The sequence below is a fragment of the Mytilus trossulus genome, chromosome 6 (genome assembly GCF_036588685.1).
Source record: "Mytilus trossulus isolate FHL-02 chromosome 6, PNRI_Mtr1.1.1.hap1, whole genome shotgun sequence".
Classification (NCBI taxonomy): Eukaryota; Metazoa; Mollusca; class Bivalvia; order Mytilida; family Mytilidae; genus Mytilus; species Mytilus trossulus.
In genome coordinates this window covers 79,518,061-79,662,239 of record NC_086378.1, presented here as the reverse complement: position 1 = coordinate 79,662,239, position 144,179 = coordinate 79,518,061, and the positions used below count along the sequence as shown (strand labels likewise).

Genomic DNA, 144,179 nt, shown 5'->3' with positions numbered 1-144,179 from the left:
CTTAAGATCAGCACTTTCTACCGTTATATGATTTAAGTTAGATGGAGACTTAAACAAAGGTATACAATGTATGTTAAATAATAGTTATAATACTGTATCATATAAATTAAGCAGTTAACGTTACTTAACAAAACGGAAGCTCAAGTAGAATTTATACTGGCAATGAAAAGGATACACATGTGGACTTCCCTTTGAACCCTTCTGTGGACGGAATAAGCATAGACATGCAGACTGCTAGTTTTCTAGTTAAAATTAATTTACATTTCATTCCTTGATCTTTTACAGTTTACTTCGAGGTATTGTTTTTTGTTGATTTAAGGCCATACGATGACTTTAAATTGTTAACTACTACGTCATTTGTTCTCTTTTGTAGAGTTTCTCACATGGCAATCATACCACATCTTATATATTAGAGGGTCTTTTAGAAGTCTTGCTGCATGACCTTGAGTCAAGTCGTTTTATTTCTTTCCAATAGAACATAAATATTATATCAGTACATGAAATGCAATAAACGCGATGTTGTGTTATATCGCGTTAACGAATACTCGACGTTACTGAAAAAAACCCTCAAAGGTATTAACTGCTGATATGCAATCTGTTGAAAATATTTACAAACACATCTTTAAAAAATTTTCTTGTCACATTTGATAATGCGGTTACAAATATTATTCTTCTATTTTTACTTGAAAACAGATATTACATATTACAAACTATTAATGAACTACAATTCTTTGTCAGACACGTGCAATCGAAGCAAAAGCCATGCAACTTTCACTCAATTATGAAATGTCACTTTCAGGAGTTTTGGACTAACTCTATGAGGACAAGATATATTATTTTAGTAAATAATTTGTTATGTGTCGTTCCTCTCGTGTTCCTGGGGAATTATATCGCAATGACAAGCGGTAGGAGTAGAAACTTCATTTGGGATCGACATATCAAAAACATTTTACTATTCAAAACAAAACAATATAAACTATCTTAGCTTTATGACTATTGTTGTAAATAACATCATCATTAAAAGAAGCCGACGTCATCAGACTCCCTTGGCTTCAAATCCTACTGCTGTTATCCGCCAATTTTCTATGTGATTAAAGTGAGAACGTATAATACCAAGGTGCCAGTCAAAATGAATGTGTTTCAGTGTATTTGTTAATTCACCCTTCTTTCAATTTTTCTAAATATTAAACAGTATAGCAGACCTTCTTTGATCGTTTAAGCTCTTCTGTCCCTTCTTGTGTTTTCTTTTTACGTGAAGATCAACGACAGAGAATTTGACTTTCTATTAGTGATTGTTTGGTTTTGGAATCGTTTCACTTGCAGTTTTCATTTTCATATTTCTTTATATTTAAAAAAATAAAAATCTATCAGCATATTATATGACTGTAGAAATGTTTTTTGTAACCGCTGCTTCCCAGATATAAGTCATTATTACATGTACATGTACATCTGTCAAAAAAACAGATGCTGCATTAGAGATAAACTTGCGATGATTCAATGTATGACTGACAACGTGGATGATGTAATCTCTATTCCCGTTTCATTTTGAAATTTGTAGACCTAGTCCAAGTTTGAAAACAAAGATGTTTTTAATATTTTTGACGTGGAATTTTAATTTCATATGATCACTCCAGTGATTGTAAAAGAATTATATCCGAGTCATCGGAAATAAAATTATATGTAAATATACTAAATAAATAAATGATTTGGAAAATACGTTGAAGGTATAAAAAGTCATGAGAATTCCGAATGCAATAAGGTTCTATCCGGGCACTCTGGTTCTAAACCCTGGTTCCATCTGGGTTGTTTGGTTCTGAACCTTGGTTCTTTGGTTCGAAACCATGGTAACTGGTTCAACATCCGGGTTGTTTGGTTATAGCAACCCGAATTCCTGGTTCCATCTGGGTTCTTTTCTAGATTATTCTAATGTTCCCGTTGAACTTGAAGAAGATAACCACAAGTATCCGAATAAAAAGGTAAAGTAGGTCAAAGACGCTAAAATTGTTTTATAACATTAAACATTTCAGGATCGACGGTGAAAGAAGCTGTAAGGTATTTATTTTCTCATTCTAATGATTAGGAAACTAGATAAAAATAAAGCATCGTTTAGATTTTAAAAATAAATCGAAATGGTTCATTATATTGAACATTATTTTATTTAATTCAGTCGTTCTGTTTTTATTTATTTCCCTTAATATTTCTAGACGTTTTAAAACAACAAAATTTGGAGACCTGTCGTTCAATTGGCCAACGATATATGCATCTAGCCACTTCACCAGTTGACGACTTGCATATATATTTAAATGCACATTTAAAGTTCGAATGCATTTTATATAATAGCTGCTTTGTAATAATATCAGATTTGATAGAAATACGTGTGAAGTATATAATATGTAACAAATCGTTTTAATCGGAATCTAAAAAGACATATAAAAAGAAAGTGATGATCAATTTAAGTTTAATTGAAAAATAAGTTATAAAATATAACAAAAATGTATATGTACAATAAATTTGTCAAATTTGATACTACTTGTGAAATTAAGGCATGCACATATTCATTATAGGCCAAAAAGAATCAAATCAAAATGAAGATTGAATATTTTTATAATAAAATTGTGTGTATGTGTGTTAATGATAGTGCTGGTGGAATGCGTAGCACCAGCACACTAGTCAGAACTTCTGTGTTGGTACCATAGAAAAGGAACATAAACTGCGAAGTTACTCTAGTCCGTTCGTCCAGAACGTCCCAAAAAAAGGGTTCCGTTGTTTTAACTTTAGTGGCCTCAACCAAATACTACAAAACTTATACTCAAAATAAAAAGAAGATGTGTCATGAGTGCCAATAAGAACACTCCACAAAAGACTAAATAATACAGAAATTAACAGCTATAAGTCACCCTACGGCTTTCGACAATGAGCAAAGTCCGTACCGCATAGTCAGTTATAAAAAGCACCGAGAAAAGAAACGGACAAATTATGTACAAAAAAAAATGAACAAAAACAAATATGTAACACATAAACAAACGACAACTCATGAATTAGAGTCTCCTGACTTGGGACAGGTACATACAAACAGAATGCGGCGCATTAAACATGCTAGCAGGATCCCCACCCTTTACCTCATGTGGCATGAGCGCCAAAGAAGAACTCTCCACAAGAGACCAGGTAACACAGAAATTAACAACTATATGTCACCATACGGCTTTCAACAATGAGCAAAAAGGCATAGAAGATGTTGTATGAGTGCCAATGAGACAAATCTCTATATCCAAATAACAATTTATAAAAGTAAACCATTATAGGTCAATGTACGGCCTTCATACGGAGCCTTGGCTCTAACCGAATCACAAGCTATAAAGGGCCCAAAAACTACTAGTGTAAAACAATTCAATGGAGAAAACCAACGGTCTAATCTAAATAATAAAACGAGAAACGAGAAAAACGTATAAATTACACAAACAAACGATAACTACTGTACATCAGATTCCTGACTTAGGACAGGTGCAAACATTTGCAGCCGGATGAAACATTATTATAACATCACAACATAGAAAAAAAACACGATAAAACGAAATTCAAACGAGGAAAGCAATGGACAAATGTATAGGCCACTGACTTGCGACTGGCACATGCATACTAAATAGGGCGGGGTTGAACATGTTAGCGGGGTCTTCACCACCTCCCTAACCTGGGACAATGGTTATTTCCACATACAAAAAAATGAATTTGAATTTTGGTAGCGTCACTTTTACCGTTCAAGAGTTATCACGTTCCTTTAAAAACATAGAAAATGCTGAATTTGCGTTTTCGTTCTTTTAAATAAGTTTGACTCAATCAAATTTTATAAAACCTTATACGTAATGCGTATTACCCCATAAGACAGCTCTGTCAAGTTCGATATTGAGTGGTGTTATTGTTCAAGAGTTATTAGATATAAGAAGTTGGTTCTAGTACTAATGATACAGATATCAACACGTAGACTAAAGATAGGAAAGAGTTGTTTCTGTTCTTTAACTTTAGTTTGCCTCAACTAAATGTTTTGAAACCTATACACAATGCTTATGATCACTTAACAGTCAAAATTACGTGAATCCTGTCTCTATATGTGGAGTTTACTTGTGTTTTCTTTTCACAAGCAGGGGCATCTGTGGCCCATAGACATATTGTACATTTATTTCAGTAAACGGTTTATTTACTTCCTTTGGCTTCTACTTCTATTAGAATTAACTTGCATATTTTTTTTATGATTGCGGTGCAGTTTGATAACAGACAGTGACCAGCATAAAAAAGTGTTTCACTAGATTGAGCTCTTTGTCTAAGTGTACTTTAAAGGTTCTTCGCACTGAGTTCAGTTTATTGATATGCGTATACCTTCATGTGATTTTTAAGATGCTTAAACAGACTATCCATATCCATGTCCATCAAATGAAATCCAAGGTAAAATGATTGAACTATTTTGAATTATCAATCTATCACAACTTGCAGTACATGGTGCTTCTAGAGCAGTAAATATTCTTTCTAATTTTCACAGCAATAAAAAGATTTAGTTTTCATTTGATCAAAACATTCTTCATATCAAAAATTGAGAATGGAAATGTGAAATGTGTTTAAGAGACAGTAACATGACAAAAAAGCAAAAAGCAGTCAAAGGTCACCAATGGGTTTTTAACAAAGTGAGAAAATCCCTCGCCCGGCGGCGGACTTCAGATGGCCCCTTAACAAAATGTGTACTAGTTCAAACTCCAATACATAAAACCGATCTTACAATTTAAAATATACAAATATATCTAAATATTTAATATAGATATAAAAATATTATATATGAGTGCAATCAGACGATTCTCCATATACTTCAAACAGAATATACAAGTTGTACAATGAGGGCAAAGGTCAAGATCATATAAAGTTGCTCGTGCCACAAGACTCACCATCTTATGGCAATACATCTTCATGCTACATATTCAGAAGCAAGGTCAATTTAGAATTATACTTATAGGTCAGGGTAATATACAAAGGAACACACTGTATCATGATGATACACCCACACTGCATAGGTCAAGAGTCAAAAAGTCATAGTCTGGTCAGGAGTTCCATGCCAAAAAAAACAAACCATAAAGCAGTCCTGCACGAAATTTCATAACGTATCAATGTCTCATGGCATGATGCACTACACATGCCGAATACAGCAAACACAGGTCAGGGACAGAAACAGAAGACATGTATCTAAACTCAATAGAACAGTACTTGTATTTCAGGTCACTATATGCAAGTGCCTTCAACATAGAATATAAACTCTCGCAACAATTCAAAGTTAAAACGTCTTTCACAAAAGTTTGAGCAGGATTTTTTGCAACGATTACCTTACCACTGTTAATCGAAAATCGGATCTTAAAACTAGGGTTTACCATTAATTTCTAACCTTACCATGTGATATCACTATGGTAAACTGATAGAAACACTTGATTCAGTCATGAAATTGAATATTTGCAATAGTACGACGAGAACTATACAAGACAGAGTAAGAAACAAATGAAAGTAATTATACATACGAACTTTTTATCACAATGCACAAACTAGGAACCGTAGTTTTCATTCATTTTATTCATTTAAAATGTACGCTCTCGTTATACAATGGAAATTAACGCTGTATATTTATATAAACGATCAATCTTGTAAATAAATAAATAAATAAAAGTAATAATAAGAATAAAATGCAAACGACGAGAGTTAAGTGAGATACAACGCAATGCATACAAACATGCATAACAAAGAGAACACTTTATTGAACCTCTTGATGCCGACTCTCATTAACGTGGTGGTTATATGAAGTAACAAGCACAGAAAGTGTATCCCAAGCTCATCCTTATTGACATTGTGTATATTATATTGCCATTTGTATATCTTTTCGTTATTTTTGTCAATGGTATTTCTTGATGTTCACACCATATTACCTTCTATTAATTGTTTTAATGTTGCCTATTAAAATTATAATTAATTTCTAAAGGAATTCAAAACATTCAGAAATTTGTCAACTCGGGTGAAAAGGGTCATATTTTGGACAATTTATAAAATTGAAAAAGGAAATGGGGAATGTGTTAAAGCAACAACAAACCGACCATAGAAGAGACAACAACCGAAGGCCACCAATGTGTCTTCAATGTATCGAGAAACTCAAGCATCCGTAGGCGTCCTTCAGCTGGCTCCTTAAAAACCCTATAAGTGAATCAATATTAAAGCCAAAATGTGCAATCTTTAATGTCCTGACAACAGTATCGTAACTATATCCCTTCTTTATAAGTCTGTTTGAAGGTTTTGTAAGCTTTTGGGGTGAATATTGACATTTTTGTGCTTTGTAAAGAATATTACCATAAAAGATTGGATGTGAAATACCTGAACGTATAAGATGTCTGCATGTTGAGCTATATTTGCGAATTATTTCCTTATTCCGATGATAAAATCTGGTAACTGTTTTCCGTCAATGACTTTTTTTAAATAAGCTTGAATTATTTTCAATTATGTTTGACAGCTTTAAATCAAGACATGCTGTTTTCTTCTTCATATCGTCAGTTTCCGCTTTTCATGTTCCAGAAGTCTCGTGAATGACGAGATTTTAATTATTTTCGTCGAGGTTTTCTCTCAAAGCTTTTTATGTATATGGAACTAGAAAATACCCGCGAAATAAACTTTCAAATTGGTTCATAATTTTATGCATTTATATTTGGGGGGGGTAGGTCACACTCCAGCCACACTTTGGTATCAATATTTAACCGAAAACTGAAGTAATCCTCCACCCCTTTCAAGTTAAATTGATACGGTTTCCAGGAAGGAAAAATCTTGACGAGTAAAAATCTGTTTTTAAATTGCTGAGAGCGTCAAGGGATTGTGTATCACAAAGTTTTTCAGTGTAAGGTGAATAATCAGTACCGTATCTGCTACGAAATCAAATTAAATTTTGCCGGGCAGACGTGCAATGACGGAAATTAATGACGGCACGTAAATTTCAGAGCCGAAAGCCGTGAGAATGGTAGGAAGGAAACTTGCTTTTCCGATTTTAACCCCAAAATACCCCTAAAAGATCTTAGAATGAACACAGGAAAAACTACGCTGGTCATTAACCCTTTTTTGGTAAAAAAAACCCCAATATTTGTGGATTTTGTGTTTAAAGAACAAAACAACAAATTTCACAATTTCAACTGTATTCATTTTGTAAATAAATATAGATGACAGAACAAAAGCTTGTTTACTTGATGAGTGAAAGCTTAATAAATCATTTAACCTTTATAATCTTCTTATCAATAATAAATATTCGAAGCTTAAAATTTAAGACGATAATTAGGAAGAAGATTGCAACAGAATCACGATATGTTTTTTTTACATTTTATTTTAATATAAGATTGCTTATAATAAAACAGGCTTTAATATTCATAATGCCTCTCTGATTTGAAATCCTAGAATTGTTATAGCAATTTTTCATCTTCAATACAGAAGGGAGACATGACAGAAAGTTATAGTTTGATATAGTGTTAATAAGTTCGACATTAATATGTATAGCTTTTATTATGTGCACTTTTAGTTTTCTCTGGCGACCTGCATGCTTTCAAAATTGCGATTTAGTCTATACGATGTACTTGTTCTGTTCATTTTTTAATTATCTGTTAAGACATTTATGTGTCACGTGTATATTTGAATGTTTATGCTCTTTCTGTAGTTATATCTTAAAACGAGTTTGTAGGGAAATTATGAGAGTTTTTTTATTTTTTTTATTTTATGCCTTTTTTGCTTCGTTATAGTCAAAAAGATTTTCCCTCAAACCGATGCTAGAAATTATAGTGTAATCGGTTTTTATCCGTGTTGAGTTCCCCATGTTTTAAATTTTGTTTTACCTTTGTATTTATTTATAGTTGCTTATAGTTGAAATCCAGTACATGATCCCTCAAGGTTCCTCTTCAACAGGTTTGTAATTTAAGCTTTTTCTAGTTATGTTTTGTTTTCTTTTTTGATCGTTTTTATGGAATAAGAAGATTTGACCATCGATGTACTACTGTTGTCTCTAATTAAAGAACTTACTGTCTCTTTGGAGTGAAGAACAGCAATGAAGGTCGTTCCCTCGTTTGCTTTGAGTTTTATCACGTTCGTGTAAGGATCGTAGTAAAAGTAAGATTATATCGTTAATATTGACATTATCAGATTACAAAACAAACGCAATGTGACGATTTTATAGCAGAAACCATGGTGCGATAACGAGCAAAAAAGCAATCAAACTTTCTAAGATTCATTGGTCAGATTATGGTATTCTAATTGTATTTAATTTTAAAATGTTGCTAAATAAATTGAAAAACAACCTCATCTACATACTGGCGCATGTAACAAGATGTTATGACACTGATTTGGCGATGACAGTTTCTCTATTTTCAGTAAAATAGTTACGCAATAACAAAAAAAGCACATCCATGATGGCTGACACATTGACTATACAGTATAGTATACTAGAAGGCGGTTAATGAAAAGAAAAGAAAAACAGCACTTAAGATGTTTGCGTATCTCACAAAAAAAAAACAGTTGGTTTTAGAACGAAAGTAAAACACCAGTTTCAGCCCATTTCTAGTCAGATGTCTTCTCTATTGTTTTTGTATCTTCTTTTCTTAATCTTCATGTATCATTTTATATCCATTTGATCGTATTGCAACTGACACAATTATTATAGTCATAATTGACAGTGGTTATATTCTTATGGAATCAATTCTCTGGAAGGAACTTTATGCCATTTGAATTATATTGACCTTGTCGACGAATTGTATTGACCTTGTTGAGGAGTTAAAAATCTGGTAATGTGATTTATCATAAGTTTATGAGATATATGATCATATATATACATTTCTTTTCTACATTGGCTAGAGTTATAGGGGGAGAGTTGAGATCTCATAAACATGTTTAACCCCGCCGCAATTTTGCGCCTGTCCCAAGTCAGGAGCCTCTGGCCTTTGTTAGTCTTGTATGATTTTTAATTTTAGTTTCTTGTGTATAACTCGGAGTTAAGTATGACGTCCATTATCACTGTACTAGTATACATATTTTTAGGGGCCAGCTGAAGGACACCTACGGGTGCGGGTATTCTCGCTACATTGAAGTCCTCTTGGTGGCCCTCGTCTGTTGTCTGCTCTATGGTCGGGTTGTTGTCGCTTTGACATATTCACCATTTCCTTTCTCAATTTTATCATAATGTTAAAACCTTAAGTTTATTCTTGAATGTTTATTTACATTTATTATGATCATTGTGTTTTATCCCGCATTTTCTTCAAGAATGACTATTGAACTCTTTCGGACATGTCACATCTAGCAGTAAAAAGTAAAATCACATAAAACTGAACTCCGATGAAAATGCAAGACGAAAAGTCCCATATCAAATGGCAAAATCAAAAGCTCAAAATCAAACGAAGGACAACAACTGTTATATTCCAGGCTGGGTACATGCATATTTTATGTAGCAAATGGTGGATGGAACCTGGTTTTATAGCTATATAACCCCTCATTAGTATGACATTCGTATTCAATCCATGATATTGACAACGATGTGTGAACAAAACAAACAGACATAATACATTATAGGTAAAATGTCAAAAATAGAGGTACAGCAGTCAACGTTGTGTTATTATCTTAATAAATATAAAAAACAAACAGATATATAAACAAACATCTACCATGACAAAATAACACAATGACGGGATGTATAAGTACATAGCCACGTAAAATGCAAAAAAGAAACACAAAAAGGCATACAGACAAAGCGCATAAAAACAGTAAAGTGAGACGTCAATATGCTTATCCAGAATATGTATCTAAACAATGATGATTCTGTTGGTACAGGGATGTTTAAATCGAACTGCTTGTGAAAGTAGTGCACTCAAAGGACTTTAACAACCCTTGCAACCACGAGTTAAAGGGTTCGTAGGTAGTCTTTTGCAAGACACCGTTTCTATTCTATCTAACATTTCATTTTTCAACTTAAATTTTTCACATTATCACGGTTAACATATATTGAAGAACATTATTATTGTAATATTGTTATTTGTTCTCTTCACTGTCACGAATATGCCCGACATATTAGCCACTAGACGCCAAACAAGCAACGAACAACTAAACCAAGTTTGTTTCTCAACGTACGGAAGGTGAAGAGATGACTTTTATTACGTGAAAACGATAAATCAAACAAAATGAAAAATTAAAACACAAATACATTAATTTACAAAAAGCGCATCTAGAAATCTTAATTTGTTGTTGATTGAGAGACACACGTCCTCAAAAAACATATGAAAAGTTGTAAATTACCTAGCTGTAGAATAGAGGTAGATGAATTTCATTATATAACACTGACTAATGGAGATATGAAAAGAAATCAATGCATAATTCTGTAAATGGACATAACATAAATAGACGACAACATTCTTTGAAAGTATTACTGATAAGAACAGGCACCGGCGTGGTCCCGATTTTCCAATTGATAACTTACTTTATCTTATTATTATGAATAATTCAATAAAGAGTCTATACTAAATGCAAAGAAAATAACCGAAAGTGTATAAATATTTTTTTTATTTTATAATGAAAAATTACTGATTTAATCACATTAAGATTTTAAGAAAGAAGCAAAGCATACCAACGGGATATTCAAAATCATAAATCGAAATCAATTTACAATGCCATCGTAATAAAGGACGAAATGACAAACCTTAGTATACAAATCACAACATACACAAATAAGTTACTAATAAAACAAATAAGTAAAGTAGATAAGTTTAAATGTGCAACGCACTTTTATAATTCCAACAATTGTGTGTAGGAAGCTTCAACTTACAGAAGATAATCTAAGATTGTAAACCTTCACACCTCATCGGATTTTATCCTGTTGTAATTAACACTACTTCCTGTATAATTCTATAATCCTGATCCGGAATTTTTAGTGTCTTTTGACTTTTAAATATCATAGTATTACTTTAAAAGCACACTAAAATGTGCTGAAATTTTTATTCTAACATCAATCAACTTTTTTTGCCTGATATATTTTTTGTTTGTTAAATCTAGATTTTTATGAACTTATTCCACTTTACGAACATGTGAATCTTTAAATCGTTTAATGTTTGAACTATGCATTATACCAGTGAGTGTAGACATTTTGCAGATAAATGATAATCATGGAAAAACAACGTCAGTGACAAAGGAACAAACACCAAAAGATAAACATCTCCCGCCAAATACAACATCGAAAAATATTATTTTTTTATATTTTAAAAAGAATCTAGAAAGGATTTTACCAAATGGCCCGAGAACACAGTTACATGTAAGCAACACGATGGGTACCACATGTGGAGCAGGATCTGATTACCCTTCCGGAGCACCTGAGATCACCCCTAGTTTTTGGTGGGGTTCGTGTTGTTTATTCTTTAGTTTTCTATGTTGTGTCATGTGTACTATTGTTTGTCTGTTTGTCTTTTTCATTTTTAGCCATGATGTTGTCAGTTTATTTTATATTTATGAGTTTGACTGTCCCCTTGGTATCTTTTGTCCCTCTTTTACATTTGCATTTCTTTATGATAAGTGAATAGTATTTTCACAGTGTGGTGTATTACTTTCGTGACAATTATAGAAACATTCATCAGCTCTAACTCAAAATGTGGACAATTTTATGTTAAGAAGATTAAATTCTTTTTACAGTTTCAGACATACTATTTTTTTACCTTTTTCTGCAGGAAAGATAATAAGTGACAAATAAGATCTCAACGCCCGTCATAACACACACAGCTATTCTGTATACGTATTATAGTGCACGTACTAGGTGTTTACTTATAAAACATACAAATATTTATAAAAAAAAAATGATCATTGAATCTTTTGGCAGTTTTTGTTATCGCTTACAAAATGATTATTCTTTACTTTTTTAACAGATATCAAATATTTTCATTCAAAATAATTTACGATGTCAGTATTTACACACCATGTTCAAACAAACAAACCCAGTGTTAAGAAAATCTTCTAATCGCAACATATGTCACTAGATATTCAGATATAGCTTTAAGCAAACATTCAAAGAAACATATGCAAAGACAAAGTTATGACTTTCTTACTCTAATCAAAATCATCTCTCTATACACAGTTGACATTTCGATTCACTGATGAAAAGTTAGGGCAAAATGTGTCAAAATGATGCACGATTACGATGTTATTATGTTTGGGTGGGGAGTTATGGGAGAACAAATTTATATATAACTCAGTTATTTGATATTGTTTGATAAATCAACTGGAATAAACCCTGTCATTCATATTATGTGCTAACAAAAGAAACTTTATGTAGAAAATGATAACTTAATATATAAGTTTGTTTAATGAACGTCCTATTTGAGTTCTTATGGTACAAACTCTAATCTAAGATATACGAAGATGTGGTATGAGGGCTAATGAGACAACTCTATATCCAAGTCACACTTTGTAAAGGAACACACAATATAGGTCGAAGTACGGTTTTCAACACGGAGCCTTAATTAACTCACACCGAACTGAAGTTTATAAATGGCCACAGAAATGACTAATGTTTAACCGTTCTAATGTGAACACCATGGAAGAAAGAAAATGTTTGTAAGTCATTTTTTATTTGTCGTCTGCTCTTTGATTTTTTTTTCAACAGATTTGAAGAGCTCGATTTCTGCCAATAATCAGAGAAACAGTATCGAAGGTATAACGGTGAACCTAAAAGGAAATAGACGTTCATCGATCAAAAACATGGAAAGCATGGACATGCAGTTTCTGTTTTCCTTTCTTACAAAAGCGTTTTTTTTTCAGGTTTTGTGGTCTCAATTTCACCCCGTATAACCCCGATACAAATGAATCCGGACGTTGACGCGTTCGAAGCGATAATTAGGACAACATTTGGGATGACAATGACTTTGAATGCCTCTCTAGAACTTAATTTGAGTATATATAAATATGTCAATGAGCATGTTAGTATCTTTATTCAATTATACAGTTGTTGTAAGTTTTAGATATTGTATAAAACGTTTGATTAAACTGCTAGATGCAAAACGCACAGACATGGTGCAATTTCATACGGTTTACGATGTAAACAATGCTGAATATCTTTTCGTGCATACACCTTTGAGTATTAATACCTTAAGCAATACTAAATAACTATACATTGAATTACTACGTGCCTTCAAATGTGCCCTAGAACTTAGAATAAACGCAATATCATACACAATAAATTTTCTCTGACTGTATTGTTCGTTCCACCAAATGTGTCGCGTTCGTTGTGCGTTTTGAAATAATCACTGTACAGTTCGTTGACAAAACCGTGACAAACACTTTCTTGTCAAGGTTTTCGAGATGGTGTCGGCGACCCTTTTTCTGTATTTTATTGTAAATGTTTATCTGTTAACTTAGTCAAAGTAGTTGAACTTAAAATATCTGTCATACAAAGCCAAAATTGAAATATGTAACTCGCGTACATCTGCTTGGAATGTTTCTATTGAAAATTGAGACTTTCAATGTTTTTCCAGATGAAATGAACAGTTAATAAATATATTCCAGAGGAAAGAAAGTTTCAAAAAGTATAGTACAGTCATTAAAACTTTAATGAATTCCTTTTTACAATTTGAGGCTCTTCCAAATGCCGATGTTGGTCCAAATTCGCCGAGACGAAAGCAGACATACATGAAGGAGCTCGTTGAACTTAATTTGCCGAATGCCATAGATGGCATTCCAACTGCTTTAATTTTTTTATTACTTTTTTTTTACATGCGGAGCTTTGTAGATGTGGTGTGATGGCCAGTGAGACATCTGTCCATCAAAGCTTAAATGAAGTTGGCGTATAAACTATTATAGTCCAATATACAACATTTAACAATGAGGAAAACATATACCATACAGTCGCATAAAAAAAGGCCCCGATATGGAAAAAAAATATGAAAAAAACCGATTAAACTAACGGTTAATAATTTATAATTTATGAAATGAGAGATCTATATAACCAATGTACTGCAGGATTCTGACGTTGGACCGACACAACAAAGTGCGGCAGGCTTAAACATGTGAGCCCCAACCCTTTCCTTAACATAGAACACTGGTGTAACAGCACAACATGATAAAAAAGTTCAGTTGCAATTGGCTAAACTCAAAATGTCGGTACAAGGCACAAAAACCATATACATAAAATATCGACAAAGGAGTAATTGTAGTAACTGATAGTTATTTCAAAGCGAATTACAACTAAGAAGTAAATTGTGTATCCAAAGTGTTTTAATCAGTATATCCTACGCTTTAAGGTAAAGACGTAATAAAACGCACGAACTTGTGCAATTTTATGCCAAATATGAACAGTATCGAGAGGATTTACGGTATTATGAGTTCTCATAAGTGTGCATAAATTTTAATAATGTTAAGTGATGTTTTGATTTAACAGGTAGAGCAAAACTTTCTATATTGTGGCCAATTGTTTTCACAGTTTATTCATGAAAGAATTTGGTGAAGGGTGACTGGGAGATATACTATAAGTTATGATCACTTTGGTCTTTTTCCGATCGGCAGTAAAAACTGACTGAAGTTGGCCACCCATTTAGTTGTGTGGGATGTAACAGTACACAGTCACGTCCTGTCCGAATGGGAATATAAAATCCAATGTCTCGTGTAAAGAGAGTACCACGCTAACTACACAGTACGAACCCCTGCAAAAACGTCAAGAGAGGTCGATAAATAGCCTGTTGAAAGGCACCATTTGTGTCCTTATAAAATATACATCATTTTATCCAGTGGCAATCCAAACGTCCCTGACGTAATTCCGGAGGGTCTCCCCACAGGACTTACATGTATGTGTTGCTACTTTGTGCTTATCCTGAACATGCATGGCATATTTGCAAGTGATCGTTAAGCAACCAACAATCAGCCATTACGAACGCGTATCATAAACAAATAAAAGGGTCCATATATTGTTAAGTACCAACAGTAAAGAAGAAACACAGCAAATGTCTAAGGTTAGGTTGGTGATTGATGCTTTGCTAACCCATAATTTACCAATGACGCCAAGGGTAACTGGGGAATATTAATATGGTCCCTGTGGTCTTCTGTGAAATAAATCAAAATTTGAATGAAATGCATATGGGTGAGTATAGACTTTAAAGGTGTTTATAATAACCAGAATGACCTGACCAATCATTTAGATTTTTGCACCACAGTAGAAAGACTGTAATGTTCGAGGAATTTAAGCATAATCTTTATACCATAAAAATTAAACAAACACAAAAACATAATTAAAGAAAGCAAACCAGTTAATATTGAGTGTTGTCTCTTCATCTTTATATCTTCACATTAAAGTAACTGTATTACTATTGATGGCTATCAGTTACATGTTCATTGCATACACCTATTCTTGAGCCTTAATGTAACTCTATGGTAATCTATGACCCCCTTGGACCCGCCTCTGAGATTCAGGCCAAAAGGCTTAACCTATAGCTATAATCCATTGATTATATTTGATTACTTTCTATATCAAATAGAAGATGCGGTATTGAAACAGCTCTTCAAAAGAGACCAAACGAAACAAAAATAAACAACTATAGGTCACCGTACGGCCTTTAACAATGAAAAGGCCCACACCGCTATTAAGCACACCGAAATAACAAATGTAGTCAGTGCATTCGAGAAAACTAACGGCTCAATTTTTGCACAAAAGTGTGAACAAAAAAAATATATACAACCACTGAATTACAGGCTCCTGGCTTTGGACAGGCACATACAGAATATGGCGGGATTAAACATGTTAGCGGGCACCCAACCCACCACCTAACCGTACATTGACTGTTGTATGGTAAACACTTTCAAATATGCTATGAAATTAGAAATCGGACGTGTGTATCTGTATGCTTTGTCATAGTTGCATCTTTTGAGTAACTGTATTTTCCTATCATTTCACACTTTTGTATACATGAGGATTTTTTTAAATGTAAAAATTTCCTCCAAGTGTTTTTCGACAATACAACTGACATTATGGGTTGCTGTCTGCATGTTATGATGGTAAATTATTATTTTCAAACATGCATATAGGTTATAATCATATCAAAAAATAATCTAAAACATGCAAAATTCATTGACAAACGCAATATTTTGTCAACGAAGCGTACAGTATAAAAAGGTGTAATGACAACGAAGCGTACACAACATGAAAATAGAGACATTTTAAAACGTGTATTTTTTTGTTTCTAGATACAACATAAACAAACGATCTTTATAAGTTTGTTAATTTATACTATGAAGTTTTCAAAAATGTATGTTTTAAAAACTATGAGGTACGAGAAACATTAAGTTTTGAATGTTTAAAAATACCAAGCACGTTTTATCATTGATATCGTCGTGCGTTTTTTGATGTTTGTATAAAAAAATGTCACATTTTTGAAAAACCTTTTAGTTACTCATGAGTATTATGGCAAAGAATATATTGGCGCAAAATATACGAAGAATAGATATTGGATTGTCTTTAAAAGTATGAATTCCTTACTGTCTGAACTCAGTGATATACGGTGTGCTCGACTCGAACGCGTCAACGTCCGGTTTCATCTGTATCGGGGTTATACAGGGTGAATTTGATTATTATTTAGTTATAGAAATTTTCATGCATAGTTGCGACAAAATATTTATATTATTTATTTAGCATTTAAACTTGTTTGACTCTATTATCACTGATATTTGTACATGAACACGAAACGCCCTTCAGCTGGCGTACCACATTATAAGCCTGGTATCTTTGATGAGTAAAGACATCACTCTTTGTTTTTCTTGCAAAAGCGTTATATTTAGAAACTGTGTTTGTTAACATAAACATCCTAGTTGTAATTTAATTTTGGATGTAACGTGTCTTCTGGTTGGCTGACGTTATTTTGTTATCAGCCTATAGACATAATTTAAAAATGTGACCGTGACGTCATCAACTTATTTTCATGGTTTTCTACGGTTTAAAATGGAATTTAGAATTAAATTATAAGAAATGACTGTAATATTTTTTCCGTCTATTCGAAATAACATAAAAAATGTGGTGCAAACTGTTAAATAACCCTCTACGCGCGTTATTCAGTGTGCACCAATTTTTTTATGTTATTTCTTCATAGACAGAAAAAATATTACAGTCATTCCTTAAACAGAAATTTTCATGCATAGTTGCGACAAAATATTTTTTTTCTAGCATTTGAACTTGTTTGACTCGATTTTCACTGATATTTTGTACATGAACACGAAACGCCCGTCAGCTGGCGTATACAATTATAAGACTGGTATTGATGAGTTCAGTTAAGACACCACTCTTTGAATCCATGTTTTAAATAAAAAGATCATCTTATAATCTTTTTACCACAAATCACTGCAACCCCATCAATTTTGCGCAATTACTTCCGCACTATTGAAGAATCAAACTATTCTATAATAGTTTCCTGGTACTTTAGACTTACTTGATGCAATCCAGATTATGTTGTGACTTGATTGTCAACTTTAATTTTCAAATTTACTAAGACGTAACAGAGTCAGGCAATTCATCAGCTATAAACAATTTCCTGGGTTTAAAAACAGAATCTAGACTTCAGAATGCTGCAGAATACTTTATGATCTAAATAAAACGGTATATTTGTAGTTATATGAAGCATGTCGACAACATGCATTATGTCTGACATATTGACACGAATTGCAATAGTATGAAGAATTTATTGAAACGTTTCTTAAGTTTTGCAGCCTCATGGACTATTTAGAAATGTGTCTAACATGGTAAAGATATTCTTGCATATGTCTGTCTAGTAAGAAAAAATAACAGATTTTAACTATAAACAAAATATCTAACAGGCATGTTTTATTATAACAGATGTGAAGAAATTCCGGTCATTTCGACACTCTGCTGTGGAACTCATCTGTGTTTCATTTTTATCTTGTAGGATGAAGATTGCAATAATGATACAGAAAAGGAACTGACCACTCATTACACGGGAAATATAAAGTGGGGTGGTGAAAATAACACATATTTCGTTTAGAGACCTGTTTTTGTTTTTAGTTCAATACTTCAATCACACGTTTTTGCTTTTGACGATTTTTCTTTTGGTTTTCTTTTCTTTTGATTTTTAAGATTGTACATGTAAGTAATAATTGAACGAGGGGAAAACTTCGCTTACCTACATGTAAGGGCATACGATACAGTTTTGATGTCGTATTTACATTTTGATAATAATTTCCATATAGACTATTTTTTACCTGATTAAATCAAATATGTAATAACAAATATACTTCAATGTGCTACTTTTTGAGTAAAATGAGTTTGAAAATTTTGTATATTTGCTCAAAATTCAGATTTGTTGCCGTTTCTTCTTTGAAAGAGAAACATAAATTTTTTGTTTTAAAAAATAGACACAAATGTTTTTTGTTAGATAATTTATTCTTTCTGTATCTTACAAGTATCCTTAAAACTTAGAATTTTTTATTCAGAAATAACTCAAATATATCAAATGTTCATGAATGTAGAAAAAATGTAATGGTTTGCTGTATATTTATCAAAATAAAAAAAATTGGCACACATAATCTTCTTACGTATTCAAACCAAATGTCGTTTTAAAAAAGAGGGGTCCATGAACTCGTTTTCAAGTTTAATAAGTTCGAATGATAAAAATCAGTCGAAAACTGAATCTTTTCCCGATGAGTCATAGTTTGACGTCGCGAAAATAACAATTAAGTAAAGTACTCTTATCCCTATTACACGTAAGACGTCAATGCTTAGAAAATTTATTTTGACAGTTTAACAAATTGAATATGAAAATACACAACAGGTCGACCTCAAAATACTTGCGTAGACTGAAAAGATTGCTATTCAAAACGAGACAAAGTATAGATATAAAAGAACAATTATAAACACAAAAGAAAAAGAAAAGGGAAGAACTATGGAGATAAGGAAACAAATGGAAAACTGATGAATAGTATAAAATGTCGTCTGTAGATCTAGATGTACTACATAATACAAATCAATCTCCAACAAAGGAACACTAATATATATTGTATAGAATGATCTGTCAGTCAATCACGGTAATAATTCGTCGGGAGTTCTTTGAATTGGATAGCATAAATGGGCATTGTATTTTCATTATAGTGCAAGGTTATTTTTAATTAAATAAAGAACACTTTGAAGTATGAACTTCTACCATGGCTGCGCTTCAAAATCTATACAAAAATATTTAATTAATATGATCTTCTCCAGTTTTATTTTACACTATAAATAAAATTAACCTGTATCCAGTTTCCAGTGGGTCATTAGCCGCATTTGTATTTTTAACTGTCATTTCTTTCCATAAAAAGCAAAAGATTTTTTGAGGATTTAAATAGATAATTCAGGTTTGGTTATTATATGAGAGTTAGTAAATATTTGAAACAAATTTCATTTAGATTTAAACACAAATACTTTTCATTTGAAGACATGAATGCAGGGATTGGTCGAGGGTAAACATAGAAATGTTCCCAATCGATTTTGATACTTCGACATATAGATATTGTAGTCGAAACAAATAAATCAACTTTGGGACATGCTTTATTCACACGCTATTTAAAGATTTTAACAAAATCGAATAAAACTGTTTCACGGTTTAAATCACTCTTTTAAGACAAATTGACATTTAGACATTTTTTTCAAGCTTCTTACAAATTATTCATGGTATTGTTATTTTTCAAAACGATGACTTTAATACACTGCAAGTTTTACATAAGAAGGACTATAATAGTATTCAAATTCGTGCAACATTATCGTTCATTATTAATGATTTTAATGAATTTCGTATTGATTGATACTAATTTGCATTCAGACTGTGTTACTATTACATTCACTATGCATAGCCCTCTCCTAGTTATCATGATAGCTGTCGGTTTTAATTTGTCATTTGTTCTTCTGTCTATTTACACCACTTCCAACGGGGACTAGACTACTTAACTTTCAGTCTGAGAGTAATCGGGTGTACTGTTAAGCAGTTTAAGCCTATCAGCTTATAAAAGTTCCATTACCTAAACTTATTTTGTAATTCGAATACGAAAGTCTTGAAAAATGCATTTTTTTTACAGCATTAAAGATTCTCTTGCATGAATGTTTTCAGAGAGACAAAGCGTACCCGCTCGACTTCACAATAGTAAAATAAAGAGTCAAATCAGTTAGCATCTATCAAACAACCTTGCCCCAATAACCTTAAGGAAATTTTGTTCCTCAATGCTCTTTAACTTCTTACTTTATATGGCATTTTGAAAGAAAAAAATCTAGCTTCACTAGTGAGTATTTTTTAAACGAAACTAACGTCTGGTGTAAACACATTTTGTTTGTAAATCCTGGTATCTATAATAAGTTTATTTACGACTACCGTGTCGAAAGTTTCCTATTATACATTAACTGTTTACAAAACTTTTATTATTTTTCGAAATACATAGAATTTTTCATCTCCAGAAATATATTTTAACTGTATCTGTCATAACCTTCGAAATGACTGCAATGCTCCTCAACTTCGTACTTTATTTGGTCTCTTTGAATTTTTAAATTTGAGTGTTACAAATGAGATGAAACACACGTATGGTGTACACTTTATTTTAAATTAGATGGGTTATCTTAAAATTGTATTAGAAACCAAAATCTGATTTTTTAAATGACAAAACTTAAAGTAACAACTTTATCACGCACGTTGATAATTTATTTGGTCTTTTGAAAAAGTAGTTTGGTTATATAGTTATTGGCATCTGTCGCAATACCAAACACCAAAGATACCCATCTCTGCTTATTCCCACCAGCGTATTATATTTAAAGCATTGTTTGTACTTGAAAATGCCAATTAAGGGGCGACCGTTAGGTAGTAAAATTATAGCTAAAGCAAAAGAGATCCGATTGTTATAAGAACAGTGGAACAATTGCATATTATTGTTTGAAGAACTTTTTTTTTCTCAATGATTTTTTAATTTATGTTTTTTTAATCACACCACTGAAACATGGCTACTTACTTTATTGCAATATGTACACCATGGCTTATAATAGCTTTCCAGACATCGTGTACGAAATTAGACTGAAACAGAACTTTGTACTTACAATTTTATAGTTTCTACATTAAAGATACAAAATATTTATTTTTAATATTTTCAACAATTATTAGTAAATTTGATGATCGAATTATCACAAAGTATATGTATTCCAGAGTAAAACTGCACATTTTGAAATTAAAACTCATCATTAAGTCAATCAAATACCCAAACGATTTTCAGACCTTAATTAACCAATTGATTAACTAAATGATGAATGGTTTTTAAGAACATGTACACAAACTGCATACAAATATTTGATATAGGCGAAGTTATTTTTACTTCATTAGCTTTGTTCATACCTAACATTTAAAATTGAAAAATATTACATGCAACTTTGTAATCACATTTAAGATAATTATAAATTTCATGTAGTTTTCTCTTTCATGTTTTGTAACATATGAAATTTCTTCTTTGTAAGCCATGTTACTGGCATCAAGAATTATTAGTAATAAAACAACAAGAAACGATGGCTTCGGCTATTAAAATCTCTTTAATTGAAATCCTACAAATACAGCTGCTACAATTCTTTACGCAGAGTAAACAATCAGCTTTAAATAATGCGGCCAGTGGTCAGAGGGGATAATATGATTTTTCCTATGTTATGATTTATTATCTACAGAATGATACAGACCTTATCAGATAACCGAATTAAGACATTGATACTATTAAAACTACCCTAGGTAAATGTCATTGACCAACAAGCGATGGAAATGTGAAAATTAATCCTTTTCGTCATATTACACTACGTTTGTATTACCAAATTATGCAAATATAGCATGCATGGTACATGAACTTAAACTTGTTATATTAACATTGATCTTATACTTATTTTATTTTTTATTTTTCAAAATTCCATGGCAAAGAATGACATTGCAATTGATCAATATACTTTGAGATGGCGTTGACAAATGTAAAAAAAAATAATCTTTTTTAAACACCTGGAAGCAATCAATAAGCATAAATAACAACAGTGAAGGTGATATTTCCTTGCACTGATATTGAAGTTTATATCTGGCTGTCGAGTAATGTACTGTTAGGACATTTTGGTCTTCAGTGCTCTTCAACTGATCACTTCATTTGCCTTTTTTATTTTATTTTTTATTCTAACGTCACTGATGATAGTTATCAAAGGTACCAAGAATATAATTTCGTACGCCAGACGCGCGTTTCGTCTACATAAGACTCATCAGTGACGCTTATATCAAAATATTTATAAAACCAAACAAGTACAAAGTTGAAGAGTAACAAGCGAAATTCAAAAAAGTTTTGCCAAATACGACTTAGTTAATCTATGCCTGGGATAAGAAAATCCTTAGTTTTTCGGTAAATTCAAAGTTTTGTAAACAGGAAATTTATAAAAAATGCCACATTATTGGTATTCATGTCACCGTACTAGTGTTGACTATTGTGCTGGTGATATCCTCTAGGACGAAACGTCAAACAGCAGTGGCATCGACCCAGTAGTGTAAATAGTTATCAAAGGTACCAGGATTATGATTGAGTACGCCAGACGCGAAAATATGAAATAGTAGTATGTGTAACCTTGAAAATAAGGATGTTAACAATCGTTTTAAATGACGCACTTTTTAAAATGAATCAGCTACGTCTAACTTTCGGTGTTTGAACACGTCTGAACGTAATTCGCTGCATGTTCAATTTTAGAAACTATTCAATTTACATTATAACGCCTAATTATTTATATCAGGAAAAATGAAAAAAGGTGATTAAACCATTTTTGCACTATTACAGTAAAAGAGAATTTGTCACTCTTGATGTTGTTTTCAATTTCATTTATTGTTATATTCACTAAGCTACAAAGACAAAACAACAGACATTCTATGGAGAGATAGCATCGTATATCGAGGAACTTAATTTTCTTTTATGGGTCTATCGGTTGTAACATCGGATTGATCCGTTTAATTTCTTATCAATCTGATAGAAAATTGAAGGTGATATCACCATAGTAAACTTATTATTCTGTATGTTATAACTGATCAGCAAACTACAAAATATGAAATGTCAACGACAGAGCCAAACATATAATAGAAAATATCCGGACTACGGGTAATAAATGAGGTTTTGAATAACAAAATCGTTCTCATGAAAGAACAATTAATTAAATCCTTGATTTTTTGTATACGTCAGAATCGATTTATTTCAATAGATATCAAAATAATGTTCCTTCGTTTAATCCATGTATTCATGTCATGTCGTTTCTGATAACGAGATAGAACACACAAATAGAAACAAAGATCAAATTAAATGAGGCATACATCGTAAGTGGAAGATTAAAATCCCAGTGGAGGTAGATTGAGACGGGTAAATGCGAAAGTGATTTAAACGTGTTGAAACTCATGCATTTTGAATTACACGTTTAAATTGGTTGTCATGATTGCAGGCTCAGTCGAAACAGAATCTTAAATATTTAAAATTCTAAAGACATTTACTGTTTAACTTACAGACTATTGCTGTTGTTTATTTTAAGGTGAGCAAGTGCTATAAATATAGAAAGCACATGTTTATGTACACAACAATACTACCAATCTGACTGAAACTATCAATACTGTATAAACAAACCGAAAATAGAATAGTAAATTAGCATAATCTGAATTCATTAACTTTTGGTGGTTTAATTTCAAATGTGTAACGGCATACATGTATAGGTCTTTTGGTCAAAATATGAAAGTTTTAGTAATTAGTATAAAGTACTTCATTTCTATGGTATTTGTCATTACAAATGGAAAGTAATAATTTAACGTTTTTGAAAAACGACAATCCAAATTTTTATCTGTATATACAGATAAAATTGAATATTTTAGGTGCATGCAAATCTACAAAAAAAATTGGACAACCTGTGACACATTCGTTTTGGGATATTTTGGAAAAAAGCATAAATGCTCCGATTGCATCATCACATTCCCATGTTGAATGTATCAGGACAATTTTAGAATTTTCAGTAAGATCAACATTAAACAACTTTATAATCACTATTTTTATGATCAGTGGATCATGGAAATCTTGGTAGAAATACGACTTTTGCATATCTATTAATAAGTTAATTTTATAAACGACTGTACATAGTTTCAAGTTGATGTGACACAAACTAAGAAACAATTTTAATCAGATCTCAAACAAAATTGCAACTGGATATGGGACAAACGGTCGAACTTACGGACACAATTATCAAAATCATAATAACCCTCTACTATCGTAGTGGGGCATACACACATGCTTCAGTGCGTAACGCTGACGTTTGTGATTCGTCTTAATTCGAAATTCAGTATTGCGATCAGCTTTCGGTTAACCTGTTCCCACTCATTTGCAGCTTCCCAATTCACGCGCCCGTTGGAATAGGAATCAACTAACATATGGTATTGATATCTTTTTTGCGAAAATGCGATAAATTGCTTGCTAGTGCTTATAGCGAATCTTCGTTTTAGTACGTTAATAATTTAGAATGTTTATGATATTTATTAATGCTTAAAAAAATATATAACGATTTAACCATGTCAGTGTTAGAGTAGACAAAAGAATAACAAAACGCGTTCTACGTGAATATGCAACATTTGCTTTTCGATGATGAATAATGAAAAGTACATTCTAACAGAGATAATAACAATGAAACATTCTATGATTAAATTGACATATCCTATAAATATTGTAACGTTAGAAAAATTAAAGTTGCATTCATTAATCATATTTACATCATTATAGACCATCTACTGTACATTTTAAATTAAATCTAACATTAATACCTGGAGATTTGGGATTTAAAACCCATTTTATTGCTGAATTAGTCTTCAACAGGGTAAAATAGTTCATCATGGCATTTGCCTAGGGACTTTCTGTTTTAATAAAAGTTTGTAGCATTTTGCTGTAAAATTCTCACTTTATTATTAACTTCAAAGACACTGTCATGTAAAACACCAATAAACAATGGCATAATTCAATGGCTTACTATGCTAAAAATGTCATGTGGTCCCAAAGGTATAGGTCATCTCGTAGTAGTTTTCAATTTACGACTTAATACGAATTTTGTAGATCGCATAATATCAATTGTAATCATATTTGTTCCAACTTTGGCGAGATAATACGGGTTATTGAGAGAACAAAGAAAACCTCTGGAGGTTGCTTTCTTCAATGTTTTGCAGAAGACCACTAGTCTACCCTATCAAGATCCGTATTCCCTTTTGATCTTATGATAACTACTTCCTTTCTTTTGGAGGTGACGCGGAGAGATTCGTCTACAAAGATAATTTCATTCTACAGTCCTTGGATGGTGTAAACTTCCCACTAACACCATACACCATAACACCATACACCATACACCATTACACCATACACCTTGTAACATTACACCATACACGTTACACCTTTGCACCATACACCTTACACATTACACCATACACCATTACCCATTCTATCTACACGATCCGAAATAACCCATAATGCAATTAAATTTCCAATATTAAGATTATTATTATTGTTTATGTTTACAATTTGAAAAAAACAAAATAAAAAGAACTTCGTTTTCAACTAATGAAATGTCGTACACCATCATTCACACCATTCCCGATCACACGTTACACAATCACACCATTCCCCATACACCATTACACCATTCCCCTTACACCATACACCATAGCACCATACACCTTACACCATTGCACCATACACCATACACCATTACACCATGCACGTTTTTTTGGGAAGTTTACACCATCCAAGGGCTGTACAATTCCAAACGTCTTTTCAAATCTCTAACTAACATTTCTATCGACCTAACAAAAGCGACTGATAAATAAAAAAGCCATCGTATTAATATTAACGTTTGTCTTCTCTTTCCATGTCATTTATATAAGACAAATGAGAGAATCAAGCATTTCAAAATACAAGGCATGAATTTTATTCGACATTCATACAAATGAGAGGTTTAGCTATCTATGAAACCAGGTGTAATCTACAATTTTCTACATAAGATAAAATTGTCTGTACTTAGTCAGAAATAAGACCGTTGTTTTCCATGCGTGTGATGTGTTTTGGGTCTTGATAATACCATTTGATAGAGACTTTCCGATTTGATTTTTCCTCGAAATTCGGTATTTCTGTTATTTAACTTTTTTGTAATAGTAATTCTTATACTTGTTTCCTAGAATAATAATTACAAAACTTTAATAAACTTTCCTCCATTTTTTGTTTTGATTATATTGGAATAAAAAGAAATATTTCAAAAGTATCAATTAAAATACTGAATTCCTAGGTACATTTTGTAATTTCAAACAGTCTAGGAAAACTGACAAAATTAGACGTCGGACTTACTAAAAAAACGGAACGATTTGAAAACAACTGTCATTTTCTTCACTTGGTCACTTGACAGGCATTTTCAGAAGGAAATGGTGGATCAACCTGGTTTTAAACAAGGTTTCCGAGGTCACGGAAAAGACTGAGTATATATATAGATAATATATCTAGTTTATTAAGTTCACACGAAAGCAATTAAAAAAGAATCGTTAAATATTCAAATATAGGAAAATAATGCAAACTTACAAATAAAAGCAAACAAAATGTTACTTTTTAAATACATCTTCATTAAAATTTTTAGAACCAACACCTTCAATGCTTTTGATTTTGCCATTTACTAAGATACGTTCCGTATTGAATTTTCCTTGAATTTTCCTTCATATTTTTATTTATTTTACTTTTCATTACTTGTTAAAAAAAACCGTTTGCCATATGTAAGAATTCCTGCTATCTAAAATATTACTTCACATTTATCTCAAGTCTTTCTAATTTGGCCTACGAAAATATTGGGATATGTATATTCAACAAGCATGGTCAATCGGATGTGGATTCTTAAGAATGCTAAAGATCTACGACCTTACATTTGATAACAATCTTTACAATTTTGAATTTTTGATCTGTTCCTATACTTTTATACTTAATACATAATCTCCTAGTGTGATCAAATGAAAGACACTAAGCATGTTCTCGTTCAACTGTCTTTTCTATCTAACTTTGTGAAGAACTGCACTGATTAAGAAAAGAATAATAAATCACCGAGGTTGATACCAAAAAAGTGCTGGACTTGTTGATCGACAACATATTTTGTTAGATTAGTAGTTTGGTATTCCAATAAGACTAGCTGTGCATCCCTACTGGTCGACTTGGTTTTGTACTCATATTAACAACCCTTAACAAAGTCTTCTCAATGAGTTAAGAATTCTCAAGAGAGCCGTGGTGAAGTGATTAGTGCATCGGACTACTAAAACAAAGGTTCCTGGTTCGATTCCCGTTTGGGATGAAAATTTCAGGAACTCAATTTTCGGCTCTCCCTCGACACCTTTTGCGAGTATGGGATGAAATTTTTTGGGACGGAATATTTTGCTCTCTCTTGACACTATTTGCAAGTACATGTATGGTCTTGAGGAAACGATGATAGTCCGTCGGAAGGGGACGATAAATGGCTGACCTGTCGTAAGAGAGAGTCATATCTCTTGCACGTTAAAGACACCCTTGTTGATTTCGAAAAAGAGCAGGCTAATGCCGCTACAAGGCAGCACTCGCACCTGCAATGTGGAAAGGGATTAATCCTAGTTGCAAAACTTGTTTCCCAATCCACTATAACTATATATGTTTAAAACTAAGAATTCATAGTTATTTGTTCTTTAAAATTTAAATTTTTGAAATATTAAGTCTTTTCTACCTCAGGAATAGATTTCTTTTATTTTATTTGACAAAACTTTTAGGAAGTTTTGGTACTCAATGTTCTTCAACTTCGTACCTAATTTAGCCTTTTTAACATTTTTTTTATTCTAGCGTAACTGACGAGTCTTTTATAGATGAAACGCGCGTCTTGCGTAGATATAAAATTTAAATCATGGTATCTATGATGAGTCTACCTACTTGATATCCTGTCACTCAATGAACCACATATCAGTGAGTGCTTGTATCCCATATATCCTAGGTAACTTGCCATTGAGGATATTAAGGAAAGTAGAATGTCTGGTTTATATCTTGATATTTTAATAAATATTGACACAGATTGTCACAAACGGAAGGATTTCAATTTTCCAACTGTTGATTAAAATTTTCAGTACTAAAACAATCTCATTCCCATTGTAATGAGTTTACATATTTCAACTGATACATAATAAAGCAACTGGATTTTAACACTAAATCACATTTTTAAGGGGATGTGAAATATTTACCCTAAAATATTCTAGAGATATGAGAAATTACTACTACATTCAAAGTTTTATGGTCACCATTTCGAATTAGTTGACTAAGTATATAAACCTACTAGGGACATTTTTTATCAAATCTTAGAACTTTAGATACCAGCATAGTTCTCTAAACTGTTATTTTATCGGTTGAAACATTTTTACCGAATGTGGATTTAATGTTCTTCAACTTCGCACTTTTTTTTTTTGGCCTTTTCAACATTTGTTTTTATTCGATTGTCACTGATGAGTCTCTTGTAGAGGAAACATACGTCTGGTGCAAGTAGAAAATTTCAATCCTGGTATCTATGATGAGTTCATTTCGAATGTCTGACGATGTAGTCTAGCAGATGACTCTTACCCTGCCAACACACCTGGGGTTGAAGTCATCAAACTTTGGTCAGTGCTCGGAGCACAAACATTTTGATTGGTAAACTTTCGAGTATGACTGCACAACAGACTGGAAAGTTTTATAATTTCAAGACCATGCCTCACGGTCATAAAACTTTCGAGGATAATTTTTGTACTCGGAGTCGAAAATCAACCAACCAAATTGCTGAATTTCATGTTTTGAGCATGATTTTTGTGCTCCGAGCACTGAGCAAAGTTTTATGCCTTCAAGGCCAGGCCTTGCGGTCATAAAACCTTCGAGCAAGATTTTTGCACTCAGACTCAAGAATCAACCAACAAAAATGCTCGATCTCATGTTTCGAGCATGATTTTTTGCTTCCTTTAGAGTTCATGCGATTCCTTGATATAGGGTATGTTACCATGATTTGTCTTCTTATAATATCTATGAGATTTCAACATCGGTAAACTGAAGTTGCCTTAATTATGTCTTTTATTCCGCGCTACTACAGAAAGAGTCAACCTTTGCTTAAAATTTAATGTTAGGAAAACACATGTTCTTATTTTACACGAATCTAAAAGTGTATACTGTCGTAACCATACCAGCTACTATGTATAAAATAATAATATTAAACATACACTAACCGAATACATGTTTTGTAATTGGCAATAAACATGCACTAAAGAAAAACACCCTACCAACCCTAGCATGCCGGTATCAAACTCTTATACATGTAGATATTGAGTGGTTTTGTGATGACTTTAAAGGGATATGAACTTCTTTCCGGAACGGGTCACGTCTATTTACCCTTTGTTGCTTGGGGAATTGGAGTGGTCCTGATACCGAAATTCCAGGATTAAAAACATGAAATTCCGAGGTCCCGAATTAAAAGAAATTTAAATCCCGACATCCAGAAATTAAAAAAAAGGATTCCCGGATCCCGGGAAGATCAATCTCGAAATCCTGAGCTTAAAGATACCCGACCCCAACGTCTTGAACAAGTTCATATCCCCTCTTGTTTGTGTTTAAGGGCACATATTTCTATTGCTTTGCGTTTCTTTTGAAGAACTGTTTGATATCAGATTTTGTCTTTAATGCAGTACCGTTTGAATATAGAAGAGATGTAACATAAATGATAACAATCACTCTAAATGAATGTTGTTTCCTCGATGGACAAAAGCCTTGTCTACAACTCTGAAAATAAAATATTTTATTTTATTTGTTTTGTCTTGAGTGGTACTCATGAAATATTTTTTTACAATTTAAATTGGTTGAAAAATTTAGCAAATTTGTTTCAGACGTCGATGATGTCAATATGATCGTAAATTTGTCAATAAATACTTGCATCACCTTTTCATTGAAACATACCATAAGCTTCAGTCGAACCTCTTTCCACTTAGAACTATCTCTAGACACAAAATATCATCCAATGTAAATGTCATTCATCATAATATAGGCTTTGGTCGATTTCATTTGATCAGTGGTCTATCGATTATATATTTTGAATTGCCATCGATACTGATAACCTACTAGGTAAAAGGTCAAGCGCAGTATGAAAGGGTTTTAGATAAATTCCTTGTAAAAGAGATAAGGATCATACGGCTTTGTCAGTCGTCATTAACCTCCATATTCACAATTATAACGATGTAAGGGGCATCCGTATTGATTTTTATGATAAATGTCTAATAGCTCAAAGGTCTATCCTAAACGCTTGTTATCATAACTATTATTATAAACCAAGAGCCGCGGCGATGAACCATAAACTGACCCGGTGGTTTGAGGTCAATAACGTTTCAACAGTCAAACATGTAAAGACTCAAAGATGGCAGTGTACAACACATAAGACCCAACACACTATAAAACACAAACAACAATTTATGTACACGTACATTGTATATTGTCTTACACTGTACTAATATTGTTTTATCCTGCAATTTAACATTCAGCTTAAACGATTAGTTTTTGTTTTGAAAATACTGTTTTTATACTGCAATTTAATGACATACGATACAGTTTCAGGTGAGGTGATGACGTTGCTGACGTTAATTTTTATTTTCACGACGTCAAACTGAAATATTTCGGGAAATGATATATATTCGACTCTATTTTCTGCGATTTAAAGCGATTTAACTTGAAAACGAGCAAATGGACCACTCTTTTGTAAAATGGCATTAACTTTGATTTTGAAAGAACATTGTCTGTACCAATTGTAGTAGAAAAGTCGATTATTTTTAATTCGATGAATAAACCGCAATATGCCGCAATATGCCGGTTTTTTCTTCTAAAATCTTGAAACTTAGTTTATAATGGCAATACATCACGATAGTATGGAATTGTGCGAAATTGTCAAGTAAAATTATTTAGTGATAATATTTAAAAACAATTTAGCAATCTGCTTTATTTTCCTTTTGATTGAACTTTATTATTTTATTAACACTGAAGTGATACTAGTTAAAACGGAATGGATACTAATTATAATAGAATGGATACTAATTATAATGGAATGTCTACATCAACGTTTAGTATCTGTGGCGTAATCATTTTAGATATAACATTCATTACATAAGTAAATAAATATCTTGAGATTGAACGGTTCAATTTTGCATTTGATCTTATATAAATAACATGCCAAGAAAAAAATACCCATGTCAAAATTTATGTCTTACAGTTTTAAAATAGTTAGCGTTGTAAATCATAAAGCTAATTTACAAATCAAAATAAATCTCCAGACGCATTAGTTACAAATCAAAATATCCAACTATTCAATTAAGAAGGTAAAAAATGCCAAAATGTATAGAATGACTCAAAGTATTTGAAATTTATCAGTGACAGGTGCGCACAAAAATTCGATACATGTGTTATCTGCCAATTCGTATTTAATTGAATGCATGTTTTTAAGTATACCACCTGGTGAACTTTTATCTTGTTTACCTTGATGCAACCTTTGTCCCTTGCATATAAAAAAAAGCTTCTACTACTACATCAAAGAAGGATCGATATATTATCCATTTCAAGTAAATATTTCGAGTTGGTATGGACAAAAACTTGTTTTACATGAGAATCGGTTGGCAAATTGGTTTCTTAAGAAGGTATCATGAAATAAAAAGGTAAATTTTCATTCTGTTTCTTGTCATCTGGCAATTTTTTTTAGTGTGGTTGACTTTTATGTGTGGCTAAATAATAGGAAAACCAGATAAGCACAAACCTTAGGGTATTGAGGAAACAATTTGCCGTATTTGGCAAAACCTTTTCAACTTTTGATCTTCAGTGCTGTACAATTTTGTATTTTTTTCGTCACTGGTGAGTCTCGTGTGGACTAGACGCGTTTTTGGCGTATTGAATTTTAAACCTGATGCTTTTTGTTATCTATCAATCATACTTTTCTTTGTCTAATATGTTCTACTTTTTATTTGTATTGTAGTTCTGTAATATTTTGTTTTCATTTCAAGGTTATATTTAACTGTGCCATTAAAGTGCGCGGTTTGGCATGCCTTAAAACCAGGTTCAACCCACCACTTTTATTCCCCTTTAAAAGTGTCCTGTACCAAGTCAGGAAGATGGCCATTGTTATAATATTGTTCGTTTCTGTGTGTGTGTTGCATTTTAACGTTGAGTCGTTTCTGTTTTCTCTTATTTTTGAGATAAGACGTGGTACGGTACTTGTCTATCCCATATTCATGTATTTGGTTTTGATGTTATATTTGTTATTCTCGTGGTGTATTGTCTGTTGCTTGGTCCGTTTCTGTGTGCTGTTGCGTTTCGGTGTTGTGTCGTTGTTCTCCTCTTATATTTAATGCGTTTCCCTCGGTTTTGGTTTGTTGCCCCGATTTTGTTTTTTGTCCATGGATTTATGAGTTTTGAACAGCGGTATACTACTATTGCCTTTATTTAAATAAAACCGTTGAAAAGTTCTATACTCCGTGAAATTATGGTCACACATAAATTAGAAATTTTACAATTTATATTAGAACAATAAGATTATTTCCGAAGCTGCAAGGATATAGACATACATATTTAAACACAACAACTGCCGTACATTGAATGTATGCTACCCCATGTAACTCTTTCTTTGAAAAAGATATTTACTGAACAGAAAGTATGAATATCTAAAGAGATTTTGAGTTTAATTGCTATTACGTTTTTGTAAAAAAAATAATATATTTGAACGTTATTTCATCTACATCTTTATCATAGAAGCCCTTTAATTGCTTTGAAATAATAAAAATACCTATACCTTAAAATGCTGTTTCTTCATCTATATAGAACTGTTCAAAGATATCAGGCTGACAAGTTATAACTTCACAGCTTTTCATGCCTTATTAATGGCACATGAATTAAAACGGTAATAATATCACAAACTATCGAAAAGTAAACCAAAAGTTTTAAATATGCAAGGCTTAAGTCATGTTTGTCGGAATATAGGAAATTCTTTGTGTTTATAACGATTTTAACATTTTACAAATATTTAGAAGAAATGATATTGGCCTGCTGCCGATAGAAATTTAACTAACAGTCTACCATTTGGAATGTTATAAAATCCTTCCCTTCCTATGAAATTATTGTAAAAATTCGAAAAAGGACGACTTATAACCGCGATGAATATAAAACCCTAGTTCGGCATAAAAATTCCATCTTTAGAATAACACTTTATGAATTTCGTACGTCAGGAATAACCATAGATGAACTAATATGTGAGGAGCTGTATAACTGTAATAGCCAAATAGTTATCAAAGGTAGCAATACACAGTTTGGAGTTTAGTTTCGCATTATGGCCCCTGTGGATTTTTCAAATAGGAAAGTTATTGTGAAACAAAATTCATTTTTAGACAGATGAGTGCTAATTTAGCCTTCAAAGGTGGTTTATAAGAGCATCAAGATTATTTTTTACATGTTTTATGGGCTGTTTTCTGTTTGACAGTCCGTATTTTCATAGCTAGACCGGCCATCGGTCCAGAAATTAATGTACTGTTTACAAACACTCTTTTTCTACACGAAGTTTGTGATGCAATTTTTAAAAAAAATGAGATTAAAGACATATGATTTTCATTGGATTTGCTGAATGATATATGTACACAGTTTCAGAAAAGGTATTACTTCAAGCAATTGAAATTCTACTTTTAGTCAAATTTTGGGGAAATATGTGACATCTTTCCCCCCCTTTTTGCAATATTTTATAACAAATAAATGCAGATTGTTGCCATGGATACACCAAAAAGAAATTATATTTTGCCATTTTATAAACTGGAAATAAAATCTATGGAAGATTCTGATTACATACATATGCCCATATATGACACAAGCGGTAAGCTTTATATTGCAAGAAAGCAATGAAAAGGGAATGGTAAAATTCATAAGGGCAAATTTTAGTATTTTTTCCTAACTGTTTATTGCTACCTTAGGCTTAAAGCTTGAATCGCCAGACGCAGGTTTCTACATTTGAAAACGTTTGTACCAAGTCAGGAATATGACATTTTTTTTCTATTCATTTGATGTGTTTTTTTCATTTGAGTTTGCCTGTTATTATTGACTTTCCAATTGAATTCTCCTCGGACTTCAGTATTTTTGTGATTTTACTTTCGTTTACCTAAGACTCATCAGTGACGCTCCGATCAGAATTAAGTAAAAGTCGAACAAGTTTAAAGTTGAAGAGCATTGCGGACACAAAAATTCCAAAAAGTCGTGCCAACTACGGCTAAGGTTATGTATGCCTGGGTTAAGAAAATCGAAACGTCCACCAGCAGGGGCATGAACCTAGTGGTGTAAATAGTTATCAAAGGTACCAGGTTTATAATTTGATACGCCAAACGCGCGTTTCTTCTTAATAAGACTCACCAGTGACGCACAGATTAAAATAATGTAAAAGCCGAACACGTTTAAATTTGAAGAACTCGTACCCTCATCCGGAAAGTTTGTTGGAAACTGAATACAAAAAAAGACTCGAAAATTGGAAAAAAAAAAAAATCTTTACTCTAAGATACTAGTTGATTGGAGCTGATAGGGTGAAGGTAAAAAGTCCTATCTTAAAAATTTAAAAGATGCTGGGTTATATGAAAGACTTCCATCTTTTTAAATTTGCATGAATAATAAGACGGATTTTTCTAATATGAGCACAATTGACTGGATTGAAAGGTGATAAATATTCAACATAACACAAAAAGACAATAGATACATTATGCATTGCCTTTATTTATTACTAAGTATATATTTTTATTTTGCTGTTAAATTAAATAAAATGACTGATGATACATAAAACAGGTTTCCTTATTTCATAACACCAATCTAATTGTAAAAGACATTAATCAGTTTAGTTCATCTGATGAGTTTGGCACTGAAAGAAGAAAGCGGACATGTAAAAAAAATCAATAAAAAATTGTTATTACCATTTTGACAACGATTGGGGTTCTAGGACACAGTTTTGAAAATACTTTTTGAATAAACTATAAATATCTTTTTTTTAGTTGCCAGAAACATCGGTATTCTTAATCTAAGAATAATTGGCCATTTTGATAAAAGCCAACTCTATTGCAATCTTGCAGAATTTATCTACCAACAAAAAGTAAAATCACAACAAAAATACTTTACTACGAGGAACGAGAAACATTCAATCGGAAAATCTCTAATCAAATGACAAAATAAAATGACAAATAAGTCACACGAATAAACTACAACTGTCATATTCCTGACTTATACTTGTACGATTATTTACGTTTGAAGTTGGATTCATAACAAACTGGACATATATATATATTACAGTTAATTGCTATTAATAAGTATTGCAATATGCATTTTGTTTAAATGAATTATCAGTATTTAGTTCTAAATCAATCCTAATTCTATCTCATTTTTGAATGATAGTTTTTCATATGTGACGTCATGCTGTTTCTAAATTTCATAAATTCAAATGTGGCATAACGTTTCTGTCTTTTCGCCATCGTATGTGACGTCACATTTTTTTTAATTACGTTGACGCCTGGACTGATTCGGATGTGTGTCTATTTTGTGATAAACTCGGGTTTAGTTTTCTATAACTAGTTAATACTTCAGTTTCATTATGTATATCTCTTTCATATTCATTTGTTAAAATTTACTGTTTGCAATAGCATTAAGTGTTCTATATAATAAGGATGTTCTTATCCCGTGCATAAAAACAATGCCGTATTTATCAAAACCTTTTCAACTTTTGATCTTCAGTGCTGTACAATTTCGTACCTTTTTCACGTTCGATCTTTTATATCTAGGCGTTATGTATTCAGGTTAAGTTTTCTGTAATTAGTTAATACTTCAGTTTCTTTGTGTATATCTCTTTCATATTCATTTGATAAAATTTACTGTTTGCAATAGCATGAATTGTTCTATATAATAAGAATGTTCTTATCCCGGGCATAAAAACAATGCCGTATTTAGCGAAACCTTTTCAACTTTTGATCTTCAGTGCTGTACAACTTTGTACTTTTTTCACTTTCGATCTTTTATATCTGGGCGTCACTGGTGAGTCTTGTGTGGACAAGGCGAGTTTTTGGCGTATTGAATTTTAAACCTGATGCTTTTTGTTATCTATTATTCATGTTTTTCTTTGTCTAATATGTTCTCCTATTTATTTGTATTGTAGTCCTGTAATATTATGTTGTCATTTCAATGTTATATTTAACTTTGCCATTAAAGTGCGAGGTTTGGCATGCCATAAAACCAGGTTCAACCCACCACTTTTATTCCCCTTTATAGTGTCCTGTACCAAGTCAGGAAGATGGTCATTGTTATATTATTGTTCGTTTCTCTGTGTGTTGCATTTTAACGTTGAGTAGTTTGTGTTTTCTCTTATTTTTGAGATATTGAGATAAGACGTGGCACGGTACTTGTCTATCCCAAATTCATGTATTTGGTTTTCATGTTATATTTGTTATTCTCATGGTGTTTTGTCTGATGCTTAGTCCGTATCTGTGTGTGTTGCGTTTCGGTGTTGTGTCGTTGTTCTCTTATATTTAATGCGTTTCGGTTTGGTTTGTTACCCCGATTTTGTTTTTTGTCCATGGATTTATGAGTTTTGAACAGCGGTATACTACTGTTGCCTTTATTTAATGCAGACATTTTCAAATGTAGAAAGTGGTAGATTGAACCTGGGTTTATAGCGCTAAACATAATACTTGTATGACAATCGCATCAAATTCCGTTATACTTAGTTTTTACAACGATGCGTGAACAAAACAGACATAATAGGTATAAAAAATCAAAATAGGAGTATAGCAGTCTTCATTGTGCTACAATCTCAAAACACATTTTCAAAAAAGCACAAAAAGGATATATCAAATTGAAAAAAAAAAACATTCATTGCTTCGCGTGTAAATATGGTCCCAGAAGTTTCTGAAAAAAGTTTTGACTGGTTATTTTTAATTTATTATACAAAAATCCAAACTAAATAATGATGCTGTTTCCAATATGCAAGCATCGTTAGATTAGATTTACTGCTATAGAATTCGTTTAAAAATGTGCAAAAAGTGTACATGTTTTGATATTCAAATTATACACAAACAACTTAAGAAAAGAGATATATTAGAACACGATTTTAAATGATGTATACGGCTTTTTTATATAGCATTTAATCTAAGTCATGATACACAATATAAAAGTTCCAGAAGTATGCTTTCATTATCCAATCAATTTTAGATTGACTTTTCAGGGCATACATAAAATCATTTAACCACGGACCAAATGAAACTTTAATGATCATCAGCTAAAACCTGCACGGATGTAAAGTCATCCTTCCATATTATCTTTGACAGGTGATGGTTTTTGTAATCTCATGTCTTGTAATTCAAACCATTTATTTGCCACTGCTACAAACGTAATACATCCAAAAGCACAATTTATACAAGTAAAATCTCAAAGGGCATGTAAATAATACTTAAGATCTGATGGAAATTGTAATCTAATGACAATAACATGTAAGGGTTTAACATCCTATGGTAAGGTCTTAACCTACAAGTAGTGCAGAAATGATTCAATATGACTTTCATTGTGCATTGTTTTTGAAGTAGATGCAGAGCTTCAGGCATTTGAATGCCATTAGTATTTATATTCGAACTGACGAATATGTGTGCATTTTATTCTTTTCGAGATATAGACGTAAATATTTTCTACGCCAGTGGTAAACATACATCATTGGCTTTTTATAGTAATGATATAACTTTCCGTTGTTCGCAGACAGTTCTATTGTTTGATTGTAATGTAATTCAAAAATGATATTTTTAGTCAAAAAGAGCTGAATTGAAAATATACATATACAAACACTGAACAGAAATTGATTGAAAATTGAAAACACATTTACGATAGATGGAGTGAATGTTTAAGTCTACTATACTAATAAAAGCTTTGAATTGCTAGTACGGGTTATACATATATTACATGTTTTAACTGCATTTGAGCTTTTGGTTATAGAATTTGATAAGGGACTGTCCGTTATGAACTGCCCATAGAGTTTAGTATTTATTGTCATTTCACTTTTTCGCTTAAGATGACTTCCATAACATGAATATGTATGTCAATGTGACATACAAAAACATGGTATATAAGGCATAACGTAGCACAAATACAAAACGTGATGGGTTAATCAAATACTTGCTTATCATTTCCAAACTGAGAAAGGAAATAAAATGACTGTATATGAATAGGAAAATATGATAAAACTATGCTCGCTACTACCTGAAACTTACAAAGGTTTAAAATGTGGGCTCGTGTGAAATCGGTCAATATTTGCTTTTATGTACCCTTTCCGAATGTATCACATACAATATCTCGTGTGCTTATTACCTTTCTACTTTATTATTGTATTTGCTGCTGTTAGATGAGGAATCATTTTGATATTGTCTGCTGTTTTCAACCATCCAATACAAACAATGCCAAGCATTTAAAGTCAATATAGGCTTGAAACAATTATCTTAAAACCCGTATTTTGAAATGTGTATACTTATTGAAAATTCTCATTCAATATACAGGAAATAAATTCTGTTAAGTTTAGTAGTAAAATAAATCACTTGAATTGACATTGAACAATTTTCCCACAAAAGCGATGTTCTAAAAGCACAAATGTCGATAAATTCATTTCTTCATCTGTAAGTCCATTTTGCATGACATTTTTGATATATGATTTATTTACAATACTGATATTCAGAACAATAGGACTTTATAAATAACATATAATCATTTTTTCACGACAATACAGACTAAATGATTGCTGCTAAGTTTCCGCATTTCCGTCCTTAGATTGAAAAATCAGTTTGATTCATGATCAGAACCTTTCCACAATTTCCTTTCCCCTTAATGACTCTGATAATGTAAGTACGAGAATTTTGACAAGGCAGTCATGATATAATGATTTTTCATAACATAACTATGTAAAAATTATGTTATTTCGTATCTAGATACGTACAGTCACGTCATCTGATACTGACCTTAATAACTATTCATTATTAAATCCCATGCTGTGCGAATAATCTAATATACAACTTGTAGTTGCATTTATTTGAGCCTTAAAACAGTTAGGTCTAAAAAGGTAAATGTGATTGATCATTATGTGTGAGTATTTCCATACAAAAAGTTACTTATCGGATTCTTAATGAATCATTTATACGAATTAGACCGTCTCTATCATGACATCAGATGACAACCACTCGGAAAGGCATTTATCATTGGTCATTGTCTGTTAAGATTCAAAAGTCCAGAGGATTTCCTTATAAATTAGTGGTAAAAAATAAAAACGAAAGACATCATCATGGACAGAAGAATATCAATAATGTCATTGTCAGTAGATTCAAAAGTCCAGAGGATTTCCTAAAAGATTGAAGGTAAAAAATCAAAGACGAAGAATAGATCAGGGACAGAAGAACAATAAAAGTTTAAGTGTAAAAACTTTATTACATGTCATAATAGATAAAGACGGCAAGACCCTGCGAAAAGCATAACCTATTACAATGACTAAATATAGTATATAATATGGACTATACGTTTTCATACATGTATAGCAATACATATTTTGTCTTGTCTTCGTTTATTAAAAACAACATCAATGAAAGTGATAAAAAAGAACTATCAAAGGTCGAATGTAAAAATCATTACATTGACTCTAATCTAAGGCATCATAGAAATAATTTGACTATACCAAAATAATCAACATTACATAATTTATGATCATAAGCGTAGACGTTAGCAATATTCATTAATAAAATTACGTACAAATTTTAAAAAAGATGATATTATGTAAGAGCAATCAAGAGATTGCATATGTAACCGGTTTGGTATATACACACAATATATTATTCATTACTCTACAAAGCACTTCATTATCATAAAAGATTACAAGAAACGGTGCAATCATACTCAGAAACAAATAATGGTTATTTGCCAGTCAAACAGAACTAAATCATGTGATTTTTTCACTTGATACATTGATTGTTATTATTTGGTTAACGTCAAATTGATATTTTTCATGCATGTTCCAGACTTAAAAAAAAAATAAAAAAAAGAAATACAAAAAGTACGTTCTGCAATTGGGTCAGGTTAATAGGCGGTAAATTGGAAATACCACTGTAAAATGATGGTATATTGGATAGGAAGAAAATATTTAGCATTGCAACATGCTACATACAGACACAATAAATGGTGCAAATGTTCTTATCGTATTGAGAGCATGGTAATCTCTTTTTATTCGTCTTCGCAGTTTACATCTCCGTTATGACCAGACATGCATTATTATGTCTGCATTCCTTACAGGAAAAATGATGCCCCTATTTGGCAATAACTGTACTGTTGGTCGTAAGAAGACCAATAGTGGTCATATTTCTTCACCGCAGACACCTTGGAAATTTTAATTTCAGTAGAAAGAGTACACATTGATGTATTATACTAATTGATAAAACTTGTTAATACAAGTTTGACAATTATAAATATTTACTTAATGTTGTTTTTTTTACGAAAATGAAATAATTAATAAATGCCATACTACATTCAAGAGCAAAACAAACAGGTGACGGCACCCATAACTATTTGAAAACAGATGATACAAACCTTTTGAAGCGTGTACAATAATAAAATAAAAGTGCACATTAGTTTCATATGAATACTATATGTGAATTTACCCTGAGGTTCAAAGAGAAAATCGAGGTTCCAACATGAATAATTTCTCGTGTTTAACAAATTTGTTTCTCATGTGGATATCCATATTTTGTTTTTATGCAATATTGAAAAGAAAAACCTTTACGCGAGAAATAGATTGGCAGTTTGCTGTAGTTAATTATCACCAAATAGAGCTGTGTTAATAGGTGTTCCATCTTTTTTTTATAGTTAACGTTTGTGACGACACAACATACTACCATGCAATATTACGGACAAACATTTTTGTAGATTGATATACGCTCGGTTATTTGAATCCCTTGTTAGAAATTTGGTTTAAAACGATTTTTCTATCGTTTGCATGGCAGTTTTTGAAGTTGACAAAAGAAAGTAATTCGAGAATAACGCATTGAAATATCATAGACCTTATTCTGATAATCATTCAAAAATACCAACGAGTTACTTATTTACATCACTGTTAACCATTATGATAAATGATATATTTTTGTTTTGTCATTTAAGCGATATGTTTATTGCCATAGAAGCGGGAGGGGCCGTATAAATAGATGCAATCCACCCATTTTTTTCTTAAAATGTCATGCTTCGAGTTTGGAATATGGCAGTTGTTATTAGTTCTTTTCTATGAATGTTAGCGGGTCTTTTTTGTTGCACTTCATTGTTTCTGTTGTTCAGTTATTTTCCTCTTATATTTGGTGTGTTTCCTTCGGTTTTACTTTTTAACCCGGATTTGTTTCTCTTAATCGATAAATGACTTTTGAACAGCTGTATACCACTGTTGACATTAACTAAGGTTGCAGGTCGCCATATAGCAACGTTTTTTTCTATGTCCTAACTTCATGTGTCATGATGTAAGTGTTAGTTCTGTACGCACTTAATGCATATTAATAGATCTAGGTTCTTATGTTCATTTTCAATAGAAAGAGAAGTTTGTGTGTGGTTATTTTAACTGATTAGGAACCTTTGTCTGACAATATATCTGATATAAAAAGGGCATTTCATAGTTTATGCATGCATAATATATACTGATACCGATAATATATGTATACACGTTAATAAATAAAAGACAATGAGTAAAAACTTTCATTTATCCAACATGCGGATGTATTGCATGCAGATGTCTATGATATTGTTTTAATTCTTCGTTTGTGATATTCTAGGTTTTCCAGCTTAAATGAAGTTAAATGTAATCCGTTTGGTTTTACGTTTTGTTTATTTAATGCAGTACATCAACTTAAGTATTTATAGTGAACCAAATTACTCCCGACTAATAATAGTCAATTAATGCATAAATATTCAAGCCGTACATTACTCTTTAACCAGTTCAAGATCAAATTATTAAAACCAGTAAGACAGGTGTGGGAGCAATGCCCGATTTAGTGGGTCATGATTAATGCCACTTGTGTTATTTTTAGTGCCTAAAGCTCAGAAACTTGAAAGTCAGCGATAGGTAAGTTTGAATTAAATGTTTAGGTTCAATAAAACATCGCAATGTTTAAGGAAAAATGGTATGAAACGATTGAAAACAAACATTTCTAATACCCACTGCATGAACTATTCAACATATTTCTTTTAAAAGTGAATGTCTAATATAAATTGTTATATATGTTGTTTCATTGGTTTCAATCCTGTATGACTGGATGGTTCTTCAAAACAATTTGTTTGCAATTGAACATACATCGATGAACATTTAAATCAACATAGCATGCTAAACCAGGAAGAGATTTAATTATGAACCGACATATATATTATGTAAATGGTTGAGATTATTAAAAGATGGTGCAAGGAAAAGTCAATAAGACGGCAATTACAATATAAAGGTTGGCATTAAATAAACATGTTCTGAGTACAAAACTACCATGCTACAGTAACGAATTAGCTGATGATCATTGACGAATAATAATTGTTAGAGAACATTTTCGTGGCTGACTAAATATATGTGAACTATTACGCAATAAGCAATACAGTTATATCATTTGAAAAAAAAATGTTTCAATATATGCATCATGTATACACAACTCTTTCAGTGATGTAATTGTTTATTTTTATTCATCAATATATTGACAAAAAATATGGAGCTATGATATAATTCATAGGTTATCAACAAGTTTATGACTAAGTAATAACTTTTATTTCACAAAGTCGTGTTACACATGTGGAGCAGGATCTACTAACCCTTCGGGAGTACCCAAGATCACGCCCGGTTTTTGGTTGGGTTCGTCTTGCTTAGTCTTTAGTTTTCTATATTGTGTCTTCTGTACTATTATTTGTCTGTTTGTCTTTTTATATTTAACCATGGCGTTGTCACTTTATTTTTGATCTATGAGCTTGACTGTCCCTCTGGTATCTTTCGTCACTCTTGTACAGTTCATGTTACTGACTTGAAGCAGACACAAACATGTATGATAGCCTAAAACTAATATTTTTAATCCATAATGTCAACATTTGAAGTTTATTAAACATTAGTTTATAGTTTGAGTTATATGGAATGGGTGTAAATAAATTACAAAACAATCCATTAGGTCGAACTAAAGGTGACTCTGGCTAATGATATGCATGATTTATATGTATATAATACATAAAGAGCAAACATGGGTAGAAATCAACAATAGAAAATGTCAAACCATGCAAATGCCCTTTTTAAAATAATACCATTAGACGCACTTTATTATCAGAGACAAACAGTTATCAAAGGTACCAGGATTATAATTTAATACGCCAGACGCGCGTTTCGTCTACATAAGACTCATCAGTGACGTTCAGATCAAAACAGTTAAAAAGCCAAACAAATACAAAGTTGAAGAGCATTGAAGACCCAAAATTCCAAAAAGTTGTGCCAAATACGGCTAAGGTAATCTACTCCTGGGCGTAAGAAAACCCTTAGTTTTTGAAAAATCAAAGTTTTGTAAACAGAAAATTTATAAAAATGACCATATAATTGATATTCATGTCAACACCGAAGTGCTGACTACTGGGCTGGTGATACCCTCGGGGACGAAACGTCCACCAGCAGTGGCATCGACCCAGTGGTGTAAACAGTTATCAAAGGTACCAGGATTATAATTTAATACGCCAGACGCGCGTTTCGTCTACATAAGACTCATCAGTGACGCTCAGATCAAAACAGTTAAAAAGCCAAACAAATACAAAGTTGAAGAGCATTGAAGACCCAAAATTCCAAAAAGTTGTGCCAAATACGGCTAAGGTAATCTACTCCTGGGCGTAAGAAAACCCTTAGTTTTTGAAAAATCAAAGTTTTGTAAACAGAAAATTTATAAAAATGACCATATAATTGATATTCATGTCAACACCGAAGTGCTGACTACTGGGCTGGTGATACCCTCGGGGACGAAACGTCCACCAGCAGTGGCATCGACCCAGTGGTGTAAACAGTTATCAAAGGTACCAGGATTATAATTTAATACGCCAGACGCGCGTTTCGTCTACATAAGACTCATCAGTGACGCTCAGATCAAAACAGTTAAAAAGCCAAACAAATACAAAGTTGAAGAGCATTGAAGACCCAAAATTCCAAAAAGTTGTGCCAAATACGGCTAAGGTAATCTACTCCTGGGCGTAAGAAAACCCTTAGTTTTTGAAAAATCAAAGTTTTGTAAACAGAAAATTTATAAAAATGACCATATAATTGATATTCATGTCAACACCGAAGTGCTGACTACTGGGCTGGTGATACCCTCGGGGACGAAACGTCCACCAGCAGTGGCATCGACCCAGTGGTGTAAACAGTTATCAAAGGTACCAGGATTATAATTTAATACGCCAGACGCGCGTTTCGTCTACATAAGACTCATCAGTGACGCTCAGATCAAAACAGTTAAAAAGCCAAACAAATACAAAGTTGAAGAGCATTGAAGACCCAAAATTCCAAAAAGTTGTGCCAAATACGGCTAAGGTAATCTACTCCTGGGCGTAAGAAAACCCTTAGTTTTTGAAAAATCAAAGTTTTGTAAACAGAAAATTTATAAAAATGACCATATAATTGATATTCATGTCAACACCGAAGTGCTGACTACTGGGCTGGTGATACCCTCGGGGACGAAACGTCCACCAGCAGTGGCATCGACCCAGTGGTGTAAACAGTTATCAAAGGTACCAGGATTATAATTTAATACGCCAGACGCGCGTTTCGTCTACATAAGACTCATCAGTGACGCTCAGATCAAAACAGTTAAAAAGCCAAACAAATACAAAGTTGAAGAGCATTGAAGACCCAAAATTCCAAAAAGTTGTGCCAAATACGGCTAAGGTAATCTACTCCTGGGCGTAAGAAAACCCTTAGTTTTTGAAAAATCAAAGTTTTGTAAACAGAAAATTTATAAAAATGACCATATAATTGATATTCATGTCAACACCGAAGTGCTGACTACTGGGCTGGTGATACCCTCGGGGACGAAACGTCCACCAGCAGTGGCATCGACCCAGTGGTGTAAACAGTTATCAAAGGTACCAGGATTATAATTTAATACGCCAGACGCGCGTTTCGTCTACATAAGACTCATCAGTGACGCTCAGATCAAAACAGTTAAAAAGCCAAACAAATACAAAGTTGAAGAGCATTGAAGACCCAAAATTCCAAAAAGTTGTGCCAAATACGGCTAAGGTAATCTACTCCTGGGCGTAAGAAAACCCTTAGTTTTTGAAAAATCAAAGTTTTGTAAACAGAAAATTTATAAAAATGACCATATAATTGATATTCATGTCAACACCGAAGTGCTGACTACTGGGCTGGTGATACCCTCGGGGACGAAACGTCCACCAGCAGTGGCATCGACCCAGTGGTGTAAACAGTTATCAAAGGTACCAGGATTATAATTTAATACGCCAGACGCGCGTTTCGTCTACATAAGAAGTCAATTATACTAAAGATAATCTACGGCTATACTAAATAATATTAATCTAAGGCTATACTTAATAATATTAGACTCTTTTTAACTGTAACTACATTTGACTTATGACCTGTGTTTTGATCGTTTTTGTTTTAAAAGGATCTGCTGAGTTTTTCATTTCTTTCAACATTATCATTTCAAAATCAGAGCTAACATTAATACTTGACGTAGTTCTAGTCAGGTAAAATAGTATTTTATTTTACAAATCAACGTCACTTCTTCAAGTACTTACAGCTACGATTTATTTTTAGTTATAAGTCAACTTTCATAAACAAATTATAATTATGTGTCGCACAATAGCACAGACAGACAGAAAAAAAACTATTTTTTAAGTCACATACAGCTCTTCAAGAACGAGGTATCAAAAAAGGATGGGAGTGAGGTCACTAGCCGATTAAGTTTGTATTAATAATGACTTCTTGTGTTAGTTTTAGTGTCTGCATCTTAGATATAGGCGTGCAATACATCAATATTAATGTTCGTATTAATAAAACCTCTGTTTACCAGTAGTAATTTAAATATTATAATGTTGAAAGAAATGAAAAACTCAGCAGATCCTTTTAAAACAAAAACGATCAAAACACAGGTCATAAGTCAAATGTAGTTACAGTTAAAAAGAGTCTAATATTATTAAGTATAGCCTTAGATTAATATTATTTAGTATAGCCGTAGATTATCTTTAGTATAATTGACTTCCGGAATGACTGGTCTATCAACATAATTTGTTTGATGTTGCAGATACAGCAAAGAACATTTTTATATAATTAAATCAGCATTACATGCTCTAAATGGGACAATAAATTATTAATAATGAAAGTTAGCAGCAGTATAGAAATCGCTGTCAAGGTAGCATAATAGGTCACCGTTAGGCTTTTAACAATGAGCCAAAAAACACATCCCCACAAAGTAAACAGTAAGCTGCCCCGAAACTGCATAAAGAAAACAATTCAAATGGGAAAACTAACGACCTGCTTAATGGGAACAACTTCAAACGAATAACAAATATTTTGAACACATCAATCAAAAATCACTGAATTACAGGATCCGGGCTGTACACATGAACATACAAAATGTGAACGATATAAAACACAAAGACACCAGGTTCAGATTTGGAAGTACGCGTAGTAGTTGAAAGCTACATGTAGTTGAAAGACAATAACAATACAAAGTATGTACATGTGTAAGTATTTGTATATAATGTAAATTTTGCTTTTAAGTCAATGTTCGTCCATTCAGCTCCTGATGTCCGGCGCATTTGTCCTTTTTTATACCCCCGCTTTAAATATGTGGGGGTATACTGTTTTGCCTCTGTCTGTTTCGGGGTTTATATAAGTCAACTATACCGTGTGAAGTGTTTTCAGATTCACCACTCAACAACTACCTGTTTACCGAAATATTTGGGCGGGGGTATCATCAGTGAGTAGTAGCTCGTAGTTTTACTTGTTTGTTAACTTCTCATTGAAAAGTTATCGTTGTAAGACAATTTAAGCATTATAATGTAATATGAATTTTAGTACACCTTTTCAATTAAAAATAAGCAAATAGATTTAAGTATTCCGACTTAATCTATTTTTGTGTTATAAGAATCATTAAAATAATCTGAGGCATGGCGTCGACTATCTTAAATTATATATGTCCTATACATTAATTCAATAATTTCATTTACAATTATATCTACATGATATAATGCTAAATTACAATTTTTTGTTAAAAAAGAACAGGCGATTAGTCGAAACTCGAATTAATCCAAAATGAAGATGTATTGTATCCAGATGTCTGTTAATATTTATTTTTAATTCATCGTTCGCGATACTCTAGATGTTATAGGAGAAATTAAATTAAACTAATTCGTTCGACTTTATATATGGCCTGTTGCATTGCTTTAGTACATGTACTTTATTTTGTAAAATGTTCAAAATTACATATGTTTTTGAAGTCATACAAATCTCTAAAGCTATGAAAATTAGAGTTTTCTTTATTTCAATTTTTGATATCTAAAAAAATACATTTTAACAAACAAAATCATACTGTTAAATATTTGAAAATTAAGTTATATGTGACTTTTCACCTAAAAGCTACAAAACTTTAACTTTTAACCTCTTAATTCAATTCTTGGCTAATCTTATGAACAGTATCATAGACTTTTGTTTTTTGCTTTTTGCTTTTTGACGTTTGAATTTGAAATCTTCATTGTCGCTACAAAAATGAAAAAAGAGTGGCAAAAGATACCAGAGGGATATTCATAATCATAAGTCAAAAATCAACTGAAAACACAATGGATATAAAAGAAAAAGACAAACAGACAAACATTTAGTATACAGAACACAACACAGAAAACTGAAGATTGAGCAATACAAACCCATTTAAAAACCAAAGTTTCACTGTAAACGCTGCATTTGTCTCGAGGTTATGCTGAAAATGTAATGGATTTCTCCAAGTTTTGAGCAAAACGAAGATATTGTAAAACGACTATATGTGTGTGATAAGACCTGGTGCATTAACTGTGTTGTAAAGTAGTTTTGAATGCGTTAATATTAAAGCTGCATGTAGCTCCTTTTCAAATTCAAGGTCATAGTATTAACAAAAATGAATGACCATATGAGATCACTGCCCGATTCAGTTTGTAATTATTATCGCAACTTGTGTTATTTTTGGTGTCTGAAACTCTTTTACTTGAAAGTCAGCAATATTACGTTTTGCATTAAAAGAGGGACGAAAGATACCAAAGGGACAGTCAAACTCATAAATCTAAAACAAACTGACAACGCCAAGGCTAAAAATGAAAAAAAAACAACAGAAAAACAATAGTACACACTACACAACATAGAAAACTAAAGAATAAACAACACGAACCCCTCCAAAAACTAGGGGTGATCTCAGGTGCTCCGGAAGGGTAAGCAGATTCTGCTCCAAATGTGGCACCCGTCGTGTTGCTTATGTGATTAATGTTGAGAGCTTCTCAATTATTGCAACGTTCTTTAGGAAAAGTGTTTGAATGATTCAAAATCAAATTATAAAAATTGCACAAAAAAAACCAACAGATGAGATGCACGAACACTGAAATTAACAGATTCAATTCAAAAAAATTGTTTAAAATATACATTTGCAGTAAACTTTATTTGTATTTGTAAGAAGCTGCAATTTCAGTGACATACCAAATGACTGGTAGTTCAAATCAATTTGTTTCAAATTGAAAAAAAAACAACGAAAATTATTTAAATTATCATTACATGCTCAATCAGGAAGAAATTTAATCATGAACTTTTGTTCATCGACTTTTATATGCATAAAGAAACGATTAATGAAAGATGGTGCAAGGAAGAGTCAATAAGACGTCAATTCACCTATAAAGGGTTGCATTAGATAAACATGTTCTGAGTACAAGACTACAATGGAACAATAACGAATTAGGTATTATCATTAGCAAATAACCTTGGTTGAAAATCGTCGATTAATATCAATGTTTACCATTACACAATAGACATACGACATGACGGTAATAAAATGGAAATGTTTTTAGAAATATGTATCAAACAAACTTTGTCTACAATGTATACATAAATAATATAACTCTTTAATTGACTGGTTTTCTTTATATCAAAACATCAGTAGCTTGAATAGGGTTTACATATGAAGGGGAATAAACTCATCATATATACCAAGATTGAAATTTCATAGTTACACCACACGCGCGTTTCGTCTCTACCCTTTAGAATAATTTTAATAACAGCGTGGACAATTGCAATAATTTTGTTGGTAATAAAAATGAATCATTAACCTTTAACTTGTTGGTCATTGGCTATCAATAACAGTTATTTCATGCTTAATCAGCCTGTTAGAGGCCTTCTAATGGGGATTTAAAAATAATAAAAGAGTAAGTATATGCAGGTACACGAGAAAAACAAAAACAAGTTTAAGTTCAACATTAAGATCAAAACACAATAATTAGTCTTCTACTAGATATTCGCATTACTTGCGTTTAGTACTTTTGGCGACCCCACAGATGGCAGCTGGGAGGTACAGACGAACGTCCATTTAATCTAACCCATTCAATTGATAACTTGAGCGCGCAAAGAAATGGACTTGTCCACGCTGTTATGAAAGTGGTTCGATTTAGAGAGGAGAGTTGTAACAATATGGAACCACCTGCCAAAGTTTGTATTTTCTTTGTATAAATCTGGTGCAATTTCCAGGACGTATTTTACATTCGATGACTAAAATTCAAAGAAAGTACACCCAGCTATTGACCGGGTGTTTGCTGGTTGACATGAGTTGTTTGTATAAATGTGCTTGTGGGTTGTCATCTCATCGTCATTAACTACCTGATATTCGTACCTTCTTTTATTGTAAAAATAAATATATTAACATTGGCAAATTAGAAACATTGTAAAATTCAATGCAGAAACAAACAGGAAATATTTGTATTCATATAAAAAGGGACGTGTGTCTTTGAAACTAGAACTACACCCTCTCAAATACCTAAATATATAAAAGCATGACAGTATAAAAAAATAATTGCTAGGTCAATTGTTTAATTGGATATGTTTCAATGACTGATGTTACGATATGTCTATATGATGAGTTTATGATTTATCTGTATCAATTTGGTTAGCTGTGATCAACTGTAAGTTTCTATTTATGCTTTTGCTTCAAATCAAATTTTGAAACAACATTACTAAAAATACCTTGACATGTTTTGTATTATTTCTTACAATGTAGTCAATATCTATCTATATATAATTTAATTTTGGATGTAATGCGTCATCTCCTTGGCTGACGTTATTTTGTGTCCATAAACATAATTCAGTGATGTGACTGTGACGTCATCAACGTTTTTTCCGTGTTTTCTAAGGTTTGAAATGGAATTTAGAATTAAATTATAAGAAATGACTGTAACATTTTTTCTGTCTATTCGGAATAACATAAAAAATGTGGTGCACACTGTTGAATAACCCGCTACGCGCGTTATTCAGTGTGCACTAACTTTTTTATGTTATTTCTTCTAGACAGAAAAATATTACAATCATTCCTTAATTGTCTAAATTAACCAAAAACATTGTGAATTATCAAGAAAACATGATTCCTCTTCAATTTAGAAGAAATTTTATGAACAAATTATTTCATTATTCCGTCTTTTCTTGTGAGATTCCTACAGGCATTCAACAAGCTCGTGTTTCTTCCGCCATTTAGTCGTATCGGAGGGTAAACAACTGCGAGCATTATTGTATACAGTATCATCTAGTATTATTGTTCGCACAGACGTGTTTTGGTCGTCTGTAATTTTACTGATATTATTTAATTGGAACATTTTTCTATATTTCCGTGTTTTATTATTGACATTTTGTTTTCCCACTGATAGATATGACAGGAGACTGATTTTAGTGCTTAATCAACAAATGTAACCAGACAAAATTTATATGCCCTTCTCGTTAAATATATTGTCAATGATTCTTTTTATTGTTTTTATGAAATAAATACTGATTACAAACATTATGGTTCGTGTCTAGTCTGTATAATGCATAAACTTTGGAGATGTTTTTAAGTTTGTCATGTGACGTCATAGCTTGTCCCGAAGTTGATGTATCACGAATAATTAAAATGTTCGTAAACATTTGTATTACTTCCGATTTGATCTTTCTTCTGAGTATTATGGTCACGTGATTATGGTAAACTAAAGGAGAAGACTTTCCGAGTTTTACTATACAGGGTATATGTAAATAAAGAGTCATTGTCGTTTACTAAATCCCTATGCATGGTAAGTGATGAGTGCGTGCACGTTAATAAACTGAGAAATACCTGTTGGAGCGTAATTATGACAAAAGAAAACAAATACACATTCTTTATTTCAATGGAAACCTGGAAAACACATGTCACGTTCAGAAGCTCAAAAACAAAATATACCTCTGGAAACTTCTTTACACAATTACAAACAATAACACATATTCTTTCTTAAGAATTTTATAGATCTTGGCGGCCGATTAGTCTAATTTGTTCATCAACTGTAAATAAGAATCTTGCATGTAGATAATATTAAACCAAACAAATAAGCTTGAATTTTGTAAGATCAATATTCAATTTAGTTAGATGGGCTGATTTACACTAAACAGGACTAAATTTGAAGGTCAAGAAAGGTCGAGACTGGTTGAGACTAAGTCGAAACTAGTCGAGATAGGTCGAACCTTAGTCGAGACCATTTTAGACTATACCAAGTACTGAATCAGACTAATAAAGTAAAGTCGAGACCCAGTCGAGTACACTTAAATCGAATGTCGAGACTAGTCGAGTACAAAGTGTGCTCGATTTTACTGGTCGAGCACAAAAACTGGTCTTTTCAGTCTCTGAGCAGTTTGTAGTGCTATAGGATACTCTCCATTAAAAAAAAACTCATAAATCTGAATGTTGCGGTAAACATAAAAAATCAATCAATCGTAAGAATGTGCACATGATATAACATCCATCGTATTACCTGATCCATAATAGACCTTTTTCCGTTTTTGACTCCGGGTTCTACAATTATTCGACAGGTAAGCTTCTTTGTGGTAGGACATCCTGGTACTCGGTCATTTACGACCAACCAAACGACGTAAGATTAAATGCATGATCGGTGCAATTTGAAGGTTAATTTACTGTTTTCCGTCATTTAGTCATATAGAAAGCATTTAAAATGTTAACTTTCCCTCAAATTGTACCGATTAAAATCTTGAAATTACTTATTTACATTGCTCTTTCTTGACAGAGTACCAGGATGTACTACCACAAGGAAGGTAAACTGTCGAAAAAATATAAATTCCGCAGTCAAAAGTCGATAATGTAAAACTGGTCTATTGAAGTTGAGAGGATGTACCGATACACGGATAATACAGCGCCGTAACAAAACAATAAACATTACCATTATGGGTTGTCCTTGCATGTATTGTCAGCCAAGAACGAGGGCATCATAAAAATTCTAAATTTATGAAGTTACATGTATATATTTGGAGGCAGGTATTTTTTTCTCAAATGGGACAGGTTGATATCATGACTCTCTTTGTGGTACTCTAACTACTAACCAGTTACAATCACTTCCGGAACGGCAGCGCATTTGGTTTGATATCTCTTTATTTACATTATTTTATTCTTTATGTGGACATTTATCGAAGGAAATATTATTCTTTAATAAAAAGACAGGTAGAATGTTTACTGAATTTGTACTGTACTGTCAAAAATCACAATGGTTTTCTAGATTGAATCAGCAAATTGAATCACTGAATTGAATGAACTATGAAGGGTTTTTAAAATTAGGTAAATCATAATTTTACGACATGTAGAACAAATGATTTGTATTTTCGAATTTTACGGTAACACGACTTCAGATTTTTTATTCGAAAAGAAACCTTAACACTATGATAGTATTGTAACTCTTATAGTATAAAAAAAAATTGAGGAGCCAGAACAATAAAGTACCATTGAAACTGAAAAGACTTAAAAAACACGAACAGTATAAATTTGCATTGACAAGACTTGGTAATGCTATATCCTGTTTCCTAGAGCCAGTATTTGGTAATTTCTTTAAATTATTTTAATAACCTCTCACTTTCCAATCGCTTATTAAAATAATGATTTTAAATTTACATTTCCACTCATTTCAGTAAAAAACATCCATTCGTATTTCTAACCTTCGATAGAAAAAAGACTGAATAAAATGCAAGCGTCCTACGCGCTTTTCTGGATTTACCTACACCAGGAACGCTCAAATCCGAATAAGTGTAAGCTTGAAATGAGTAAGAACCAAAACAGTTGAAGAGATATATAAGAAGCGATAGCTGAATCGAGTTCGAATGCGATAGTTTATTGACATTTCAACGTATAAATCGAAATAAACTGACAACTTCATGGCAATAGATGAAAAAGACAAAAACAAAAGAACCCACACAAAACAACATTATATAAAACACAATGTAAAATTTACATAAAAAATCAAAGTAAACATCCGGTACACAATGTAAGATATAAGGTTGCACATCCACACCCCCTTATAAAAGTTTAACTTAAGACATTTTAGTGCTGTTAAGTCGAGGTTCATTTATGGTTTTGTTGTCACAAAAAGAGTTCTTAATTTGGCTTTCTAAATTGTTGTCATGGCCATACCCTGAAGAGGTTAATTGATACATTGTTCATTCATGCTAACATTTAGTAGGAATCTATAAAACTTTGTGATAATCATTGTTTTTTTACTGATTCAGAAATAATTTTCTCTAATCATGTAGGCAATAACATAAAACTGCCAAACACCAAGGTCTTTAAAACATAGATTTATAATAATCAGTTTGTTGTTATGTTTATGTTGTAAAATCACGTCCTTGTGTTGTAAAATAAAATGCTTAAATACACGTGATTTGACGTGAAATAAAATGCAAACACGTCCTTTTGATGTGAAATAAAATGCTCAAACGTTCTGACCTTTAGTTGTTAATTTCTGTGTCATTTTAGTCTCTTACGGAGAGTCTCCATTGGCAATCATACCACATCTTCTTTTTTATATTTTGATGTGAAATGAAATGCCTACACGACCTTGTAATTTGTAGATAAAGTGCTTACACGACCTTGTGATGTGTATGAAAAACCTACACGATCATGATATATTAAATAAAATGCTTCCACCACCCTGCGATGTGTAAAAAAATGCTTTTACACGACCTTGTAACGTTGAATAAAATGCTTACACGACCTTGTGACGTGAAACAAAATGCATACACGACCTTGTGATGCGACACTAAATGCTTACACAACCTTGTACATGTGACGTGAAACAAAATGCTTACACGACCTTGTAATGCAAAACAAAATGCTTACACGATCTTGTGACGTGAAACAAAATTCTTACACGCCCTAATGATGCGAAACAAAATGCTTACACGCCCTTGTGATGTGAACCGTAATGCTTACACGACATTGTGACGTGAAATAAAATGCTTACACGACCATGATGTGAAATAAAATGCTAACACGTCCTTGTGAGTTGAACTTAAATTCCTACACGACTTTGAGGTGTGAAATAAAATGCCAACAAGACCTTGTGATTTGAAACAAAATGTTTACACGACCTTGTGATGTGAAACACAATGCTTACACGACCTTGTAATGTGTAATAATATACGCTAAAGTGAAAGTGAAAGACATTGTCCTTACCTATGTTATAGATATGTTTGATAAGTAATGCCATTATTATATATAAATATATATCTATTAATCTTCTAATCATCTAATATCTGACAACTTAATAGTCTACTTTCTTTAATTAGATACGAAAACTGGTTTCTTTTATCAAAACAGAAGAGGAAATTAAAAGAAAATGATGTTGTATATATTTCATTAATAATTTTTTATTCGTTTTAATCTCCGCATGTTCTTATGTTACTTGTTATCGTAAGTCTATGCATGTTTACGTCTAATTAAACAGATGTGTCTGATAAATGATACACATATTAACTTTGACTTTTGTTACTAAACTGTAATAAACATTTACATTGATGGGTCACGAACTCTTTGCAGTTTTTTGTTAGTATTTGTTTGTGTTTGGTATGTGTTTGTGGTATTCGTTTGTGGTATTTGTTTTAATAGTAATTAGTCTTATATACCATACAACCAACCTATATCATTTGTTTCAGTAATGCTTCGTACTTAATTTGGTTTTTTTAATTCTTTTTGACTCCAGCGTCAATAATAAATCTCTTGTAGGCTAAACGCGCGTCTGTCGTACCAAATTGTAATTCGATTTTATTGTTTGTAGAAATAAGAAAATGTATATGTGTTATACTAGTACGTTAAAAAGACCCCAAAAGACAGGATGTCTACAAAATACAGATTTACGTACGACCTTCGTCAATGAGCAAAGCGATATAGTTTTGTAAGCTTTACAGTGATGTGTGTAAAGAGCGTTGGATTACAAAATGTGAAACAAAACAACAGAGAAATAATACAGCCTGCTTTCACCTGCTGACAATAACCGAGAGAGAAAAATGACAGACGACAATACAAACCATTTACTACTCTGAACCGGTCATGTGTTTCGTAAAAACGGAATGTCACCTCGTCTGTCGATTATTATCTTCATTTCCAAAAGACGTTTATATGGTGTATTATGTTTGGTTACTTGAACATGTACAGCGTGTCTATGTTTGTTATTTTTCAGAATAGGTAGAACATTTGAAAAAAATCGAAAATAAATACTGTAATGGTATCTAATTGTTTGTGGTTTTATGTAATGTTTTTGTGTAGTAATTTCCTTTCAGCGAGGAAAATTAATTATGTATGCATGCTTTCAATTTCATCTAATAAGGCTATTTCATAAGCAGTTATTGACGATTCATTTATATATTAACATAACATTAATACAAGATCTGTACATTCTTAACATAAGTAGATACAACGAAAGGCAATATTGATTTCAATATATTTAAGATTTGCAGTATTTAGGTCAATCTTCAAAACAATGGTGAGTATCCTTCATCAAATATCATCTCCGAAACAATGGTGAGTATCCTTCATCAAATATCATCTCCGAAACAATGGATATTGCTGTTAATCAAATAGCATGTCCATCTCTTCATATAAAATGTTTCCTCAAAAACCGCATGATTGTTGTGACTGAACACAGATGACTGACAGTTGTACACTAGCCATGAAAAATCAAAGACATCTGATGTTAGGTTAACAAAGATTAAGTTCTGACGAAAGAACTATTCGGACCTCCGTTTCGAGGTTGGTTTTTAATGTTCCAAACGCGCTTTGATCAAGCTTATTCACAGAACAGTTTCTCCTCCTCCTGTCGTTATCTGAGTCTTGTTTCCGTTTTCGATTGGAAGCGTCATGTACTGAGAGCATTCCCGATCTATTGGCATACTCCCACCAATGAACATTCTCTTGAATGTCTCTCGAAACTGTCGGCTCATTCCACAATAGATAAAAAAATTCAGAGGATAACTTAGCAAAATGAAGAAATTGGACATAAGTGACATAATGGCGAAGGTCCTATCATCACAAATATTAACATGCTCGAATGTATTTTGAACAATGTTTAGTATCATGATAATTCCCATTGGAAATTCAACCAATAGAAACAATCCGACAACAGCAACCAGCATTAAAGTTGTACAGTTGCTGTCTTTAAGCTTTCTGGACTCACTCTTTTTGTTTTGTTTTAACAACTGCATTCTTCTAATTTGTGCCTGTCGCATTGTTAATATTAACAGAGCATTTAAGACTACTAAAAATGTACAGGGTATCAGATGAATACATATGACTCGGAACCAGAAGTATACATTGTAATAAAGATCCATGTGATTCCTAACCCAGGGTTTAAGGACTCTAACACATGCATTTACAGTTACATTCGGGTTTACATTTGAGGGAGCTGCAAAATCTATATACTCCTCTTCTAGGAACCGCGAAACCTGTGCTAAAGTTGCAATAGCATATATAATTGCGGTTCCTAATAAAACGTTTTGCATTGTACACCATTTACGGGCTTGGAAAGAATGACAAATATAAATATATCGCTGAATTGCCAATGCCATTGTCAGCCATATTGATGCCGTGTGGAATATTGTTGGAATATATTCTCCGAAATACACGTAGATAACGCACCAGTTCAATGGCACCTTTTCCCTATAATTTCCAAGTGAAAAAAAATAAATGAATACTGGTAAAGGGATAAGTCCAGTAAACATGTCGGACACAGCCATTCCGGCGAGAATTGCATTTGTTGGGGTACGCATATGTTTCTTTAGAAGCACCACTACGACTAATATATTTGTTACCACAGTGAAGCATATCAAAATCGGTGAAAAGTATCCGTTTATTGGTACGGCATATTCAATAGGCGTCGTCATCCTTAGATTCATGAATGGCGGCGATCCGTTCGGGTTTCCTGTTGCATTTTCCGTCATCTTGGAGGTAACTCTGGATAATAATAGAACGTTACAGCTTAGGCATATCCAAAAAACAATTTCAAATGTAGATATTTGGGCGTTATAGCGATTTCACTGTATAAATCAACAATTATACAACATCGAAATCTGATCTGACGACAAATATTCTGTAGAGAATTTTTGGTTGGAGGTCTTAGACGTTGTCTTGTTTAACGACAATCATCCTCATTATACTTACTGTCTTGAGACAGTACTAGCGGAAGCGACCAAGTCTTATTCCATAAACAACTTCAAGCTACCATTTTGCCCTGCAAAGAAAAATGAAAGTTGATTGAGGAAAGGCATTGTAATTGACATAACATCTAATCATCGCGTCATTATAAAAGTTCAATCAATAAATTTTTCCAAAAGGGAAATTCATCCTCGCTTTTAATCCAATATCTGTGTTCTTGAGGGGCAATTGAAATTGTAAGTTGGTGTGATCACGAATGAATTGAAATTAAACCGAACAATAACAGTCAAGTATGATTCCTGTTGCAGGATTATTAAATTTTCAATCAACTTTGAATTACAATTTCTGAGACATTTCAGAATAAAATAGTATTGAATGCTTTCTTTTTCTTGTGAATAGTATCATTGGGTGGGTTAATAATGTTACTACGCAATGAATGACGTATGATCATCAACTAGGATATTGATTCGGATTTTGTGATGTTTGAAATATATAAAAAGATGCGAGAAAGATACGTACAAAAAGGACACTAACGATGAAAAATAACGGAGAGAAACCGACACACCATGGTTAATAAAAACAAAAAGACAAATAACAGTCTCCAACTTCACATAGACAAAAAACTTAAATTGAGCATCACCATCACCGTAAACTTGGGACCGTACATCTTCAGAATGATTTTAACGTTGAAGCTCAAAATGTGACTTTCATGTTTATTCTGTGAGAAAAAATCCCCCCCCCCCAAAAAATAAATAAAATAAAATAAATAAATAATTAATAAATCGGAATTCAAAGTGGTGGTTTTCCTAGATACGGACTGGTAGAATGCGGAATTTACCCCTTCAAAATATCGTCAACGTCCAATGCATATGAAAACTATCGTTACAAACGAATTGCATTAGAATTATTAATTTACAAGTTTCTCTGGTTGTTTTTCATTTTCATAGTTGATTAAACTACAGATTTACAGAAAGTTATTAAAAAGATAGAATATTAACTTGTTTACCTAGTAATTCTGAGTTAGTGTTTTCTTATAGTAAAAGAAACAGAGACAAAGGACGCCTTGTTTCAATGTATAAGTTTAATAAGCAACATATATGTTATGTATTTGCACGGAAAAACATTTCAATAAAATATTTGTAACTGGCTTTTTTATTAGATCACACAAAGGGAAAGAGTGTTTTATTTGTTCTCTTCGTTCTGACTATACTAGATAAGTAATTGCAACATAGGACGTTCTGCGCTCCTTGCAATAAACAAATGATTGCATTATAACTTTTGCTTCGTATTTTCAGCGTATTTGTATTCATCCCGTGGTCTTTAATCACTCGTAGCTTAACTTCATGCACATTTCTTATAGGTAATCATGTTTCGCGACATTTCTTCATTTTTAAATAACGGAATGGCTATTGTTATTTTTTTGTCTTTGTATTCCAGAATGTTCCAGCATGTTTTATATAAAGTAATTACAACGTAACACATTTTTGGTTCAGTGCAATTGCTCATAAAAAGTAAAATTGGTCATTTAAAAACATGAAGATTTGTTGAAGCTAATATAAATGACTACTTTTCTAAATGTTAACCATTAAATTGAAAAAAGGAAATAATATCAACCTCAATTTACCAATTAACCTTTTAACGAAAATAACTAAAGGATAGTCTTCCATTTAATGTGTTCAGGCATAGCCATAAATTACATTTATTTTTAGTTTCAATGTATAACATCAATTTTCATCAATTGTCAAAATCACATTCAATCGAGAAATAAAATCAATTAGGAAATATAAAACGATTTAAAAAAAACCCAACAAGAATACAAAATGTTCCTTTTTGAAAATCTAAAGTGACGTGTATATCTCTTGCACGTAAAAGACACCCTTGTAGGTTTCGAAAAAGAGCAGGATAATGCCGCTTCAAGGCAGCACTCGAATTGTGGAAAAGGGTTACTATAAGTTTCAAAACTGGTTTCTCAATCTCCTATTAATAAGTATGTTTAAAGTAAAGTGCCGTGTATATATAAGACTGTCCAGGGGAGTTTTGTATTTCGTTCACATCCTGCACAGATTTATGTAGGAACTATCATTAAAGTGCACTTTGTAGCTTACTAAATATATATCAAATTACTTTTGATTACTAGTAACCGTGGTTTTCACAAAGCAAGCAGACTAGGCTTGACTCATTGTTGAAGGCCGTACGGTGACGTATAATAGCTTAACATTTAATTCTGTCTCATTTAATCTCTTGTGGAGAGTTTTCTCATTGGCAATCATACCACATCTTCTTCTTTATAGTTAATGTTTATAGCCGGTACAATGCTTGCCAAAGTTCGGATGCTAGAAATTATTTTCATGAACAACGATAGTGAACTTGACATCACTCACTGCTTTAACCATCTACAATACAAAAAAATAATGTAATTCCCCGTTTCTCAACTTTCACGTCTCATACAACACAACCACTAAGAAGATTTTATTTAGTTTTTGTGGTCTCAAACATTTTTTGTGTTTTGCTTTCCGAAGACCCAAGGTTATAACAGAAACTTCTTGTATACGCAGGTCAAAAAATCATTATTTGCTTCTGTATGCAAACTTTGGTTCAATGTATATACAAGATAAATTGGTGAAAAAAGTGGAAACTGCATGTAGACAGGTAGAAATGTTGTATGAATATGACTGTTCTTAAAAATTGCATATAGTTACATGAAATGAGGGACATGCAAATTCTTAATATTCGTCACGCTGCAAAATCGTAATCATAATCTTTTCAAAAGCATCACACTGACTTTCCAAAATTAGGTGGAATAACAGGGATCTATTACATTCGAAGTGTAATGAGTTACAAACTGAATGCAGCGTGAACTTGTATTAGTTTTTAAAATTTTAATATATATATTGTAAAAATACAGCAATGTTCTATATCAAACAATATTATAGCCGATCGATATATTATATATTTAATAGCTACGTGAATTATGCCATTTTGAAATCTTCTAATCTACATTTATCTGTGATAAAATGTTAAAAATATCAATTGCACTATAAAATCAAACGATTCATGCACGCACTGTCTGAGAACGTTTTTATTTTTCTTCTGCATGATAATCAAATGCATGAAGCTTCAGTCACAGTGATTGAAGGTTACTTGTTTTTAATAATTTACATATGGATGAAGTTGTGTGCTGTGTTCCACACAATTAAAAATATAAATGAATGATATTAATTACAAATACGTTTGCTATCAACATATTAAGTTATCCTTCGAAAAACAGTAGAGATGTAAAAAGGCAGTATTTTGGTCTCGTATTTTTTTTTGAGAGACCCTGGAGTAATAAAGTGCAAATTTCTCAGATCATCAAAGTCTAAAAATGTTATCAAGTATGCAAAACGAATCGACTTTCTATTTCTAAGTACTGCATTATTTAGTACCAGTCGATATAAATGTTATTTCAATAACTCAGATCAGTACACTCTGTTTGAATAAACGTATTTGTTTCATATTAAGTATAAAATCTAGCTTTAACAAGATATTCTATAATTCATGTGGAAACGACATGCATAAATTGATACAAATGAAGTGTCTGAATGTAAGCATGGTTCGAAACATAACATGAACGTATTTAATAAATGTCTGAAAAATAAGTTTAGCGTGATAAAAGAGCAAACTATAACACGGGAAATTTTTTATCTGAAACAAATCAAATAATATATAAACGTAAAGTTTTTAGTACTTTGATCAGAGACCCGGCATTATTTATTACGGAGTCTTGATTAAATAAATCGACCAAATAATTAATATTAAAGAAAGTAATTAAATACTTATATCATATTTTCATTTCAAAATTTTATCACGTTTGATGTAGTTTTTATTTTATATGGTAGTGATGTTGTTAATGTTTAAAAACATGTCTCTTTGCGCTTGGCAAGACTCTAGGAAAACGATTGAAAAAAATATTTGTCTTTTTACCATTTCTTGGTTTAACTTAAAGTTCATTTCACTAAGTCTTCACGATTGCCGTCCAGAAATATTTCTTCAGAACACAATCTGAATTAGTTGAAACTATTCAATATAAAAAAAAACGCAGTTATGACATTTACATTTAATAATACAGCGAGAGATAAAAAATGCTTTTGAATTTCAAATAGAAAGTTGTAAATGCGAAATAGACGGATTTATATAAAAAAAAAAACATCTTATACTAAGAAAACAAAAACATGTATGAAAGATTTAGAGGTTATTTATTGTCTTAACCTACGAGAAGACATCATTTGTTTCTTTACAAACAAAATATTGTAATATCATAATATTTCCAACAAGACGTATGTCTTTATCATTAAATGAATTATGCTTCTAATTATTTGTATGTTTTTGTCATCATGTTCATACACCCTTTCATCGTTTCACCACCTTTTATTAATCGATTCCGAACAGAAGATAGTATTATTGTCAACACAAATGTATTTAAAATAAACGTAACAACTTGTAACAAAGAAATCTCACCCTTTTTTTATATAATCGATTTGATACTTACAACATAATGAAATTTTCTTATTAATATATGACTCTTACAGAAGAAAGTTTATATCGATTTTTATAATAAAGTGAAAAAAATCTCATACCTTATATCTTTAGCATTTAATTATTCCACATGTTTTAGCATGTACCACAAAATCCTATTAAATGATTATATTGAGCAGTTTTTCATTTTCATGAAGCATCTCTCCCATACATAAAGAAAAACAAAGATTATTGGTCAATTAAGCAAATTTACATATTGGTCTAGAATGCAGCGTACTATACTACTAATCATAGACGCGCTTTTTAAATCTGACTTTATTTCCGCATGATTGGTTCCAATCAAGCAGTTATGGGTTTGTTGTTTACACTTATCTGTGCACTCTGCTCTTTTTATAACATTTGGGATCTGTAATCATTTGATCTAATAGACAAACAATGGAGATTATACACACAGATCATCAATAATAGAGTAGGATGGTATCTTTGCTTTATTTCTGTGACATTTCTATGAATAAGAAAATTATACAAAGTAATTAACGGAAACTGTCAACTCAACATGATTTTGATGAAGCTGACATAGAAATTTCTTGCTTTATGATTACGTTGAAGGATCATTACACGTAAACATTCATGACTTCCACATTGATCTTGTGTTTTTATTATTGTGAAAAACATTCATGTCACTTTTGGCAAATTTTATGTTATGTGTTAATTTGTATTTATGACTTTGTTTAGAGATTATATTTTAGATAATTTGTAGCAGGTGACATAGTGCTCCACGCCATCTTAATAAAAAGATCAGAAATGGAATGTAATAATCACGTGGAAATAACGGCGTTTCATGTTCAATTATTCAAATTTGACAACCACAAATTACATTTTTTGGGTGACAGAATCGTCCCGTGACTTTATCAAGTTATTTGTTACACCCTTGTTGACATAATTTGATTTCGACACAGGAACAAGCCATAAATCAATAAATATATGAATTTCAAATAGATATAATAGAAACATAATCCAAGAAAAGAGCAAAAATCTCCCTTCTCTTTTGTCGAGAATTTGAATTGTAAATACGTGTAAGCAGTCGTATTTACATGGTAATCAGTAATTTAAATTTGACCGCTCGGTCCTTCGTCCCTTGTCTCAATTATCGCTTGAATTATTCTCGTCAAATGAGTGATATTCTCTTTAAAAATTGGAAAGAATGAACAAAACAAAGATATTAACAATCACGATTACAATTTCTCAGTCCTTTTTTCATTTTTTTTTCATGCTTTTTTTTCAGTGTTAATTTGTTTCACCACAATTTAAAAGTATCTAGTATTTTTTAAATCGAACGCGAGCTAAATTATTGATAATGCTTTGCAGATTTTGCTTTGTTATACCCTTTTAATGTAATAAACATTATTTCGAATTTCTCTATTTATAATAAAAAAAAGATTCATTTCACACGTGAAATGTATATGTATTACTCCTTCCTTGCAACTTGTACTTGCTAAATTTTGACTGATATAATAAAGTCTCATAAACCCATCCCTCCAATAAAGATAACGCTTTAAAGGTTTATATATAATAATCCTCATATTTTCTGACTGTATTTTGAGACTTCGTCTCAGTATATATTTATCTTGTAAATACTCTCGACTAATAGAAAATAATACATAAAAACATTTAATAACATTGCTTACCAAAACTATTGGACCATTCAGACCAAACCGACTACTAACACAATCTCCTTTAAAAAGAAACCCAAACGAAGGCACACAATACCTCACATTACACAGTCCTACTAAGTATACATGTACTCAGGCTTAAAATAACGCTTCGCAAAACCACAAATGTTAATACAACATTAAATGACAGGGACCAGGTTTAGACAGGACAAGTGTTAATTTTATAATACATGGCATTTAGTTTCCATGCGAGGGATCGGATAAGTGTGAAAACAATACTAAATAACATGTACCAACTTCGAGATTATATATGTATTAATACAAATTGATACTACATGCCATGTACCAAATTGGGTATATGAAAAGTTTTAATGCAACACCACGTGATATGTACAAAAAAATGTAGGTACAAGGTTGAGGATTAGACAAGAATTAATACAATACTGTAACAACGTGAACAGGTAGGTTTTGGTGGAGATCGAATAGGTGTTCATACATTACTACATTGCAATGAATAGTAAGTAACAACTTGGATGCGAAAAGATGGATGGAATGTATGGTGGGGTGGATTATAAAAAAATCAACAGACATATATAATCAAGTGAGCGACAAACATCATTCACAATTCAAGCTGACACATATTATTAGAAAACTGGTAAATTTTAAATAGAATAACCGTTTTCAGATTAAAAAGTTATCTTTTTTGATAACATTCTGTATATTGGCTTATGTATGCATATACAACCCCAAAGGATATTTTTTTTAATTTTCGGGTTATGGTTATTATTAAAATTTAAAATTATGTAGAATACTTACATGCTCGTCATATAACTTCTGATTTTTCTTTGTCATTTGTATTTATTATTATCTGTAAAATAATATACAGTATTGATTATTACTATATTTGATATTTGACTTAGTGTCTGTGAACTCAATTCATAATGTAATAAATATTTAGATGTATTTATCATATCTATATATGTTATGTAATATTTATATGTGTTAATTAACGTTTTTTGATTGAGTTAAGCCTTCCAATTGATATTTTATCGTGTGTTTTTCTATGTTATGATGTTACACTATTATTTCAGAAAAAGGGAGAAGGTTTGGTACCATAGAAACGTTTACATCCGCTGCAAAGAGCAGCGATACCAATTCAATGCTTAAAAAGTAAGAAACAACACTTTATATATTTCATGCGTCCAAAGATATAAGTTTCTGGTACCGTCATCAAGAACGCTCAAGGCAGAATATTTGAAAGCCAGTGGTGATTGCTTATTAGTTACAGTTGACTTACTAGCCCACAAATCAGTATGGTATTTCTCTTTTTGAAGGTGGAACATAATTTTAAAAAAAATATATAAATAAAATTTTCAGAAAATATTACTTTATAACCTTCACTTTTGATTCAGTGATCTCAAACCCAGAATATTGTACTTTATTCCAGTGGCACCTATTACACCAAGTTTGGTATTAGTTGCACATATGTTTCTAAAGATATCATTTAGAAAACAAAACTAAATATATCGTGGATTTTGAACACCTCTTTATGTCCACAAAGTCATTAGAGAAATACATTCACTTTCAAATGAATGTAAAAGAGGGACGAAAGATACCAAAGGGGCAGTTAAAAATCGAAAATAAACTGACAACACCATAGCTAAAAATGAAAAAGACAAACAGACAAACAATAGTACACATGACACAACATAGAAAACTAAAGAATAAACAACACGAACCCCACCAAAAAATATGGGTGATCTCAGGTGCTCCGGAAGTGTAAGCAGATCCTTCTCCACATGTGACACCCGTCGTGTTGCTTATATTTGTGATAACAAATCCGGTAAATAGTATAATTCGGTAGATCACATTCATGAAAGGGGAAAGGATTGTATTTACGACGTAAGGAACATATCCGATATCAATTGTGAAACGGTTATTTCATAACGGTCAACCAACTCGTGATGGCGTCCGTAAAATTTTACGAACGGATGATTTCAACTTCACCATTTGAAACTCTTGGTTTAATAGCTTCCTTGTGAGCAGCAACCCGCTATCAAGAACATCATGATAGGAAATGCAAGCACGGGAATATCGTATCAATTGGAAGATATATACCCCGTATGCAGGTGCTGCTGGAATGTTGCTTCTTAGAAATGGAAAATTTACAATTGGAAAGCTGAAATCATCTATTTTGTCGTAAAGTTTTGTTTTCAACCGACCCTCATTGTCAATTTTTAAATGTAAGTCAAGATATGAGGCCGACTTAACTGTATCTGTAGTATCCTTTATCTCTAGTTTGATGCGATAGATGTGTTCCACATAGTCACCAAATTTTGAATTATTTATTGAAAGAACATCATCTATATATAAATGACTACTAAAAACTGTGCTCTCCCTTGCTCCTACAAGAAAGTTTTGTAACTGTTAAGAAATTATTTGGTTACTAGTACTTTTAGAATTATAAAAAAATGTATTACATAATCACCAAAAAAAAAACCTACTCTATTTTTATTTTCTGATATCTTAAAAAAATAGTTCCGTAGTTCTGAGACAAATTGTCAACAATGGCGATAAGCATCAATTCCAATTCTGGCAACATCGGTAGAATAGCATCACTATCTTAGATTTAATTTACCGATCCATGACAAAGGCGAATGATGCTAAATTAAGATATTAATTTTATCAATCTTTAATTGCAATCCGTCCATCAACATAGTCAGATCGTGTCACTTTAAATAATGAGGAATGCTCTGGTTTCGTACAAAAACATTTATAAACCCAGAAACAATCTGAATACTTTGTATTTCATTACGTAATTCTATTTTTGTTCATACATTCTCTATAAATTCATCTCGATAAGATTTTTGTAGGTTTATAGTCGTCCGAAAACCAATATTACATTTAACCATGAGATTGTCGGAAAATGTTTAACCGTAGTTGTTATATTTCTTTTTCTTTTATAATTTTTAATTTGTAGATGTAAGCACCGGACTGTGTTAGTGGATGGACTGGTGTACGGGATGATTTCAAGCAGATAAGTTTGCAAAAACTGGTAAAAGGTACGTTTAAAACTGGCAGTGAGGTAAGCGTTGTACTCCTCCTTTAAGATGAACAACAGCAATTGAAGCGTTCTATAAACGTTCCATAAAGTTTTTACCATGGAAAATTACACTTCAATGTATACATTACATTGTATAAACTAAGGCGATTTGGTATCATTGCCAATAAGACAACACCCCACAAGAGACCAAATGACACAAACATTAACAAGTATAGGTCACTTCACGGCCTTCAACAATGAGCATAACACGTTCCGCATAGTCAGCTATAAAAATCGTTTTACTATTGGGCTTAGGTATGACTTGTGTTTTTTTGTGATGTAAGTTGATTCATCGCAATTCGGCGAGAGACTAGAAACGCAATATATATGCAAATATCAAGGCAAGAGACATGAAATTGCAAGAAAACAAAAACAAATATTTTCAAGCTGTTGATTGACCACCGAAGAACTTAATTGGTACAAGGTCTCGAATAAAAATATGTTGCTAAAGAAACGATAAACCGAAGTTCGTCGAATAAATGGTTTTGACTGAGATATTAAATCGCTGCTATACAAGAACTATAAGTATGAACAAAATATCATGGACTAATGCTGTTTTGTGATAAAACAACATTTGTTTTAAGTCATAGTAACAATGTGTCTGGTAATAAGGGTATAGACTGTATTATAAAGAATGCTTTTTGTCAAATAATTCTACAGAATAAAACTCCTTATGTTGTGTTTGAACTGTAATTGCAATCCGATGGCATCATACTTTTGATTTTTAACTTATGGGGATATTGATCAAATAGCACGTACACTCATATATATATAATATGACGCATTTGACAAGTAACGATCATTTGCACTTGAAATTTTATGTGGCGAAACGCACATTTAGCGGTCACAGGAACTCAATTTATCCGCTATTGTTCTAGTATGGATGCATCACTAAGTTGAAATTCACTCTATAATTGTTAGATGTTATGAAATATTGATGCATAAACCCGTCGTTGCTAACAAGTTGTTATAATAGTCTTGGTTATAAATGAAAAGAATATCATATTTCACATTTGTGTAAGAACGTCTGCAGAAGACAGTCAATCATTTGTTAAGATCTTATTTTGTAATAATTCAAACTGTTACTGCTCTACTTGGATTTATGCGAATTAATAAAAAACGAAGAAACAAAAATATGATAAAGTATAATTCTTTTAGTTTATTATTACAAACTTGTAACAGGGCAATTTTATTTTTCACACCGTAAGCAACAACGCGATTTTCATGGTAACGAAATTCAGTTTGGTTAAAAGAAAGATTATTTGCTACATTTTCATTCAGTAATTTGCAATAAGTGCTGATAATTACAAAATCTAATTTATGGATTATTTGTTGCAATTTTAATTAAGTTTTTGTAACAATATTACATCATTTACAGTAAGTGGCAAAAATAAAACCACACTGATTTATATGTTGTTGGATGCGGTTACAGTTTTATATTTAATGAGATAAAAAGCCTGGAGATAATTAAATAAAATTAACCATGGATATGAAATATTACTCGAAAAGCATCATTATTGCATAAGAATAATACTTTTGAATGTACTCCTCTATAGTACTGTCTGTCATCTACCCAAAGTAGCATGTACTCTAAGATAAGATTGATGTGAATTTGAAAATCATGCAGTTTTGTTAATATTATTAAACATAAAAAAAACTGACTGATACTTGACATTAATAAGTCTACTCTGTCATAAGGTATATTGAAATAAACAATAAAAAAAACACGGACATGAGCACATGCATAAGCTTCAATAGAAAATGATAAGTCCTGTATAATAGAATATGATTACGAACAAATGCACTTGAAAATAGAAAATAAGTCAAAGAATTAAAAAGGCTATGCTTTGAACAATGCCTCACTTCAAAACATTACAAATGCATGTACATTTCTGCGCCTGTCCCAAGTCAGGAGCCTCTGGCCTTTGTTAGTATTGTATTATTTTTAATTTTAGTTTCTTGTGTACAATTTGGAGTTTAGTATGGCGTTCATTATCACTGAACTAGTATTTATATTTGTTATGGGGCCAGCTAAAGGACGCCTCCGGGTGATGGAATTTCTCGCTGCATTGAAGGCATGTTGGTGACCTTTTGCTGTTGTCTGTTCTATGGTCGGGTTGTTGTTTCTTTGACACACTCCCCATTTCCATTCTAAATTTTACTAGAAACTTTAAACCAATCACAATTAAACTTTGAACACTGCAGTATACCACTGTTGCCTTTATAATTGTATTATCCAATTTTAGTGAATAAACGACAAAATAGTTCGTATGGCATATTCTAACCTATAACGTTTGAAACTGACGAATCCAGTTCATTACGAGTTGAAACTTGTATTGGTATAGTTTGTTATTTAGTAGTGAATACAAACTTTATCAAACACGGGATAAACCACAGCTGTACTGTCCACACCGTTTGTGCAAACGTAGCACACAAAACATAAAAAAGCAAATTTCTGTATTAGGAATTTATAATGATTTTTTCCTGACATTTCAGAATTATTTTACGTAATTTTGTTTTAGATATTCATTTAAATGGTTAGATGAATACACAGAATATCAGTTCTAACTTTTGTGTGCATTTATTGTTGGATTTTCCTGTCAGTAAAGGTGAAGGCAAATAGGAAATGATGTATCACTTTTCAATTAGATTTCTCTCGATCTTGCTGAGGAAATTACAGCACCTGAACGGGGACTGCTTTCAAATCGTATTCAGTCAATGTCTTACACGAACGGTTGGTAGTCTATTTAATAATGCAAACTGAATCATTAGCTAAAACGATTTTTATAAAGCTTAGTAACCCAATTGTTCTGAAAATGGTATTTTTTTGAACTTTAAAATCGTATCATTGATAAGCCTCATTTAAATCAGTTTCTCAATGATGCATACGAAATGCACTTTAACACTTCAACGAAAAACAAAATCAAGTCATTATCTTGATGTACAATATATGTATATATAAAAGACCAACAATTAGAAATATCATATGATTGATTTTTCAAATAGAATTTGCAAAATAAAATACTCTCATCTCTCTTTAATTATAAAGGACTTTCAATGCAAAATACAAAAAGTCGTATAATTTTTTAGCATGTACTCCAAAAGAAATGTACACGTTTTCAAATAAAAATAACGCTAATTGTTTATAATACTGAGATAGTTGTTGAATTGACGTAAGTATATATTGTATCATACACATATTTTTTGTAGTGGAAATGAATCAAACTCCTAAGCAAATTCAAAAAGGTGAAATCCATAAAAGTGACAAAAACAACCGCTATCAATCAACAAAACAGGCGGAAAACCACTGCCTTGCAAATTGTATTTTCAAAAAAATGCGAGAGCTTGAATTGAAATTAGCATACAATAATGGTTGACATCCAAAAAGCCATTGCAGAAATAGTTGAAACAATCAGATAAAGAATTCCACAAACTCTCAGGAAGAATAGAAATTATCATCAAAGATAATGCAAGACTTTAATTGATTAGCGTTGGTTGATGAATTAGTTTTGGACGAGATAGAAACGAGATGCAGATGAACTGTGCAAATAAGGCTTTTTCCGGAAATTGCTTTCTAGTCATCGACTTAATTAGTATATAGATGATTTTATCAGAGCTTCATCATATACCCGGAGTAAACCACTGAAACCTTAATAAAAACGGAACGGAAATCGTTTCGGAATCTCTCGGATTATATTGGATTCCTCATTATCATCAAATACGTTCATGATGACTTTCTCTTTCTTATACATTCGGAAGTCGTTTTTAACTCTACCAAAGCAGGAATATGACAGTTGTTTTCCATTCGTTTGATGTGTTATGCTTTTGATTTTGCAAACTTTATAAGTGACTTTCCAGTTTGAATTTTCCTTGGAAGAATTCGATATTTTTGTTATCTGACTTTTTTCATTCCAGAATTGTGTCTAATTTTATACAAGCATATACCGGTTTACAAATAACTTGCTGTCAAATATTCAAAACTTAAATATTAATAGATACTCATATATACTTTAATGGTTGGTATAAGGAAGCAATCACTATAAACAAACACACGTTTGATGTTGTTTTAAAATACATTGTTTAGGTACAGGAATTTTAATGCGACGTTATGTTAATAGAGGCCAACCTTATACGTGCTTCCTTAACGATTCTAAGTAGATGTAGTAAGAATATATCTTAAAACTAGTTCTTCTCTGTTGACTCATTTTTTTTTAATAATATGCCATAAACTGTTTAAGACGAATGTTGTTTAGAAAAGTTCTTATAGAACTGTACCTTTAATCCTCTTAAGATAGCCTACCATAATTGACGATGCACTTTGCATCATTCGTATAAGTTGAATTATCTGATCCTAAACTCGACTAAGTAATATGAAAGAAAAGTAAGCAGCAAATCACTTCATACCTTTATCAGATTTTCCTTCCGAAGTTCTAATATTTTCTCAATGTCTATCTAATAGACACATATTGAAAATATATACGTTAGAGACAGATATACAGAGGAAGTTAATCAAAATGTGTTATGGATGGTCTATATAACGCATCATAACCAATAATCAAATTATTTTAGTCAGATTCTCTTTAAAATATTAAGTAAATGATGTATTGCATGAAGCGGTATATCAATACGATACTGATTACAAAGTTTGCTTATTTATTGCTATTAATAATATCAGTACTTTATAATCATTACGGTTTCTTGAATTTGCCATAGGATCAGAAAAGTTACAAAATAAAGGGTTTTCCATTACTCTAAGTGCAGTTTCACACACCATTTAATAATTTGAAATAATGAAAGTTGTCTATCGCATTAAATCACTAATCATATGCATATTGAATTTGATTGGATTTAAATTGATAATGACGTCATATCTTATATAAGGAAGCAACTTACAAGTTATACAAATAGTCTGTGAAAACTCGATTAGGTTGTATCAAAAACGTTTGGAGAAATAAAATATGCAAACAGTCATCATTTTTATTTTGTTGACTGTGTGGTTATTGAAAAAGATTATGTATTCAACATTTATCTATTCAGAAATAATTTCAAACCTTATATTTTTCGTACATATAAAAACTATTTTAGTTAGTTTTAAACTTGTATCTAGCATAAACTAACCAAGCAGCTATATTTGGTTGAGTATGGAGGTTTGACTTAAATGACTAGTAAACTATTGGGAGTCTATTTCGTAAAACTATAAATTCTAACAAACCATCTTATTTCATTCTCTGTCGAAAAAGAATTTTCAAAACAGTTCATACATTTTTATTAAAAACAGGCAACTATTTGCAATGTTGAAAAAAGCAACAGTATCAACCGTAGCCATAGTCATAAAAATGGCATGGCTCTTCAACTTCGTACTTTTTTGGCTCTATAACTATTTTGATCTGAGCGTCACTGATAGTCTTAATAAATGTAGACAAAACGCGCGTCTGGCGTATTAAATTATAATCCATGTACCATTTGATAACTATTGAAATCATTCTGCAATGACATAAAATATCCACAGTACAATGCAAAAGGGAGGATATAGTGAATGAAGTCAATGAGAGTAAAATGACTTTTTGAATGATGACGATGAGGGTAGTCCAAACAACATTGCCTATCCTACAGTATTTAGGACTAACAAAAACTGGTTTGCTCTTTGTCAGAATAATGTGTCTTGATACGGTGAAACGCTATTTAAAAGAACTAAGATGTCTTTTGGTACTTTTATTTCATGTTTTATTGTTTCTCTTTCATTAACCTCTACTTGTAATTTCCAATTACTAAATTAGAAATCTTTTGTTTCTAGAAAAATTGATAGATGTAAATGGACAATTACCAACGAGCTAATATAAGCCCCTTCTAAACACAATTACAGTACACGTAATGTCAAAGTAATAGGATGAAATTCTTATATTCTTAAATAAGTTGTAATGATCTGAAAAAAGATCCACTCTCTTTATCGATGTCGCCCGGAATAATTATTAATGCATTTTCATTGTTTAGATTCATGAAGGGAACTTTACTTATGAATATAAATTGAATGTAATTAGTCATTGGAATACTAAGTCTCAAAGCAATTACAGACAGGATATTTGCAAATGACATCTGAATATAGTTCCACCAGATACATAATAGCTTTTAACCCCACGGTGGATTAGCTTACTCCTCGGAATCAGTTTTATTCTATTAACATTAGAAAAATCTGACGATACATTTTCAAATGGCAATAAAACCACTTTCAATCAATGTCATTTTGAAATACAAAAATATAGTTAAAACAACACGCTTTTCGATGTTTTTTCTACAGTGGCGTTTTAGGATTTATTGCAATATGGTTAAAAAGTTATAATTTAGAATTTCCTTTTAATCCGATTTATTTTTATATACACAAAAGTTATTTTTCTTTAAAAATTTCTTAAAATACAGATACTGGTATAAGGGAAATTAGTAAATAACATATTATGTTGAAAGAATAAGTTGTCAATTTGTGATAAAAAGAGGAGGAAACTGTTTTATTCCAGAATTGTATTGAAGAAAATGCTGTGATGTTTTCGTTTGTAATTTGGAAATTGAGTTACAAGAAGTACTCTCAATAGAATTATAGCCCGGAATTTTTTTTTCTTTAAAGTACTAAAGTGGTTATGATTTCGTCTATTTCTTATGATAACATCTATAGAAAATACTTTCAATGATACATTCACAGTCCTATCACCATTACATGAGGCTTACTTAAATTTGTGTGGTGATGTGTTTCCTGAACGAAATTATAATGATGGTTCACATAAAACAAACCAAACTATACTGTTTATATGCTTATCGAAAGCTTTATACCTTGTGTTTACATAGCTGTAAAATTTATTTTTGTGTGGTTGGGTAACTTGGGTTGCTGGTTCATATCTTCCACTTCCTTTTTTTTTTATTGATACATCAAGTTTTTAAGATTGCACTACGACCAAAGTTATTCAGCTAGATACTGAGTTTTTTTGTTATGATAGATTGGTAGTATGGTTCATACTATATCTCTTAAGCTAAAGACGTTTCCTTTTTTTTTTAGGGGAAAATACATAGAAACCAAAACATTAAGCGCTTACCCTACCAGGGCACCAGAGTTCAACCCAGGTTCATGTTGGATTTGTGTAGCAAAGTATTGTTTCATGTGGTGTTTTATATACTGTTGTTTGTTTTTTGTCGTTTTTCGATTTTTACCATGACATTGTCATTTTGTTTTATAATTCCGTGTTTGATTACACCTTTTGTATCTTTGTTCCCCTTCTTCTTGATCTAGTATATTTTTCAAGTTGCGTGCTGCCCAGTCGATAAACGTGACAAAATACTGGATATTTATATACATATTCATTAGATTTACAACAATTAGAGATTAATGAGATGGTATATTGCCAGTTGATGAAACAGTTGTCTGACTTAATGGTTAATTGTCAAGTAATCCTCAGCTAACATGTCTCTTAACTTATTAAGATATCGCTGGTCACACGAAGACGAAACAATCAATTATTCTAAGTGTGATTATTAAGCACGACGATTTATAGTTGAGGTTTCATGATTCAGCTGTAGTATTTGAAAAGGAGCAATTACAATTTATTAAAGACGGTAGTTCAAACAATTACGTAAGCCTTCAGACAGATTAAACATGTAAAAACATGAACATGTAACTCGCATGTCTTTAAACTTTGCCTATCCTTGGGAATTTGTAATCATTTAGCATGTTTAGTGTAAAACACAATAGACTGAGTTACAGCATTTTGTCATTTTGAAAGATAACTTCAAAGCGTAAATGAGAAGTTTGGCTTTTCAAATGTTTCCAGTATGTGTGTTCTTAGCAAACACTCTGATGCATGTATCTACCAATAACAAGATTTTATGTCGTACGTACATAGACTTGATAATTACATCAATTATTTTATAAACAATAAATTACTTACTTCATATAAAATCAAATGGGGTGAGAAATTGCATTTTGTACTAAGTGTTACGTAACCTGAACCTGAATAATTCATTCTCTGCATATTCGAAAACAGTTTGTATGTTCACATTACACACATCAAATAGCCATGAATCTTGATAATTTATACATTTCTGTAACAAAAAAATGTATTGCAAGTTGAAAATAAATGTCGAATACACCTTTATCTTACGAGCGATTATGATGTATTGAGGAACTTTAATGTACCATGTGCACATGGTATTAAGCTTAGTTTGATTTACGTTTTTAATGGAATTCATTTAGTGATCTCTGTACAAATTCTCTATTGAATCAGTAGAATGGTATTCACCCACACGTTGTCAATTACTTAAGGTTAAGATTGTACTCTGTAGCGACTTAGGCAAAAACAAAGAACACAAACCAAAAAGAATAGAAAACAAAAACAAAAACAAAAACAAAAACAAAAATAGAACAGACAAAAAGAAAACGTATTCAAGAAAAATAAATGCAAAAAAAGCTAAAAAGACCAATATTATAATGTATATTACATTTTTAAACTACATTTAGATAGAAAATATAGACGTATAAGTCATGGAGTCTAGTCATTAAAAGGAAAATTGACACATAGATTCCAATAGTTCCAGGAGAAAAGTTTCAGAAAACTCACAAATATGTGGTTATTGAGATTTAAGAGTAAGACAAGTGAGTACTTGAATCCTGATCATTAAAAGAAATTTTTTTAGACAGGTTAGGAAGACATTTCTGATCTCTGTTAGGGATAGTTAGACAGGTAAATCACAAGATCCTATTATTTAGTTGATCTCTGTGAGGGATAGTTAGACAGGTAAATCACAAGATCCTATTATTTAGTTGATCTCTGTGAGGGATAGTTAGACAGGTAAATCACACGATCCTATTATTTAGTTGATTTCTGTGAGGGATAGTTAGACCGGTAAATCACAAGATCCTATTATTTAGTTGATCTCTGTGAGGGATAGTTAGACAGGTAAATCACAAGATCCTATTATTTAGTTGATCTCTGTGAGGGATAGTTAGACAGGTAAATCACACGATCCTATTATTTAGTTGATCTCTGTGAGGGATAGTTAGACAGGTAAATCACAAGATCCTAATATTTAGTTGATCTCTGTGAGGGATAGTTAGACAGGTAAATCACAAGATCCTATTATTTAGGTGATCTATGTGAGGGATAGTTAGATAGGTAAATCACAAGATCCTAATATTTAGTTGATCTCTGTGAGGGATAGTTAGACAGGTAAATCACACGATCCTATTATTTAGTTGATCTCTGTGAGGGATAGTTAGACAGGTAAATCACAAGATCCTATTATTTAGTTGATCTCTGTGAGGGATAGTTAGACAGGTAAATCACATGATCCTATTATTTAGCTGGAAAAAGTAGGACAAGGAAGTCCTTATCACAAATTTGAAAACGAATTCTCCAACGGTAGTTACATTCACGGTATCAATTTTAATTTCAACGGTGCCATATTCTCATTCGACTGGTAATATCTTTCGGTATTGCTTTAGTAAAAGCCAATTGAAAAGTCCAGCATCTACTGTGAAAGTACTTTAATTCGTGGGTATCAATTTTCGTGGTTTAAGCAATATTTACATGTTCGTGGGTTTTTAAATTCGTGGATTTTAGTTTTCTAATAAAAAAAAATAATTGAAAAATTAAAGCCTTTAGAAACGAAGGTTCTAAATAGTCTTGATTGAAGGAAATTGCAAAGTAAACATTGTCCCGTGTAAATCGTAGTGATAACACTAATTAACCCAGGATAAAGTGATCAACAGATTAAGGACCATCAAAGGTCTTAATTAGGCCATAAACATGTCACCTAAAGAAAACAGTAACATAAACAAATGCTTTCAACGTATCTTGAATTGTCAAAAAAATCTTATCAAAATCAAACCCACATGAAATTATTATTTCCCATATGTATGAGAACTATGAGGATATAAAATGAACACTTTATCATACTGGCATATGAATACAGGAAATCTGACTTTCGTCGATCAAAAACATTTTTTAATGAGAATACAAAGATCAAAAGTTGTACAGTTTAGGTTATTAAAGATTAAATAGGTATAATCCTGCATGCGGTTGTAGTTCTGTGACTTCTATTAATGTATATTATCAGATTTGGCGTTAATCAATATATTCTCTAGAACATATCAGTAGTCAAACCTACCTATGGGGATCTTTCCATGTCTTGATTTGGACAATGGTTGTTTTTATTTCGTTGGACACTTAAATTCGTGGATAAAGTCTTCCACGAAAACCACGAAAATTGGTACCCCACGAATAAAAGTACTCTCACAGTAATACAAACGTTTAGGAGCTGATAAAAAAACACAACACCAAAGGTTTAGCCAATCACGAATGAAAAATCACAGATATATGAGAGATATATGCATACTTCAATAATTTTGCAACACACACAAAAGACATTAAAGAGTTGTGCTATCTCAATCAAGACCTGTGGAAGTTATGATGTTATGATGTTATTCGATTATTGTTTCATTTAATTATACCCTCAATGCCAATTTATTTGCATGTGTTTCGACATGGCATCATATTTATTGTGTTAAAAATTTCAATATAGTATTAACATTGAAATACAATTATTATAGCGAATCATAGTTTAACTTACTTCCACGACAAACACGACAAATTACCAATGCGGAGCCAGATCTTATAACCATTCCAGAGTGTATGATATCCCCCTAGCTTTTGTGGGATTCTTGTTGGTCAGCTTTCTTTTTTGTACTTTGTGTTTTGTGTACTGTTGTTTTTTCCGTTTTACTTTATAAGCCACTTTGTTGTCAGGTTTTTTCCGAATCATTAAGTTTGGATGTCTTTGTGGTTAATTTCGTCTTTCTTTTAAATCTCTGATTTTCTTTGTAGTGTATCAAAAAATTTGCTTGTCGTCCTATGTTTGTTATGATGAATCTCTACGGCATACGAATGGTGATGTCCCTTTCGTATCGTCCTTCTAATTCTTGTAGGTTTTGAAAGCACAAAAGCGAATTTTCATAAAAAGCAATATATCAATTACGCCTTCAACATGGAGCCTTTGTTTACACCGAACAGGCAAGTTATAAAGGGCCACAAAATGGCTAGTGCAAAACAATTCAAACAAGTACACAAACGGTTTAATCTATATATAACATGGTATGACAAAATATATCTGTAAATGAAAAGAAAGCCAGATTGTCAGAGCTTTACCGATATAACAGATCAATATCACTTAAAGAGAAAACTAATGCATTTCAAATTATGTAATTGAGATTAAAATTAATCGGATTAATATTTAAATGAACAGTGAGCAAATTGTTCCAATGAAAAACTACTGAACTTTGCAGAATTGCGTGGATGGATTTTTCTGAATAGGAATGTAGAAAAGATTTTCCTCTTAAACATAAATCTGAATTGTAACAAAGACGAAAACTCTAAAGTTAAGTAGATTTAATATGGATTTATAGTCATCTATAATGGAAGTTTTATGATTTCAAAGTGCCGATGTAACATACTAAAAATATTCTTTCCTAGTGATGTTGGCTCAATTATCATCCTTCTGCATGCAATACATTTATGTGCAAAGTGAGATGTTGACTGATCTCTTTGTGATTATGTGAAAATTTAAGATACGTGCATTTGCGATTAAAGTTTGATTTTATGAATTATTTTGATATGCAATATTGCTTCTCATAGTGGCTCTGTTTGCCAAGTGACAACATAACCAGTTTATATTCAACGATCTTGCGTTTGGCTAACCATAATACCAGGGTTGGATAACAATTTTCATTGAAATTTATTTCTTCTCTTAATTAATACCGCTTAATTTTGTCATTTTTATAGTCTTGAAGAATATATATTTTGTGTGGCATTTTCAATGTTGACCTCAAATTAGGATCTTTCCTGATTAGGACGACAATGAAAAAGAACCCAGATACAAGCATGCAGACAAATAAACACAGGAGTTATCACGAACATCAATTTGATTAAACGTAAATTATTAACAAAACAATGTAAGACCAGACTTTAAAAAAATGAACACACGTATTTCTATCAATTATATGAAACAACAAGAAAAGTGTTGTATTTGTAAAAAATAGATCCCTTATATATGTTTAACATTCATACAGAACTTGATAATGTGCAACAGAATAACCAAAAAAAAACTTAATATAAATTTAACCTTATTGTTCATTTACAAAAGTTCAAATGGTCGTATATGACTTGAATCTGCACCAGGATCGTACCTGGGAGTATGTCATCTTTAAAATAAACAATGAATTTTTAACTTTTTTTTATAGATAATAATAAAACTTGTATTTGTTAGGAAGGAATGGAAATACAAATTTCAGAACCGATGTCAAAATATAATTTTAAAAACTTGTTCACAATACAATACAATATCAATAATTATCTAAAAGCTGAATACTATACATATAAATGTATATATATTTGTAATTCAAAACTTGTGTTCATTAACGTTCCAGGTTTTATTGATATTTTATGCTTAAGATGTTTGTATTCTATCATCTTTTTTATTCATTCTATCGAATATGAAACTTAATGGACGCCTTATTTGATTCCCCTGAGTAAGAGATTTGTTGAAATTAGAATCTACGGCATAGAAATACTAGATCAGGGATAAATGTATCTTGCAATTTCTCAAATCATTCCGAGAAATACTTGACAAAATTATTGAAAAGGTTTCAACTAAAAATGAAACACTAAACCCTTCACTCAATTCATGTTTCATATAACTTTTACCAGTAAGTATTGTTCAATTATGATTAAACGAATTTTAGGTGTACTTCAATGATACTGCAACCAAACGACAATAATACCTATTAGAATAAGGCCTTCATTGATAGACATGTGTCGCTACTATAAACTAGTATGAAGTCTATAAATTATTTTGTGAATTCAAAGGTTGGGGATAAATTGAACACAAAATATATATATAAAGTTCATTACTTTCAACCGATTTCTAGAGAAACAAAAACACTGAGACATGAAAAAAAATATCTAACCCCACGAAAAATTTCAAAACATGCGTTTCTTTGCATGATACAAAAGCCGATCCAACGAAGTAATATGAAAGCAAACAATGTTTGAATGATTGTGTTTTAGAATCAAGACGAAAGAACATAGCGAATTTCACCCCAGTAAAGGACTACCTTAAAGATAAAACACAATCAAACTAAAAACAAACGAAACTAGAGAAAAACAACTTCTTGAGAAATAACAACAGACTGACGACTTAAAAGAGACTTGTTTTAGAGAAACACCGTGATTGGATATAGTATACGACGTAAAACATTTAACTTCTACATTGTATGACATGACTTAATACTAGATTCGTAGATTTAAATATCAGGCGTATCGATTCAATGTTTCAAATACTTCTATTAATATTTGTATTGTAACAGCGATGCTTCAACGCATTCATTTGATTTACTAAACTCCATCGTGTACACGTGCTGCAATGATTAAAAGATAAGATATTTAATGAAGCGCTACCATATTGCCAATTGCCTAGAAAATACAATTGTTTTCGGATTATTTTTGATACACTTGTAAGCTATCGTAATTACGAAAAGTCAAGTGTGGGCCAAAACTTCTGAACAATAGGTTATCACTAGTAAAATGGATATGTAATTAACATTCACAGAAGGAAAGCAATATGTCACGTGACGTCGGACAACAAAATAAAATGCATAATATGTATGTTGTACTGCCAAACTTGTTCTTAAGTGAAAGATTTACAATTGTTTGCTCCAAAGTCTGATCTGTTTATACATAATAATATCCATGCGTTGTATGGTAAAGATTCGATGTTTGTCTTGGACATTAATTGGCTGCCCATTACAAATCGTCTTAAAAAACTAATTGTTTTTAACATGTCTTTGTCGAAATGTTAAATTTCTTGTGTAATTCAACAGGAAAAAAAAAACCATACATTTTGAAATAATGATAAGGAAATTACCGACTTAATATACCAAGTATATAATTTTGTACAAAGTCATACATATGGCAGAAATTTCTCACTTCTGTGTCTTGATAGCGTCTGTTTTTGTAATTTTTACATTTGAGTTCGCTATTTTTGTTTAGATTTTGTTGGTAGGCCAGACGCACACTTAGTCTACAAAAGACTAATCATTGACGCTTAAACGAAAATAATTAGAAATCAAAGATGGTGCGAAATTGAAGAGCATTGAAATCAAACAAATAAAGTTTATTTATTAATATCATCATATCAATTATAACTCATGTCAACACTTAAGTTATTGTATCGAAGAGTAATCATTTTACTATGTTTATATAATCCATGCAAAAAACAAAAAATTATAATCACAAAAACACTGAACTTAGGAAAATCTAATCGGAAAATTCATAATCACATGGCAAAATCAAATGACAACACACATAAAAAACGAATGGACAAGAACTGTCATATTCCTGACTTGGTACTTGCAAGTGTATTTAGGATCTGAAAAAAATATCATTCCATGTAAAATAAATGAGAATAAAATCAGTGTTAATCAAATACCACACTGAACTTGTGAGTGTATGTTTATTTACATGGGGAAACACAAATATACCCTTAAACCAAGGTTTGTTCATTGAAGCATGAACGCAGGTTTGTCGACATGAGGAAACAAAATATACCCTTAAACCAAGGTTTGTTCATTGAAGCATGAACGCAGGTTTGTCGACAAGAGGAAACAAAATTTACCCTTAAACCAAGATTTGTTCATTGAAGCATGACCGCAGGTTTGTCGGCAGACGAAATATATATACAACGAGACCAGGTTTGTTATATAAAAGATACAAGTATATATCTGTTCTTGCAAATCTTAAAACGTGGTAGGGGTGGTACATTTATTATTACGAATGTGAGTCATTCAAATTAAGAGGATTCAAATGCAATGAGTTTTTAATGAATAAAAAAATAAGTTAATTGATTATAATAGATAAAAAAGAAAAGAGTAATTTTCATGGAGTTTCCGTCTTTTTCCAATATGATAATGAAGCAAATATATATGTAAATATTCAAAGTGTGTTTTAAATTGCTAATTCCAATACTATGTAACAACCTTACAAATATACATAGTAATGAAAATAATAAGATAATTATCCAGTGAAATGGAAACAAAATCATGTACATTGGATGTCAGGATTAAGGTCTATTATTATGTTAGTGTCTTATGCATATTAAGTTGATGCTTGCTTCATGTTTTCTGTGACATTCTTGTAATGTTTTATTTCATTGTTATTGCAATGTAGAGGAAACCCTGTGCATTTATTGTAGTTTTCTGAGGAGAAATTAGCTTTGATGAGCTTGTCCTTTCGAAAAAAGTCTTTATTGAACAACCTTTTAAACATGTTTCATGATGTACTACGTAATAGGACATAAATAAAACATTACGCATTTAACGACGGCATGTCCTCGGATTATTTATTGAATAATAGATTTATATTATACTTTTAAGACTTGAAAACGGTTAAGATCAAGACTTTTAACACAATCAGCTGTGTGTTCTTTTGTCAGAAGTTTTTTTTTTATATTTGACAGGTACATGTATTCTATTTAAGTTTTTCATGGTTTGTGTAGTTGCATAGATTGTTATTGGAAAACTAGAGGAGACAGGAAATACAGACTTAAAAAACAAAAAATAATCTTATTAAAATGTCAAAGTTCAGCACATTGGAAATAGTTTATTTAGTGTTTTGACATTTATTTAATAAAATCATTATTTCATACAATAGTAATAATAACAATGTTTGCAATTAGGTCGAGATTATATTGGTATCTTCAATAAACCATCGTTTTTTTACAAAAATAATGTTGTTAAAGGTTTCTTATATTCCAATATACATGCATAATAGTTTTCTTAATAATTTGATTTTTATTATAAAAAAAAAGACAATAAAAAGAGCATAATTGTTGATTCAGATGTTTTATTGGCGTCTTAATTACACTGTACGTTAGCAACGTTGTTCATATAACAAGAAATTATATGACATGCTGTGAATAATCGGTACCAATTTTAACAAGTAATTGCATTAGTGATCAGGTTGGCGTGTTCGATTCCTTATCATTTAATTGACCTGTGAAAATGTCACCTGCACTGCGCCATAAACAAAAATATTGTTGCTGAAGAGGATTTATAAAGTAGGTTAATAGATCAATAAAGTTTAATCACTGATATATTATTACATTCATTCTGATCATCTAAACTTTCTCAGTTGTCAGGGATATGCCTAAATCAGAATTCACTTGCAAGAATTTAATAGACAATCAATCACAGATTTTAGAGTTGCGGCTATAGAGTGTAGAGTTCAATTCTAATTCCAAGTACACTTATTGGAATCCATATTCGTTGCAATCCGGCCCAACTTGACATATATGTAGCTATTGTTAAGATAACATTGACGTACAAGGCTTATTATCCCAAACAAACATTTGAATCAACACAGATGAAACATGCATTGGAAAAGCGACAAGACTGTTTAATCAACACCGACAAGACTTATAACAACAGCGACATGAATTAAAATAACAGTGACACGACTTGAAACAACAACAGAAGCTTTTGGGTTGGTTAAATGCTTCAAACATTAACTGCAACCCTTCCATATGTTTGATAATTGGATAGAAGCATTGCAGTTCTTGGCACACCGCATTTGAAACATCAGACAGAAAAAAACATGAAAAATCAATGGCTACAACGATTATTTTTAAATTCTTTACACGGATTACAGGGAATTAGTCTTCCCACATTCGTTACTGTAAATGTCTAAGAATACAATTGATTAATTGTAATTGAAGTTGCATTGCACCTTAAGTAATTTACTAAATAATTTATTTTTCCTTTTCTTATTTATGTTTTTAGTATTCAAACCACAGCTGTGACTACTATAGCTAGTGCACTGTAAAAGCGAACATATTTTAACCTAGCTTTCTAAATTATGCGCCGTTTCTTATTTCCTGGTTCATCCTGTTTGTAGCTGGAGTTCGTAGTATTTTATTATGTTTTTGTTTACTATATATGATATAGATAGACAAAAAGAGGCTGTGTGCAGGTGTATAACTGGTATAATTCAACTATAGAGTGTGCTTATACATAATCACTGGGCCGTACGTTTGATTAATTATTGTTTGTCTATATTTATAAGTTGTTTGTTGTTCAAAAGTCGGGTGTGCGTGGTTGGTGTGGTCTATTATTATTTCCAAATATCTGTGGAAATTCCAGATACCCCTTTATTTTTTTTATAAGGGACAACTAATAAAATCACACAATAACTGATTTCGCAACAAAACCTTCAAGAGATTAAACATGCACACAGGAATCCCCAAATATCACGTGTTAACATCGTGCAGTAAGATACAAGAACATTTAATAGTATCCAGGTTATCCCATTTAAAATTGATTGGTTACGTAAAAGTCTAGATCAAATTACATACTAATTATTCGGATGTAGAATAATACAAAATAATTGCTTCAATTGTCCCGCCATATTTTAAAAATCACCAATAGAGTTAGTTAAAACACGATAAAATTCATTGATGTGAACTTTTTATCATGCATTTGAGCTATACATTACAGGTATATTAAACATGTAAAATCATGGTTCATGAAAAAAGAAGTCAGAATGTTACAATAACGACATTGTTTGACAAACTAGGTTTTGATAAAATAGTTGGAGATGATTTTGTTGGTTATGTCCATACTTAAAATGATGATATTGACATTAAATGATTTTTTTTCGCGATATACATGAAAAACCAAAGGTAGAACGTACCAAAGTGCAGATTCAAAACTAGTACTGTTGTAGTCGAAGAGACACCGACACAACCATGGAAAAAGCAATTATGAATCGCTTTAACATAATAAAAACTAAGCATCACCAAAGTGGTCAGATACAGGTTTTCGGGAGAAACACACAAAATGGACTTTTTTATTTGAAAACTCTTTAAGAATAGGACTTACTGACTATAATTCTATTTTTAATTGGATTCCACTCTTTAGATAAAGCATTTATTATTTATTATCATCAATGTAATAATAGCAAATATTATCATCATCAATTTAACTTTTGGTAAATTTTATCGAATAGTCGCAAATATCTCGTGAATAAAATCTATACCAAACAGACAGCCATATCAGTATATGCAACACAATTTACAAATAAGTCTTATCAGAGCATTTAAGTCATACATAAGTTTTGATTGGCGTCAACTGTTGCATGTTGTTATTATATGCAATCAGTGTGATACATTAAAATACAAGATGACAAATTACCTATAAATTAGAAGGAAAAAAATCAAATTAAATTCGTAGATCAGATAAGCAAGCCTGCATAGTTTAAGTGGATTCATTTTGATAGAATCTGAATCCGATTGTTCTATACACCGATGCTGGCATATGATAAGGTTTCCTGCATCAATTTATTTTTAAGTACATCGCAATAAAAACGTGTTCACTTAACAATATTGACCATCATTGCTGTAGTATCAATATGTCAAGATATTTATTGAAATGATTGAAAATAATGGATTCAGATATAAATAATGGCAAGCATTTTCAAGCTAATTACACAGTATATGCAAATATTTATCACGTAAAAAACAGCTTTAATGGCATTTTGATTCAATAAATTATTGATAAAATCAACAAAACATGATACCACAAAATACATCGCTTTTAAGACTAGCATAAAGAAACATAATAGGTTCATAGACATGTCTTAACACTGACACACTAATGAACAATAAAATCAAATTACATATTTTATTCATTTTAGAGCTCTATAAATCAATTGTCTGTGGATAAGATCTACCATTGTGTTGTATAATTAATATTTTTTTTTTATATTATTTTCAAAATTTAGATTATAATTTCTAATTCAGACTTAATCATATTCTATTCTATTTTTTAATTTGATCCTTTTCTAGGTAATTTTTTCAAGACCTAAAACCGACCTTTCAATTATCCAAAAATTTGATTAACCATAGTTCGCTAAACAATTCTTAAAATGAGTATCATAGTCACGTAGCAATGCTGAGACTAGAACAAAACATCAGTCCCTAGGTATTACATTCATTTATAATATTCGTGATTCAGATTCCATTCCAAGGTTTTATACTCATTATTAATTCTCAACTTACAACAATATACAGATTTTTCTTTAGCATATACAATGTTTGCCCTTTGTCCTATCAGAGACAAATATTATCACACACAATGTAAGCGACAAGGAATGGTTTGCGTAAATACATGCATTGTTAGTGAGCGTTTCTTCCATTCAGTTGAAATAAAGTTTAACAACTAGCAATATAATAATTGATTACTGAATAACTAATTATATCTAAAAAAAGATGTACAGTTCAGGATTGTCTGTCTTTGTTGAATAGAATTAAATCAGTAGTACACACAAATAAGACAAAAAAAGCAAACGATAGCAACACGTACCGCTAAAAGAGGTACAGAAGTCCTTTTATACAGCTTCACCAAAAGGAATTTCAAGATTTTTACGATGACAGCTTATAGCGTTAGAAATGTGACTTAAGTAACTTTAATATTTCTGTTTATTGTTTCTAACTACAAGCTGCCGAAAATTTAGAGCTTGAAATATCTTATGAAGACCTTCCCATTTTTGCATACTATGCATGTAAATGTTGCGCTCTATATGTTATTTGAATATGTTTGTAGTTTGGTTTCTATATCTTTCAAATATACCCTATATTTTCAGTCATTCTTATCGCGGAGTCTAGATATACAATACCATACGGTATATGTACTCATTAAAGTTGACTATGCACGAAGGTAGGTTATCAATAATTAATTCCATATTTCTTGTCTAGTCATTTTTATAATGCATTCATTCTTTATTACGGAAAATTTAACACAGTTCAAGTAGAATTTATTAGACATTGCTACATTTGTTTACTTATTTGTTTAAAGGATGTAATATTATAAATTGTTTTATTGCTTAATACGGAGCAGACTTTCCGTTTTAAATTATCCTCACAGTTCGGTATTTTTGATATTTTACCTTTCACACAGCAACCTATCTGACCAAAATACAAAATGAATGCCATGATGCCATGGTTCCAAGACCATGATGACATAGTTTTTAGATTGATTGTGACAAACCAAGCAATGAAGCAATTTAATTCATTTAGTATAAAAGTATCATTTCGTCATTTCACCCAAAAAAAAATCGCATTTGTAACACTGCTATATATCGAATACCTAAAATATTCGAAGAAAAATGAAGACGCAAAAAGATCAATTATATTTTTTTTTAACCGGGACGTCACATTAAAGTAAAGAATTAAAGAAAAATTGTTGACATTGCAAAATAAATTACAAATTCTACAATTCTGCCTGGCAATAAATTTGATGGTTATGTGTTTTGCATTGAGATGAAGTAGAACAAATCATCTCAGTATATTTGACTGTTTGAAGATGTTTTGAAAAATCTAGTTGAGTTCTAACATTAAAGGAATCACAGCTGTATGTGATATTATATGAGTACCATCATATGCATGAAGATAACTTATTAAATGACTCGTTAAGTTTGAAGCAAGCCCGTCACGATCAATACCTTACCAATTTGAACACTCAACTGTAAGAACGTCGTTAAAATCTCTATATAATTTAGGTTTGATTACCCTTGTAACATTGTATAGAACATTCAGATTAATAAGACATAATCGTTGTACTTCCATTTTATAATTTGGGAGGAAAACCATTATGGTTGTTCAATTCAAAAAGAAATTACCCACAGCTTTTTATGTTATGTCATACAAGTAAAATGTGTTAAACTATTTATTTGTTTCGCCACAAAAGATGTTAAAAAATATATATAAGTGCAGCTGTAAGACTATGTATGTCTCACACACTATTAAGAAATAACTATCCATATTGTGATGTATTGATCTAAAGTGTTTAATTTTGAACAATAATGAGATCTAAGTGGGAAGTCAATATATGCGAGTCCTTACCAAACATCTGATTTACCTGACATGTACATGTAGCAACTGATTCTATATTACCAGGTGGAGTGCCGGTACTGTGAGCTTACTTTAAGTAACTGTACATGAACACTCTTAAACACGGCGATCTGTTGTATTCATTGTATCTTTTGTTTTTGTTGTCCTTTATAGTGATATCATAGAGTTAGATGCATTGCCTGGATAGGAACACCGATCAAGATTAAAAAAGAGAAGGTTGAAAAGTAACCGAAATTGATTTGTAGTTCATGAAAGGAGTAGGTCCGGTAAGACCCATTTTTGGCCCCAAAATATGGCAGTTTTACATAATTGTTAAAATGTAAACTTTTAGTTATTTATTGGACAGTTGAATGCTTCTGCTACATAAATATGGGCTGTTTTTGACGATACATTGCACATATATCGGGTTGTAGCACCATTAAGTCATGCTAAATTACTGAAATCTTCAAAATTCTATCATTTTAGTTAAATTTTAGACGGTTTCCGTGTAAAACTAAAGTGGCCGCATCGTGTTCATCCTTAATATTGAAATGTAAGTTGTATTTTATAATAATACATAACATATATAAAGGTTGTGGATGAACACGGATGCGGCCACTTTCATTTTTGACAAAAAACATCTGAAAAGTGACGTTTTTTGGCATATTTGAGAGATTTTTCATATTTGAGCTTGAATCGGATCGTTTTTAATGACTAAATTAGTTAAAATCTTTCACAAAAACTTATCGAATCAAGTGATATAGACACTTAAGTGTTTAAAAAGTGGTCAAAATCTTTCGTCAGATGAAACTGAAATTTGAGGCAAAAATGAGTCCTTACCGGACCTACTCCTTTGGTGTTGATGGCTGTTAATTTGATAGTCTCTGATACATTATTCACTTGTATTCGCTGTCACAGGAGCAGGACATTTAGTATTTCCCTTGTCCTTCTAATCGTACGTCTAAAAATTCATTTTTTTAATTTTAATTTACTTAAATCAAATGTTTTGAAACAGTTATTAAACGAACCATGATTATTATTTAGTACGCCAGATGTGCGTTTTGTCTTTATACACGATGCTTATTACCATATCATACTGATCAAGTTAGAATCTAGGTAGTTTCACTTTTACCGTTCTCGAGGTATGTCCATTTACAACGTTTTATGCAAGTTGAGGATTCTTATCTGTGTCCGATGGACACATTTTCTATTTATATTATATAAACTTGAAGCGATTTAAAGCTTAACAAACTGTGTAGACAATAATTTATAGGTCATGATAATTTATTGTCTACGACCACATGCTGGTAGACTTTCATATATCTTGTGGTGGTTTTCTGGTATTTCACTGTGATATATCCCGTTTGATGTTTTTTTTAATTTGAAGAAAAACTGAAAACGTCATGAAAAAAAGAGAATGTATAAGGGATGAAAAGTTTAGCTGAGAAAATAAAATATTGTGATTGCGCACCTATTGATGTTAACTATTTGAAGTGTGAAAATACTTCGTTTGATAAACTTATTAGAAAAAATAGGCGTTTATCACCAAGAAACACATTTTATTGTAAGACCCGATACAAACTATTCAGTTTCTGTCTAAGCCGGATTTTGCTTAAGGGGTTAAGAACCTTTAAGTTATTTAAGGCAAGAAACATTGGGATCTATCTGTATATATGTAGATAAAGACAGGGCTTTTAAAGTTAAACGTGAATCAAATCCGGAATAGAACGGAATTTTGTCTAACCGAAACTCATGTATCAGGAAAAATGGTAAACATTCGACGGTTCATAAATCCAAACCTTTACAGAAAATAGTCTAATAAGGTTTGCTTTTAGACACATTTCAATGTTAGTGCTTTATGACACATTTTAATGTAATCATTGCCAATATAGACTGTTCACATTACTGAAAACTGTTACAAGCACATGTTACATATTAAACAATCACTTATTAAAAATCAGATTAACCCTTGACATTGATGTTATATGTTGTCCTTTTTCAGCCAGGTACACGTGATAATTAGTTATTGACGTAAGATTTAGAGATTAGGATTTTACGTTCTTCGTGACCTTTTCTATGGTCTTTTTGAATAAAGCAGTGTTTTTTAATCTGATATTTTTTATGAGTGCAAATAAATATTGGTACCAATAAATAGCTTTTAATTTGTAAAACAAACTGAAGTTTATTGAAGATTACCACGATATAATGTGGGAAATCAATTTTTAATATGTTTCCCAGGATGCAAAGGGAATTGTTTGAGATGAAATTCATCACCAAGGTTGCTATATGATCTTCTAAAAGTGTTGGAAATAGCAAATCAAATTAATGATAACCAAAGAATTATTTTTCTAGTTTTATGCTGAATACGTGGACTTTGTAATGAGATAGTCTTCAAAAGGTTTCATGTAGGGATTATTTTCTAAAGCTTTGAGAAATGTCATTCTGGGGAAATTGCAAGTGAATTAAATTAACGCAGAATTATTATGAACAAAAAATGCTTAAGGAGGGACCAATTCAAAATTTTACAAAAAATTAAATTCATTAAACGAAAATACAAAAACAATGCATATCACAGTTTTTCCTCTCAAGAGAAACGACTCGTTTCATTGATAGACAAAATAAGTTTAACGATACCAATGGCGGCAGTTTGAAATGCTTCATTCGAAGGGATGAGGGAACTGTTGTCATGTAAGAGAGTGTTGATCAGATACATTTATTGTTACATTTTTTATCATAATGTGTTTGGTATAGGCGTTAATGCTTTCGTGTGAAAATAAATTAAAATAATCCGTGTTGGTAAGAAGCTTAGAATATATATATAAAAAATGTTGACATAAACGTACAAGCGATTTCTGAAATCCTAACGTAATCCACATCAAGTTATCATAGGGAATGTGTAGACGTTCTTAAGATAAGCCACTCGACGTCAATAAAGGTAGGTTAAGGAGTACTGACGTCATCAGGGGTTTAATCTGATTCAGCATTTTCTATTTTTTTTCCTTTATATAATAGTTTTTTGTGACGAGGTTTGTACATAATCCTTGAAACGATACAACAGCCAATATCTTAGTCCGTATATAATCTTCAGATCTATAATTGGTCCTCATTATTTAATAAAAAAGCAGTCAATTTTGATTCTGATAAGAATTAAACTGTCCATTATTTTCTAAACAAATGTCTCAAAATAAATGATAATTGTTAAAATTTAATTTTTGATTTTTATTTATTACTTGATATCAGGTCGTTGATAATAGTTCTCGTCTTTTTATCTCTTGTTGTGATATCGCTTGTTTTTGCGCGGATGGAACGTTAATCAAACATAAATCTATTTATGACCCTTTTTTTCTTAGAAACCTAGATAATTTAAAATCTTAAAATTAAAAATTTGCGATTTACCTTTTTATGCACTTATCAATTCATCAATAAATGCATGCTCATTACAAGTATAATACTATATTTCAATCTTTTTGAATTAGTTTAGCAATATTGAGAAAGGTTCTGCAAGTGCAAATGTTAAAACCATGGCTAAACCAAATGACATTCGTATTAACACAAAGTCGCTACGGTAACATCATGGCTCCAAATAGTTATCAAAGGTACCAGGATTATAATTTAGTACACCAGACTCGCGTTTCGTCTATATTAAACTCATCAGTGACGCTCATATCAAAATATTTATTAAGCCGAATAAGTAAAAAGTTAAAAAGCATTCAGGATCCAAAATTCCAAAAAGTTGTGCCAAATACGGCTTAGGTAATCCAAAAGCATTTGCGCGTAATTAGACTCCTTAAAAGTTGCCTTTGAGGCAGACAAATCTTATATTTCTTTGTTCTCGATGATATCAATGATAATTTCTTGCCTGTGCAATTCGATCCTCACAAATTCGTTTAGTTTTATGCAAAGTTTTTCTTATATCTTATCATTTTGATCCCTTGTTTTTGCAAACAAAATTGCTACAAAGTACTAGTCTATAAATGTCAGTTTGCTTTATAAATCTAAATCTATTCATTGAGACCATTTATATATTTGCACTCTATGATCGGTTAATTCTCACTTAAACCGTCTGAGTATAAGAAAAAAAGGAGGAAATCTTGTTAATAGAAAAGGTTGATTGTAACAACAGTGCTAGAATAAAGGTAAAGATATTGTATAGTTGCTTACGCACTTTCTTCTTTTCTGTTTACACGATCTGTTTATGGTAAACATGGATACATAAAAATGTTTGTTTATCTATCAAAGAAAGAAATACTTCGGAAACAAAAGCGTTGTGAAGTTTTTGAGGCCGTGCTGTTAAAAGTCAACCATTCGGAACCGCAGGCTTTTTATAGGCTGATTGTCATAGAAGTTGACCTATGATCATTCAATTGTATACAATACTGTTGACATTTCGTTTATTTGTTATATAAAAAGTGATAGATCGACTTAGCCATATTCACTTCCGTAAAGGAAAATATCAGAGATGGTGAATTGAAAATCTCATCAGTATATAATTAACGCAATCTTGTGATTTGTGTTTATTTACTAGCTAACACCTGGTTGCTCTGAACATTATAATCCACAAGATCAACAATCAAGACTTATTACTGTGAAACTACATGGCCTAATAAATCCTATTTCATAACCGATCTAGTGTTTAACTTTTCAATTTACACGCTAAATCTTGATTTATATTTATTGACTTAAGACTCTATACAAGACTTCAAATGATGTAGAAGCTGCTGGAAACAAGATATCTCTGATTTGTTGTTGTGTTCCTTGCTGAGTTGAATACAGTGATTTAAAATGATGTAATTTATACTGTTTAAAACTTCAGTTAAACGTATTTACATGAAACTATTTCAATAGAATGATTAATTTGCATGAAAAAGTAAAAGGAATAAATTCGACTTCCACTTCCAAAAGAGGATTAATTAGGAATAAATACTTTTACTTTCGATTGTAAATCTTTCAAGATTTGTTATGCATCTTCCAAAACATGATCAATGATACTGCTGTATTATAAAGCTGTTTTATAAAATTTCCTGAATTTGATATTTTTATACGCCTCTTTATGCCATTTCCTGTGGAAGTAAACGACGGAATTATTGCTGAAACACTGTCATCTGTTAAATACTTTATGAAACTCCATTAAAATCGTCACCAAAAGCTCACTGTATAATTAGCTCACAGAGCGAATGTGTTTGATGAGAAATTCTCCATAGCTTTTTAGTACTTTTGAAAATAAATGATGCATTTTGTAGAATACACATCCAATGATGAAGGAATTGATTCAACTGCAAATCAATTAAATGTGAAAGTCTTGAAATGCAAGACTTGCTATTTTTTCTAAATATCTAAAATATTAATGATGAGAGTGGAATAATGTCGTCATGTACACAACACAGTGGTATAATCTGTTTCTTATGATTTTTAGATATTGTACAAACACACTTTTTTTAGCTGTTTTGCAGACTGCATTGCCTGCATTATGTTGATTTCTCCCGTAGTTATAACTAAAAGCAGACAATGGAAAGATAATTTTGAACATAATAGAATGTGACCGAACGGAACGCATGATGTTGGGTTTTCTTTAATTATAAATGGCAACCATCGTGTTACTAAGGATAAATTAGAGCCTATGATATGTTGAATACGTTGCTACATATATGCCATTAACTGAAAAGACAGAATAAACTCGTCATAAAAAAAACAGGTGTAAAATTGTGTACTTCCCTCGAATAAAAAAAAGACAAAAAGGCGAAATAAAGTACGAAGCCATGAGCATGTTTATCACATCATAATATCGTCCTTTAATTTTCAAAAAATATGAACTGAACCTTTAGTCAGTTTGTTCAGAATGTTTGGCATTTTCTTTAAAAAATCTGAATTTGACTTCGAGACTGGAAGAAATAGAATAAAATGTTCACATCTTAATTCATAATTTACTATACACATTTCCCTTATAAAGCACCATTATTAGCTGATACTAGGGCATATGCAATACTCCCAGTTGAATGTACAATTTGTTATTTAGCTTATTGTAGAGTAAATGAAATTTCTTTAGTTGAAAATAGTTTTATAAAATACCTAATTGTATATACTGTATAAGCAATTTCTGCTATTTGGTTCTTATCAAGCTGACAGCAGTGTATAGGGACTTATAGAGTAAGAAAGTAATCAAATCGAAATGTGAATTCGTTTTATTGTATGCTGACAACAGCATTTATTTATTTGTTATTACATCAATATCGCCCTTTTTTTTACTATATCTTGGCTACCAGTTTTTATTGGCGGAGGAAACCGGATTATCCGGAGTAAACCACCGACTTTTAACACCAATCAAACATAATGCTTCCTATTTGCATAGGAACACTTTAAACTTTGCTTGGTTGTTTGAAGATGAAAAGTTATTGAACGTAAATGCATGTAGAACTTCCGCAGGCGTAAGTGTATACACCATATGGTCGTTAACAATGTAAATACACAGTCATTTGTACGAAAGATACTACAAAGAAATCTTAAATCTTTACGACTGCAATTAAATCAAATCAAATCATCAACGTCAAATCCTGCTTATTTGATACAATGTTTTGACACTAACCACGATTTTATTTCATATTTCAGTCATGTGTTTTTCAAATAAATGCTATGAACTTTAATTCTGTAGCTTTCTTTTTAACAAAAAATAAGTTTTCCTAAGCCGATGTTGTCCATTAGATGTTAATTCTTTTCGTGTTAATTTTAGATTTAATGCTACCGATGTATGAATATGTCTGAGACTCTCTTATTTTTCGGTTATAAAACATAAATTGTATCTCAGAAGTGGATGAGTTCATTCAAGTCTTTAATTTGCCTCTTGACTGTCCATCTTCGATATATGATGTTTGATAACTCATTTCAAACAGTTTCACATGTGTTTTTTAAATTTCTAAGCTTTATCTCTCCTTCACCCTTAGGTTAATGTGGAGTTGCTCAATCTTTGGTTTTCTGTACATGTTGTGTTTTGTATATCTTTATTCTCATAAACCAAAATCCATGGTACAGAGATATTATAAACATTACATGTTGTGTGTTTGTGCACTTTTTCTTATTTTCCTACAACGTCTTGTGGTAGTCAGTTTCCGTTTTCCTTGCCTCGACATTGGTCAGTAAGTTTTCAACTTTTGAGTTTGGATATCTTTTTTTGTTTTTTTTTCCGTCTCTCTTGGCCTTCTTTTAGTGCAATTACACTTTGAAAATTACTCAGTCTATTTTTTCTTCTTCAATATTTGCACTATTGCATTTATTGATTTTCAATGGTTAATTTGAAAGAACCTATAGTATTAGGAATGAGACAAAAAATGATGCAATTATATCATACAACCCGGATGTTGTAGAAAGTGCAATCTTCAGATTAATCTAGACAAGTAAGTTAATAGATACAATTACATAACATATAAACATGTTCCTATTAAATATGTTTACCATACAAAAACATAGATTCGTAGGGACGTATGGAAAATTGTTTTGTTTTCGTCCCAGTTTAAAAAAAAATAACCCCCTTCGTTTCCCCGGAAATGTTTCGAATAAATCAATCAACCTTTACAAAAAATGCGAAAAGTACCAGTTGGAGACATAAACTATTTGATATACTGTCGGACGTCACGTAATTTGATTGGTATTTGATATAAAAATCTATAAAATATCCCATCAATTACATTTTAATTCAAGAATAACGGTTTTCATAGTTTGAAGACTATAAAATTCATCTAGGTTGAACAAAAATGGTTTTACAAGAATCGTGTGGGCTGTGACTCACTAATAATATTTATACCTATTACCAACGTGACATCCTTTATAGAGCGTGTAGTAGGTTTTTTAGAACATCAGGGGATTGAGTATTTTTGTTTGTTATACAAAGTAATAGGAAGTATGTAGACCTATAATAAAAATACCGTACATTAAACCAAACAAATCCAATTCACTTGTTAAAATTCAGAAATGTCGTCAAGAGTTGTCGTTATTGTTTCTTATTTGGTGTTTTGTCGTTTATTTGCACTCCTATTTTCCACATCTCAAGTTATTCAGGTCAAAAGTATTTTGCATTTGTTTGCACTTTTGAAACACATTTGAATATTATTCAAAATACTTTTACCTCATATATAAATTCCTTCGAGTTAATATCCTCACCTATATGTTTATTGATTATAGTTATATAGTTTCACAATCAGCAACACTCACCTGAGCAGAACGAGATAATTAAATTTCCACATAAACGGACAAAGATTTCTACTTTGGTTCTGTATACGATATGAGAAAGTCAGAAACTTCAACTACCCAGTCAGCTTTTATTAATTCCGGATGAAATAACAGAAGTATTTCTTTCACCAACTTCAATCGACACCTTCTGATTTAATTAAGGTGCGTTGACAAATTCTCAATTAAAGCCATTGAGAGATGAGTATTTCCTTTATTATAATTACTGATACAAAACAACATGAAACTGTTGGAATGTAAAATGGTTATTTTCGGCATCGCTATTTTTTTTAATTTTTTTTCTCCGAGAAAGCAATTTTGCAGTTTGCCGTAAGTCTTTCGTCTCGAAAGTTTGTTCTAACTTATAATAGCTATTCATTCGGGGCCCTTTTTAGCTGACTATATGCGGTTTGAGCTTTGTTCATTGTTAAATGCCGTACGGTGACCTATAGCTGTTAATTGCTGGGTCATTTTGGTCTATTGTGGAGAGTTGTCTCATTGGCAATCATACCACATCTTCTTTTTTATATTCAGAAAATATTCGTGTTCTTTTAAAGTGTGTTGTTATCATTTGTCTGTCTGTTCGTCCTTTTGTTTTGACCTTAGTTGTGTTTTCTATAGCAGGACCGTATATTAAACGCCTTGAAGTACTCGATGCTGTATAACCTACTGCTTCTTATTATATAATGTTACCAACATTCTTGTGTCGTCGTCGGTATATAAAAACAACTGTTTAATAAACTAATAAGTTTTTCTGGTTGTAAATTTATTTCTATAATCAAACGCTTGGCATTTAAAATCACACTTTTAAAAAGTCTAATAAAGACTTTACTGTTATGATTGCTTCTAGGAGAATGCCACTTTAAAGGGTAAATATGCGTTATCAAACTTAAAGTGACGTTGAATGAAAGCATAAGAGAACCACGTACTAAATCAATTATGTCTTTGTCAGCTTACATCATTCCATAGATTCTGTTCAAGTGACGAAGCTACTAAACATTAAATTTTACAGCAATTTTATTGTATTAAGAAGAAGCACTTTAGGTTTAAAAAGATCGAACGACAGTATTAAAGTCTAACAGTTACAGACAGCGAAATCAAATAACGACAATTTATGACTTATAATAGTTTACAGTATACACATCGACTGGGATAGCTATACGTTATAATTACATCAATTAAACGTTATGTCCACTTTTAACACTTGCAGAGACAGAACTTCATTTTCTCACAATTAATTATTACTATTTCCCAGAAGAAATACTTATGAAGAAGCACTTTAACGGTTCTTTCTGTCCCTCCTAGAGTATAACTTTGTCCAGTTGGCTTTTAAAATTTCGAATCTCGAAATGAATTTCGGTGAAGAAGAAAAGCGATCATAAGGAACCAACCATTTAACTTCAAGGGAGGTGGGAGGGAGCGGGTGCTATTGGTTTTTGTCTCACTCAGAGTTTTTTTTTAATCAAAGCGCGAATATCTTTTTTTCTCAGTTTTTAAGGTTTGGGGGAAAGCTAGATTCTAAATGTGACTTTGATCAACTGCTTGACAACAATATTTATTTTCATCCGGCAATTTGGGGGGGGGGGGATAAAGCAAACCCCGTTATGAAATCGAATAGTCGTTAAAACTCTAATTAAATATAAAGCCATAATCTAGAACAGTAGTGAACAAGTTTAACAGATACGATCAAATATCTAAATTATTCAAGTTTGAATATTTCCCTGACGTGTTGTTTAATTGGAGATTTGACCCAATGATGCATTTATATTGTTTGATGTTGTTTAAGAAAAAACTACAATAGTAGAATTATATGAACAGATGCATGATTGCAGACACGCATTCAATAGACTCTTGACATAAACCTCGTGAATATCCTATAACAAAATTAAAAGTTAAGAAATGCGAAAAGCTATCAAAAACTCGTGTTTTAACATCACTAATTTGACATGAAATCTTAATATTATTGTATACAAATATATATTTTCAATTATGTGAACTTCCACTGCTCTTTCAGATTTAAGATACATAATCAATTGAGATGTTCAATTCTGTCACTAAAATAAACGCTTTTAACATATACAATGATATCATATTTTGCAATAGATAGTACACTTATTATCAAAGTTGGATGCACAAAATAATACACCATTAATAATTAAAAGAAATTGAAGTTGAATTTATATTATAGATTTGTCGTTGAAAAATGTATTCTTATACTTTCGATTTTTGCGCAGTCATAACATTTTTGCTGGACTGTCGAATAGAACACAGTTACACGATCTTCCTGAATTTTAGTTATGTTAAAAAAAAAGTCGGAATTGAACCTTGGAGTGCAACAAATGTCAACTTAAACAAGAATAACGACAGCATATATTAAATTGAAAAACGTTGTTAGTTGAAGGAAACGATCCATACAAAAAGATCTTATTTCAGACATGTGCAACTAATTGTCAAAGATAAAAAGTTCTTATCTTAAAAAATGTGTTAAGGTACATGCATGTACGCGTGGCTGTAATGAGTGAAATCAGTTACTGAACAGGGCTAATTTGAACCTTGAAGCACAACAACATGTCTACTTTAACATGCATGAACGATAGTTATATTGAATTCGAAAACATTGTAAGTTGAATGTAATGATCCATACAGAAAAAAAAGATATCGTTTTTAAGGTGCAGCATACATCTGCAACGAATTGTCAAAGATAAAAAGTTGTAATCTTGTCAACCTTTAAAGATATATATTCATGTACGTGTTCTATAATTACTGATATCGGCCAATATTATCTAATCAATTAAACTTTATGCGGAAAATCACTTTAGGTTTAATGAAATTAACCTACGTAAAAGCACAAATTTTTTCTTAAAAGAAGAATTGATCTCCATTGACACGCAAGTTTAGCGGAAACGTATCCGAAGTTTCATTTATATAATATATCGCGTGTACTTTCTGATAGTCTAAAAGGTGCAGTTACATACATAATCATATATAAAAGTTTGAAACGATTAGTTTACGACAATGAGTCGGTTCTTACTTCCTGATATTTTCCAACAAACAAATACATTCTTACAAAAAAGGAATTATATCATCACCGCACTGGGATCTGCAGACAATCCAAAAAATATGACACATCGAAAGTCAATCCAAAAATTGACCCATTAGATAGACAATCCAAATATAATACACATTCGATAGACAATCCAAAACATGACAGCGATAGACACAATTAAAACAAATGACAAAACGATAGACAAAACTTAAACACTTAAAATAGCGATAGACAAAACTAAAACAAATGACAAAACGATAGACAAAACTTAAACAATTAAAATAGCGATAGACAAAACTAAAACAAATGACAAAACGATAGACAACACTTAAATACTTAAAATAGCGATAGACAAAACTAAAACAAATGACAAAACGATAGACAAAACTTAAACACTTAAAATAGCGATAGACAAAACTAAAACAAATGACAAAACGATAGACAAAACTTAAACACTTAAAATAGCGATAGACAAAACTAAAACAAATGACAAAACGATAGACAAAACTTAAACAATTAAAATAGCGATAGACAAAACTAAAACAAATGACCAAACGATAGACAAAACTTAAACACTTAAAATAGCGATATACAAAACTAAAACAAATGACAAAACGATAGACAAAACTTAAACACTTAAAATAGCGATAGACAAAACTAAAACAAATGACAAAACGATAGACAAAACTTAAATACTTAAAATAGCGATAGACAAAACTAAAACAAATGACAAAACGATAGACAAAACTTAAACACTTAAAATAGCGATAGACAAAACTAAAACAAATGACAAAACGATAGACAAAACTTAAACACTTAAAATAGCGATAGACAAAACTAAAACAAATGACAAAACGATAGACAAAACTTAAACACTTAAAATAACGAAAGACAAAACTAAAACAAACGACAAAACGGTAGACAAAAATAAAACACGAAAAAGAGCAACTCGAAACATGACAATAGACAAAACTAAAAACATGACACAGTGATAGCCAATAAAAACATGACAAAGCGCAAGACAAAATCAAAACCTGACAAAGCGCAAGACAAATTAAAACATGACAAAGCGACAGATAAACCAAGACAATATATAGCGATAGACAATTCGAAAACATGACCCAGCGATAGACAATACAAAACATGATAGCGATAGACATACCAAAACAAAAAATCTTTGTTATACTTTATATCCAAAAACATATCCTTTTTGAGTTTTGTGTCGTTGTTGGACTGTCACATTGACTTATATCCTTAGACAGTTGTCTTTCTTCAAAACATTAGAATAAATGCATTTAGAGCAGTTTACAGAGAAGAATATTCGATGGTGTACTAAAATAGCACAATGTCATACATTTGAATACATTGACTTGTGAACGATTGATGAGCTGTTTTAAAACATGACTTAAACGATTATAAATTGCAAACCTTTTGACTTTTAAATTACTAAAAATTTTATCGTTTAATTTGCCCATTCATCTGATCCAATTGTAAAATATCAGGATCCTTCGTGCAATTGAACATACATGACGAATTACAAAGTTCGAAAGAGTCAGTTAATCTCTTACTTAATTATATAATAGTCCCGACATCAATTAATACAAGACTCAACTGTGCCGATTTAAACTTTTTTAATTGATAATGCATGACAGCCGGGAGTCGTGGAAATCTCATGATTTAATTTTCTATTTCGCTCGTTGTCTCCTTGATTTAGAAGACATTGTCGTTTTTAAAGACTAAAAAGGCACTGCATGTATATGAGCCAATGATACAGTTTAGATTTGTGGATGCATGTTCCAGTATTAAACCCAAGATATCAAATATGTATCGATTGAATATATAAAATCCTTTGTTAAATAGTCCTTTTCGGGTTCCTGAGGATACCACCAGTCCGGTAACGTAGTCGGCACTTCTGCGTTGACATGAATCATCACTGACAAACATACTTTGAATTGTTCGAAAAACTACTGAATAACCTATCTTAGCTATAGTTGGTAAAACCCTTTTCGGAATGACCAGCCCTTAATCCCCCTGAACTTCGTACTGTTTTTCCCCCAGCGTTACTGATGGGTCTTTTGTATACCAAACGCGATTATGGCGGACTAAACCAAATAACTCTTCCTTTTATAATTCATATATTTTTTAATTGGAAACAGAAAATAACAACACGAGCTGTGAAGAAGAAAAAAAAGCGTTTGTGAAAAAAATATACAAAGTATGAAGTTCTTTCATCCAGGACTATGTATACAATTAATCTAAGTAGATATAGAATATGATTTCTAAAGGCCCATATAGTTCTATGTTATCTTTTGAAGAAAAAAACATTGAACTATTTTTCTTCTTTGTTCATCCACGAATTGTACTTTTATGTGATATTGAAGTTTCGTGCAATCGACTGATGCTTTTAATTTCAAAAAGATTTATTCATCGATTCAATGTCACTAGAATTTTACATTCTGTTTATTCTATTAATGAAAAGGTTTTTATATATATGCAATGTTTTCTGGCGGAAGTGACGTCATGTATTATAGATTAAACCAAGTACACAAATTTTCAATTCGATTGAACATTTTTTTAATATGAATCAATCATTATGTCTTTATCTTATTTAAAATTTTGGAGTTGCCCCTTTTTATTATTGTAATTAAGGGAACAATCTGATGATATTCATATATTTGAAAAGTTTCCTGACATTTAACTTCTCAAAATAATAGAGAAATATGAACTTGTGAATTATTTACTTTTCCGGGCTTTATCAGCATTTAGACGCGAGAATAGCCATGCCTTTATTCGTTTACTTAGCAAGTACACTAACGTTATTCTATATTTCCGGACAGTGTTTGTACATGCACATATAAACCTTTTGTGTTTATCCAGCAATCTTAAATTGACACTTTTCACTTATATATCAAAAAAGTTGTGGTATGATTGCCAATGAGACAACTGTCCACAAGTAACCAAAATGACACAGACATTAACAACTATAGGTCACCGTACGGTCCTCAACAATGAGCAAAGTGGTTAGATTTTTTTCATTCTTTATGTGGTGGTATTCTTTTTTTAAGAAATCGATATTGGAAACAAATACATATGTACACCTTAAGTGGTAACCACAAAGAATAATCATGTGAATGGATGTTTGATTGATTGATTGATTGCTTAATTATTCTATTGTTGGTTGCTTAACGTCCAGGATCAAATATTGCATACATACATGTAAATAAAATTGAGAATGGAAATAGGGAATGTGTCAAAGAGACAAAAACCCGACCAAATAAAAAAACAACAGCAGGTCACCAACAGGTCTTCAATGTAGCGAGAAATTCCCGCACCCGGAGGCGTCCTTCAGCTGACCCCTAAACAAATATATACTAGTTCAGTGATAATGAACGCCATACTAATTTACTTGTAACGCCATAAAAAATATACTTGAACGCCTGAAACGTTCTTTGAAATAGTCGAAATCGCTTCATTTTGAGGAACGTCGTGTAACGCAGTGTAAAGATAACAGCAGATAGTATTTGTATGACAAATGAATATTATGTGAGTGACACACACTATACATCCCCTATAATTCGTTACATACTTTACATCCCATTTTATTCGTAACATAATCACATATCCCATTTCATTCGTAACATACTTTACATCCCCTTCAATTCGTAACAAACTTAAAACGCCCTTTTACTGATAAGGGACTGATAACACACTACACATCCATTTTCATTCGAAAAACACTATACACTCTTTTCATTCGTAACACAATACAAAGAGCTTAAGAAGTCCCTTAAAGTAAGGTGCGTCAAACAAAGAGCAAAAATCAAATTTGACAGCGAAATAATAAGAAAACTGTAACAAATGGAGGCAAAGAACCAGTTAATGTTGGTAAGTCAAAACAAATATATGATGATCCATATTATTTTACGCTTGAGATTTCAAATTGAAATCAACGTGCGATCTTTATTCTGTTTTTAGAACAGTTAAACAAAAAATAAATGATATAAAAGGCATTATATTGGCACAAATTGAAACTCATCGAGTCTGAAGTGCACCCAAGGACAAAATTTTATTCTTTAATTAATTTTGTAGGAAACTCATCATGTCTGTAGAGCATCCATGATAAAGTTTTACGGGTTTTTGATTAATCTTTATCGAGACACTCGATGAAATATGAAAACGGAAAATTGATATCATTTTATTGCAAAAATTGTCATTGTATATACTTGCCTGTATATCCATGCCGTCGATGAACAGGGGGATTTGCCTTCAACTTAAATGTAGATCACTTCCTGTTGTTATCTATATGTTTGGTGTGTTTGAGCTTTGAATTTGCCTTTTGATTGGGGACTATCCTTTTTGAATTTTCCTCGGAGTTCATTTTTTGTGATTTTACTTTTCATATGTTTTTTTAATAAACACTTCTTTTTTAAGTCATTTTCTTTTATATAGTGAAATTGTTATATGTATTTTCTAGCGATATAATGGAGTATAAATAAACTCATCATAGATACCAGGACTAAATCTTGAATATACGCCAGACGCGCGTTTCGTCTACAAAAGACTCATCAGTGACGCTCGAATCCCAAAAAGTTAAAAAGGCCAAATAAAGTACGAAGTTGAAGAGCATTGATGACCAAAATTCCTAAAAGTTTTGCCAAATCCAGGTACATGTAAGTTGAGAGAAAGGACTCGTGTAAACCATGTACTCCTATTGTTTACAGATCGGTAACATGATTCTTAGTTTACTTTTGAAGCATGAAGTATAAACTCTGTTACAGATGCTTTTTTCGATACAGAAGGTTTCCTACAAGGTTAAAGATACCGCATATACAATACAGACCATAAGCTAATGTATAAAGCTATTTCGACAACGTTAAAAAACGTAAAACCAACAATTAATCAACAAATTTAGATAAACACAAAGTATCTAGAAGGAAAATACAGATTTCTACAAAATCGTCTGCGGAATCATACAATAAAATAACGAAGCTTCCTTGTTTTAGTAATTAAAGGTATAACAAATACAAACTGAAAGTATAGCAGTCACGCAATTATCTATTTGTGAGCCTAAGTTATTCATTACACTTGGAGTTAAACACATTCATTAACACGTATATTGAAGAGATTTCCATCTACTCTAAATAGCAAAGAGACAGGAGATTCAACGCAAAATGAAATTACTAATTACAAAACCCTTTTAATCATAGCTTCTAAATTACATATAATGTATATGAGGCTAATTAAAGGGCATAATTCTTGTTTTAAGTATAAGTATATCAAAACATAAAACTGTGTGAAATCTATTAGAATATATCAATAACTGTTGTGGAGGAAATACAAAATAGAATGTTATTCATTGTGCATTTTACATTTGATGTACTTTAATCAAATCAAAACCAAATGAAAATGTTAATAGTGCATTGAAAAATAAACTCTTATAACGTTCGAAAATATTCATGTATGTTATCTTTAAATCGTAGAGCAAAATAAATGAAAAACATTAAAATTGCATCTTTCATTACAATCGAAATATTATATGTCTTACAGGTTTAGAAATTTGAAGAATCTTTTTTACTGCGGATTTTAAATTGTGTAAACGTGAATCTGGTGTCGCAGTATTTTTTTTTTCAAATTGAAACTTTGGTCACATAAAAATAATAGAACGTAGGATATGATGACTACCATTCGATTATTGCTCTTGTTAGTTATCGCGATATCCAAAAATATACGAGAGTCGTTCTTATAACTTGTATTTCTATATATTGTCTTGTGAGATAGCACGTAGTTCAATTATATATTTCTATGTTGTTTAAATTCTTAGTATCACTACGATCTTGCTTTTTATTTTATAATGACATCAATACATTTCGAGTGCGTGAAAGATTTTAAATTAAAAAAATACCAATTTGATTGCTATTTTAAATATTGATCTTGTCAAATATCCCCGCTTTGCAAAATCTTATGAAGAAGACATATCACTTCCAAATTCAAAGTTCGTAGTCAATAATTCTATTACAAATCGTTTTTTATTAGAGAAACCTTTTCACACCATACCAAGGAAACAAACATATAGAAAAAGATAAATTATTATTTCTATTCTGTTTTGTTCTTCCTAACATATTGCATTAGTAAATCTGATTAAATTAGAAGGCTCTAATCCTGAACGGTTTCTGTCAAACGGAAATAAAAATTCATTTCAAAACTAAAGGTATTGATTCTATTTGATAAGCTATAACCACGCAGAAACTGTAATCGGATTAACTGGTTGAGGTGCCATCTACCAAATAACTCCACAGCATAAAATAATAAGTGTGCTTAGATTGATTTTTAATGGCAAATAAACAACTACTAAGCTTTCAAACATATCTGAAAGCTTTTAGGAACAAAAAGTTTCAACATGTTTAAAATATAAATCAAAGAATGAGTTCTAAAAACGCTACAAACCAATCAATGTATGAATTTAAATGTTTATTTTCCATTCGTATAAAAGTACACCAAACAAATTGATTGTGAGAATTTATAAAAGACACTCCCAGTAATGCTTACATTAGGTGATATAAAATTGTATTCTTGTATACCAAATGTTTTGTTGTTTCTTGCCCAAGCAGCTATTAAAAAATACAATATGTTGTGCCTTTTTTTTTATAAAGTTGAGAAAGAAAATGGGGAATGTGTCAAAGCGACAACAACCCGACCATAGAGCAGACAACAGCCGAAGGCCACCAATGGATCTTCAATGTAGCGAGAAATTAAATCCCGCACCCTTAAGTGTTCTTCAGCTGGCCCCTTGAAAATATGTACAGTAATAATGGACGTCATATAAGACTCCGAATTATACACAAGAAACTAAAATTAAAAACCATAAATGACTAACAAAGGCCATAGGCTCCTGACATGGGACTGGCGCAAAATTGCAGCGGGGTGAAACATGTTTATAAGATTATACCTCTAGCCAATGTAGAATAATAAATAAAAAATAAGCATATGAAAAAAAACATTTTATCAGGAATGCATTTTTTTCATTATAATTTTTCTTCAAACTAAATTGTATGTTATCCGTTATGAATATAAAATCAAAGTATTTTAGAAGCCTATAATGTTTAAGATACCAGAAAAAAAACGACAACAAAACTATCCATTCTATTCCTAAACTTTAACCTTAGGTAATTCTTGAAAACAGATATCATGAAACACCAACCAATTTCGACATTACAAATCTACAGCTATCATCCAGAGCATTATATCCAACAGCGGTGTGTTTTTTTTTTTTAATTTCTAATGTATATGCAGATCATATGATAACCAAATTAACTTCATCGTCAAATGGATCTGGAGAGACGGAAAAAGGATGAAAACCAAACTAAGGTGTGTTTGTTTGATTGTTTGTTTGATTGATTGAATCATGTTTTGTTGCTTTGCGCCGCCTCATCATTAAAAAACTTGAATGACAGGAAAAAAGAACTAAAATAAATAATGCGCAATTAAGATAAAACCATGATTTTTAAAATGAGGAACATAATGAACTAACATGTGCGTCTGTCTAAACTCTGCTCGAGTACAGTCATGACTGACCGACTTTGTTTTATTTCCAAATGCTGACAGCTAAATATATCTTGCTGAAAATACTAACTCTATAACAACTCTGATCTGGTACACAAATTAGTCTACACGTGTACCCGAACAGAGTTTGTCACAGAATGTAGATACACAAACAGCTCTGCTACACAAATTAGTCTACACGTGTACCCGAACAGAGTTTGTCACAGAATGTAGATACACAAACAGCTCTGCTACACAAATTAGTCTACACGTGTACCCGAACAGAGTTTGTCACAGAATGTAGATACACAAACAGCTCTGCTACACAAATTAGTCTACACGTGTACCCGAACAGAGTTTGTCACAGAATGTAGATACACAAACAGCTCTGCTACACAAATTAGTCTACACGTGTACCCGAACAGAGTTTGTCACAGAATGTAGATAACAAAACAGCTCTGCTATGGTTGTAGAATAAATCTGCATTGCTAATCCTCCATGTAGTTCAGTTGATAAAACATTGAACATATTAAAAGTAAAATAACAAAAATACCGAACTTTGAGGTGAATTCAAAACAGAAAGTCCATAGTCCAAAGACTTGGTACAGTCAAGTTGCCGAATTAGAAATTATGGATAGATTGGAAGATTTTCGATGGCCTTGTTCCCTTGGATCATTTCCCCTGCTTATATTGTGTCTTTTGTTGTATTGGCCTCCATGTGTGATAAGGGTATCGTGAACTATTTATTCATATTGAAAAAATCGTACTCCTGCCGTTATACGAATAGACTCGAATTAACATGTTTTCAGTTAATAGGATGAAACATTTTGTGACCATGAGCATGCGATCATTGTGTTATAAGTTTTTATTAAAAGATACAATAAGTATCTAAATACAAAAACCAAATTTACATTTACAAATGAAAACAAACTATACATTGGTTGGTAAGAGATAGAAACTAAAATTTCAATTCTTTAACTCTTGAGGAAAGAGTCATTTAAGTACAAAAATGTGCAACCCTGTCGTGAGGAATATAAAATATGAGAAAATATTTTCGGACTATAAAGTTTCTTAACTCATGCGAGTATATCTTGCAATGCGATGCAATCACATCTTCATCTAAGCTTTATCTGCATATGATAAAGTGAAACTACTGACAAGATAATAATGATGTAAGCCATTGTGAACCCTCTCGTGAGGCATTTATCAATCCAAAGAAAAGTTAATTTTGCAATAAATTCAAACTATGGCCATTAGAGATATAACAGATAACTTTAATGGGGATTGATATTATCTTGGTAATAGGGCTTTTATTTGATTTCGATCTATATCACAATACAACGTGCAGCCATATTATATATCGACAGATCATGTGGGGAGGGTATAAAAAAGTCACTATATTCAAAACGTTGCTTTGATTTGATTTGCATCTCTATCACAGTACAACGTGCAGCAATATTTTATATAGACAGATCACATGGGGAAGGCCTGTTCAATACGTTGCTTTGATTTGATTTACATGTCTATTACAATACAATGTGCAACGGTATTATATATGGATAGATCACGAAGGGGAGTTATATTTATGTCAATATGGGACGCCTCATATTAGTCTTTTTTCTAGTACAGAACAATTACATTTTATTTTATGCATGGAAATGTAGAGATAGGATCTTGAGGTTATGCCAGCGGTGTATGTGGTATCCTTTTTATGGTATTTTTCAAGCAATAACATTTTATGCGTTTTACAGTATCATGGTGTTATTTATTATGCATGTTTTAATTGTTTCCTCCACTAGACAATCTCTGTCAATAACATCTGTAGATGATTAATTGATAAGTACAAAAGAACGTGTACTTTTATTTTTGCAGAAATTACTTAGGTCTACAATAGTCTGAAAATGTAAAAAAATCAATTTCCGTCGTCGATGTCTAGCGAAACAAATTTTAAAATGGCTTGGTGGACGAAATGTCCAAAATCAGTTTATTTGTCCCGTTAGAAAAGTTGAATATTTGGGGGAAAACTAAATACAGAAGAATGTATTCCCTTTATGTTTGAGAAGCGTCAACTATTTCACAAAGTTTTGTTATTTGGAAATAATATCGTGTTTAACTACATGTACCTGTATTGATAAACTTACTTTTCTATAGGTAACTGCAATTTCAGAAAAGTAAATATAGGAAATTGGATTCATTTTCTTTTTGCGGAGTGAGCGCAAAATGCTTATACCGGATGTAAAAAGTCGCAAGTTAAACGGAAAATTTTGCGGAACTTTTCCGAAAAGGTTGTTTTAAACATTTAAACAGGACTTAGTGGTGGCGCCGTTCAATTTGCAGATATTGGAAATTTGGGACATTGGGATTGAAATATATCGGGATACGTTTATTTTCACGAAAATTCGTGATTTGTCATAAATCTTTTTCTAAGATAAAGTTTTAACTCAACTCCACTACCCACTACATAGTTGCATATGGGAACGTAAAATAAAAGTGCACTTTGAATAACTTACCAATGGGATAACTATAGAACTTTAAGTTTATAAGATAAGACCCCATACAAACAACAAGTCACAAGAAGGTATATATATATACACAGGCGACATCGTCAGTTGTCAATTTCTTCCTCCTCTTTCAACTGTTGTGAATCTTTTGTTCAATATGCAAAATCAAACACTTGGAATTGCCATTAGGCTTAGAAAACGACGTAGATCTGTTGAAAAGAGCAATTATTGGAAGATTTTCCTTTTGATATTTTGAATAAAGCATACAAATCGTACAAAAAAACCATTAAAGTGCCTGAAGAGGAAACAAAAATTCAAATGAAACTCTTCGAAGATTTTCATTTCATCTTTATAGATGATGCGCAAAAAATGCATCCCTGAACACATCTGTATCTTTGAAATAATTTGGACTGTTTGAATATCAATACAAAGATGAAGATTTTCACAGAGCATATAGTATCAAATTTCACCATCTGCCCTGCAGTGGGTCCTGATATTAGAATGTGATTTGCGTATCTTTTTAATTAAGACCGTTACGACATCTGTTGGAAAGTTCTCAAATATCACGTTGGATTAAATCACTAAGTCAGTTATAATTGGTACAAGCAGGAAGATATAAATTATGAAAATGAACGGCTTGTTTAATTATCTTAATATAGATCAATAAGAATGATGTTATGATATTATACAGTGATTATCTGGATAACAAAATAAAGGCACAAGATATTGTGTAAAATACTTCATAATGCTGCAGATAATAACTGAGAGGAAATAATGTATGTCATCCTTTTTGAGACAGAATTTATTGATTTGACAAACAAAATCATATAGACGTTAGAACTGGGAGTAGGATGGACATAGATAAAGTATCAAAACGACACTGCAAAAAGGAGGAATCTAATCATGCCCTCAAATGTTCTTTTTTTTTATTTAACTTATTGACCTTGAAAAAATGTCAAAAAAAGTGGAAGCAAATAAAAATAAAATTTGTACTATCACGGTTTTACCAGAAGAGGTACAAATGTTACCTTGCAACAGACTACCTGCGGAACCCTATAACGTTGTTCCAAGTTTACCTACGCGAGAAATCAGAAAGTTTCACTTCTGGCCTGTTCCTACCGTGGCTTCTCCGTCCCATAACTAAATTGAAACTCTGTTTAGCACAACTTTACTGCCAAGTGAAAGAAGACAATATATGTCTATACAATCTTCCTTAGATGGTAATGACAAAAAGGTCGTACTAATTTGAAAATATGTAGTCTTACATATATTAGAAAAAAATGACGTCATGAAATAGGTACAATTGAACTCAAATAAGTTTTACTAAAAATCTTTGTGAAGTAGAAATGCATATTTTTTCTTCAAATTCTATTTAATCTATCACATTTCCCTTTTCCATTCGTTTAAACTTTTGTATCGTTACAATTTAACATTTGCCGTGACATTCTTATAATTATCTTGATATCTTTGTTGGCCATCAATAAAATTACTTGCACAAGATTAAGCGAAATTAGATACAAGAATCAGACAGTTTATTTTCTCCTTCTGTACAACAAAACGACTTTAAAAATCTTTTAAGACATGACGAGTCTGTAATGGAAGCTCACTAAGGATATTTTTCCCTCGTTAATCATGATTAATATTTTTATGAATGACAACCGAAACAATACTTAAAATATATTAGCCACAAAGAGCGACACTGAGCTCTGCAGGCAATACAGTACACACTGATGTTGATTTCATGCATTTCCGGAATATATATATATTTTTAAATACAAGGCATTACTGGTAACATTTTCGAAAGCGTTATATGTCATTGGTTAATAAGTCCCTTACAATTAATATCAAACAGACAACCAAGTAAGAATAACTTATATGTCATTGGTTAATAAGTCCCTTACAATTAATATCAAACATTTAACCAAATAAGAATAACTTATATGTCATTGGTTAATAAGTCCCTTACAATTAATATCAAACAGACAACCAAGTAAGAATAACTTATATGTCATTGGTTAATAAGTCCCTTTCAATTAATATCAAACAGACAACCAAATAAGAATAACTTATATGTCATTGGTTAATAAGTCCCTTACAATTAATATCAAACAGACAACCAAGTAAGAATAACTTATATGTCATTGGTTAATAAGTCCCTTACAATTAATATCAAATAGACAACCAAATAAGAATAACTTACTGGTAACTGTTGGCCACGTGGTATAAACAGTCGAACTACTGTATCACGTGCCTGTAAACGATTGAGTTTACTCAAATCCCGCGTGTGGCAGGTGAGGTCGACTCCATATTTGATTGACTAGAATTATTTGTGTTCCTACCAAAGGTCGGTGGACCTATTTGATCGTCTTGACATACACTATATCTTAATAAATAATGATAAAATCAAGAAATGAAAGTTAAATTGTGGCATGGCTTAAAAAACACATAACACAAAACAAGCCGTTAAGAAACACAACAAACACTCATCAATGATAACAGGCTTAACATTGTGTACGCCAGTCTCGCGTTTCTCCTAAAAAAAAGACTCAACAGTGGCGTTCGAAAACACGATAAAAGGCCAAATAAGATACGAAATTAAAGAGCAATCAAAACAAGCAAGTTCGACAGATGCTGTCAAAGTAATTTATTCACGGGGTAGAAAATCCTGAGTATTTTAAATAATTAAATTTTTGAAAACAGATAATTTATAATTTACAGACTATGAAATATAAAATGTGTAAACACTAAAAGTATTTATGTTTTTTTATTTTTTTTGTGGTCTTTTTTTATCAAGTGGAATATGTTCTGCGTCTGCAATATTGTCTAGATTATTGAAAACTAATTACCTAGCATACCTGATCGAATACACGATTCATTATACATGTACCTACGTTCTTTAAAACATGCTTTTTTATTTATTGTTGGATAGAATTCAAGTTTCCGTTCAACCGATCAAAATGTTTTGTTAAATTCTCAACTTGAAAGAAGAAGTATTTAAAATGAGTATGTTTTTACAGAATAAGAATCACTATACTAATGTTTTGCTTGAGCGGTTTGTTTGTTAACCCTCGTTTTCAGCTATACTGGTAACTTTCATAGATTGTTAAACGTCAAAAACGATTGTATCTAAACGCTGAGTGTTATGAGTTTCATGGAAAAAAACACAAAGTGTAAAATAATCTATAATACATCTGTTCAATAACCGGACGCGCAAAATTATATATAATTTGTACAAAGACCCACCTGACAATTAATGGCTTAAGTAAGTGCAGATGAGAGCGTGTTTTTTATTCATTGGAACGAACACTGTCATTAAGAAGTATCAAATATTAAAGGGCTTCTATTAAATAAATATTTTAACTGACTGCCTGCAAACCAAACATTCTATTAGCACTAGCTAAAAGGAGAATGTTGTCCCTGCTAATGGAACACTTCATTCCTCGTTTTTCTCATCGCCTTCATGTGTCGGAAATGTGTTTCAGACTTCATAATCGTGTTTCCAGACGAGAAAACAATCAGGTAGTCGATAAATCGAGATATGATAAAAGCTTTTATACCTCTTTATATTAGATGAGGGTACATTGACAAAGTCATTTGATATTATTGACGGAATGTTGATATTTTTTCGAATAGGCTCATCCGTTTAATGATGTATAATGCTTATAGAATGTTTGATGTATTTGTATTTATTCACCTATGTATCTCATTTTCTACATGGTCAAGGTCACAAAAGTCAATCCTGGTACCTATGATGAGTTTATTTTAATCATATACAGAATACAACATATATGTGTTATGGTAGCTTTGACGAAAGTATCAATACAGACAATATGTTGACGATTGTATAACAGGTCATAGGACGTATTTACTTATACGTGTCTGTATGCTAGTTATGTTATTTCCTAGTTTGTTAATTATTCTTGTTATCAAACTTATTTTCTTTGTACAACGAAATGCTGAAGCCTCAAAACACGTATATATTTATTACATGGCCGATTATTATTAAAACTGTTAAAATTTTTTTTGAAACACACTAGAACAATTTGAGGACTTACGGTGTTTATCTCCTTTTATTTTACAAGTGCTATAATTAGATTACAAAGTATATTTACAAAACTCTTTACTGAATCAGTTCCTGAAATAGATCTAGAAAAGATCTGTCAGAAACAATTCTGAGAAAGAACAGAACATACTTTAACCGTTCTCTCCAACAACAAAAATGGAAAGCAGAAATCAGGTAGAAATATTTCGAGGTCATGTACTTCATTTTTTAACTACAAACATTTTCTTTAAGTCACAATTCCTTTTTGTTAATTCAACACAAAAGATATGTCCAATATTAATCAAACACCGATCGGATATTTATATCTTTTTAGGAATGACGATATTATAAACATTCGAAACAACCTCATGTCAAAAACTTTGTATTTGCTGTGTTTCAATCTTGCAACATAGTAATCTTAATCTGTTGCGTATTTTACTGTATAAAAAAACTAAAAAAAGATAAAAGGCTTAAAGTTTTGAACGCCAGACGCGCGTTTCGTCTACAATAGAATCATCAGAAAGATTTGAATCAAAATAGTTAAACTGTCAAATGAAAAACGAAGTTGAAGAGTATTGAGGGTTCAAAATTTCGAAAGTTCCATCAAATCAGGAAATATATAATATCAAATGTTCTTAATTTTTCATTTACGAATATAATTATATATAAGTTATTAAAATATCTGCTATTTTGTGATTCACTTTTGACAAATGTCGCAATTTGCTGATACTTTTTTTCACGTTAGAAAAGTGACTTGATGACAAGGCAATGATAACTATAAATGTTGGGGCTACTAACCGTATGATTTTTAATCAATGTAAGTTAAACCTTAAAAATAACTAATATAAAAAATAAAAGGTTTTATTGATGTAACATACCACCTGTGACTGATATTAACAAATATAAATATGTAATTGAAAATATAAATAAGATATATAAAAATCAGCTATTATGAATAGATAGTTGCCTCGGCAGAAAATGTGTTTATTTTGATCAATTCATATTTCTTACCTCGAATGATTTTTACAACACACATTTAAGAACTTAAAAAAATAAATTTTAAAAAACAAAAAAACTTACAGACATTCGGACCTAAAGCAATGTTTTTTTTTATTGAACCGATTGAACGTTTCAAAATTTATAAATCTTGATAATATGGCATTGGATAGTTTTTTATTTAAAATGTATTTTTATTATTGAACCAATGGAGTATTTTAAAATGTCAGCACTCGTCATTTAAGTTATAAATCTAGATTATACTACGTTTCGATGTGTAAGAAACCACCTTCAAAATTAAAAGAAAACATTGATTACATTATTGATTGCACTAACAGCTATATTTTCTTACATTCATTGAACAAACCTAATAATAGAAGACTTTTCTCCATCATAACATTAGAATAATCAGTGGTTGTTCAGACATTAAATATGACAGGTACTGTTTCATTTCCCTCCGTTTAACTAAGTCAAACTATTAGTTCCAGTAATGTTACATTCACCTTGTAGTTTTAGTTTCTACCTAGTTCTTGGTTGATTATTTTACCATCTGTTATTTAAAAGATTTAGCAATGATTCGGAACATGGTAATTCAAACATAATTTAAATCTACTTTGATGCTAAAAAACATCAGAATTCGATATAGTTGTGTTATTGTTTAAGAAGTTTCGTATGAAATATGCATAATCTAAAAATTGCATTTCCTCTGTTTCGTATTTCTATTGTTTTAAGTGAAGGATAACAAGTTGTTTTGTTATTTTTCATGTTATACATTGTTTATATATTTTATTATTGTTTGTAAAAATCAGCAAAAATAACAAAACAATTTGAACTCTACAGTAATTACTAGTCTGAGTACAATTACTATACAAATATAAAATAAAAAAACAATGTTGAGGAAACTTTTCCATCTATTAATTTAAATGATATGAAATCATGCTTCAGAAGTGATCTTTGGTCAAACAAAATGATGTTAGTAATTGTATATCAATCCTTGTAACATTGTTTCGATTGAAAATATAACTACTAATCTATTATGTTTTAAAAATTCAAAATACAGATTTAGTTTTGTTAAATAAAACAAAAACTTTATTACAATAAATAGTTTACGTATTAGCAGTATTCCATTTATTTTATATTATTTCGTAATTCTTTTAATATATATTATTGTCGCATATGATTATTACTATTAATTCTGTTATATTTCCTTTTTCAGATAATTCAAAGTCATCTTATAATCAATCAAACGAAAGAAAACTTACCTGTCATAAAATATAACTTTTAACGTCTCTTATCTTTGTTTTTCTATCACTTTTATCAGTATTATTACTTTAATCCCGGTACATTATAACATGTTCGCTAACATTGATCAGTTACCAGTGTGACAGTCGCTATATACAAACTCTATTGAATGCTCTGCTGTGTGAGGCGCTGTTATCGATTAGATATTCAGCCTGTCGGCCGAAGCTTACCGTTACACTGCAATGAAAAAGTTTCCATAACTAATAAACTACCAGAATCTTTTGAAGTCAGTATATATTATGTTGCGTAGGATGAAGTTGTTGTTTGGTAGCTTCTCTCTGCTTAAGGATTTAACATTTGTTATTAGAGCGGATTATAGTTTTACATGGCGCTCCGTATAATGGAGTGACATTCTGTATGAGATAATCATCTGGTAGATGCATGTACGTCTTGCTTGAAGCTTTAATAATAATGTATATTTCTTCCATACAATAAACAAACATACTTTAATTTATTATGCTATCGACCGCAGTCTGCAATTTCAATGGGATTTTTTTTTAAATGAAATTAAAAAAAAAGTATGTGAATTAAAATGACGGAGAAAGTGAGACAATTAAAATCTAGATTACCAGGTTTTTGATCCGATAATGTTAAGATTTAAATTATCTGATAATGAATTTTGATGGAAAACTATTGATTTTAACAATATTACTTTGTTGAATATATTCAAGCGGAAATACCTTGAAATAAATTGAAGCAATTTAAAAAATAAGTCTCAAAATATATATAATCCTAACGTCAAATACAAAATACTATATATAAAGCGTTGGAAAGGGCAAAGTTTTTACTGTAATTGAAAAATTATAAATGCACTTCGCTTTCAGTAGAATCAATGATCAGTAGGAAGACTATCACAATTATTCCATACTTTAAAATGTAAAATTCTTTTAAAAACAATTGACATGTTACCTGTACTAATAATAAGGACGATGCAAGTAGCTATTATATATAATAATGTTCAGCCGTTAGCATATACATGACCTCTGCTGGTGTCAATTTGTCATAGAGAGCAAAATTAGTTCATTAATTTTTTTTTAAAGTCTTGGATTGTTTGGCCTTGTGTACGACTGATGAGAAATTTATTATAGAAATACGGATATGATGCATCAGAATCTATACTGTTTGTATCATATTCAACACTATCACTAAGTCTGTTCATCTACTAGGGAATAGTTATTTTAATAATATTAAATAAGGGAATTTATCTACCTCATACAAAGCTCTGATTCCTTATCCGGCTTTTGCTTAACATTAGTCCATTTTTGTTTTATCATTTTGCTCTTACATGTTTTAATAAGTTTTAGATGTTCAAATACGATGGCCTCGAAAACCACTGTTTATAAAGTGCGCTTCTATTGGAGTAGTTTTGATGGCAGTGTTTATATTATTAAATGATATAGAACGCAACAATGATTTATAGTAATATTCAAACTGTAATCTACGAAAACTACTTTTTTATGTAGTTGCTGTCATAATCGGATTTATATACTTCTTATTATTTGAAGTAAGGTAACCTTCTTAAAATTCGAATGGAGAAGTGCTTTTTAAAATCAAATTCTCAAACACATTAAACGAAGGGAAAATAGTTTATTGTCATATTTCTGAATTGATACATGCGTTTTCTTGTGTAGAACGAACATCAGCACATGATAACATGTTAAGACAATATATACGTAGATTGTAATTCATTATAGAGGGCTTTGTTCTGATTTCATAATTATTTTGAAAGTTAAGTTTACTCAGATTTCAACGTCAACATTTAACTTTGAAACTGAAACATCGATATATTTTTTTAAAATTAATTTGAATTCAAAATTTTATGTATTTAGTGGTATATTTACAGGTTTTAAACAGCGTAGCCGTGAATGCTTGTGGTTTTTTTTTATTAGGGTTACTATCATAAAAAAAATAATTATGTCTGTCATTGATGGAATGTGTTAGTTGTTGTTCTGCGGTTTGCATATTGGGTCGACTTTTATACTATTTGTGTGTGCAAAATGAATGTTCTTGTGTGTGTTTGTGCTGTATGTCTGCCACGTTGTGTAGTTATTTAAGGTTTTTCTAGCCATAAAACCAGGTTCAACTTACCATTTTTTTTTATTATATTATATCTTTATTCGCAGAAAACAAATGCATTACATCGGTACAGAGATAACAAATACAACAATAAATATTTACAATAAGCACAAACAAGAGAGAGGTCTCATTAGCTACAAGCCAGGAGTAAAAACACAAGTAATTTATTATTTGTTTTATTAAAGAACAAAGTTTCTTTAGAACTGGTTTTCTTGTACTTGACATAAGTTCAGAAAATTTAACCGTACTTTGACTTTTTGTTAAATATTCATAAAATGTCCTGTACCTAGTCAGAAATATGACAGGTGTTATCAAATAGTTCGTTTCGATGTATGTTGGCGTTTGTTTTGTTGTATTGCTCTGTTGTTTCCCCCCTCTGATAGTCGATCAGTTCCCTCGGTATTAGTTTGTAACCCGGATTCGTTCTCTCTCTGTTGATTTATGACTTTTGAACAAATGTATACTAAGTTGCATCTATCTAATGGTTAAGTAATATGATAGTTGGCTAAATCACATTTGAGTTATCGTACGGGGTGATGATAGACGAAAGGATATTTGTATACCATAATATGTCATTGGCAGATTTATAAACCATTACCTAATGATAACAAATAATATTTGAAAGACTTATATAATACATCGAGTATTGTTTATCATTGCTGATTTTATTCAAATATGATTTGAACGCTTGAAAGATGGAGGTCCAGTTTCATTTTCGCTGATGTTTCCAGGACATACATAACATTTAGAAAGTAGTCCCGATCACCACACTACTATTGAGAAGTTGTATTTAATAAACCAAATGGATTAAATAAAACAACTTTTCAAAACGAACAACAATGGCGTTAAAATAACAAAAGTATAAATGAAACACAAATCAAGGAACACTTTTATTCATTGGCATAATCATACTACTTCATAGTTTTGTGCGTTCGGTATCTGAAGTATAACTCAAACGTATATCTTTGCTGAACATAATCCAAAATACCAGAAAACATTTTATTGCATACAAGATAATACGATTCTCCATAAATGTCACGAAAAGATGAGGCCACTCGTTATACATACAAGGCTTATTATTTTATGCCTGCGTTTAATCTATATAGAACAGTTCTACAGTGACTATTGAATCTAAACAGTAGGAAGATCAAATCAATGACAGAGTTGAAGAAAGAGGTAAAGAAAAACACATTTGAGCAAATGTAGTGGTGTGATACCACCATTGATTTCCCCTATAAGTCTTTGTTAAATTTGCACTTTCCAAAAAAATGTGCAGAATTTATCTTTGTTTGAAATAAAGAAATACTAGGCATGAATAAAGTGAGAATTGGTTTGCTGAAAATACTGAAAATGAAACTTGAAATCAAAACATAAAAATATATACCATGGATATTACCATGGATATTAGACTGGCTTTTGGTAAATCTTTTGTCATTTTTGGTTTAAGGCTCTTCTTCCTGTAAAAGCCCTTTTCAAATTCTTTGGGATTGATTATTATTGACAAGACATTGATTGGCAAAAAGCGCATTTGTACAAACTGTTCAATTCATTATAGCAAAGGCAACAGTTGTATACCGCTGTTCAATAGTCATAATTTATTAAGCAAAAAATCCGGGTAGAAAAATAAAACTGAGGGTAACACATAAATTTTAAGATGATGATAAAGTATAAAGGAGGGCGAAAGATACCAGAGGAACATTCAAACTCACAGATAATACCTAAACTGACAACGCCATGAAAAAAAAGAGAAAAAGACAAACAGACAAAAAATAGTACACAAACACAACATAGAAAAATAAAGACTAGGTATTATACCCACCAACGATCTGGGGTGATCTCATGCGCGCTGGAAGGATAAGCAAATCAGGCTCCATATTTGGCATCCGTCGTGTTGCTCATGTTGTTACACACCCTGTGATTATCCTTATTCGGTAGGTCAAATTCATAAAAAGGGAACAAGATTGAAGTTACGACATTAGGAACATATAACTTATTAATTCAGTTACGTTTTTTTTGCCTAGAAATCACAGGCGTAAAAAATCTAAACTGTTGAAATAACATATCAATTTCATAGTTCAGCTTTTTAAACCAAGAAAATCGAAAACGTTGTGTCTTATCTAGTTAAGGTTATATATGCCAAGTAGTAGAACATTTTCAATGATTCTAACTATATCAAAATGTTATGAATAGCAAAATGATATATTTTGAAGTATCAGTGATACTCAATGCCAGTACAAAATTGCTGACAGATGACTTTTAAAACCTTCGCTAATGAAACGTCCATATGCAGTGACATCTATATAGTGGCGTAAAACTCATAAAAATATCAGACACATTATTTGGTTTCGTCATACTGGCGTTTCCACTATCTAAAGTTCACCAATGACTTAAAACCAAAACGTGTGGAAGACACTACTAAAGGCCCCCAAAACAATGAATCAAAAACAAATGTAAACGAGAAAATTAATGACCTAATTTAAAATATGCAATTTGAGTGCCACTTGTTTCTCAAAAAGAAAAAAACAGTTTATATAAAAAATAACTGTTAAATCATAAAGCAACCTTGTTTATGTTTCAAAAACAATCTCATTTTAATACTTTCCTCATACTAACCAATAACCATTACCTTCTTGACAAATAAGATCCATTGACAGCAATGTTTTGATTAATACAGATTTGACAAAAATTGCTTAAAACAAAATTATTTTAAACAAAATGAGCGTTTTATAGGATTCAATGATTTCATTTGAAAGTTTGAAGATAGGTTTACATTTTTTTTAAATACAATGCATCTAGATACACGTCGTTCAACAATGTTCATCTATTTTAATTCCCTTAGATTCTGCAAGTTCCGTCAGTGGTGTACGTATGCTTGATATATTGAATATGTAAAAAAGCGTTGTTAGTTTACCAGTAAGATAGAAAGTGTGAATATTATATTCTATTAAATTTTTCATTACTGAACTTTCAAGACACGCTATCGTTCCCTTGAAATATTATAAGCAAACCAAGCATCTAGGGTATCACAGGTTCACAAGTCCTTGAGGCAAATCCTGCTCTACGTATGGCAAACGCCGAAATGCTCATGTAAGTAAACATCCGGTGATAATTTATTTAATCTGTATAACACATTACAGGAAAAGAGGACGGAATTGTGGGTACAAACTGTAAAAAAGGTCTGTTGGCATATGTAAAAGGTGGGAAATAATGGGATGGAAAACATATTTGCCTCGAAAGTTATAATAACACCGGGTGTCATAATTTTATTAACGTGATACACAAATAAAGGCAACAGTAGTATGCCGATGTTCAAAACTCATAAACCGATAGACAAAAACAAATCCGGGTCATAAACCAAAACCGAAGGAAACGCATTTTAAAATACAAGAAAATGACGACACATCATTAACATGTAACACACACATACATTATATTAAGTGATTGTATTCCCGGTACTTCATGTTTTTATATTCATTGAAAATGTAATGACAACAGACGAACTTTTATACCAAGAAGGACACACAGGGATGTGTTACCTTAGGAAATAAGTTTATATGGTGAAGTTAAATTAAAAAAGTCAATGTTTTATTTGAATATATCAAATGCAAAGCAATTGGATCATGTTGCATTCCATACATATATTACTATATGATTGTTATAATGACATCATATAGATTTAATGTCGTATGTTTGCAACACGTTTACACAACTATTTTGGAGATAAATTAGTAATTTCCTATAAAAACTGCTACTTGCAAGCAATGGTTAGACGTTTTTGTGTGATTGTTTAATAATTTTTGTTTTCATCAAAGTCTTTTTTGTATTATTTTTAATGTCATTTGATAGTCATTAAATATGGTTTTCACGTAATTTTTATTTTCATAATAGTATTCAACAAAGTGATGTTTGATTTAATTACATGCGAAATATTACCACTTCATTTATTAAGTTATGTAAACATATAAGCCAAGTTAATGAGGCGAACAAGTAATACACTATTTTCATATTACCGATTTTTGATTCCACATTTTATATATTTTGTTGACATGTTTTCTTCTTTTTGGACATTATAGTGCTCGGCCAAATGTGAGAAACTTAAAAAATTAAATCAAGTTTATATCGCTATATCTTACGGAACAAAATTATATTTTTAGTTTTCTATATACGACAAAATCATCGAAAACAGTAAAACTTCCTGTAAAATACACCGATTATATAATTATTTAAATTACGTATAATAGTTGATCGTGAAGGGATGATCACAGAGTAGGTAACATGTCAAAAAAATTATATTATTCGAAGTCAAAAGTCGGTAGAATGAAAATTGCCTATTCGGTACAGTCATGTACACTAGTGTAAACCAACTTGTTTTTCTTTTATATTTATATATCTTTATATAATATCTCGCATTGTATTTGATCTGTTTTTGTTATTCTCGTGGTGTTTTGTCTGTTGCTTGGTCCGTTTCTGTGTGTGTTGCGTTTCGGTGTTGTGTCGTTGTTCTCCTCTTATATTTAATGCGTTTCCCTCATTTTTAGTTTGTTACCCCGATTTTGTTTTCTGTCCATGGATTTATGAGTTTTGAACAGCGGTATACTACAGTTGCCTTTATTTGTCATTTGATTTTACCATGTGATTAGAGACTTTCCGATTTTATTTTCCTCGGAGTACAGTATTTTTGTGATTTTTTTTATACACAAATGTCTTTAATTGTCATCTGCACTAAACTATTCTATATGATAGAGGGAAAAAACCAATTGATATAAGGCTTTTATCCATGACACAAAATCAGTACATGTATATTTAAAATATGTAAAATTACACAAAACACATACTATGCCTTATCCACAGCTTTTTGAAGGTTATCACCTGCAATGATTCTTAATACGTTTGTTGCATTGGTACGTATGACTTCATTTGTTGCATACATTTACGTCGTCATATGTAAAAGAGGGACGACAGATACCAAAGAGACAGACAAACTCATATTTAAAAGCTTCATGATAACCTGTTTTTGTAATTTGATCATTGGTGGATATTTCTGCTATGTTCACATGTTTGTTTTTAAAGTGGAACTGAACACTAAAGAGAGATAGCTCTGTAAAACCAGCTGAACGTTTTAAACATGTTATATTTGCAGGAAATGTTAAGGTTCTCAATGATAAACATTGGTGTTTTCCAAATTACTATATATCCAATGAAATTGTTCAGACAAAGTGTGTGGTTCAAGTTTTTTGAATTTTTTATGTTTTTGTCAAATGGTCTATATGGAACCACCATCAAGAAACTTCGTTACATGTTCATCATCTTTATTCATATTTGCTCTCTGATGTTTATAAATTTTGACCGAATTTCTCAAGAAATGTTATAGAAATTATATCGATATCATTTCCTTACACGACACCGTTCCTACCACTGATCTAAGGTATCAGCACTATTATAATTCATTTAGGAAACTTTCTTTTCTTCAATATTTGCTTCTATTATGCCAAACAAATATTTACTCTGTTGTATTAGTATTTGTGCACATCTAATAATTCGTTAGAAAAACAAAATGTGTTTATATGAAGCAGCCTTTAAGTTTTCTAATTCATTTAAATAAATACTCAATGTAGTAGAAACACTAATGAAAACATGTTATATGGCATGTAGCTTATTTTCTTAAATCGAGTAATTGTAACGACTTTCAGATTGGGATTTTAACCTTCTCATCAAAGAGATAGAGAAAATATAAAAATGTATAAGCAATGACAGAATTGTATATTTTATTCCATCTTATTTTTCGTATATGTTTTTATAGACAATATTTTCTTTTAATCTTTATTTTCTTTGTGGCATTTTATATCTTACCTGACAGTTAAGATAATTGTTTGAAGTTGCAGGTCGTACGATGACCTGTTGACAATAAATTTATCATCCTTTGATCCGTGTTGCATATTTATGTTAGAAACAACTTTACTACATTTCTTTTTTTTATATGAAAGTATTTTATTTCCTAGATGATAACATTTCCCGAAACTACATATAGTATATCAAAAAGATCTCTGATGTTTTAATATTTTGATTGAGTCTATAATGGATTATCTGCATTCCTATTGACAAGTAAAGGTAACAGTATCATATTGCAGTTCGAAAGTCATACATTGATGACACAAAACAAATCTGGGTTACAAACTAAAACCGAAGGAAACACATCAACTATAAGAGGAAAACATTGAAGCAACAGTAACACTGAAGTGAACAAAAACTAATGACGATGCAACACACACAAAAACGAACTATAAGCTTACAACTGCCATTTTCTGACTAGGTCCAGTACTTTTTAAAGACAAAACTGGTAGATTGAACCTGGTTTTTAGGCTAGTCAAACCTTGTGCTTTTATGCCAATGTTAAATATAACACCAAAATGCCACCATTACATGACAGAGTACAGTACAAATAAATGCAAGATCATTTAAAACAAAGACAAGGCAATAAAACATTTCGACATGCTCACCACAGAAAAAAATCGCACACTTTTAAACCTTACACATAAAATATCTATTTAAACAAACGTTATCTATCTCTTAAATAGATTGTAATATACAACAAACAAATGTTTACTTATAAAATATGTAATGCCCATATTCTTTTTCTACGTTATTTTAATATGATGTAAATAAGACGATTTCCGTCTTAAAGTACATGTAGCTTCCGTCAATAATGAATCAATACACAAAAGTTAATAAGATAGGATGTATGTTAAGAAACAGAACAAACCTGTTTACTTTTGTCTTGTGATTCTTAATATATATTATATTTCACAATGTAATGGTTTCGAATGTTTCTCCCCAACTTGTTATAATGAATGGCGACCGATAGATATGCCGGATCCAACTTACAGAAATGGTTTGTGTGGACGATACTGTAATTCAACATGGATTTGTGATCCTTGTCAGGAATTACGCAATGAAACAGGTAAATGTTGGGGTTTTTTTCCATGATAATTCGTATAATTATTTTATTGTTTATTCAAATTACTACAGTATACAATAATTAAAATAAAAGGGATTTTAAAATTTTGGGTGAAATTAAATAAATCAAGAATTTTAAATTAATTTTATAAGCATTAGTTAAAGATCAAAATAAGCTAAAATATAAATAGGTCATGGAGCTCCTTTTCGAGATATTTGATTTTTTTTAAATATGGCGGGAGACGCTGACTTGGACTTTTACCTTATATTTACATTGGTTCTATTTGGGGGTTAAATCTAAATTTTGGTGAATATCTTTTTATGAGCTGCTAAGTCATTTGTGAAAAGATAAACGTGTGTTATGGGGCAAAATAGTATATAATTATAATTCATTAGACCACCTAACTTAAGCCACTACATCGTCCGTCTGTCATTGCTCTTAAAATGAAATTCTTAGATTGGTCAATTTCTTACTTATTAAGGCTTAATATGCATTTTTTTTGAATTTCAATTTGTCACTTGAGACGTATTGCTTCGATCTTGGAAAGCGTATCATCTTCAGTGATCTTTTTTTCTTCTATTTTTTAAGCTGCTGAAATTGATGAAATGCTGCTACACATTCCAGCACACAAAGATATATGCACAAGTACATATGAGGACACATACAGAATATCTGTGGCCATAGTGAATAAAATGACAGCACATAGAGGGTACTGATTTTAAACATATTTATTCATCAAGATATGAAAAGGATTGAGCAACAGACACCGATTATAAAAGCTCTCTCCATATTACATGTTTAAGGTATAATTCAATTATAACAACTGTATTTAAAATAAAGCAATATAGTGGAACATGCATACTACTTATGAGTACACACGAGAAAATAAATGTTTACAGTGTTATCATTTACTTACTAAATGCAAAGTATATATAAGTATATAGGCAATAACTCATTATGTATTCAAGAACCTTGAAACATGCAAATATTTTTTATAAGTCATTAGAAATATATATATATATGGCTTGAAAAAGATACTAAGCTTGCTTAGTGGATAAAATGAATTAATGTTTAAGTGGAGGAGAAAAAAAAATAAAACTATATGAAACAAAAAATAGGTAATATTAAAAAAAACGTTGAGTGTCACTGATTTGTTTATGAACAGATTTAAAAATAGCAATATTCATATCAAATGAAAATAATCTGTTTCCAAAAAGTAATAATTCAATATTTATATCAACATTAACAGCAATGGAGTTAATAGAATCAAGAAGGGTGTCTTTCATCATTGTACTTAAGGCAAATGAAAAAGAAATGTAGGTTATCTCAACAAGGTGATTACAGTTTGCACAAAAAATGTTATCGGATAAGAAATGATTAAACCGATGAGATTTTAGTTTGCTAGAATACTTCTGAGTTGACAATGACTTATATTAAGTTCCCTTATCCCATAGTTGAAAGGTTTAAATATATCATCAATCCTATAAAACTTTTCCAGTCCACTTCTAAATATACCCAAACTTGGAGATTTTTGTAAACTCAAAGGAAGACTATTCCAAAGTCTTATAGTGGAAGGAATGAAACTATTAAAATAAGAGCTAGTTCTAGCAAGAGGCGGATGAAATTTGTTATTTTCATTCCTCAAAGTATAAGGGGTTTGTCTGGGAAGATATGGCTGGACTAACTCATATAAGTATACAGGTGTCATCCCTTTTGATATTTTATAAAATTGTTTAATCTTATGTTTATTACGTCTATTCTTAAGAGTTTCTAAACCTAATTCAATATAAAGTTTTTGTCTGGAAGAATTACGTCGTAAGCCTGTAATAATTCTAGTGGCTTCTATCTGAATATTTTCAAGAAGCTCAGACTCTTTCTGGGAGCAATTCCCCAATACATAATCACAATACTCTAATATAGGTCTAATAAAAGCATAACACATACGTATAAGTGAACTCCTATCTAATAAATGTTTACGTTGACGAGGCACAGATAGACGAGAGCAATCTTTTTTTATAAATTATATCAATATGTGAGTTTCATGAAGCTGATGACTGAAATGTTGTCCCAAGATGACAATGAATATTTATTTTCTCAACATATTCCCCATTTATTCCAAAAAATACAGGGTACTGTATTCAAATTTATAGATATATGATTATCATTTATAATGTGATAGGTTGATTTATCTGCTATTGGTATGTTAGTCCCAGATCATAAGAATTACTATATGCACTTTTTTGGTAGTGGCATACCTATACTATTATTGTTTTATTGAAATGTCCTGCTATGAATTATCAAAAGCACTAAGGAATAATTTTCACATGCATGGCTTTTATCTTAATCAAAATATGATTTGGCATTTTTACTTTATTAGCTTACCAAAGTTTGATTGCATTTTGTACATGACAAAAATATACTTTTATGTTATTAAGTTATCTGCTTATGATAATAATACTTTATTTGAAAGCAATACAGCTTATAGAATTTTATGAATTTAAAAAATATTAAGAGCACAATATCACCAATGTCCAGCCAAAAATTACTGCACAAACACATCACAACGGTAGAGAATATAAACAATATCGAAATCCTTCATGGATCTTATTAACAAATTATGAATATTTGCCTAAATTATTTAATTATTTCACATTATGGCGGACAATAAGTGTACAAGTTTGAATCTGGATGATCTTCACCAACAATTTGTTTAAGTACACATTTTGTCTGATAGTGCATATTTTTCACAAACTTAAATAAACTGAAAATCGTCTTCAATTAAAAGTTTGTCCAATATGATGAATTAAACAAAATAAAACATAAATGAGAGGAGGATAGGAAAGTTTGTTATCCCGAGAAAAACATTGTCAACCCATGCCAAGCCAGATTTGACACTGGTTTTTAATAGGTTACAATCTGCTCTATCACTTTTCATCTATATCTTATTTAATTTATTATGCTGAATGTTCTGCAATTTTGTTCTTATATTGTAATTTGAAAGTGATTACCTATGACGTCCTCTTTATAACAATGATACCAGTATAAGAAAAACAGCAAATGTGGCACAAGATATATGATCACGTGCACAGTGTATATCATTATAAGGCCAAATCGTAGAATTTAAGGATTGTTATTAAAATTAATGATGTGTAATTTTTCTTCAAATAATCGGGTTTTTTTTCATTTCCTGTACGAGAGTGTTATATTCCAAAAAAATGTCATGTACTTAGCAATGGAATAGAGTATATTATTAACAACGTATCAACCAATCAATGTTATTTTATTTACTGCTAAGCTATGAGAAGATAAACGGTATTTGTAAATGAAAGATGTTTACATATAAATCACACTACAATCTAAATATAATTGCAACCTATATGGAACACAAATAAATCTATACAAATAGTATTTCGATAATTTTACAAAAGGCAGTCATTTCAGTCACAAAACTCTTCCTAACACTTTCTCTGAATTCGCGTAAAAATAAGTCAATACTTTTAACACCTTATTTGTTCCATACATCATAATAATCTTACTGGTTAACATACTTACATCGGCAATTTAGAATCATTTTAATTTTTTTTTGTCTACCTTTTATACCCCTTTGCATCATTATCTCATTAAGCTAATATTTACACACCTAATTAAATTGGCATTTAAATAGTCGGAACGTACATGGGCTGTTTAGCCATTCAAGGTCGTTAAAACTTCCATTTGTTGTTGTATATGTTCAAACTCTCAAGGTCACAAATGAACTATGTCAAATGGACCTGCTGAGATACTATGACTGCACTTGAACGTTTACTAGATAACATTTCCTCGCTACTGAGAATCCGTATATTGCCAGGTTATCGGAATGTCCATGGGTACTATCTGTGCACCACTTAATGTGGACCTGTATTTGTATTGTAAAAAGTTACAATTTATGAAATAATAAGAGCATAGACCCATCGAACCAACATCTAAATCAAAATTTTAAGAACACTGTTAGATATTTGCATTGACTCTCTATAAAGACGACCCCAGCCAAGTATGTACACTAAATAGATTTATCCAACAGACTTTTAAAAAAAAACTAAAACTAACAATGAATACTGCCTTTACCTGGATCTTAATATCTTAAACGGGAATCTAACTTTATGATAAAAGAGACGATTTTCATTTCCTATTGTAAATTATCCAATTTTAAATGGTGACGATCCCTTGTCACCATCTTATGGTGTTTAAAATGCTCAACTTGCTCAATTAGCTTATGTATGTAACAACGTTTTTAGTATCAACGTAAGAAATCTCCGTTTGTCTAGATAATTATTACATCAGGGTTTTCGATATCACAAACTTATCAAAACATTTACTTAATTTTTTCAACGGTACAAGAATATCAATTGTAAAAATTAATTAACATGCAGACATCTTATACGTTCAGGTATTTCACAACCAAATATTCTTTACTCAGCACAAAATGTCTGCATTTGCCTGAAAACCTAACCAACCTTTATACAGACTCATTCGGAAACAACATAGTTACGATACTGTTGTCAGGTCATTAAGGATCGCAAATTCTGGTATTAATATTGATTGATGTACGGTCTTTGCATCGGAAATAACATATATAGAAGTCCGAGTCTGATGTCAGAAGATATAACCAATGAAAATAAACAAAATGACAATTATACATAAATAACATCAGACTACTAGCAGTTGACTGACATGCCAAACCCGAATGTTGGCTTCATACGGGTTATATATTTTATGATGATATAATACTAAACCCTTAACGGTAGTGATTGTACTTGATTTTCATATGATGAAGACATATTCTTTCAATCAGTTTGATTTATGTCAGTAATGCTAGTAGTAATTTGCTCATTTATGTATCATTGTCATTAGTTTCTTTTGTTACCTATTCTGACATCGTATTCCGACTTCTTTTAAACTGAGTTTAACTGCTTTTTGATATGTGTTTCTTTATTCTACATTGGCTAGATGTATAACGGTATCAGATCTCACAAAACTTGAATCAAACTATAGATACTAGTAGCTCTAATTCAACAAATGAATGTAACCTTGTTTATTTTTACACTTACGTATCTTTACTACAGAAATAAAAAAGAAGATGCAAAATATTTTTCCACTTACTTGAGAGAGGAAAAATGGAATTTCGAATCTAGAAATTGCGGAAATAATGTAGTAATATTCCTGTCCATAGGCGACAGACAAGTAAGTGACTACATTGTCTCCTTACGGATGTTCAGATTTTAGGAATCCTCTGTTTTTTACCATTTGAATGTCTTAAAAACTTTGGCCCATTAAACACCCTTTTTCGTTTTATATATTTTTTTTACATGTATTATTATAAGCCATCTGTTAAAATCTTATAAAATTTCTGTTATTTTTGACATTGTTTGAGAACTTAAACTTGTCAATGATAAAGTTATGAAAATTCAAGAGAGAACATTTTCCGACCAAAATTTGTAGATATAAGATGTAGTAAAAGTGCCAATAAGACAACTCTCTATCCAAGTCGTAATTTGTAAAAAATTTGTACAAAGGCAGGAGAAAAAGATTCAGTACGAAGGAAAGGAAACAAATTGAAACGAACTATTTAAATTCCGAACATATTCAACAAACATAGCTGCGGAAATACTACAAGTTTTCTTTCAGACTAAACAATTTCAATTTTCTTATGATTTGATATTATAACGTCTACTTAAGTAAATATATATATATATATATACAGAAAACGATCAAAAGGTGAAGTATTCACTGTAAAATGTAAAATCTAAAGAAACATCGGCATGCGACGTTCTCAATGAGTCATCTTTTAAATAAGAATATTTTACAAGCATTCATACCTTACAAATAATGCATGGACTAATGTCAAATTTATCAAATACTTTAAGAAGTAAACCAAACCTTCTGTAAAACAACTTTTAAGGATGTGAATTAAAACATGGATACAATTTAGTTACTCCTCATCATGGGTCGTTTGACAAACAGGTAGGTTCAAACCCACTTTTTTTACTTTTCATGATTAAACATGAATTCAAAATTAAATTGGTGGAACTTTATAGTCAATAGGAATACGTATACAAAAATAACACAGAATGTAAATTTTGTCTGGATCATATAAAAATGAAGGCGAAAAAAACCTGTAAAAATAGGTGCAATTTGGGTGCTCTCATGTTAACTTTAAAAATTATACAAAATAAACGACGCACAAAAAAATACATCTTATTTCCACAACAGGTGTACACATCTGCTGGTGAAGCGGCTTTTAAAGTATTAACAACAAAATGTATAAATAGAATTTATAAGAAAGCTAAAAAGGACTTCTTCGCAGACGACAAATTTGGCGGCGGATTGAAGTTTATTATTCAAGAATACAAGTAGGTTTTGTTTTCAGAAAGAAACTGTATTATGTGTAAATTGAACTTAAGTCCTTTGAAGTATTTCTTTATCGAAACGGTTTATCGGAAAATTACAAAGACAATTACCTAAATCTATATGATTAGCCTCATGTATCCACAAATTGATAGTTTATCTCATCTAGATATGTGCAAAACAAAATTGTTCTCACCTTAAAGAAAATCATGGAAAGAGTTGTCAAAGGTACCAGGATTATAATTTAGTACGCCAGACGCGCGTTTCGTCTACATAAGACTCATCAGTGACGCTCATATCAAAATATTTATAAAGCCCACATATATTACTATTCCTCAGCAAAAACGAAGGTTTTTTTCGTTTCATTTCTTCCGATTCAATAACTATGTATCTATTAGCCTCCTATGCAAGCAAATCCGGGTATTTTTATACTACCAAAAAAAACGAGATTTGATTCACATTCAGATCTGAATTTCTTTTTGAAATTGACAAAAATGGTCTTCAAACAAGGATACTTAAAACAAACCATGATACCTTAAATTTTGTATGTTCACTTTAACATTTCTAAGAATGACATGAGCTCTGTCCGATCTTATGTTCTTTTAATAAATCAATTCATTTGTATCCGTAACAGGCGTACATTTTTCACATTATACGGAACTCGTTGTCAACAAAAACTCACCTTTTGTAATGAAGAAAAAAATCAAAAACAAATACCACACAGGTTCACGATCACCTTCCCGATCTGTTAAACCGAAAAAGGTGTATTTGTATCTACATGACTAAAACATATGTTCATGGTCTGTGATCATTTCAGTTAAAAATGGGTCTATATATGCATAGTGAGATACTATTTACTATAAGGGTATACGGTCAGGCTTGGAATTAAATCATGTTTTCAATAAATTATTTACCAATGCAAGGGAAAATATTTGGAAATTGTTGGATTTAAAATATAACGAAATTTCCCTAGCTTTAAATAGTTCTTATGTATTATGACCATATTTTCTTTCATAAATGCAGGTCACCTGCATTTTCATTTTCATAGATAGATAGGTAGATAGGTGTTTACTTTACCAATTGAATATGACAATTCGTTGCCCTTTCTTGTTTTCAGCATACTGTACGTGTTTGTTAATTTTCCATACAATCTAAGTGCCCTTTTTATAATGTTTTGCGCGCTATAGATGCCCTTTTCCAATTTAGTTACCATGCCTTTTTATGTGATAGGTGAAATACTATTACTAAGACAAAAAAGGTATATATATTATCAAGCTATTTATTTGTTCTAATTTTTATTTTTTTATTTTAGGAAAGCTTTAAAGAATGGTACATGCGACGACTCGACAGAGGTGATATGGGTTACAGCGGGTATTTTTGTTGGAGCTATTGTGATAGTTTGTATACCCTTTTTTGTTGTGAGATATAAGTGCAAGGGAGGTTGGTCTGGTGGAATTTACAGTGGTGGAGGTGGAGGTGAGGGTGGCGGAGGTGGAGGAGGTGGAGGAGGCGGAGGAGGCGGAGGCGGGGGAGGTGGTGGTTGTTAATGAAATAGGTCCCCAATTAAGTGAGGTGAAATTGAGTAGATATTTCTATTCTCATGATATATTTGTATATTGGGCTTCATATAAAACGTTTTGAAAAGATTTTCTACTGTGTCTTTAATCACAGCCATGTTTTTAATGCACCGGTTGCTATGTAATATTGTGAATTCATGTCAAGCTTTTTAAAACAGTCTGACAAATGCTACAAAAATACCGAACACACAGCATTACGAACCAACCAAAAATGGTTGATATCAGTTGTTTTTTTTTATTATTGTTACCTGATCCATTAATGTATGGATGTTTAGCTTAAGTCCCAGAAGTCGTGTTACATATGAAAGTATAATAAAAAGGTGTCACATAACCTACAACCAGGACGGCCGTGTTTCTTTTGATATGTACATAATGTCCGGCACAAGAAACCTATCTAAGTAAACAACAGAGAGGAAGAATGTACCATATAGACAATCAAGAACTACACGTCGACATAAAAGACAATAGCATGGACACACTAAATCAATTTACACAAGATTACACATAAAAAAAGACAATTACATGGACACACAAAATCAATTTACACAAGATTACACATAAAGGAAGACTAAGTGACACAATCACAATCACAAGTGAATCTTATGTGCTCCTGAAACGTTACCAGATTCTGATCCAATTATAAAAATGTTCATTTCCGATACTAATGTCATATTGACATTGGTGAACATGTTGGATATATTACAGGGTTTTTTTTGTTGGGCCAAAAAGACGTATCTGTGTATCTGTGGAAGGTTCTTTAATTATTTTTTTGTAGTAAGATAATTATGTCACCCCAATTTTGAAATAACAATGTGTTGCTGTGTGCCTAGGGAATTATATATAGTTTGATTGACAAATACAAAAATACCTACTCACATTTCTGAGCCGTTCACAATAGAATATAATATATTCATGTTTGCTGTTCTTATCATATAAATTATCAACAACAACAACAACAAAAATTGTATTATATGTATAAAGGTTCTACGTGAATATAAAAGATAAGCACAGTGATGCCACAATTTTGATTGATATGGCGGATTTGTCAGATTTTTGAAAAGTATACAAATTGTAAAAACATGTAGGCTTTATAAAAGCTGAAAAAAAATCTTTGGACTCTTTTTTTAATTCAATAATGAAGATAGTTGATATACGTATTCAACATTTTAAAGAATATTTTACTATTAACAATAACCACAATAAACCTGTTTCTCGTATCAAACATAAACTAAAAGAACTAGCCAAGGAATTTGTTTTTGTCCCGGCCCTTGAATTTTTACTAGATAACATTTTTGTTCGCTTTGGGGATTCCGTATATCGTCAGATTATCGGAATTCCAATGGGGACTAACTGTACACCACTTATTGCGGACCTCTTTTTGTATTGTTATGAGTTATAATTTATGACAAAAATAGGCAAAGACCCATCAAAACAACATCTGATAAACAAATTTAATAATACTTTTAGATATTTGGATGATATTTTGGCTCTCAATAATGAGGACTTCAGTATGTATATTAATGAAATTTATCCTGCTGAACTTACTTTAAATAAAGCTAATACTAACAACGACCACTGCCCTTTCCTCGATATTGATATCTATATCACTAACGGAAAGCTGATTACTAAAATTTATGATAAAAGGGATGATTTTTCCTTTCCTATCGTTAATTATCCGTTTTTAGATGGTGACGTTTCCTTGTCACCATCTTACGGTGTTTATATATCTCAACGTGTACGATTCGCTCGTGTATGTAACAATGTTTTCGATTTTAACGAGAGAAATTTATGTATTACTGAAAAATTATTACACCAGGGTTTTCAATATCCCAAACTAGTCAAAACATTTACTGAATTTTATCATCGGTATAAAGACAGCATTCGTAAATATAGCTCAACATGCAGACTTCTTATGCGTTCAGGTATTTCACATCCAATTTTTTATGGAAATATTCTTTATAAAGCACAAAGGTGTCAGTATTCACCTCAGAAACTTACAAAACCTTTGAATAGACTTATCAAGAAGGGATATAATTACGATACTGTTGTCAAGTCATTAAAGATTGCATATTTTGGTGTTAATATTGAGTCACTGATTAGGTCTTTGCATCGGAACTAAACACATTTATTCTAAAAACAGTTGTTGGCATGACACGGGTTATGTTCTTCTCATATATGTTATGATGGTATGATACTAAACCCCTAACGGGAAGGATTGTGCCTGATGTTCATATGATGAAATCATAATCTCTCAGTCAGTTTAATTGAAGTCTGGAGCTGGCATGTCAGTTAAGTGCTAGTAGTCTGTTGTTATTTATGTATTATTGTCATTTTGTTTATTTTCTTTGGTTACATCTTCTGAAATCAGACTCGGACTTCTCTTGAACTGAATTTTAATGTGCGTATTGTTATGCGTTTACTTTTCTACATTGGTTAGAGGTATAGGGGAGGGTTGAGATCTCACAAACATGTTTAACCCCGCCGCATTTTGTCCCAAGTCAGGAGCCTCTGGCCTTTGTTAGTCTTGTATTATTTTAATTTTAGTTTCTTGTGTACAATTTGGAAATTAGTATGGCGTTCATTATCACTGAACTAGTATATATTTGTTTAGGGGCCAGCTGAAGGACGCCTCCGGGTGCGGGAATTTCTCGCTACATTGAAGACCTGTTGGTGACCTTCTGCTGTTGTATTTTTTTTATTTGGTCGGGTTAGTGTCTCTTTGACACATTCCCCATTTCCATTCTCAATTTTATTTATAAACATAGATAACAAATTTTAAGCCTATTTTATGGCTAATACAATCGTTTGAGAAAATATCATCGTTCAATATTATAAAAATAAACTAATAAATAATAAGAAAGGATTAAATAGACTGAAAAATTTAAGTTCACATCAATCCATGATAGCAACAAATTCTATGTTTTCAAACTTCTTTGGGGATTTTCCGGTATCAATTATTGAATGTAAACTATTGTATCATAAAACATCATAAGGACATTGTAATGCTTTAACAGTTTCAAAAAGAAAGAAAAACATATGTACTTTTTTGTATCAAGATCAATAAAAAAAATCAAAGTTTTGTTTTACTTCACAAAGTACCTTGGTATGATTTATAAATTATTTTGTACTTGCTGCACTAATAAACACAACCAGGTTTTTTCAATTTGTTCTATTTTTTCGATTGAATTTAAATACTTTTATAAGTGGATATATATATACTAGTTAGCAGAAGTAACGATACACAAGTTTGAACTCCAATTTTATTATCAACTATAATAAATAGGATAACCTTTAAAGAAACCGATGAAAAACATTTCTTTTAAAGATGCAATAACTTGTTTTCCAATCCACTATAAATAAATATGTTTAAACCCAAAACATTCCTTTGTAAAGCAAATGCATACATATATGCTAAAAGAATCTGACCAAATTGGAAGCTGAGAAAATACAAGGGTATTGTACACCGGGATCAAATTTGTTTTGCGGAAAATTATGACAATATTTAGAAGATGAGAATTAAATTTTCAAATATCTGCAAAAGCATTCAAAATTTAAAGCCAAAAAAAAGGAAAATTAAAGTCTACAAATATAAAACCAATTGGTCAATTACTTATCTTGATACAGTTTATCCTATTAACTTTCCCATATCTTTGACCCTCCTGCATTGTATATCGAAAATACATTGCCTCGTATCGCTTCTTTTTTTACTAGTATAGATTAAGAAACTTATAAAAAATATAATCATTTCGGCTTACGGGCATTTAGTAAAACCAAACTTCTAAAATTCTACAAAAGATGTCTTAATGTCCTTCAGGCATTATTACCTTATAGATAACAATCCAGACATTACCATTACTCTATGATGATGTTTTACTCGGAGTATGGTTACAAGGGTTGCTGCGTTCAATATCGTAGCAGCTACATATGGCTACTTATATTAGTGACTACTGAACATTTAGTTAGTCTAGTTGGTACATATATCTATATAGCATCTAGGCTAGCTACATGTACACGTTCAGTAGTCAAATCTAATATTGAAAATATTATACATCTAACGTCCAAAACTATTTGCCTCAGGAAAAGGGGGTACAATCTAAAGTTTTGTAGTTGTGTGTCATAAATTTTACACGGGAGAACTAAATCATTGATTAAAAGACGTAGAATCCTTGGAATGACAATAAATGCACTCATAACATAATGCCTCCTCTGAACATTTGAAAGTCCCTTTTTTAATGGCTACCTAAATTGAACAAATAGTAACGTCAGATTTCTGTTTATCTCGACCAATATTTTTTGCCTTTCAACTAGTGTCAAATATAAATAAACAACATTATAATGTGTTGTAAGGAAGCATGTGAAAATAAAGAAATACATTTGCACTGCTAAAAATATCTTTTGATGTTTTAGAAATATTACTTTTTTCATACCGTTTTTGTTTTGCTTGGTGATAACTGTACAATATTGCTTTTGCTTTGTGAATAAGTCATACTGATTGTTTTCAATGGGTCAGCTGCTCGTCGTTTGGTCTTCATGGGTAGTTGTATACAGAGGAATACAACGACTACTTTTCTCAATTATGAAAGGTCCAGAATTACAAGCACTGGTTTACCTCTACCATTCGGGTATATACATGTTGGAAGTGGATTGATTAAAAAGCTATAAAGGTTTTAAATTATTAAGTACATTTGTGAATGCTGTATAGCACACGTAACATCAGAAAATGCGTGTTTTAATGAGCATTACATGCTCGAATGAATCAACTATGAGGGTCTGATTGGAAATTAAGTAAACAGAACAATAGGGGCAAACATTATAAAGTCACAAAATGTAGACAAAAATATAAAAAAAAAGATAATTAAGTATGGATAAATAAAATGTAAAACCACAAAAATACTGAACTCCGAGGAGAAATCAATTGGAAAGTCCCTAATCACATGGCAAAATCAAAAAACATAACACATCAAAGGAATGGACAAAGACTGTCATATTCCTGACTTGGTACAGGCATGTTCAAATGTAGCAGATGGTAGATTGAACCTGGTTTGATGGCGACAGTTGCATTAAATATAATAATATTGTTAAAGCTGCCTGAACAAAGCAAACTGAAACAATAGGTAAAAATGTCACAAATAAAGGTAAAAATTCTAATTCGGTAGGTCACATTCGTGAAAAAGGAACGGGATTGTAGTTACGACATAAGGAACATATTCGATATCATCTAAATAACATAATATGTTCCATAATGGTCGACCAACACGTGATGACGTAAAAGATCAAGAATAGAGAATAATTGACAAGGAAATAATACGTAGAGAAAAAAAACTTAAAATTTATAGAATACACACATTATGACTCGACCATTCAGACCCTAAACTGTATTTTTGTTGCTTTCATTAGGTTTTGTCACTTTGATGTCGTGAGCTGTTTTATAATATCAATATAATGCACCAACTAACTTTGAAACATGTTGCATTAAAGTCTAAATTATAGATAAGAATCCATTCATTTGATAAAATAAAGGATATAATCAACTTTAAAATAAGATAGTATTGGTTAAAATAATTTTATAATAAAACACATGTAAACAAGACAAACAAGAACAGAGAAAAATTACCAACATTGATTATCTTAAATGGTACATATGAGCCATCTCAATAAAAAAAACTCAAGGTGAAAGAATAAATATTTTTAATAAAGCAAAATGTGTCAATACATTCCAGAAAAGAGAGAAACGTTAACTCGCTATGATGAAAGGATGGTCCTGAATCTTCTATCTAACTGAAATGAAATGTATTTTTCAGTTTTGTTTCAAAATAAAGTGTCTTTCTGAATTGATATTTTTTTAATTGACTATTGAAAAGAAAAGATAAAGAAAAGTTCTTTTTGTTATATATAAGCCATACTTATTTGTCTCTGGTAAATGGCAGTGGTGATACAGCAAAATGTCACATTGTTTTTGCAGACAAAACAACTTCATTTGTTTTCGATTCATTAATTGTGAAATATATCTATCATGTAGACAAGTACTAATTTTTAAACAAACATTTTATTGGCCAAATATTTATCGTCCTTTTAATATTAAGTGTGCTCCGACTCGTGCAAGATTGACGATGTTAAGTGCAGAATGAAAGTTAGGGTAGATGACAGCACTGTAAGTTTCAACCCTTACTATCATAATTTTATCTTTAAGGACCCTCGCGGGTATATCAGAAAACAATTCAACATTTTATGTTTCATTACAAATTTTATTAATTACCTAAAGTAATTGTTACTTTATTATATGGTACAAATATCATTAAAAGAATCAATTCGTGTTGACCCCAGGCGACTTTTAAAATGTAGATATCAAAGAAAAAATCAAAATTATCTCCCTTTGGTGCAACAATTCCATTTTCTGGCATTTGAATTGAAAGATCTTTTTAACTCATCATTGACCTTTATGGTTTATACTTGTTTTCGAATAAGCTTTACATAAACTAAATAATTGTAATATTTAAGCGATTTCTGTATCTTTTATTCTTTTTATATCGATATTACCGCTATTTCTCCTATTAGTTGAACAGAAAAAAATGGACATTAACAAAAATGTATGCTTCTTTCGATGGCAGATTGAGAGCGGAAATGAACGGTGACCCCATTTTTTTTATTTTATTTTTCTATTAAGTATAAGATAAAGTTCATTTATAGAAAAATAAAGCTAAATCCTATATTAGATAAAAAAAAAAAATTTGACCCGCGAGCCCCCTAAAGGACTACCATCATGACAAACAGAAATATATTATCTTCTTTTAATATTTTATGGACTTCCTAGAAAGAAAATTTTCATATTGTGTCTTTTGTTTGATGACATATTCCATGAATTTCTTTAAAAAATTATTTGTTTATATGTACAATGTATATGTGTTACTGCACATTTATAATAAAGCAAGTCCTTCAATATTAAACGGTTACATATAATTATATTGAACATAAAGAACAATTACAATAACACAGCATCATATTATATTAGTTAATTATAGATACAGACCTGGAAAGACAAACAGCTGCGTGCTCTGTGCTTGTTGATTGCTAGAAATTATATATAACATAACGTTGAACAGGAATATAAATTGAAAATCAAAAGTAGGATTAAAAATGCTGATATCTAAGAATATGGCTGTGTCTTAAAAAAAGATACTGTAAAGGTGGCCTTGAACTAAAAAATATAAAAAAAATAAATAAATAAAGAGTTCACTGTAATAAGGTCTTTGTGATACCTCCGACTTATACAAAAATTTCAAACGAGCTATATTAATCTTAATAAAATGTTCTCTTGGTAAATCTGGATGCAATTTATTGGTTTTAGTCGTCACAATTCAAGTTTTAGTAGAAGTGAAAATATTATATTCATTAGACATGTAAAACATTGAGAGCATGTATTGTTCTATTTGTAACTTTAAAGAACATCTAGAAAAAGGAAAATATAATCAGAAAGTCCATAATCACATGGCAAAAAAAATGACAAAAAACATAAAAAAAACAAATGGACAAGAATTCTCATATTCCTGACTTGGTACAGGCATTTTCAAATTTAGAAAGGCGTAAATTACACCTAGTTTTATAGCGCTAAACCTCTCACTTTGTTGACAGTCTCATCAAATTCCGTTATATTTACAATGATGCGTGAACTGAACAGACATAGTAAATAAAATAGTCAAAATATGGGTACAGCAGTCATCATCGTGTTACAATTTTAAAGGAACAATTTATTATTACACAAAAACATCTATCTACAAAACATTCATTGACTTGAGTGTCTGACGCCAGAAAATTTTACCCGTCACATATGTTTGTCTTTCAATGTTTATACAAACAAATTTAAAATTTCACTTGGACAATGTTAGCAGACATGGTTAACAAATCAAAAGTATGCAACAATTAATTCAAGTCCTAAAATTATGAACAATTTATAAGAATCCACAAATAGTTCATTCGACTACGCCATAAAATAATTTTGACGGTTGTGGAATTATATATGTTGTTTTTAAATTCGTTTTTATGAAATACTTTTTAAATGAAACAAAGTTGTCCTTTTATGTATGTATTAGATGCTTATTTAAATGATAGTGTCTCATTAGTCGTTTTCGTTTTCTTATGACTTTTTGTGTATATATATAATGTAATGAATGGTGACAATTTAATAAAATAAATTTTATATTATCTTATCTTATCTATAACATTTTTAAAGATCCATTTTGGAGATAAAGTAAACACGCAAAAAATATGTAGTAGATATTATGACTAAAGATGTGTTTTATCTCATAATTATAAATGTGTCATTTACCGTTATTTACTATTGATGTTCTGTCTTTCGGACGAATATCTTTATGCTTTTATAAGGTAAAAGAATAAAGTATTTCTACTTCTTTTTACTATATTAAATTCAACGACGTTGTTGTTAAAATGTACTTTGGAATCGACGGAATAATAACTTTATACATATCGAGCTACTCAATTAATCCTCCTTGACAAAACAAAAAGGCGTAAATCGTTATCTTAAGGTAAATGTTATCTTAGGATCAATTTCAAAAGTAAACACTCACCCCAAATTGGAACGCGTATGTCTTATGGCGTCTGTCGTTGATGGGAGATGTTCTGTGTTGTTCTCCGGTGTGCATATATCCAGACTATATTATATTATTTGTTTGTGCGTTTTTCTCGGATGAGTGTTTTTGCGTGTGTTTGTGCTGTATTTCTGTTGTTGTCATTTAATTACTGTATGTTTTATCATTTAAAAATAAATGAGAAGTTTGACTAGTCAAAGAACAAGTTTAACCCACCTTTTTTTTCCTTTTAAGGTTATGCACCTAGTCTGGAATATGGCAGTTGTCAAATACTAGTAAATCTTTTCCATGAATTTTGGCGTTTGTTTTTGTGGCACTTTAGTGCTCCGTTGTTCTCCTCTTATAGTTTTTGTGTTTCCATCGGTTCTAGTAACCCGGATGGTATTATACTTTTGAACAGCAGAACACTACTGTTGCCTTTATTTTTTTCCTGATTCGCTTTTGATAGTCAGGTTCTAGGACAACAGCATGTATTAGCAGCATTTGTGAGTTAAGATTACTCAACATTAACTGGCCGCTTGCTTCTCGCGGTATATTTTTAGATTGTTTTTATTTTAATGTCGTTCTTTCATGTTAATCCTGCTTATATAATGTGCTGTGATGTTGTATTAATTTGTATCTTTTCATTATTAGGTGTTGCGATTTCAGTGATCGAGATAAAATAAAAGAGGGCTCAGTGCTCATAAACTAAGTTTCATTCGGTCATGTTTCGAAACCCTGCCAAAGTTAAAACCGCGTCCGTGACTGTCTTTTGATAAAAACAACTGATTATTTTTTTTGACTCACATGGTCTTTGGTTTTGACAGATCTTTAGGTTTCTTTAATTTATGATCTTTTTCTAGACTAGGGACGAATTAAAGTTTGAATTCTTGAAATCATTAAGATGCGAAGATAGGAAGTCAATGAGACAGCAGCCCAACGACATAAATTTCAAAAAGTCGACTATAAACGGCAAATGAGTATCTTATCCGGTATTTTATCAATTGTATACGAACAAATACCGTAATCTCCCTAAAGTGTAATCAATGTGAAACATTGAAGACATAATACTGTTTGCTACTTCAAAATGATTCTAAACTTTATATTGATCCTAATTTCATAGTGATCCCGAACTTTATAATGATCATAAAAAACAGTTCAAACCACTTTAGGTGTGACACATAAAAACTTATATAAACCCGGATTTCACCTAAGATCTTTAAACTTTGTAAGCATCACGCAATCGTTTGTCAAGTAAAAATCAAAAGTAGATTATCGTCACTGTAATGAAATGCTCTTCATGTTATTTATGTTTACAATATCGAGCTGAGTATTCACAGAGGATCAATCAGAAAGCCATCAGATACAATAATTCTTTTGACCTTTCCACACCTTGCAGAATGCCATTTCCATTCACCTCTTTAACCTGCTTAACTAGTAATTGGTTTCAGAAGTTAATTACAACATTCTTATAGTTCCATTTGCATACCTGCATTTGAAACAAATTAAAAATTAACAACTGAAGAATGCAAATAATGTATAATTTGTGATTTTATTTTAACCGGAAGATTGTTTTTTATATCGATGACGGATTGAAGTAAGTAGGCATTTTGGGTGGACAGTTTTTAGTCTCTGGTTTTTAGTTATGGTTACAAAAATAGCAAGTAATCATCAAACCAAAATAGACAAAAGGTTAAAGATTAACCTTGTGTGCCTGATATTTTTACTGACACATAACACAGAAGGGTGTGTGGAAATGTCGTACTGAAATAATGGTAGATATTAGTTAGTTTAAACATATTTATTTATAGTGGATTGGGAAAAAAGTTTTGCAACTTATATTAATCCCTTTCCACTTTGCGGGTGCGAGTGCTGCCTTGTAGCGGCATAACCTACTCTTTTTCGAAATCTACAAGGGTGTCTTTAACGTGCAAGAGATATGACTATCTCTTAACAATGGTCAGCCATTAATCGTTCCTTCCGACGGACTATCATCGTTTACTTAAGACCATCCTCGCAAATAGTGTCAAGGGAGAGCCGAAAAATGAGTTCCTGAAATTTTCATCCCGAACGGGAATCGAACCAAGAACCTTTGTGTTGGTAGATATTGACGATAGATGAACGAACAATTATGATTTAAACCATTAACAATTTAAGAAAATAAGTGGTATAATATTTTTAACATTGGCTAGAGTTACGAATATACGATATATGATTCCTCATTTGTTTTTATACGGCAATAACTAGTTTAAGTGAATGGATCTCTATGAAAGATTTTAAGAAGGACCAATGCTACAAAAGGAAGGTTGAGATCGAAATTGGGGATGATGGTCCCAACGGTTTAGGAATAAGGAGCTCAACACAAGTATGGCCAATTTTTTAGGGTTGGACATATGCAGTCGTATTCAGCTGCGCTCGGCTAAGCAATATATTACGAATTTAAATATTCATTTTAATTTTGTAAATGATGTTTTGTTTTTTAACATATAAAAGAATTGTTAAAACGGTGTCTTATTACCATAAACTTGTAAAATTGAGACTGTTATATGTTGTATAAGTGAGGTCAGTGAGGAAATTATTGTTATCTGAAATAATTTGAAATAATAATATAGTACTCCTGACATACAAAGAAGTCATGCATCTTTCTCTAGTTCAGGAGAACAAAACTTAAAGTTATCTGACTGGTTAGAAAGACATCGTTAAATAGGCGAATACGACTAATGGTGTAGTGGGGTTGCTTAGAATACCATCTATCTACCTAAAGTGATTATCTGGTTTGAAGGTTTGAAAGCTTACATAATTAATTAATGCTTTTGATGAGTTCATAACTTATAGTGTAGTAGATATGACTAAGCTTTT

General features: G+C 31.3%; 2 protein-coding genes across 3 annotated transcripts; one reads left to right on the top strand and one right to left on the bottom strand.

The window, feature by feature from the left end:
* Positions 1–55,642: 55,642 nt before the first annotated feature.
* LOC134721956 (sex peptide receptor-like) lies at positions 55,643–116,109 on the bottom strand. Of its 2 annotated transcripts, XM_063585294.1 has the most exons (3): positions 115,707–116,109; positions 64,847–64,898; positions 55,643–57,918 (listed from the first exon to the last, which is right to left on the bottom strand). In XM_063585294.1, the coding sequence occupies exon 3, from the start codon at positions 57,626–57,628 to the stop codon at positions 56,483–56,485; it is 1,146 nt and encodes a 381-aa protein (XP_063441364.1). In that variant the 5' UTR covers positions 57,629–57,918; positions 64,847–64,898; positions 115,707–116,109; the 3' UTR covers positions 55,643–56,482. The 2 variants fall into 2 exon arrangements, with proteins under 2 accessions (XP_063441364.1, XP_063441365.1); XM_063585295.1 differs by lacking the exons at positions 64,847–64,898; positions 115,707–116,109 and adding an exon at positions 62,459–62,723.
* An 8,421-nt stretch (positions 116,110–124,530) lies between these two features.
* Positions 124,531–132,708, top strand: LOC134723040 (uncharacterized). Its single transcript, XM_063586673.1, has 5 exons — positions 124,531–124,780; positions 125,366–125,486; positions 129,880–129,997; positions 131,027–131,166; positions 132,474–132,708. Exons 1-5 carry the CDS (start codon positions 124,558–124,560, stop codon positions 132,706–132,708), a joined length of 837 nt encoding a protein of 278 aa, XP_063442743.1. The 5' UTR covers positions 124,531–124,557.
* The last annotated feature ends 11,471 nt before the right edge of the window (positions 132,709–144,179 follow it).

What these genes read in the sequence shown, in the direction of transcription:
- LOC134721956 (XM_063585294.1), bottom strand. Translation starts at nt 57,628, where the DNA reads ATGACGGAAAATGCAACAGGAAACCCGAACGGATCGCCGCCATTCATG.
- LOC134723040 (XM_063586673.1), top strand. Translation starts at nt 124,558, where the DNA reads ATGTATGTTAAGAAACAGAACAAACCTGTTTACTTTTGTCTTGTGATT. An exon ending in GGAATTACGCAATGAAACAG is followed by an intron (nt 124,781 to 125,365) that starts GTAAATGTTGGG and finishes CTATTTTTTAAG; the next exon opens with CTGCTGAAATTGATGAAATG. An exon ending in TTTATTATTCAAGAATACAA is followed by an intron (nt 131,167 to 132,473) that starts GTAGGTTTTGTT and finishes TTTTTATTTTAG; the next exon opens with GAAAGCTTTAAAGAATGGTA.